Source organism: Oncorhynchus keta, chromosome 4 (assembly GCF_023373465.1).
Source record: "Oncorhynchus keta strain PuntledgeMale-10-30-2019 chromosome 4, Oket_V2, whole genome shotgun sequence".
NCBI lineage: Eukaryota > Metazoa > Chordata > Actinopteri > Salmoniformes > Salmonidae > Oncorhynchus > Oncorhynchus keta.
In genome coordinates, this window is record NC_068424.1 from 44,295,937 (window position 1) to 44,414,917 (window position 118,981).

At 42.8% G+C, this 118,981-nt stretch overlaps 3 protein-coding genes across 8 annotated transcripts; 2 read left to right on the plus strand and 1 right to left on the minus strand.

Moving 5' to 3' along the window:
- Positions 1 to 7,667: 7,667 nt before the first annotated feature.
- LOC118375194 (mitogen-activated protein kinase kinase kinase kinase 4-like) lies at positions 7,668 to 69,015 on the plus strand. Of its 5 annotated transcripts, none has more exons than XM_052507102.1 (32): positions 7,668 to 7,866; positions 8,382 to 8,447; positions 21,073 to 21,129; positions 23,605 to 23,730; positions 24,062 to 24,172; positions 24,661 to 24,751; positions 24,889 to 25,019; positions 26,296 to 26,350; positions 27,434 to 27,512; positions 28,184 to 28,356; positions 29,637 to 29,709; positions 30,149 to 30,356; positions 30,871 to 31,002; positions 34,699 to 34,764; positions 37,330 to 37,521; positions 37,812 to 37,991; positions 38,807 to 38,938; positions 42,234 to 42,301; positions 43,548 to 43,627; positions 44,961 to 45,055; positions 47,339 to 47,451; positions 49,228 to 49,318; positions 50,278 to 50,472; positions 51,157 to 51,280; positions 51,640 to 51,807; positions 52,831 to 52,974; positions 53,193 to 53,327; positions 55,041 to 55,141; positions 59,087 to 59,236; positions 63,289 to 63,448; positions 65,769 to 65,908; positions 66,123 to 69,015. In XM_052507102.1, the coding sequence occupies exons 1-32, from the start codon at positions 7,810 to 7,812 to the stop codon at positions 66,204 to 66,206; spliced, it is 3,777 nt and encodes a 1,258-aa protein (XP_052363062.1). In that variant the 5' UTR covers positions 7,668 to 7,809; the 3' UTR covers positions 66,207 to 69,015. The 5 variants fall into 5 exon arrangements, with proteins under 5 accessions (XP_052363062.1, XP_052363068.1, XP_052363073.1 ...); XM_052507108.1 differs by having other exon boundaries at positions 50,281 to 50,472; XM_052507113.1 differs by having other exon boundaries at positions 50,383 to 50,472.
- Positions 69,016 to 69,658: 643 nt separating this feature from the next.
- LOC118375230 (palladin-like) lies at positions 69,659 to 98,178 on the plus strand. Of its 2 annotated transcripts, XM_052507127.1 has the most exons (18): positions 69,659 to 69,872; positions 79,078 to 79,254; positions 79,619 to 79,678; positions 80,388 to 80,541; positions 81,704 to 81,769; positions 82,766 to 82,907; positions 83,132 to 83,155; positions 83,310 to 83,429; positions 83,564 to 83,732; positions 88,393 to 89,289; positions 89,874 to 90,021; positions 91,446 to 91,547; positions 92,485 to 92,522; positions 94,104 to 94,236; positions 94,731 to 94,938; positions 95,045 to 95,210; positions 95,430 to 95,563; positions 97,376 to 98,178. In XM_052507127.1, the coding sequence occupies exons 3-18, from the start codon at positions 79,671 to 79,673 to the stop codon at positions 97,627 to 97,629; spliced, it is 2,763 nt and encodes a 920-aa protein (XP_052363087.1). In that variant the 5' UTR covers positions 69,659 to 69,872; positions 79,078 to 79,254; positions 79,619 to 79,670; the 3' UTR covers positions 97,630 to 98,178. The 2 variants fall into 2 exon arrangements, with proteins under 2 accessions (XP_052363087.1, XP_052363086.1); XM_052507126.1 differs by lacking the exon at positions 79,078 to 79,254.
- Positions 98,179 to 99,433: 1,255 nt separating this feature from the next.
- Positions 99,434 to 109,708, minus strand: LOC118375247 (histone deacetylase 3). The gene is made up of 15 exons (XM_035761766.2): positions 109,529 to 109,708; positions 109,059 to 109,141; positions 108,809 to 108,951; positions 108,312 to 108,393; positions 108,018 to 108,074; positions 107,829 to 107,884; positions 107,584 to 107,717; positions 106,636 to 106,716; positions 106,230 to 106,303; positions 106,061 to 106,125; positions 105,785 to 105,874; positions 105,437 to 105,495; positions 100,555 to 100,634; positions 100,221 to 100,378; positions 99,434 to 100,096 (listed from the first exon to the last, which is right to left on the minus strand). The coding sequence occupies exons 1-15, from the start codon at positions 109,581 to 109,583 to the stop codon at positions 100,027 to 100,029; spliced, it is 1,287 nt and encodes a 428-aa protein (XP_035617659.1). The 5' UTR covers positions 109,584 to 109,708; the 3' UTR covers positions 99,434 to 100,026.
- Between the last annotated feature and the right edge of the window lie 9,273 nt (positions 109,709 to 118,981).

A 118,981-nucleotide genomic window follows, 5' to 3' on the forward strand; every position in this document is an offset into this window, starting at 1 on the left:
AAGTACATGACGAAGATCATCTTGATGACCCAGAGCTCTGGAATGACCTAACCCTGGAAGACCAGCAAACAGTGAATGCTGCTATTGCAAAAAAAGCAGCGCTTGCAGTGTTTTGCTCACACTCTCCAGCTGGTGGTGGGAGATGGCTTGAAAGAAACAAAAGTGATGACTCCTCTTTCAAAGTTATCAAAAATCATCTCACTGCTACATACAAGCACAACATTCAAAGAGGTGTTTGAGGCTGACTTTGGGGAAAGAGGCATCCCTGCTGCTGTCAACACAAGATGGAACTCAACACTGAGACAAGTGAAGGCAGTTATACCAATGTGCTCATCGAAAGCTCAGTCATGTTCTAGAAAAGGCTGGACACAAGGAGTTGTTGTTCACAGTACGGGAGTGGAATAAGTTGAGGGAGTAGGTGGACATCCTGAGGCCAATTGGAGAAGCAACAGATATGACACAGGGGGAGAAGATAGTCAAAGTCAGTTCTGTTGTTCCCTCGGTCCTGTCCCTGAATCACCACCTGGAGCAGCGGAAGCCTCAAGTCCATTTCCTGAGCGGCCTGGTCAGAAGTCTCCAGGCATCCCTGAACAAAAGATTTCTTGGAATCTTCATCAATGTGAAGATGGCCAGGACACAAGATGGAATCGCTGCCCCCTTTTCAGATCCAGTCTACCTCAAAGCAGCTGCCTCAGATCCGGATTTTTCTCTGATGTGGGTGGAGCACCATGTGCTGGTCAAGGATGAGGTGGCACGAAGAGTGAAAGGTAAATATTATATATTGAGTTTAATGTAACGTTTTCTCATAATTTAATCCAATTGACTGCAACAATAATACTTCTTCAGTTTAACCCACTACATCACCAATGCTCTAATACCGGCCTTTCTGTTTCTGCTATGCTTTTACATGTTTTGCCAGAACTGATTCTGCAAGATGCTACAGGGACTGAGCAAGCTGTGCCTCTTGTTGATGAGGAAGTGCGAGAGGACCATAGTCTTGGACAAGAAGAAGGGCTGTTTGCAGCATACTGTAAGAGGCAGAAGAAAGCTGTTGATACCACTCCAGCACTTTTCCTTCGCTCTCCCGAGTGGCCATCAGAGTCTTGGCAGTGCCTGCCTCCAGTGCTCCGGTGGAGCGTGTCTTCAGCCAGGGTGGCATCGTACTGCGGCCTCATCGTGCACAAATGACTGACTGACTTTTAGCTAAATTGATCTTTTGCAGATGCAATGCATCATAGGGCCCTGAGATAAGAGAAAAATGAAACTGTTTAGGCATTACACACACACACACACACACACACGTAGTCTCCATGTTCAGGTTTTATCTCCCATTCAGGCCGGCGTTCAAATTGTTGGCCTACTTGAAGTTCAGTGTCAGGTGTTTGATGTACCTTTTAATAAATGATTGTAACTTTATGGCATGATTGTTTTACGTGTATAGAGTATATCTGGAGAGCGAGAGAGAGAGCACTACAATATTTAGATTTTGTTGTCATATTGATGTCTTTCTCATGTACTTCCATGGAAATATAAAGTTTATTTGGAAAGTAATAAATATCTATAATTTTAAAAGCATTTGTGGTTTGAGTAAATGTAATAATATAATAATAATAATAATAATATAATAATAAATAATAAATTAATGTATTTAATTTAATTTAATATATTATTACTCTTGTTAAATATGAAATGGTATTACATTTAGTGAAGAGCACAATATGACTTGTTTAGGACTCGAAACTCAAAGTTTAGGACTTGAGACTTGACTCTGACTTGCCTGTCTTGACTTGGGCCTTACTTGTGACTTGTAAAACAATTACTTTGTCCCATCTTTGGCCACTTGCATGATCCCATATGTGTCTTCTTGAACTCTTGAGTTTAACTATTATTATTATTATTATTAACTCAGTAATCTGTCTGTCGAGAATATTGTTCCAAAATTGCCTCAGGTTACTGTCACTCTTTGATGCTGGATGTTTTCCCTAATGAAGTTGTGACTACACTGTCTGCCAATTTTACAGGCAGTTTTCGCTGCCGTGATGCGCTCACATCCCAATTATTAATATCATGCTTAATCATCACCTCTTCAGTTGCCTTGAGAACTTTATCAAAGTCTCCCTGAGTTCTCTGAACATAGAAAAACTGCTTTTGAGGATTTCAATTAAACCAATACACTCCGTCACAGATAATGTAGAGTTTTGTAATCCCGTCGTAGCATCCCGTCGTAGCAAAATCCCTACTGTCAAACAATTTACTAAATGTGACTAACAGGAATAAAAACTTCTTGTTCTGGATTTGTTGTAAGAGGGCATCGGCATCTAATTTGGTTTGTCCACAAGCCTCTTAAAAATCTGCAAGAACTTCTAAAATGACATCTAGCAGTAACAGCACTTTTACTCACGGACCCTGATTTTGAACTCCAACGTACATCCGTGGATCTTTCTAGCTCGATACACGGTCTATCCGGATGCAACTCTTTCTGTACTTCTATGAATAGAGCATGTCTGTGGGCTCCACTCATAAATGTGTGTAGCTGGTTTACTGGGTCAAAAAAAAGTAGACATGTCCCGACACTTTTGCCACGGTGCACAGAACCTAATTCAAACGGTGGGAGTTGCAATGCACGTACACCGCTTGCTTAAATGTTTGCTTCAGTAGGACATGTACCCCTCATCTGTTCCCTGGCATGACTGAAGCGCCATCGAAACGAAAACGCACACACAGAGTGGGATCCAACTCCAGGGGTTGCAACACTTCCAGGGGGGAGGAGACGGTTGGGTAGGCAAAAGCATGCCTGTATCAACATGGCATTGGCGGTTGTGATTGCGGTTGTTTCTATCCTGGCGCCACCTGTTAATGTCTCATTCTGGAAGAGCGTCTGCTAAATGATTTAAATGTAATGTAAATGTGATCCAAATTATTTTCTGGAACACACTCTTTTTCCAAAAACCTATAGATCGACATTTGGTTTGCCATTGCTAGAACTACTAAATGACCTTAGCTGGTGAGTCAATTCTAGTAAACTAGCGTGGTAGAGTTTGCTAGTTTATGCGCTACAAAGTTTATCCACGTGACGTTGTTCAGGTAAACCACCATGTGATTTTTTTTAAACAACAATGTAACCAATTTGTGGAATAGACATCGTCTGGAATGCATTTCTCACCCATCAGCATTCAGGATTAGACCAACCCATTGTATAACATTCAATATTTCACTTAAAAAGGGAGTACAGATTTCACCTGTATTCACCTGGTCAGTCTATGTCATGGAAAGTGCAGGTGTGCTTAATGTTTTATTTACTTAGTGTATGTCGAATACAAAAATATCACGACAGGGCTGATGGAAGCAGCACATTTTGTCGGTAAACTTTCCAATGTGACAAAACAAAACGTTAGACAAGGTGGGACTTTTTGAGTCAGTAAAATTAATTATTCGAGAAATGTCGGTGCGCAAATATTGATAAAACAACCATCATATCGAAGTAAATTTAAAGTCACGCGATAACATTGTGTGGTCGTCCCACTACGACTCGGGAGAGCATGCAGTTTATTAGACTATAGATACAATACATTATAATTAATTTGATAGGGTAGTGAAAGTGCAGGGTGATGAGCTTTGATGCTCAGTTTCCAAATAATGGCGAGGGTCTTATTCTGGTGACATGATGATTGATTGATGGCTGCCGTTTGACAAATAAAACATAATCTCGTTTTAGGGGATACCTAGTCAGTTGTACAACTGAATGCCTTCAACTGAAACGTGTCTTCCGCATTTAACCCAACCTCTGATTCAGAGCGGTGCGGGGGGCTGCCTTAATCGACATCCACATCTCCGGCGCCCTGGAGCAGAGATGTTTACCTTGTCAACTCGGGGACTCGAGTTGACAAGGTAAAGCCAGCAACATTTTGGATACTGGCCCAACGCTATAACCGCTAGGCTACCTGCCGCGACTTTAGCCATAATAATCTCATCATGTTGGCTGGCCTACCTGCACTAAATCTGCGAGCTGGGCGAGATGTTTGCTAGAGAGAATGTGCCAAAACCAGAGTGGGCACATTTACTATTTCACGACAAAACTATCAGTGGAGTTGAAAATGCGATGGAAAAACATTGAATTTACGATTTTCATTCAGTACATGAAAATGTAAACGACGAAGTATATTTTATGTGCACTAAATCATCACGCAATCAGTCTTTATGCGGAATAGAGAATATTCACATGAAAAACTGTCACCAACTGGATAAAAAAACGAACTTTTATTGAGAACTGTATTTGTATGTTGAATTTGTGGACATTTTTATGAGTAGTAACAAAGATTCAGACACCCAGTCTACCTCTCAGCATGCATGTATACAGAACCACAGGTTAATATGACATGCCGTACGAAGCCAAAACCTGATGGTTCAGCATTCACCATTACAGCTTTACCATTTTTACATACATAAATAATGACATTCAACAGCACCATCTTGTGGATATCAGACATTTTTAGGTAGCAAACAGGAATGAGTAAAGGCAGTGTGTATAGTGTGTGTGTGTGTGTGTGTGTGTGTGTGTGTGTGTGTGTGTGTGTGTGTGTGTGTGTCAGTGACAGGGAGGATATTTTTTTATGAGCATGGCTTTATTTCTAATACAGCATATTGGATGACTGTCATTCATAGTCCAATTACCCAACTCAATGTAACGTCAATAGGTTTAGGCTACTACATGATGCTCACATTTTCCCTGTACCCATCATCAGGTTGCTACAACCAAGCCAAACCTTCATATCATGACTGCTATAATTGCTACGCACAGCCTACATTGTTGTCAACGTCATAGTCAAGATAGCTACTAGAACTAACACGTTAGTAAACCCGCTAGCTACAATCATGCAGTACAGTGTACAGTCAGAAAGCAGTTTATTAGTTACACTGGTGGGCCTCGGTGGCAATAAATTAATAAAACCAAAAGCTTACCTTGACATGGAAGAGTTCCAGTGTTGGATAGCTATAGCCAGATAGCTTACATAGCATCCCTCTCTGTTTGAGCCGGGTGTTTGAGTAGGCTAAACTAGATAGCTGCATTCGCAAGTGAAAGTTTTTTTTTAAAATTCTACCAAATACATATATCTCTCCAGCTCTCTCTATCTCTCTCACTCACTCTCTTGCTTCTCCTTAATTTTGGAAAAAATAATTTGTTCAAAACTGTTCAACTATTGTCTTTCTCTCTCTTTGAGTCAACTACTCACCACATTTTATGCACTGCAGTGCTAGCTAGCTGTAGTTTATGCTTTCAGTACTAGATTCGTTCTTGGATATTTTCATTGGGTGGACAACATTGTCATTTCATGCTGCAAGAGCTCTGATAGGTTAGAGGATGTCCTCCAGAAGTTGTCATAATTAGTGTAAGCCTAGGTTTTGTATTGAAGTCAATGTACCTAGAGGAGGACAGAAGCCAAATGTCCTCTGGCTACACCATGGTGCTCACCTACAGTGCTGCTGAGGCTACTGTAGACCTTCATTGCAAAACAGTGTGTTTTAATAAATTATTTGGTGACATGAATATATTTATTATAGTTTTATCTAAAAAGGATAACTTTTTTAAATGTTTCACTATTTACATTTTATGAAATTCACTGAGTAGGATGGTCCTCCCCTTCCTCCTCCGTGTAGCCTCCACTGGTGTGTGTATGAATGTGTGTGTATGGGTGTGTCTTGTCAAACCAAGAACCAAAACATACTGCATCTGGCAAATGTGACACAGCAGCATATTTTCATATACACAGTGGTGTAGGGCAGTTTCGCGGTACCCCGCCGCCAATGCATAAATGTTTGCCTATATTTTTACTACAAGCCGATGTCATTATTCTGCATGAAACAGAACCAGCTGAATGTATCATGTTGCAGCAGAAGCAGCGATCTTTGTCTGTGTACGCACTAAGTGGCACCATATTCCCTTTGTAGTGCACTACTTTTGACCATGACACATAGGGCTCTAGTCAAACATAGTGCACTATATGAGAATAGTGCAATTTCGGTCGCACACTGTCTTGCACGCAGTCCCCAAGGCCATGCTTTGCAGCTGAAAACCAGTGGAGTTATGTTATTTATACAATGTCAAGACAAGGCAATTTAGCCTACTCAAGCAAGGCCACTTATTTGTGTCTACTTTCAAACATGACCCATGAATGACACATCAGTTTCCAAACTGAACAGTGAAAAGTCAGGGGTTTGTGAGACAGTTTAAGAGTCCAGGCATCTGTCTGAACATTGGAAGAAGAGGAGTCAAATACAACAGGGGAAAATGTCATAACTACACTGTCTGTCTGTATCCAGGGACAGTCAGGCACTCAGTTGAAAAATCTCTGTGTCGGCATATGCTGGCTGTTTGAGAGCAACTGGCACAAGTTGAACCATCTGGCCGAAGTTCAAGAGGCATTTGAATCCAGACCATTCTCCTAACCCTCCTCCCATGCACCCCTCTAAAATTTGCTTTGGAGTAAGGCAGGAAGGTTACCAGAATCTGTGAATCATTGCAGTATGCCACTTGTAGAGAAATGAATGGTGGAAGTGTGTTTTTATTTTCATAGGAATGCATTGTTGTACTACTTCAGTTCCTTTATGGGCAGTGGGGAGAATGGCAATGGGGTGGCTGCATAAAAATAAATGTCAAACTCACTCCGACAACATTGGATCCCCTCTATGTTAAAACATCCATGTTTAAACTGTTAGGCAGGCAGACACAGAACCATCTCTCTCAAACTCTCATTTATTCTCTAATTCAAATGTACATACGACTGCCATTATAGCATAAGAAATTACTATCTGCTAATTCATAATGGCTCTGCATTGTTTGTGTCCTTGCTAGAGAATGGGCCCTCTGTGGCCTTACACAGTGGTCCTGTTCAGGGGTCAGCTGCCTCTCGCCCTGCGCTGCTCCTGCCACCGGTCGCAGAATAATACAGTCACAGAGACAAGCTAGTCATCGTGAACCATGTGAGTCAGTCATTCAGCACAGCCACGTTAGTCAGGAAGGATTGTAGGAACAGCATAGCAATGCACAGAAACTGAATTTTACAGCAAAATCTCTTGTCTTTTTGCGTCGTGAAAATGTATACAATGCTTTTGATATTTCCCTGTTCATATTTTTCTTACTTTTTAACTCTGCATGGTTGGGAAGGGCTTGTAAAGTAAGCATTTCACGGTCAATTCTACACCTGTTGTGTTTGGCACGTGACAAATAAAATTTGATTTGAAATCATTATGTAGGATATGTGACTGTCATTTTTCCCACCATAAATCAACATTACTCCTTTGCAGTAATACAACAACATTATACTATGCTTGGCCAACTATTTTGTGTTATTGGTAAAACTATAAAGACTTGTTTTTAACTGAAGCGTTGAACAATCAACAACTTATTTTGCATTTAACATGGGGATAAAGTTGTTCTAAAGGGGATAAAGTTGTTCAAAAAAGTTAACTTTTCGAATTTGGTTTTCTTCGGGAGAGTAGGGGGGGCTAAAGCTTCCTCTGAATTTTCCGGGTTTCGCTGGTTGAGAAGTTTCCTGGGGCGTATTCATTACGCCAATTTGGTTTCAAAACATTTCTAAATTTAAGCAAACGGAACGAAATGGGGAGGAACCTACCTGAATTTGTCCAATAGAAACCAACTGTTTGTACTTATGATTACATCCCTGTTTTGGTTGCTAGTGAGAGACGCTGCAGAAACAGTACAGTATGGACTGACACGCCGAAACCGTTAACTTTTGCAAAATCAAGTACATGTACTCTTTATATGTGCATTAGTCGGACAAAGTCATAGCTATGGCGCGAGACTGCACAACACGAAGCCTGGACAATATTGATCTCTCTGCTTTGAGGGTGAGTTCTGGATATGCCAGAGTCTAATTAACTGAAATGTAGATAGTAGACCTTTGTGTAAACATTGTTGCAGCAGATTGTGGGTTACATAGTTTCAATCTCTATTTAAGTCATTTCAGGAAACGTTACGTAAAATTAAGTTAGCTAGCTACTTTGTTACAAAAAGTTAGAGCTTTCATGTCACAGTAGAAACCATGAATCCTACAGTTTTCGTGTTCGTTTTGCTTTCAGAAGTTAATATGTTTTTGGTTTACTGGATTTACAGCTGTTTCAGAAGTAACTGAATAGTTTAAAATATATATATTTTAAGTAAGAGTTAGTAATATGACATGTTGGCATGTTACAAGTGTGAACAAATGGAACATAATCGTAGCCAGCTATGCCATGCAATAATCCATGATGACCTGAAGGTCAGATATTATTAAACATGAGGTTAATTCAAAATTACTTTATTTGTATATTTTTGTGTTCTTCCATTTAATTTGAAGTAATGTAATGTTGTCGTCTTGTTTCAGGATCCTGCCGGAATATTTGAGCTGGTAGAAGTGGTTGGAAATGGAACATATGGGCAAGTCTACAAGGTTTGTAGTTTGTGTCAGACCCACTCTCCTATTCTTGTCTTTGACCATGATTACAATTGCAGATGTGTTGTCAGTTGCAATGATGTTCATTTTAAGGAGCATATAGCAATATATACTATGCAAACATTGTATGGCACCCTCTTAATCTTTAAGTAAAAAGAAAGAAAATGAATATAGCAATACTACTCATAATACTATAAGCTGTCAGCAGTTGATGGTATGAAACTTGGTGTAGTTCCCATGAAAGCACTCACTAAGTGAGAAGAAACACTGAGAGAAACTGTGACCTAAATTGGCTTACCAACACAAGCATCTTCAACACTCTTGGGTGGAGTCAACTTCCTTATCGAAATCAGCTTAACTGAACGCTTCAGTGATGGTTTGTGGTTATTTAAAAAAAATTGAGGTGTTTTAAATTATCTTGACAAAGCTGGGCCTTTCCAGTAGTTCTTGCCACGTTCTCACATATGTGTCAACTCAGAGCGTAAGGTAGCAGTTGGGTGGATACCTTAGGTTGCACAAGCCTTTGACTTACAAGAAAGGAACCTGTTCAAGATCCAGTGCAAAGAACATAAAGAATATCTATCATTATCAAGTGTACATTATTTTAATATCACTGGAGAAAATCACATTTCGTCTAGTTATATTCAAAATTGCACGAAAGTCCCTACACATTAGTTAACATAGTACCAATAAATAGACTGTGAAATGTTTTGTTGATGTAGTACACAGCCTGTCAGTTTCTGCAGGTATCTCAGCTGAATTAAATACACCTTCTGTCATGTGGATCAATGTCAGAGTTGGCCATTAGTGTCCAGAAGACTTCCTTTTCCACTTCTGTGTGCAGTGCACAGTTTCAGCCCCATGTTAACAGGAACAGTGACTTTACACAGAGCAATAGCTTATCCTCCACTCAAACTACCCGAAAAGTACTTTCCAAATTCCTAGCCATTCTTTAGGTTATATAAAATCAAAGAAGTGTGTTTAGTAGTACTGTGCACTTGAATTACCCAGCCAAACACTTTCTCTCTAATGTGTTTATTAAGTCACGGTCATACATTCTGTATTGTTTACATGTATGAGAAACCTTGCTGATTGTTTCTTGGATTTTAATCTCTGAATCATTTTGTTTCACTAGAATAATCTAAAAGAAAGTGGTGGGCCTAACTCAAAGACAATCATATTAAGTTATTACAAATTGTGTTGGCCACATGCTCCAAATACAACAGGTGTAGACTTTACAGTGAAATGCTTACTTACGAGGCCATTCCCAACAATGCAGAGTTAAAAAGTAAGCCAAATATTTGCTAAATAAAAAAGGAAATAGCGACACAATTAAAAACAATAACGAGGCTATATACATGGAGGACCAGTACCAAGTCAATGTGCAGGCGTACGAGGTAGTTGAGCTAATTGAGATAATATAGTATGTGCATGTGGGTAGGGGTAAAAGTGACGAGGCAATCAGGATATATAATAAACAGAGTACCAGCAGCGTATGTGAAGTGTGTCTATGTGTCATTGTGTGTGTGTGTGTGGTGTCAATATGCAAGTGTGTGTGTGTTTTGTGAGAGGATGTGAGTAGATGTAGTGTGTGTGCGCGCGTGTTTGTGTGTGTGTGTGTGTGTGTGTGTGTGTGTCAGTGTAGTATGTGTGACTGTGGGTAGAGTATATTGAGTGTGCATAGAGCCAGTGTAAGGGACTCAGTGCAAAACAATTAAGGTAAATAAATAATAAAGGGATCAATGTAAATAGTCCGGGTAGCCATTTGATAAACTGTTCAGTAGTCTTATGGCTTGGGGGTAGAAGTTGTTCAGGTGCCTTTTGGTCCCATACATGGCACTCTGGTACTGCTTTCCGTGTGGAAGCAGAGAGAACAGTCTATGACTTCGGTGGCTGGAGTCTTTGACAATTTTTCGGGCCTTCCTCTGACACCGCCTGGTATAGAGGTCCTTGATGGTAGGGATTTTGACCCCAGTGTTGTACTGTGCCGTACGCACTACCCTCTATAGTGCCTTGTGGTCAGATGCCGAGCAGTTGCCTTGCCAAGCGGTGATGCAGCCAGTCAAGATGCTCTCAGTAGTGCAGCTGTAGAATCATTTTGAGGATCTGTGAAACCATAAATAATAACACTTTTATTGAAGTGGTGTAACACATCTAAGTGGTTTATAACACCTTATGTACTTCCAAAAAGTGCATAAAATTTTGTCTGTAGCTAGGTTTCTATCCAATTTGTGGCAGATTTTCATGTGAATATTCTAAAATCTGCATAAAAACAATACGAGCATTTTATCACCAGAGATGTTTTTCCATAAAATTGACTTGTTGCGGATTGTGATGTCCTAGTGCAAATATAACTTTTGCTGTTACTGAATAAAAAATACAGGTTAAATGGATTTCCATCGCATTTTCAACTTTACTAATGGTTTTGTCACAAAAAAATTAATAATTAAAGCTAAAAGTGCCCACGGGTGTGTAACAGTATAATTTTAAACCGTCCCCTCGCCCATACCCGGGCGCGAACCAGGGACCTTCTGCACACATCAACAACAGTCACCCTCGAAGCATCATTACCCATCGCTCCACAAAAGCCACGGCCCTTGCAGAGCAAGGGGAATTACTACTTCAAGGTCTCAGAGCAAGTGACGTAACCGATTGAAACGCTATTTAGCGCACACCGCTAACTAAGCTAGCCGTTTCACATCCGTTACAGGTGTTCTTCGCACTTGCGAGCTAGCCAACAGCTCACAGATACAATTCGGGCATAGCCTACATGGTGAGATAATTTTTTTTATTGGTCAAACGGAAGCCAAGCATCGATCATCATGTCACCAGAATAAGACTCCAAGTATTTATAAAAAAGGAGCATCAAGCTCCTCACAGTGCACTTTCACCACCCTATGAAGTTCATCATAGCTTATTTAAACTGTCACTTAATAAACTATATGCTTTCCCGAGTCATAGTGGAGGACCACACAACATATCATCGCATGACTCCCAAGTTTACTTCGAAATGATGGTTATTATATCAATATTTTGCCACAAAAAGATCCCACCCTGTCTAGCGTATTTTGTTTTGTTGACATTTGGAAAGTTTACCGGCATGTACTTTACTTGCATAAAGATGTTGGATGGAAACCTGGTTATTGTTGAGAAACATGAGGTTGTGGGTGTTTTCTGCAGGCAGCATAGATTCATTACGTTAGTAGAGTAGTGGTTGTTGGCTACAGACAGGTAGAGGGCATTGGTCACAGTGTACAGATGTAGGATCTTAATTGGATCACCCTGTTGAAATGCAGGAAATGTAAAATGTGTAGTGTATTTGCGGTTTCAAAAAGCTTCTGAAGTTTGTCATTTCTACTTAGAAGTTTCAGACTTGATTTTCTCATATGAAAAGTGTATCAACCCCTTACAAGAATATACATGAATTATAATCCACATAATAAGTCACATTTCCTGTTGCTCAAGGATTATTTTCCTGTTGTAGCAAACTGGCTCACATTAAGATCCTACATATGTAAAAGGAAATGTTATTTTTGAAGCCACTACATCACGGCATCTGTGGCTTTCCTCTCCTCTCAGAATCTTGTTCTTTTTCTTTTCTCCTGCCAATTTACCCGTTCTGAAAATAGAACATCACAGGGAATGCGCGTCTGTGGAAAAATATCGATTTTGAAATTGTTTACTGGGCTTGTTCTGAAGGCAGCGAGTCTTGTTTTTCAGTACAGTCTGAAGTCTCGGTTTTAATCATCCGTCCCCTTGGGATTTCAGGGTAGATGTCTGATCGATGCCACAGTTTTGTTCCATGTTGAATGTATAAGACGTGACAATTACTGGCAGGCTGAGAAAACAAAGAACAGTCTAGTTTGCTTCTCTGCTTCTTCGAAGGCCTTAATAAAGGACTATCACTTTATCTGTGTCCCAAAGCAATACACTGGTAAAATTAGCATCTCATTTTCTTCAGTCTTACAGTACACTTCATGGTAGATCTTCAGCAGTTTGCAATGCAAAGCTATGCTGTTGTTAGCATGATGTGTGGTGTGATCTTTGGTGAGAGCAGTGGAAATGGCAGAGGTCATGCCAAGAGAAACACTGATGAGAATGTCCACCCAGTAAACTCTCTCAGATGGGTGACCTTTGTCAAATTATGTTCAATGTCTGTTCTTCAACACTCCAGTCCATAATACGTCATGAAAGATGAGATCATATGTATCCAAATTCAATAATTAATAGCAATTGCAAGCAACACAAAATACAAACAACATATTACTTACTATTCTTTGATTATTTCTCGCTCATGGTATCTGTTAGAAAATAATATGACATCAGTTCACAGGAGGTTGGTGGCACGTTAATTGCGGAGTACTAGCTCGTGGAAACGTCTGGAGCGGCAGGGTAGCCTAGTGGTTAGAGCATTGGGCTAGTAACCTTGAGTTCAAATCCCCGAGCTGACAAGGTACAAATCTGTCGTTCTGCCCCCCACTGTTCCTAGGCCATCATTGAAAATAAGAATTTGTTCTTAACTGACTTGCCTAGTTTAATAAAGGTAAAATAAATACAAATAAAATAGGTGGAATGGTATCAAATGTGTCCAACACGTGGTTTCCATGTGTTTGATGCCATTCCATTTGCACCATTCCAGCCATTATTATGATCGGTCCTCCCCTCAGCAGCCTCCACTGCTTCAGTTTATATAATACTGATAATACCATGCAGTTTTATTATTCTAAGGTAGCTGGTTTGTTGTTATGCTAAGAAGAAGCTGACTTGGCACCAGTGTTGATCTATTGTTTCCAGTCTGCCTTCACTTACATGGGAGGCTATTTTTTACCCTGTCCTGTTTTGCTATTTAACACAGCATTGTTATCATCTCATTGTTAAACGCTGAATACTCTTATTTTTTTCTTGTAAGTATTTTGGATCATCTTGTTCTTATCTTGTGTCTCGCTGGTTTCATTTTTAGAACCCCCAACTCTCCTAATCTCTTCAGCTTTTAGGGTGTTGCAACTTGTATGTCAGAACGCTTTCTTAATATATAATATATGCCATTTAGCAGACGCTTTTATCCAAAGCGACTTACAGTCATGTGTGCATACATTCTACGTATGGGTGGTCCCGGGGATCGAACCCACTACCCTGGCGTTACAAGCGCCATGCTCTACCAACTGAGCTACAGGACTTACAGAGACCCATCCATGCTGGTTAAAAGGGTGGTTTGTAAGCAAGGGGTCACATGATGAGCGTAGTTTCCCTGAGGTCGTTTGTCCTCTGGGATCTTCATATTTTTTGGCAGCAAAATAGGATGGTCCATTTAGAGTTACCTCATATTAAAAGAGGACCTTGTGTGATAGGATCTCTCTCACTTATCCCAGGGTGAACCTTATCATGTGACCTTCCTGTGTTAGTATGAGTGGGAGATGGGTTGTGATTTGTTGCACCAGTGATCTCATCTGTGTCTTCTGGGGATACTGTAATCAAGGGTGTGGAATTATTAGCTGTACAGTAAATGGTTTAATCCGTGCCATTTTCAATGTTCAAAAGTTGCATTTAGTTTTGTAGGGTTCAAAGACACATTCCTATTGTAATATGACTGTCTCATTGCATATAGAAATATCTCATCCTTTTGTTCTTAGGGTGGCTACATCTAGGGCGTATTCCTCTTTTAAATGGGTACTTCCCTATCTTGTGAGATGCAAACTCATGAAGTGTGAAAAATTGGGTCAGGCCAGGCTTGCACTGCAGTGACAGAGCAAGACAGTGATGCAAGGCTGGAGAGCTGTCGTCACTTGCATGCCTCCAAGGTCTGATATTGAGAAAGTCCCAGTATGTCGGGAATCATCACGAAGCAGGCAGGCTCCACTTTGACCTACAGAGAGGAAGCGTCTTTCTCAACACACACTTCCTGAACCGCAGTCACTGTTCAAACCACTTGGACGCCTGCCTGGATCTGGTGACGTTATCCCAGTGCCCTCAGCTCTGGAAGGGCCATGAAAGGGCCCCGCCGTGGTGTTGAGATGTGGGCTCATTGCATGCGTCCAAAATGGCACCCCTTTCCCTGTTTAGTGCACTACGTTTGATCAGTTCCCGTAGGGCTCTGGTCAAAAGTAGTGCACTACATAGGGAATAGGGTGCCATTTGAGATGTGGCCACCAAGTAGACCTATGTTTGGGTAGGGAAAGAAGAAGAATGCCCTCCATGCGCACGGGGTAGGAACTGTGGTATTGGGTGATAACCCCTGTACCCTGGAGACTGGAGGAGGGGGCAGCCTGTCTCTGGTGGAGATATTTCTGTCCAAAGGGGGATTTCCTCATTATTCCCTAACCCAACTGTGAAGCCCATAATCTCCCATCGCATTGTAGCTAATGACCAAGCGGAAAGTAGTGAATGAGAAAAAGCAGATTTCCATCAGAAGAAAGGCAGTGGCACTTCCATCAACACTACTAAGGTGTTGATAAGAAGTGTATTGTGATGAGAGGTTCATTGCACAAGATTAGGTCTTTACCATTCAGATTGAGTTTCAGTGTTGATTGAACCCAGAAAATATCGACAGTGAAAAGATAATATAGATGGATACTTTCCATATGCCAGTAGTTAAAGTGAGCCCTTCACATTTGGTTTAGGAGGCGATCAATTTCTCTTTGTTGGATGACTTGCTCGAGTGTCTCTTTATTAGAATGGGGAATGTGATTTATGCAATGCCCCCCCCACTCACACACAAATTGAATGTGTTTCAGAGAGAGCATGCTGTGACTGTGTGTTGTGTGGAATGCTGAAGAGGTTGTAGGGGTTTGAGCCGCGGGCCGATTAGTGGACAGTTTGCTCTTTTCTCTCTCCTCTCCTTTGATCAGCAGTAGGAATGTGCTCTCATGCAGTCTCTTTATGGCTTGCTTTGGATCATGTGCACATGCTTGCAATCATTATTTGTCAAATACTAATGACTCTGGGGCAGCATGCATACAATGCCAGTGAAGTGTATTTTTACAACATGAATAAATAGTTGACTATGGTAGCTACATGTATTATTATTGAACTTTAACCTGACATGTTGGGCAAAGGTTTTGCTGGCATGCAACAAGAAGCATTTTGTAAATGGGAAATCAAATGATCTGCTACTTCTACAGTCGTTTTATGAGCTTGAGAACTAGCTATTATCCTACTGTATGTCATGCATGTTCAAGGTCTCAATGTCTCACATCACACTAACCCAAGGAATTATTCCTCTATGTTGTAAAAAATGGTCTACTCTGCAGTGCCCACAACTGATGGTGAATTGTCTGACCACCAAAAGCATTTTTCAACCGTTTATTAACCAACTTCATTTTTGTTTCCCTTTGAAATAGCCTCTATAAAAGCTTGGCTTTGTATTTGGAGAGTTTGCCTGTGGCAATGGAACACAGCCAGCTTGAATGTTTAAGACTCATTTTTGATCAATGCAAGACTGTGTGCCACAATCCCTCTTGTGACTAACATGTTTTTCTACAGAAGTCAAATACATCTGTAATTATGTAAAGCAATTGTAAAAAAAAAAAAAAAAATGTAAATCCTATTCTGATCAGACTATTATCAAAGTAAATATTAGTGACTTTGCCTAGAAGTCTATTGATAGTATTTGGTCATTAGCCCAAACAGTTTTCATCTCATTGTTATTGTTAAAGAGAATCATGTTTTAATCAGATTTGATTATGGGGCTCTTGTTATTTTCCCATATGTGCTTGCTCTCTCACTCTGCTAGTCTGGCACAGGAAGCTGTGTCCATTTTAACTCCTGCTTTTGGGGAACACTGGCTCACATCCTAATTGAACCTGGTGCTGAGTGTCTGCTTCAGAAATCTGTTCACATGGTGTGGCCTGCTGCTGTCTGCCCAACCGCCAAACAGCAGTCTGCACAGACCGCTCTCTAGTATCTTCTCACATTGATGTCCTACAGTACACACAGCTATCAAAGATAAACATGGGCAGTCAATGGCAGGAAATGGCAATGAACATGCTATCTATCACTCAAAGGCACTCAAAGGTTTGCATGTGTATTTGTTTTTTATTGTAAACTGTACATAAATAAAATAGGGGTTTATTCCAAGGCAATCTGTGGTTCGGATCGTTATCACATATGTGAGTGATTAGTGATCCCTCATTTCTGTGGATGTGCAAGACTGTGGTTACGTAGATGAGCATATTGTGCAACAGTGCAGCTGCACAATACTATCCCACTGGGCACAGACGTCAGTTCAACGTCTAGTTTTGAATTACATTTGTTTGAGTTGTCTAATGTGAATTCAATGTTAAATCAACAACAACAAAAAATCACCATGTCATTAGATTTAGGTTACAAGTTGGGTGAAAAACATACAAAAATCCCTTAGGCTGATGACTTTTTGCAAATCCAAACAGTTTTCCACGTTGGCTCAACTTCATCACATTTCATTTTTGTTGTTGAAATGATGCGGGAACAATGTTATTCAATCAGTTTTTGCCCAGTAGAATGTGATTGATACTAGACACCAAGTTTGCATTTGTGGAACGAGTAGGTGTCTTGTCAATTGCCATTGGGATAAATTGGAACAATACTGGCAAGCTACCAACAGATAAACTCTCTCTAGGTTTTCCCAGATGTGTTCATAGTTTTCAAAGCTGAGTTAGAAACTCTGCTTTAGATGGGTAGCTTGGATCTAAATGGAGAGCTAAATCTCCTGCCTATACTCATAATATCCATATATTAGAGTACAGAAAGCATCTTGGGAATTAAAAGATAACCAAAGTGTTCTCTCACCTTGTGCATTTCACTCCCTTTTTCCTGTTTTGTTAAGGTAAAATACGGACAAAAATCAGACCCCTTGACTTGTTCCACATTTTGTTTACGTTACAGCTGTATTCTAAAATGGGTGAAATAAAACTATCTACACACAATACCCCATAATAAAAGATTTAGATGCACTATTGTAAAGTGGCTGTTCCACTGGATGTCATAAGGTGTATGCACCAATTTGTAAGTCGCTCTGGATAAGAGCGTCTGCTAAATGACTTAAATGTAAATGTAAATCATGTCAAAAGCGAAAACAGGTTTTTAGAAATGTTTGAAAATGTATTACAAATAAAAAACAGAAATACCTTATTGACATAAGTATTCAGACCCTTTACTATGAAACTCGAAATTGAACTCAGGTGCATCCTGTTTCCATTGATCATCCTTGAGATGTTTCTACAACTTGATTGGAGGCTACCTGTGGTAAATTAAATTGATTGGACATGATTTGGAAAGGCACACGCCTGTCTATATAAGGTCCCACTGTTGACAGTTCATTTCAGAGCAAAAACCAAGCCACAAGCCAAGCCATGTCGATGCACTGATCTGGGGAAGGGTACCAAAACATTTCAGCAGCATTGAAGGTCCCTAAGAACACAGTGGCCTCCATCATTCTTAAATGGAAGAAGTTTGGAACCACCAAGACTCTTCCTAGAGCTGTCCGCCCAGCCAAACTGATTAATCGGGGGACAAGAACCTTGGCCAGGGAGGAGACCAAGAACCCAATGGTCACTCTTACAGAGCTTTAGAGTTCCTCTGTGGAGATGGGAGAACCTTCCAGAAGGACACCCATCTCTGCTGCACTCCACCAATTAGGCCTTTATGGTAAAGTGGCTATAAAGTAAAAGGCACATGACAGCCCGCTTGGAGTTTGCCAAAAGGCACCTAAAGACTCTCAGACCATGAGAAACAAGATTCTCTGGTCTGATAAAACCAAGATTGAACTCTTTGGCCTGAATGCCAAGCGTCACATCTGGAGGAAACCTGGCACCATCCCTACGGTGAAGCATGGTGGTGACAGCATCATGCTGTGGGGATGTTTTTCAGCGGCAGGGACTGGGAGACTAGTCAGGATCGAGGGAAAAATTAATGGAGCAAAGTATAGAGGGATCCTTGATGAAAACCTGCTCCAGGGTGCTCAGGACCTCAGACTGGTGCGATGGTTCACCTTCTAACAGGACAATGACCCTAAGCACACAGACAAGGCAACGCAGGAGTGGCTTTGAATGTCCTTGAGTGACCCGGCCAGAGTCCGGACTTGGACCCAATCGAACATCTCTGAAGAGACCTGAAAATAGTTGTGCAGGAACGGTTCCCATCCAACCTGGCAGAGCTTGAGAGAATCTGCAGAGAAGAATGGGAGAAACTCCCCAAATACAGGTGTGCCAAGCTTGTAGCATCATACCCAGGAAGACTCGAGACTGTAATCACTGCCAAAGGTGCTTCAACAAAGTACTGAGTACGCCAAGGAGTCTGTCAGAAGGGTCTGAGGGAGAGAGAGTTGGGAGTGCGGAGCCAACGTGATACAGAGAAGAGCAGTCTCAGTTGAATGACTAGTCTTGAAACCTGACTGATTTGGATCAAGATACGTATGTAAATGAGATATTTCCATTTTTATTTGTAATGACATGTTCAACAACCTGTTTTTGCTTTGTCGTTATGGGATACTGTGTGTAGATTGATGAGGGGGAAAAAACATTTTCATACATTTTTGAATGAGGCTGTAACCTAACAAAATGGGGGAAAAGTCAAGGGGTCTGAATACTTTCCGAAGGCACTGTACACCAGACTAGTGAGAGCATTGTTGTGTTATGGGGTGAAGTGAGTAGTTCACACCTGGTATAGCTGTGTGAATTGCTCTTCCTGGATACAATTGAATGGAATGGTAGTCTTTGATCTGCTACGTATGTGCAAACAAAATGCTTGCAGTGGGTAATTCCGAATGACAAAGTAAGGAAAAATCATTTGTGTAAATGCACTGAGGCAAGAAAGACACATATGCTGCTTGCATTCTGTCCTCTTATTTAAAAAAGGAATGTTGTCCACAGTTGTCCTCTTACTGTTGTTAAAATAAATAGCTCTGTTGTCACAAAATTACACATCCATGAATGTGATTTGAACCTTGAGTTTTTTATAAATCATTCGTAGTGTATATGCAGCATGGCCAAGCTTTAACATGGGAAACTAGCTACTAAGATCTTTCTTAATTATCTCCATCAATTATTCTCCATCTCCTTGCACTTTATTACAGATGTGCACAAGTGCACTGTATTACAGTTGTCGTGTCACATTCTGTCAGTGAGCAGAGCCACATATGAAAGTTCAGGACCATTCCTCTCTCCTCGGGGATAGGTGATTCTAGCATTTAGAGCAAAACTGCACAGTGCTATTAACAATACTGGATGATAAGTGCTTGCTATGCCTGTAGTCTGTGTTCTGTTTATTTTTTAATTTGGAGAATAACCATCATAGTCATTACATTCACTCCACTGCATAAGTAACTCAAATGTATGGCATCTGTCAAAATGGCAAATTCATTTGCAAAATAACGGTAAAGTGCAATGGACGAACATCAATCTGCCTCAGCCCACTGTGCTGTGACTGAACATAGACGAGATGGCTGCAGTCAATGGGAATGTTACAGAAGCCTCTTATTGGTTTACGAGACGCAGCTAAATGCATTGTATTGATTATGTGATTGTCCCACCTGAATGCTCCTCGCTACACTCCTGATTTGAGAATAGGATATTGACTCATATGTTAAGAAAAACATTTCACGTGGGGATTGTTTTTTCCCCCCACAAATTGACATTCGTTGCAACAGTTTTCAGGATGGACAGTGTAACTGTTTCTTTGAATTAGATTCACAAGGAGTATTGCTTCATTTTCTCTTTAGAATTTTACTGAAACTCTTACACCATACTAAGTGTGACTTTTTGCTTGCCAAATCAGACATAGGAAATATAGTACGCTTTTGTATGTGAAATAAGAAATGACAATCTTAGCATCGGTTATAAGAGTTGTTCTCAAGATTGGTGGAGTAAAACTGGGATTTCTCAGGTGGATAACATCATTTTGTGGTATTTTCAAGTGACTCAATCTCACCATACGTACATGATATTCCGTAGACAGTCAATTGTGTTGGATGATATGAGCCATTTTTTCAAATAAACAAACTATGGAGGTCAGTCTAGTGAAACATGTACTGCTCCAGCTCAGGCCCGTGTTCCATTTTCTCTACACACTTTTCACAAATAATTGCTTTAAGAGTTGCTGTACCTAGTTTTCTGCTCCTTAGGTTCTGACACATACACAAAGTTTTTTTTTAAATTCACTGCTCTCCTACCTCTCTCTTCCTCTTTTTCTGCCACCAGACTCAGTTACAGAAATAGCTACATTTTCCCCCTTCCTCAATTTACCTCACCTGACTGGTAGACATGGTCTTCGGCGCTAGACTTTCCGTTGCGGTTGCCAGTATGGTTGTTGCCCTGTATTGAATGAATTGTATGTTTAAAAAATATATGTTTCATAAAATGCTGTGGTTGTCTCAACAATAACCTTAACTACTGCATAATGTTTGTGCAAGTAGCCCAACTGTAATTATTATACACTAAATTCATTGTCCTACTTTTTCCAATGTGACTTGAGTGACTTTGTAACCTAAGGTTCTAGGGTCACAGTACCAAATTTGCTTAATAACTCTTCACAGTATTACTCGCCATCATCATCATAGACTTTGAGTGTCCTCGATTTTCTTAGATATTATTGGCATCCGATGGCCATTCTGTCCCTAACTGTTCCACTGACTGTCCTTGGGTCTCAACAGGGGCGACATGTGAAGACGGGACAGCTGGCTGCTATCAAGGTCATGGACGTGACAGAGGTAAGAAGGCTACTTCCTGGTTCCTGTCTCCATCCCTTGCTCCTTGCACTGAAAAGCCACCCAGACATAGGCAGGGAGGGCCACGGCCGTGGGACTGCCACTCTGCCGAGTCGAAGGGGCAAGGAGGGGTTTCACACTCAGATCAGTTTACCTTCAAAGACGGTGTTTTATTTAAGAAATGCAAATGAGGCCCGGTTAACACGGCGCACCAAAGGTTATTATATCCTGAGCTGTCAATCAGCAGGTGAGAACACTGGGAGCCATGTTTGTTCAGGGAAAGTTTAATCATCTTGTTCCCCTCAGGGCAATAAAGCTACCTGGTGATGAGACTATGTACAGTATAGAAACTGATTGATTTGGCCCTCCTGGCCCGCTACAAATACAAAGAGGAGCGTTATTACAATAGCGCAATGTGTACATGGCCAAAGATTTAATTAAATCCGTTTTTTTTTTGTGTGGCTTTGAGGTATATTTTAAACTAAGATCTGACTTTTGGGACCTGAGGAAGGATCAACAGTATCAGTCTCTGCAGTGCAATCTGAAATTCTGTATAGAGTGACTGAAGTTCAACACACCGCACGAAGAACAACTTATTATTTTACTCAACAGAGAATATAAGACACAGTTAATCAATACAGCACAGTTTCAAATGTATCATCATAAAAACATAGCATTAAAACTGATATTAAGTTCTCCAATATCTGTGTTTTGATCTAGACTTGCTTTTTATTAGATCAGCCATGAATTGCTGGCTGAAACTAAAGGTGTTGTATTGGCCTAATACGTAAAGAATGTCTGAGGTGCCGAGATGAGTTTAAAAGGCCCAGCTCATTGTATTGAACCCCAGAGAGTAAAAGCAGAGGAGATAACGCCACAGGCTCTCGGACAATAATCTCTCTTCTCAGCACACAAATGCCTTTGCCCTTTTCCTGTCCATCTTGTATTGTCTATCTGCCCAGGGCGATAATAGCAGGACATTTCCTGTAAAACTGAATGGCCCCTCACTGAAGGCCCAGGGCCCAGGCTTCCTACTCTCTGCTTCAACACATCCCTCCCGACAGTCACATAACTAAATCCCCCCCCATACCCTACCCTCACCCTCGCTCCCCTTCCCTTGCTCCCCCTTCATTAGCCCCTACTCCACAGGCTGCCTGGCCCCAGACCTAGGGCCCAGCCGCGGCCCGGTCACTTGCCTCGACCCCTCTTGGGGATTGAGACATTGTCCTGTACAGAAGGCAGCTGTGCCGGGTCCTTTCCGAGCAGGAATGTCCTCTCTTCTTCCTGGTTTGATTTAAAGGGAAAGGAAGGTTCAGTGAAGGCATGTGGTTGTCTCCCTTTCCAGGACAGAAAGGTACCATTCTTTAAGAGAGGTCACTCAGCTGTATGAAGGGTCAAATGCCTATCTTGAATGGAACGGCTGTTTCTCTCGGGGTCAGGAGACAGGAGCAGGGAGGCTGTTGGTAAGGCGAGAATAGAGAGAAAAACTGCCCGGTGTCCCCATTTAAACCTGTTATGCTGCTACCGTTTCGGGAAAAGGTCATTTCCCACTCATATTATTATATAGTAGGCTATTTTGGGTGTGTATTTGTTGTTAAATATGTGAATTGGCAGAAAACAACACTTTTATTATCCTGTTATTATTTTTGGGAGCTCAGTATCGTTATTAAACCACACAACCTATCATCACCTGTAAATCAAATCAAAGTCTAATTGGTCATATGCACAAGATACACTCACTGTAAACAAATCTTTTACGTTTTTTTTGGAATGAACTAGTCTACAGTAGATGTACATATTTTGACCAAATCAAAGCACATTAGGCTGAATTTCTAAGATATGTTCTGGGCAGTAGCTAAGGGATGTTGTGGTTTTCCTGTCAGGAAAGACAGTGTCACGTTACAGTCCATTGACTATAGGCCTACTACAGTATGAAAAACCCAGGGAATAGAAACGCAATGCATAAGTGTGTCATGCTTTTCCAAGGCTTCACACAGAAACAAATCCCCTTCAGGCCCCTCTGACACACACTACTGCTTCTTAAAGAGAAGCTGTCTGTTTCTATCTCCACTCCAAAGACGTACTCTGCTACATGAGCCCTCCCTTAGCCTTAGTGAGGGTCTATCAGTAGAGTGTATGGGAAGAAGCAAATCAACATATCCTTAGTGCCCCATGCAATGTAAATATGAATGCTGAAATGGACTCCCAAGCCCACATGCCATAATTGTTAGAGACTGAGCCAGTGATGAAATGATCACTGCTGTCACCAGTATGGCGGTCCCAGCACATATCCACCATCTCTGTTTAACTTGAATGTTGGCTTAAAAGTCAACTGTAACTGTTGTGTGCTTGGGCAGCTAGAGAAGCAGGGTTTTCACTCACTGCGTTTTGGGTTGACTGCATGAAGTCCTGCTGTTTTCCGTTGTCAAGTTTGATATTTAAAAAAAAAAAAATGTAATATCCTTTTTTTGTTTGCAGGAAGAAGAAGAGGAAATAAAGTTAGAGATTAATATGTTGAAGACATATTCCCATCATAGGAATATAGCTACATACTATGGTGCCTTTGTGAAGAAGAGTCCTGCAGGTCAGGATGACCAGCTCTGGGTGAGTGGCTGCTTTCCATCTCTGTTGATTTCTCCTCATTTCAATCATCTCATCTCAATTACCATGAACCCGTCCTCCCCAATTAAGGTGCCACCAACCTCCTGTGGTATGCAGAACATGGTTCCAGAATGCATAACAAGGGCCAGGAGTTTTTCCTGGCACCGTGACCTGACCAGGGAAACCTCAGAGCCCTTTAACTCATCTAAAGTCCAAGTTGTATCTGGATGTGCGTGTGTTTTAGGCCTCGCAGTTGAAGTAACAGGGTTCTGCTGGTGGTCTGGCATCTGTCTGAGTCATTTCCTCTGTGTCTGTGTGTGCCCTTGCTGTGTAGCTGGTGATGGAGTACTGTGGGGCGGGCTCAGTCACTGACCTAGTGAAGAAGACTAAAGGGAACTGCCTGAAAGAAGACTGGATCGCCTACATCTGCAGGGAGGTCCTCAGAGTGAGTACTGCTGCTGGAGATAAGCCATTTAAATAGGACTCTCCACAAACCCCTGGGGAGATGTAAAGGTCCTGAGAATCATTTCAGAGAGCTCTTCTCATCCTATATCGGCCATATTGTAGTGGGTGCGTTATTGCATTGGACATGGAGCTTTTGCTTATAAACCTATGGTAGAACGGTAATGGAGGGTTAGACGATGGCTCGCAGGGGCAGATAGCTGCGAAGCACGGTGAAGTCATTATCTTAAATAAAATAAACTTCCTGTGTTTATTTTTAACTCCTTTGAAGCAGTGTATGATTTCTGTGCCTGTTCTGTTGGACAGCGCCCAAGCCTCTCTCTCTCTCTCTCTCTCTCTCTCTCTCTCTCTCTCCACCACGAGAGAGAGAGAGAGAGAGAGAGAGAGAGAGAGAGAGAGAGAGAGAGAGAGATCATGTGATGTGCATGCGTGTGTCGTGTCCTGATATTGTGTTTGTGTGTGTCAACACAGGGCCTGTCTCACCTCCACTCACACCACGTCATTCACAGAGACATCAAAGGCCAGAACGTGCTGCTGACTGAGAACGCAGAGGTCAAGCTGGGTAAGGACTAGGAGACAGGGTCAAAGTTCAACTCACAACCCACACAGCCACAGTGTCACTGTCACTTCAGTATTTGCTTGCTCTCCCCTTGTAGGTGTGGTTTAATCTGTTTGAACACTGTGTCTTGTCTTTGCCAGTTGACTTTGGGGTGAGTGCTCAGCTGGACAGGACGATAGGGAAGAGGAACACCTTTATTGGGACTCCGTACTGGATGGCCCCTGAAGTCATTGCTTGTGACGAGAACCCAGACTCTACTTATGACTACAGGGTAAGAGGCCGCCATCTCTACTAGAAATGGTGTGTGTGTGTGTGTGTGTGTGTGTGTGTGTGTGTGTGTGTGTGTGTGTGTGTGTGTGTGTGTGTGTGTGTGTGTGTGTGTGTGTGTGTGTGTGTGTGTGTGTGTGTGTGTGTGTGTGTGTGTGTGTGTGTGTGTGTGTGTGTGTGTGCGTGTGTGTGCGCGCATGTGTGTGTGTTAGAGTTCTCATTCTGAGGCCGAACCCGACGAGGCCGACAGCACAAATTCTGTGAATTGATTCTGGCCAGGCGGGTTTTGGTCTTACCGTGCTGTTTTGAGAAAAGAAACGTGGTGCCTGTCTGAGCATCTTTTAGCCTAATACGACATATGTGACCATGATTCAACTTTTTTTCTGATGATTGAAATGTTTCAAATTGGGATACGAATAGACTCGAGTGCACTCGGGAGAATGATGATCCACAAGAATACGACAGGCAGTACATCTCAGTATCAGGAGAAGCCCATATTCCTACAGCATCTGTTAATGCCGGTACATCCTAACAACATGCACCCTATGACTGCCCTGCTAATGTGCCTTGCTGGACCTTGTAAACTATCGAATGTAGACCCATAACAGACACAAATATTTTCCTAATCAAACATGCATTTAAAACAGGGCTTTTGAGCCCATTATTCAAAATGGATGTTTGGCAGAAAATCTACTTTTTTAAATGTATTGTTTAATTATTCAAGGCTCCCTTTGTTATTTAATTGAAAGAAATGCTTGATTGTATTTCAAGGCATGAATGACTTGTATGCTGTGTAATGACATAAATTAATTAATGATTGATTGATTATATTGAAGTAGGCTAAGTTACGTTATAACAACTAAAAAAGGATGCGATTTCACAGCTTGGTGGTGGATAGATTACATAAGGCTACTTACTACGTGAGTAAATAATACATTAGATTTAGGCTACATTATTGCATTCTAAGTGTTTCTGATCAGTGATTATTAGACAAGTCATAGGCTTGGGAGTAGGACAGGCTACTACGCGACTGAAGAGAAAAATCCACTTGATAAACTACATAACATAACAAAATCTGCTTATCAGCTAATATATGAGCTAACTGAAATAAAGATGGCCATGAGCACTTAACTTAACTACTATTTTCCCAGCCTAATTGTGGCCAAATATCCAAATGTGATTCAGTGAAAACAAAAATCTGACATTGATTGATTTGTCAAGATGAGTCCCCACGCTTGTCTGTTGAGTGGATCTGACTGGATGACTCTCCTCCTCTATAGAGTGACCTGTGGTCGCTGGGAATCACAGCTCTGGAGATGGCTGAAGGAGCACCACGTAAGTGTCACCTTCTCCCTCCCCTCCTGTCCATACACATTGCAGTCTCGTCAAGGAATCTTCGCTTTCTCCTACACATCTTAGAATTTGGAGGCCATGACTAATATGCTCTACTGTAATTATAAAGTTTATTTTCTTTTAAAGGAATACTTCATGATTTTGGCAATGAAGTCAAAATATCAACTTCCCTAGAAGAGATGAACTCGTGGATACAATTTGTATGTCTGCGTGTAGTTTGAAGGAAGTTGCCACCTAGCGTTTGCGCAATTGCTAACTAGCGTTAGCGCAATTTTGGATGTCTATGGTTAGCATTGGCTCGAGAAACTACCTCTAACTTCCTTTATACTGGATGCGGAAAGATACAAATGGTATCCTTGAGTTCATCTGACTCTCGGGAAGTAGATAAAGGGCTTCATTGCCAAAATCCTGAAGTATCCCTTTAAGCATATCCTATGTTATTATGCTGTATTTTTACTCTTGCGAAATTCTAGTTTTGAGTTTTGTTGGATTAACTCACTGTATGTTTTCGTTCTCTCTCTGTGAGTGACTTCACAGAGTTGTCAGATATTGCAGCCCATATTACCAGTCAAGGACTGAATCCAAGTGTCATTGAAAGTGATTGGGCTCACAATGATGTGTCGGAGGTCAGACAGTTCTCTCGCATTTTGAAATTGAAAATCCTTGAGTCAAAAAACAGAGAAACAAATGAAATAAACTCATGACTGTTTGGTGTCTGTTAAGCCTAGTGTTGCACCATGACCGAGAGGGAGTTCACAATCACTGAATGAAAAACAAACAGTGTTGTAGTAGGACTGTGTAGTAAACACACACAACAAGCAGGCCAAGGGCAACAGGACAGGACTTTAGCCTAACATTGACAACATTGTGGAACACTTCTTCCATCCCCTGCCATGTGATTAGGCCACAATGGAGCCTCTCATAACCTCGATCCCCTGTCTGTCTGTGTGAGTTCTAAATGGCACCCTATTGCCTACATTAGTGCACTACTTTTGACCAAGGCCTCGGGGGTGCCATTGGGGACGCAACCATAGTTTCTCTGTCTGTGTCTGTCTCTGTTCCCAGCCCTGTGTGACATGCATCCCATGAGAGCCCTGTTCCTCATTCCTCGCAACCCGCCCCCCAAGCTCAAATCAAAGAAATGGTAAGAAAGACAGCTCAGCCTCTCTCGCTTAGCGACACCACGCCCACAGAGCCTCAGCAACACAGCAGGAATGTTTTCCCCAGAGTGGCCAAAACTCATACAGCCTTGCTTCGCCTTCCTTTTCCCTTACACACAGCCTTTTCTCTTTCTTAGCTCGCTCCGATAACATTACTGCCAACAGAACTGCCACAATACAATGTCCCTTATTCACCCCTTATCTTACTGTTTTTTTGTGTACTGTAGCATTAGTTCAGGCTGAGCACATATTGTTTATTGTCACGTTCTTGGGTGTAATTTTAGCATCAGAGTGTGAGATGACAATCCCCACAGTAACAGGTTGACTGCATGCAATGCTCTAAAATAAGGCCTTTTATATCCAATGGGAAGGGAAAGTGGATAAGCTTTTGTCTTCCTGTTCACAGCCTTGCTTTTTTACCTTTCGTAATGCATGAAGCCTTGTGTTTGAACCCATGGAGTTCGATAATTCAATATTAATTCATACCAGCAGCTGCATGGCATATATTGAGAATTAATTGAGGCTGTGTCTGAAAAGGCACCCTATTCCCTATAGCCCATGAGGATCTGGCCAAATGTAGTGCACTACATAGGGGTTAGGGTGCCATCTCGGACACAGCCTGAGCCTGTAAGTTGTGACCCTCTGTCCTCTCCAGGTCCAAAAAGTTCCTGACCTTTGTGGAGAGCTGTCTGGCAAAAAACTACCTCCACCGTCCCGCCACAGAAACCCTCCTGAGACACTCATTCATCAAAGACCTGCCCAATGAACGGCAGGTCCGCATCATGCTCAAAGACCACCTGGACAGAACCAGGAAGAAGAGAGACAAAGGTGAGGCCATGTTGTCATAATGGAATATCAGAGATGACCTAGTTTCACTCAACAACTGAGTCTGGCAGTCAAGGCTATAATTAATAGCATGATTGAGTGCTGTATGATACCTTGCGCTGCCAATGACCATGGGGCAACTTTTTGACCTTTTTGGTCACACTGGCAGCGACAGTGAAAGTGGCAGTAGAAAGGTGTTTTGATTCTCAATCTTGTCTCCCAGTTCTCTGTTTACCCTTGTGTTTAATGTCTCTAGGCCTAGGGAGAGGCTACTGTATGACTGTCATTAATGAAAGGTTCTAATGAAGGGTTCCATTATCCACTGGTAATGTGGTGGGATTTGGGTTTAGAGGCAGCAGCGGTACTGCTCCTTGTCAGCCCTCTCACAGTGAGACTGCACACTCGTGTCATGTGAGAGGAATGCGCCTCGGAGGAAGCCGTGTTTAATCATCTCCTAGACTGCACCACACCCCCAGCGGCCTCCCTCGCTCCGTCTTCCTCCCGAACGCCACATAATGACATCGTCTCCCTGCCTGCCTGCGCCCTCCGAGCCTCCAGGCTTCGCCCCGATACCAAAACAGCAGTTTCCTCGACCCTGTGCCGTTGGTTTGTTGGTTGGCGTTCTGCTTAACTGGTCAGATGGACAGAGAGATGACCCTTTAGAGAGGAGCCAAGCCTGTAGTGAGACCATGTGAGACGCTGATAGCGGCAGCTCCTAACGCAGCAGATACACTCAGTCATTACCCTGTTTTCATAACCTACTAGAGTTTGACTAGGAATTAGAAACGTTCTCTGAGGCCAGCATCTCTCTCTCTCTCTCTCTCTCTCTCTCTCTCTCTCTCTCTCTCTCTCTCTCTCTCTCTCTCTCTCTCTCTCTCTATGTAATTCACAATCTCTCATGAGGCTTCAGAAGGAAGAATGAGCCTTACTTAATATGTAGAAGTATTTAGTCAATTATGACAAGCGTTTTGGAATGCAAATCCTATTGAAGAAAAGGAAGTAAGAGAGACAGTTCACGACGAGTTTTAGTTCCATGTGGGTTAACTGCAGGAGACACCTGGAGGGGAGACATTAGGTTGGTTTACTGATGCTTGAAACCCTCCCTGCTCAGATCATGAGAGAGGAGGAACTGACTAACTGTGGGAACAGTACAGCATGTGTGAAAGTGTTGTACAGTTTAGAACCCTTTCCTTGTTTCCTCAGTATGTAGAGTCATGTGCATGATGGTATCATTGGGATTACATGCATCCCTCATGTCTGAAATAGTCACATGTTGTCCACAGAGGGCCCGGAGTATGAGTACAGCGGCAGTGAGGACGAGGAGGAGGAGATGAATGACGAGGAAGGTGAACCCAGGTATGATGACACAGCGTTTACACTGTCTGCAACGAAGGTCAGACTCTAGGTCTGACGTCACGTCTACATCCATCCAACAGCCAGCTGACCCTGTCTGTGACTAGTCCTCACTTTACTGGTTATGTAATAGCTAATGCAGGCCTTGACCCTGAGAACTGTCATAGAGGATATTCATCTGAGAGTGCACAGTGTGTGAATGCATGGGCGTGTCCATGAAGACATTAGGGTGTCACCAGATGCTCGCTCCTGCTTGTGCTCCCTTAGCTTGACACAGAGCGTCATATGGCGGTGACTATAAAAAATATATTTGTGTGTGCATGTGCATGCAAGTGTTCCTTCCTGTGTGTAACTCTACTCCTAGCCACATAACCATGTGCCTCCTCACTCCTGCCCGTCACTCACTATGTGCCTTGCTATCATATCTGTCCTGTATCCATAGCTCCATAGTGAACCTGCCGGGGGAGTCCACTCTAAGGAGAGAGTTCCTGCGTCTGCAGCAGGAGAACAAGAGCCGGTCAGAAGCCCAGCGACAGCAGCAGGTCCTCCAGCAGCAGCTCCAGGACCAGGAGAGGTACAAACAGCAGCTGCTGGCCGAGAGGCAGAAGAGGATCCAACAGCAGAAAGAGCAGCGCAGGAGGCTGGAGGATGTGAGAGACACTCTTTAGTTGAAACACTCCGCTCCTCTCTGCAGCCCTCTCGAGCAGAGCAGCAGAGCCAAACACCTGCTGCCCAGCCAGCAAATGAGCTTGACTGGCTAGAGACTGACGGGCTCTCTCTTTTTCTCTCTCCCTCCTGTTGTTTGTTTGGCTCAAATGAGAAGGACTCTTTTGTGTTGAACAAACCAAAGAATTGTGTTATAGAACAATATAGAGTATTATACTGGGGTTTCCAAATACGGAGGGATTGCTTTCGGGAGTGATGCTTTTGTGTGGTTTGCTTTGCACAAAAGACGACTGACGTGATACTGTATGTCGTATTAGGTCTGCATACAGAGCTATGGTGTGTTCTGTAGCGTTTTTGTTGATGTACAGTACAGATGGATGGAGAATGATGTCATGTGCCGTGTTGGACTGTGATGTCGCATTGAGAATTGGGAGAGAAAATATATTCTGTTGAATGAGGTAATACCAAGTTTAATGACGCTGTGGTGTTGTGTTACAGCAACAAAGGAGGCAGCTGCAGGATTCTGGGTTCCAATGGCCAGAGCTACAGGAAATGCTATGGAGGGAGGAGACTGAAGCTAATGACAGAGGTCTATTCAATGAGAGGAGCAAGAGAAGGGACAAGAAACAGGTAGCTGGCAAATTTGACCCCCCCCATAAAAAACACATTTTTTTTAAAGTAGTAGACCACCTGCCCTACCCACTCAATTCTCATCCGCTCGTATTGCTCCATGTGATAGGCAGACAACCAAACAAGTATGTGCTGATTTGATGGTCTTTTGTGCCCGATCCCTAGGGAGGATTATAAATATTTATTTTCTTGTGTAATAACACTGTACTTTACAAGCTTTACAAGCTGTAAGTTCCTGAAGTTCAAATAGCATTGTCATGGGCCAATATGATCTAGATTCTAGTCTCGGTAGACATTTTTGGTCCATACATAATGTGTGTCGGAAGTCTGTTAACCTGCTTTGTGCATCATAACACATAACACTGTGGTTTTCACTGGGACGGGACCCACTTTGTTTTGTCAGTAACGTGCTCTGAAAAATGCATTGTGACAAGGTCAATGCATATTTAATCCAGGTGCAGGTTAACATTTTATACGTGTTCCCCCACAAAAACTGCTTTATATGCATTTGATATGAAGGGTGTTGACGCAGCACTTTCACTTGTGTCAGGTTTCAGTCCATTGGTGATTAAATCCACCAAGGTAGCATTTAACTCCACTGATGAAGTTAGAAACACTCTATGGAAGATCTGAAAGAAATTGCCCGCGGGACCATCCTGAAAGAAAATAATTAAACATCTCTTACTTTTTTCTGCTGTATTGACATTTCCCGTGATTAGAAGTTGGAGCTGGGCTGAGCGCCATGGCGAGAAGTCAGTGACAATTACAGCATCCTATAGCCGAGGTAAAGGGCTGTCGTGTCGTTCTGAGGACTTTAATAAGACGTTTTAATTTGAACATTAATCGGTTGATTAATCTCTGAGTTACACACAGGAAGGAACCACACCTGCCTACCTGACTGCAGTACGGGACAGTAGATGCCATGTCAGTCTGTTCGGGTCTATTATAGTCATGTTCAGTGGGATCATTAAGGTGTGCGGTGGTTTTGAGTCTGTTCAATGTGCCATTAGCTGAGCAATAGCCCACAAATCATTCTCTGGGATGTATACAGTATGGGTGCGTTCCAAATGGCCCCCTATTCCCATCCGAAATCGACGTGGCCGCAGTGGACAGGGTCAAGAGCTTTTAGTTCCTCGGTGTCCACATCATGGTCCTCTCGCACCAGCACAGTCATGAAGAAAGCAACACAGAGCCTCTTCTCCCTCGGGAGGCATGGCCCCTCAGATCCTTAGGAACTTTTACAGCTGCTCCATCGACAGCAACCTGACTGGTTGTATCATTGTCTGGTATGGAAATTGCACCGCCCACGACCGGAAGGCCCTACAAAGAGTGGTGCGGACGGCCCAGTGCATCGCTGGGGGTGAACGTCCCAGGACCTACATGCCAGGCGGTGAAAGGCCCGAAGAATTGCCAGACTCCAGTCGCCCGAGATAAGGAATGTTCTCCGTGGCAGGCGGTACTGGTGCATCAATGCTCAGACCAACAGACTCCTTAACAAATTCTATTCCCTGGCCATAAGACTGTTCAATTGCTAACAACTACTGCTCCCCCTCACACCTATGCTGCTGTTCTTTGAGTGTTGATTGCCATTACCATCTATCTATTTATCCTGCTACTGGTCACTATTACTCCTGTTTACATGTACTGTATATATTACCACTAGTATATTACCATAAGTAATAATACCATTCACTTTTCAGCCCTGTTTACGTGTATGTATGCCTAGCACGCCTACACTGTCACTCTTGCACACACACTCGCTCACTCTCACACACTAACACCCACACAGTTACACTTACATACACACACTCACCACTATGCACACACCCACCCACCACTTATGTTTCTGCAATACTGTTTACTATTATGATTAATACTGCTACCAGTCACTTTTCATGTACATTCTGTATCTACCTTGAAAACTCCAGTATCCCTGCTCATTGTAAATGTGGTATTGGCACTGATCCTGTATATAGCTTCCTCTCCTATTTCTTATTTGTTGTGGGGTTTGTTTTATTATACAGTGCATTCGGAAAGTATTCAGACCCCTTGACTTTTTCCACATTTCTTTACTTCACAGCCTAATTCTAAAATGGATTAAATACAATTTTGTCCTCATCATTCTTCACACAATACTCCATAATGACAAAACGAAAACAGTTTTTTTGACATTTTTGCAAATGTATTCAAAATCAAAAACAGAAATAATTTATTGAGAGGACTGGGACGAAAATAGCCTAAGATTTGTTTTTTGAAGATCGTCCAAGTGTTTCTTGCACAGAGATTTCGAGATCCTCTGTCCATCTTTCATCACTCAAACTCTCCTGCCGGATTTATCTATAGTTATGCACATGCGCAAACAGGATTTATTTACAACTATAAACTGGGTGGTTTGAACCCTGAATGCTATCAGACCATGTAACATGGGTATGACAAAAAATGACTAATTACGTTGGTAATAGCAATAAGGCACCTCAGGGGTTTGTGGTATATGGCCAATACACCACGGCTAAGGGCTGTGTCTTAAGAACAGCCCTTATCTGTGGTATATTAGCTATATACCACTTCTCCTCAGGCCTTATTGCTTAATCATAGCAGTCAAAACAAGTTAAATAGATATCCATTGATGGAAAATTATCAGGTGTGTTCAATAAGGGCTAAATATATTTTCTCTTGCAACTTATTCTTAAGCTCGCAATAATTATTATTTTGATGGAAAAACACATTTTGCTTCTTAGTTTACGTCATTACAAATTACGTCGATATTCCTTCTTAATTCGCTTGATAACGTTATAGAAAAAGGGTTTATTGGATAAATGTGGCAACTCCGCTCTTGCTGCGGAAAAAAATGTAGTCGCTAGTTTTCAGGCCTAGGGGACGGGTTTTGAGAGATCATTGGTATCGAAATTTAAGCGAGACCTGGCAACCCTGTGTGCATGACAATAAAACTTGGAACAATGAACAATATAAACACATGCATGGAGCATGTCAAGATACACACACATAGGCTGAATCCTAAATGGCACCCTATTCCCTATATAGTGTACTACTTTTGACCACCTCTGATCAGAAGTAGTACAATATATAGGGAACAGGGTGCCATTTGGGATGCAACCTTTGTATGTATCTTGACATGCTCCATGCATGTGTTTCTCTTGGTAAGAGTGATGTAGAAGGCAGCTCTAATGAGTTTAGACAGAATCCTAGAGAGTGGCCCGGCTACCAATTAATTACAGATGGTCAGTAGGGCTGATTACCTGGCTGTGCTGCTCTCTCTCCTCCTGTCTGCCTATCTCAGCTGTAGCTTACATGGATTTCCGCCGTCTCATCCTCAAGCATCCTCAAGCGCATCTGGAGATGCAATGTGTACCATTTAACATCTATTGACTAGAACATGTTTTTTAACCCATTCTGTGTTAACCCAGGGGGGAAGAACTCGCTGCACGCTTTTGATTCAGCCATTCACTCTTTCAGGGTCATTTAGAGTTATGTGGACTAATTTTCATGGTTAAATATTTCAAATAGGGGGGTTAAGAGCCTTATGCAAGCTAGCTAGACACTGAATATTTTAGGTTTTTCACTGGGATTCAGTCATTGGATTTCCTAAGTCAGAAACCTTGGACGTTATCAAAAAAAGACATATCTCTCTCTCTCTCTCTCTCTCTCTCTCTCTCTCTCTCTCTCGTTGAATTGTAGCTGGAGGATTGTGGCACACAGAGGAGTGATGTCGGAGGAAGACCTGCAGGTCCTTTAAATGAACAGGTAATATCTGCCTTCTGTTTTTTTGTCACTCAACCTGCAGAGAACGAAATGCATCAAACCGTGCCATGAAATCACTCCAATCTTTATGAAAGACATGGGTGGTTATTGAATTCAAATGTTTTGGTATGAATGTTGTGTCTTGGTCTATGGGAAATATTATGACTGGTTCTGCATGAAACAGCACAGAATGTGAGAACACCGGTGTGTCAAGAGCAAGTTTGTTGCTGTCAATGAAGGAGTAGAGAAAATAGAATGGTGGAAAATTCCATGTTTAGACTACCATGGCAGATTTCAAGGTCAAGACCTTGTTGCTTTCTCAGTGTATCTGTACCACAGGTCCTGTTAAATTTACATTTACATTTACATTTAAGTCATTTAGCAGACGCTCTTATCCAGAGCGACTTACAAATTGGTGCATTCACCTTATGACATCCAGTAGAATAGTCACTTTACAATAGTGCATCTAAATCTTAAAGGGGGGGTGAGAAGGATTACTTATCCTATCCTAGGTATTCCTTAAAGAGGTGGGGTTTCAGGTGTCTCCGGAAGGTGGTGATTGACTCCGCTGTCCTGGCGTCGTGAGGGAGTTTGTTCCACCATTGGGGGCCAGAGCAGCGAACAGTTTTGACTGGGCTGAGCGGGAACTGTACTTCCTCAGTGGTAGGGAGGCGAGCAGGCCAGAGGTGGATGAACGCAGTGCCCTTGTTTGGGTGTAGGGCCTGATCAGAGCCTGGAGGTACTGAGGTGCCGTTCCCCTCACAGCTCCGTAGGCAAGCACCATGGTCTTGTAGCAGATGCGAGCTTCAACTGGAAGCCAGTGGAGAGAGCGGAGGAGCGGGGTGACGTGAGAGAACTTGGGAAGGTTGAACACCAGACGGGCTGCGGCGTTCTGGATGAGTTGTAGGGGTTTAATGGCACAGGCAGGGAGCCCAGCCAACAGCGAGTTGCAGTAGTCCAGACGGGAGATGACAAGTGCCTGGATAAGGACCTGCGCCGGAAATAAGGAGGTCTCCGGAAATGGTCTGGAGAAGAGAGGAGGGGATAGGGTCAAGCGGGCAGGTTAAATTATGCTATCCCAGACTTAGCATGGGTAGCTAAAGGCCACATTCTCTTAAGGTCTGTTTCCCTAACTTCTAATGATGATAGATGCTAGGCTAACTGGAAACACAGTCAATCCTGCGTACTCAAAGGCAACATAAAGACTATGTACTGTAATGTACTGTAGAAGAAAACACTTAAGAACTCTGAACGGCTCTGTTTGACTTTTAATCCGCAAGGAGCCTTGTACTAAAAGGCGTCATTTGCTTTTAAAAGGCATCGACTTAAAGTTGCATCTGAAGTAATTCACAGGAGGAATCCTATTTAGGCGTGACGGATTGTAACTGCTTGATATGTGGATGCAAGTGCAACCCCCTACCGCGATGTAAAGAAAAATATGTTTGAAAAGGAATGCTTAGGCTTACAACAAGAAAATGGAAAAAAATTGCCCATGCTACCGATAACTATATTGGTCCGGTAATACAGGACTAGTAAAGGCCCAGTGCACCACTTTTGTGGGATTTTTAATATATATTTATTTTTTTATTCCAATTTTTCAGGGGGTGGTACTGCACCCATACTTCTCGTGGCTATGGTAGGGAGAATAAAACAATGCATTCTCAAACACAGCCTATGTGTTCATCACTTGCGTATGGAATCCTGTCTCCTCATTTCCTTGAGAAGGCCACTGCTGTGCCGAACAGCCAGAACCCTATTAGATTATTTATGTATCTCGATTCACAATATCCTTATTGTGAACATTAGTCTTGATCCCCGTGATATAATTCCATGGCTTGTGTTTAGTCTTTAAATAGCATACAGTGCTTGGAGAAAAAGGCTCTCCTTGCGTTTGTCAACGCTGGTAAAAGAGAGAGTAAATGCCAAATAACATAAAGGGGCTTTTTGTTTCTCATTTAATCTGATTTAGCAAATAGCATGAAATTATGGTGAACTCATCATAAATCATAGATGACAAACATCCAAGCTTATATGGGATTACAGGTGTGGAATTGATTTAGCTCAACTTCTCTTTCTCTCTATGCAGTCTTCATGTCAGTGTGACCTTGTAATCACTTCATTGAATCTGAAGTGAAAAAGCATGACATACAGTTAACAGTGGGAGAAATGTCCTTGGTGGTTTACTATAATAAGAAATTCAGTTGATACTGTATTTATGTGCTTCTTGCGGGTATGTGTGTTTGGGGCGAGGGCTCTATGTGAGTGTATGTGTGTGTGCTTTTCATGTGTGCTGATCATAAAGCCTGGGAGTGCCCCTCCTGAAACAATACCTCCTCCAGTTCTGACGTCTGGAGAGAGTTTAGCCTCGTTCCAGTTTCAGTTTCAATGAGAGGCTCCTACTGGGCCTGGATCTGCTAGCTACAGTAGAGGCTCTATTGAAAGCAGCTGTTTCCAGGCTGCAGCATTGGCCACAAGGCCTTGTCATCTATCTGTCTTGGGGCAGTACTGCAGGCACGGGATGAGGCTGCTGAATGCCAGTGTCCTGTGTTTGTCTCTGTCGTTGTGTAGAGGAGGACCGAGCCTCCACCTCTACTGCCTCATCCTCAGCAGCAGCAGCAGGGTAAAAAGTTCCACCGCACGCTGCCCAAAGACCAAACGCAGCTGCTTTCGCTTCAGCACGACCACAGGCACAAACAGAGGGAGCCCCAGAAGGCTGCTAGTGCCACGCCTAACTGCCCTGCAAATAGCCAGTGCAAAGCGGTAAAGTCCCCCTTGTCCCACTCCCCCCGTCTCCCCGAGCACCCCCTCACTATCTGCTGCCTCACTCTCTCTCTCTCTTTCTCACCGCCTTGTCTGTATCACTATTTGTCTAGTGTTGTGTTTGTTTGCGTTTGTGCATTAGTGTGCCAGATAGCTATTAGTCGCTCAAAGAGAGATTGGAAGTATGTTTTGGATTATTAGTTATAATTCATAATCCAGTATGCTATAATATAGTCTTGACTACAGTGTCCAGGGGCCTGGTTCTGACTGTTCTTGTCCATGTTGCTCAGATGGAGATGGATAGGGGGAAGACATCTGACAGCTATCAGGTCAACCTGAACAGAGTGTTGGCTGGGCTGCCCCTTCCCGTACACCCCCTTCCTCTCCCCATAAACATCCATACCAGACTGAGCTCCGGGAGCAGCTCCAGCCCCTGTACCCCTGCCATGCAGAGGGCCGCCATACAACAGGTACAGTAGCCCACTCCCCATCCCCTGCCCAAATAACCGTACCCTTCCTAAAACCACCAATCTATTCAATCAGTCAACATCTTTATTTGCCCCAGTTTGGAAAATCATTACGCGGCTAGGCATTCACAATATGCAATATGGTGTACTTACCTCATACATTGTAAGTACTGATGACGTTAACACCACGTGACAATGACACATAGTTAAAACAGCTGCCTGTTTCAAAGTAAAGGGTTAACTTAGCAAACAAGTCAGAGAATAGGTATTGCATCTCTATATTAGTAACTGCAAACGTTAGATAAAAAAATCTCTGTAAATGTCACGCTTTCAATTTATTAGAAGTTATGACAAGCATTTTGCAAGACCCTATTGACTATTCAAACGGGTGTCAAGGCTTCAACATATATTTTGATCATTTCAACATTTTGAAAACCCACGCTTTGTCCTCTCACAGTTTTTGTCAGCTCTTCTGTTGGGAAGGTATTAGTCAAGGATCTATACATATCCTATGCCATCTTGTGCTTTGTGGTTGATAACTTAGTTGTCCTTCCTCTTGCTTTATCCAGAACCCGAAAACAATTACTTCCTTTTTTTCCATCTTGTTTGTCCTACAGTACTCAGAGTCTCTGTCTCAAATAGTACCCTATTCCCTTTATATTGCATCCATAGGGCACTGGTCAAAAGTAAAGCACTATAGAGAATAGGGTGCCACTTGGAACGCGACCAATGTGTCACTAAATAAAGTAATCTAACCCAGAGCCGTATGAATATATAAAAATATAGCTGGCCTGATCTAAACTAAGTGTCCATTTCAGAATGCCAATCTTCACTCCAGTCGAGACATCCCTCACAGCAGCTCTATGTCTGACATGGCCACCACTCCCATGTCTCCTATGCTTGACGATGTCTTCTGGGACTTCCAAAGCTCCATGGAGTGCCCACCAAAGGTCTGTCCATCTATCAGTGTGGTGACATGTGTGTATATGTTGTGGTGTGTACACACACATGTTGTATGCAGAGGTCCAGTCAAAAGCGTTTTCTTTATTTTTTCTATTTTCTACATTGTAGAATAATAGTGAAGACCTCAAAATATGAAATAACACATATGGATTCCAAACAACATAGTAACCAAAAAAGTGTTAAACAAATCAAAATATATTTTAGATTTTAGATTCTTTAAAGTAGCCACCCTTTGCCTTGATGACAGCTTTTCACACTCTTGGCATTCTCTCAACCAGCTTCACCTGGAATGCTTTTCCAACAGTCTTGAAGGAGTTCCCACATATGCTGAGCAAATGTTGGCTGCTCTTCCTTCACTCTGCGGGCCAACTCATCCCAAACCATCTCAATTGGGTTGAGGTCGGGTGATTGTGGAGGCCAGGTCATCTGATGCAGCACTCCATCATTCTCTTTCTTGGTCAAATAGCCTTTACACAGCCTGGAGGTGTGTTGGGTTATTTTCCTGTTGAAAAACAAATGATAGTCCCACAAAGCGCAAACGAGATGGGATCGTGTATCGCTGCAGAATGCTGTGGTAGTCATGCTGGTTAAGTGTGCCTTAAAATCTAAATAAATCACAGACAGTGTCAACAGCAAATAACCCCCACAGCATCACACCTACATGCTTCTTGGTGGGAACCACACATGCGGAGATCATCCGATCACCTGCTCTGCGTCTCACAAAGACATGGTGGTTGGAACCAAAAAAAATTGGATTCATCAGACCAAAGGACAGATTTCCACCGGTCTAATGTCCATTGCTTGTGTTTGTTGGCCCAAGCCTCTTCTTATTATTGGTGTCCTTTAGTAGTGGTTTCTTTGCAGGAATTAGACCATGAAGGCCTGATTCACGCAGGCTCCTCTGAACAGTTGATATTGAGATGTGTCTGTTACTTGAACTCTGTGCAGCATTTATTTGGGCTGCAATTTCTAAGGATGGTAATTCTAATGAACTTATCCTCTGCAGCAGAGGTAACTCTTTCTTTCCTGTGGCGGTCCTCTTGAGAGCCAGTTTCATTATAGCGCTTGATGGTTTTTGCAACTGAAATTTACTGAAATTTTCCATATTGACTGACCTTCATGTCTTAAAGTAATGATGGACTGTCGTTTCTCTTTGTTTCTCTTTGCTTATTTGAGCTGTTCTTGCCATAATATGGATTAGGTATTTTACCTACTTGCGTTGTCACGTCACAACGCAACTGATTGGCTCAAACGCATTAAGAAGGAGAGAAATTCCACAAATGAACTTTTAACAAGGCACACCTGTTAATTGAAATGCTGTCACATCATTCCTAATAATGATGGTCGGACCAAGGCGCAGCGTACGTAGAGTTCCACATAATTTTAATGAACAAAGTGAGACTTAAGCAAATACAAAACAAATAAAGAATAAATGAACCGTGAAGACAATGCAGTGCTAACAGGCAACTAAACATAAACAATATCCCATAACCCACAGGTGGAAAAAAATCTACTTAAGCATGATCCCCAATTTGAGACAACGATAACCAGCTGCCTCTAATTGGGAATCATACAAATCACCAACATAGAAAATCAAACCTAGAACCCCACTTCGAAAATATAAACTAGAACAAAAAAAACCTAGTCACGCCCTGACCTACTCTACCGTAGAAAATACAGGTTTTCTATGGTCAGGATGTGACAAATGCATTCCAGGTGACTACCTCATGAAGCTGTTTGAGAGAACGCCAAGTGTGTGCAAAGCTGTCATCGAGGCAAAGGGTGGCTACTTTGAAGAATCTCAAATATGAAATCTATTTTGATTAGTTTAACACTTTTTGGTTACTACATGATTCCATATGTGTTATTTGATAGTTTTGATATCTTCACTATTATCTTCACTATTATTCTGCAATGTAGAAAATAATACAAATAAAGAAAATCTCTTGAATGAGTATGTGTGTCCCAACTTTTGACTGGTACTGTATGTGTGGTGAATGTTTCTGTATGTGTGTGTGTGTGTGTGTGTGTGTGTGTGTGTGTGTGTGTGTGTGTGTGTGTGTGTGTGTGTGTGTGTGTGTGTGTGTGTGTGTGTGTGTGTGTGTGTGTGTGTGTGTGTGTGTGTGTGTGTGTGTGTGTGTGTGTGCCTGGTGAGACTATAACCCCATGTGCGTGTGATAGTATCTCTTAGGTGGTTCTGCTGTTGTTGTTTTTGTGATTATGTTGATCATGCAAGCTTAGAGGAAGTGGAATGTTCAGCACGAGTTTGGCAGTGCCCTCAGGCTTCCTATGGCACCCCTGACTTACAGCAAACACATTTGATGATGTGATGCACATTCTGTGTTTCCAATAACAAACTCTCACAACATTTCTCTAGTTCAGGTATGGGTAACTTTAATGGGGTTGGGGACCACAACAAATCTGAACTCGTCATGAGGGACTACAGCGGCTCGCGGGTCTGCGTATCCACCTCCATACCCTCACATGCAGTCAGAGCCGGCTTTAGCATTTTGGGAGCCCCAAGCAAAATTTTGTTGGGGGTCCCACGCCACCTTGAAACAAACAAAAAAAAGTGCAACCCCCCTATTGACAGCGGAGAGAAAACATTGACATTTTACACATTGATGTTTTAAAGTGAATTTCCTACAGAAGGTACTGTAGGTCCGCGGGTCGCCAGTTGCCCTTCCTTGCTCTGGGTCCTCTAATCAACATAGATTTGTATCCTTAGCATATGGAGTTGATGGGCTTTAATTGCTTACAAGTTCTCTTGTTGCATTCATATCACAGGAAAATAAAAGAAACACTTATGAAACCCAGAGCTGCAAGTAAAGCCCTGTTGAAGGAGTGTCAGTAGTCAGATGCGTATTTTCAGAATGACTTCCTCTTTCAGGGGGTGCAGTCTTCCTTTCCTCTTATGTGATGACGTGACACATGAGAGCAAGGTGAAAAGGTTGACAGCTGCAGGGGACCACGTTGAGAAATTTAAGCGTTAGTCACATGAACACAAGGCCTGTGTGCCTGCTTGACATATGTTTATTCTCGTGAGTTTGACTGAAGTTGTAATTCTTAGAATGTAGCAGCTATATTGTAATTAAATATCAACTTACTATAGAAGGTGATTACAGTCCAGGTTGCCTCATTTGGATCAGTTCCACATACTATATTGTTTCTGCAGTCCTTACATAGTATGCAGTGGTTTGTAATGTCCTAATATGCAGCATCCTTTGTTGAAGGCAGTCAGGCATATAATGTGTCCTCACATGTCAAAATGATATTTTGAAGGTTCCGGAGCGTACAACATCGAAATTCTATTGTAAAGAGCTGATGAGTCATCGCCGGACTTCATCAAGGTATGTTTTTCACCACCAACATCACACATCATTCAGGGTAGCCTAGTGGTTAGAGCGTTGGACTAGTAACCGGAAGGTTGCAAGTTCAACTCCCTGAGCTGGCAAGGTACAAATCTGTCGTTCTGACCCTGAATAGGCAGTTAACCCACTGTAATTGAAAATAATAATTTGTTCTTAACTGACTTTTCTAGTTAAATAACGTTTTTTTTAAAAACAGTCACAGGGTGGATGATCCATAGATCAGCTTTGACAGGCCCCATGTGCTTAGGAGATCACTTCCACTGGCACTCTATGGACATTTGATATCTCTTGTGTGTGCCTGATCCTTGTCACCTCTCTCCCTCTCCTGGTTGCTCTTTTCTTGTGGCAACAGGTCACAAATCTTGCTGCTGTGATGGCACACTGTTATATTTACCCTGATAGATATTATGTCAAATTATTTGTGGGTCTGTGTAATCTGAGGGAAATGTGTCTCTAATATGGTCATACATTTGGCAGGAGGTTAGGAAGTGCAGCTCAGTTTCCACCTAATTTTGTGTGCACATAGCCTGTCTTCTCTTGAAAGCCAGGTCTGCCTACGGCGGCCTCTCAATAGCAAGGCTATCCGCACTGAGTCTGTACATGGTCAAAGCTTTCAGGTATTCTGCTACTGTGTACTCACTGTTTAGGGCCAAATAGAATTCTAGTTTGCTCAGTTTTTTTGTTCTTTCCAATGTGTTGGTTGTGTTATATTGTGCTGCTGTCCTGGGGCTCTGTGGGGTCTGTTTGTGAACAGCGCCTCAGACCAACTTGTTTAGGTGACTCTTCTCCAGATTAATCTCTCCATAGGTGTTGGCTTTGTTATGGAATGTTTGGGAATCGCTTCCTTTTAGGTGGTTGGAGAATGTAACGTCTCTGTTCTGGATTTTGATAATTAGCGGGTATCGGCCTAATTATGCTCTGCATGCATTATTTGGTGTTTTGCATTGTACACTGAGGATATTTTTGCAGAATTCTGCATGCAGAGTCTCAATTTGGTGTTTGTCCCATTTTTATGAATGATTTGTTGGTGAGCGGACCCCAGACCTCACAACCATAAAGGGCAATGATTCAAGTATTTTTAGCCAGATCCTAATTGTTATGTTGAATTTTATGTTCCTTTTGATGGCGTAGAAGGCCCTTATTGCCTTGTCTCTCAGATCGTTCACAGCTTTGTAGAAGTTACCTGTGGCACTGATTCCTATCCCTCTCCCTCTCTGTTGTCCAGTGGGGGCCCTCAGTCTCCTGTGGAGAAGGGTGGGAAATCCATGTCATCTCACGGAAGCTCCAGCAACAGCTCCCAGTCAGGTCTGTGTCCCTGTGTCCTCCACAATTACTCACTTGCTTCACCTCTCCCTCTCCCTCTCTCTCTCTCTCTCTCTCTCTCTCTCTCTCTCTCTCTCTCTCTCTCTCTCTCTCTCCCTCTCCCTCTCTCTCTCTCCCTCTCCCTCTCCCTCTCTCTCTCTCTCTCTCTCTCTCTCTCTCTCTCTCTCTCTCTCCCTCTCTCTCTCTCTCTCTCCCTCTCTCTCTCTCTCTCTCTCTCTCTCTCTCTCTCTCTCTCCCTCTCCCTCTCTCTCTCTCTCTCTCTCTCTCCCTCTCTCTCTCTCTCTCTCTCCCTCTCCCTCTCTCTCTCTCTCTCTCTCTCTCGCTCTCTCTAAACCACTCACTACTCAGAGATGGGTCCCTTTCAACACATCGATTCATAGTAGATCCATCAGCTGCATAGTGTTACTACATGGTGAACTACAGCCTGTGAGAAAGCATTGGGTGTTTACAAATCAGACTATAACCACAATACACAGGAAATTTCTCACTGGAACCTAAACATCCTGTCAGAGTTGTTCCCCCCATGAGTTGAAAGTGTTTGAAAGTGAAACTCTGAACCATGCACCGTGCCACCGCTTCACTGTTTGGCTTTGAAACAGAAAAATAGTTGAACGTTTTACCTAGTTTCTTGTCTTTAGGAAAGACCTAAAAGGTGTCTAACACTTTCTGTGTAGTGGTAGCATTGGCCTGTGCTCTGTCTGTTGAGTAGTGCAGTGTGTTTTGGGGTGTGTGGGAGTGTATGAGGGCGTGTGGGTGAGTAACAGGGCCTGTGGTAGAATGGGTGTGGGGAAAACCAGTACAATTAATGGTTAGACAGACTCTCAAAATAAATGCCTTTTGGATGGCGAAAGAAAGAATGAAAGAAAGAAATATGTTCAAATATCCCTTCTTACCAGTAATCGTCAGTTTTAAGAAAGCAGTTCAGGAGCCTCCCGCACAATATAGTAAATAAATGTCTTTGTTTAAATGTAAAAGGATTTCATATACTGTACATGAAGAGGGAGCAATAGCTCAAATAGAGTAGTAATAATGATACATTTTGATAGTGCTTTTCCAAGTCCTTTACAAGGGCTTTACATTTTAGCATTCAGGAAGTAAGCCAGAAGAAAAACAAGGAATCCCATACAATGTATCCTCATGCCCTAGTCCTTATCTAGACTTGTTCATCATACTAGCAGAGCATACATCGTTTGAGGAAAGATCACATAATGAGCCACCAAAGCTATCTGGAGTATCTGTATGGCTCTGGTAATATTTATAGAGAATGGACAACATAATGAAACGTGAGATAGAGATTTTCCTTTGACTCTTTCAGGTTACTTCAAGCTGGAGAGCCCTATGCTGCAGAGCCGTCTTCAACAGTACAAGAAGTCTCAGGAGACTTCTCAAGCAGCCCTGCTGCAGCAACGGGTGTGTACAGTATCTATTGGGGTTGGGGTATGTTACGATAGCATCGTCTATCGACGATGACTGACAGCCATCATCGATGGTTTAGCCTATTTGAACTTGACTGGCGCCGCGCAGTAAAGAACGGGGTCGGACAGCGCACAGCAGGACTGCACACGAGTGACATTCTGAGTAATTTGCCTATTCCTATTTGCTCCAGCAATACATTTATTATATACAGAACACAAGAGAGGAAAGTAGGCTAGACAGAGTGGAGAGAGAACTCCACCCATATTGTTTCTCTCTCTCTCATTTCGGATGCATGGGACCTTATAGCCTAAACCTATTTTCTTTATAACGGACACTACTTAACTATCTTATGTCGAGTTGTAGAATTTTTGGGCTATACTCTCTTCTCTCGCCATACGATATTAAAACTACTTTGGGCAAGACTAGCCTACACTTTCATTGTTTTATGCATGCATGGCTTTCTCCCGATCAAACAATGAATGAATCTTATGGACTTCCATCTCATAAATGTATTTGAATAGCCTAAAAACTTAATGTAGCCAGGGGACTAATAATGAGAGAGAACAATCTGTATTAATAGTCCATAGAAAAATCAAGTTTAAGCTTATTAAGAAATAAATGACCTGTGCGGGCCCGGAAAAATCCCCCCCGTGCGAGCATAGCCGCCGGAAGCAGTTTGGGGGTTCTGCAAATTATTATTATTATTTTATTTTATTTTTTAAAACTTTTTTTCAGGTGGTGCAGCAGCACCCTACATGGCTATGCATACAAGGTTGAAAACACAATTGTCAATAAACTATCCTCCTACTTGGCCTATTATAAGTTAAAGTTATGAACAGTAGCCTATTTCCAAATATTTGAATAGCCTAAGAAAGAATTGACCTAAAGTTGCCACTTTCAAAAATAACAGGAATAAAAGTCTGAATCTATAGGCTTAGGCATATGCTATTCTCAGTCACAACTTTATGAGAGATAGAACAACCCATAGGCCTTTTAAGAAAGGAGGATGATGCAAATAAAGCAATTATTAACCCGTTCTGAAGACGGCCTCTATCCAGCCCATGATTTATAACCTAACTCACTAAGGTATAGACTGTCACTCCATCGTGTGCACCCCACACACACCTACCTGACCATGCTGAAGCTCCATCAGAAATCCCAAAAATATATATATTTGCCTCCACGAGATGATCTTTCATGAAGTTGTAGCATGCAAGTTTGTTTTAATTAACTTTTTCAATAAAATGTTTTTTTGGGGTTGGCCAATAGGGGCCGATACCATCATATATCACAATGTTTTACTAGAACATCATCAAGATAGGACAAAGCTTGACATCGCCCAACCCTAGTATCTATATATAATAAAAATGTAATTTAGTAGACGCATTTTTTTCCCAAAGTGAGAGTCATGCGTGCACACATATTCACGGACCAACTAAGCCACAGAGGACGGCATCTGTTGCTATCCCAGCATCTAGAACACTATTTTACATCCGTTACTTTACTCGTTCACCCACGTTAGATGTATAATGTCGTTTTCAGCCATGATTATCAGAACTCTTCCAGTGGGTCATGTTGTTCTTTTCTTTATTGGCTCCAGTTGCGCCGTGGTTGTGGAAAAGATCTGCATTTTGTAAACACATGAAAACTTGGTCACCAAGTCTCAAGGCAATCGTGTTGGTCTCGCCTCGGTATTCGTCAGATGTTCGGTTACTGTTGTTTGTGACCGTCTGTTAAAACAATCAAAGGTAAGAGACTGATGAATCCGATTACCTCTGGATTTGAATTAGGAGAATCTATCTGACCGTCTAACATCTGCGTTTGCTCTTATCGAAACAAAGAATGCTGGAACTCCTCCTCGTCGACTCATCTATATAAATAGCCTCATCTAAATAGTGTATCATCCCTGCTTATCCGTTCTAGACCAAATAGTGCATCTTATGACTGGGCCTATTGATTTGATGTCAGAGGTATGCCATTCCGAGAAGTAATGCCAGTTAAGATTCCGGTCATTCCGACGGGACCAGAGACGGGACCAGAGGACAAGGCAGCAGATGGGAACCCCGTTCTGTCCCGTCTCTGATTCCCTCCAGAGGACACACAGTGTCCTTGTGTTTTATTCAATAGCATTCAGCCGTTTGTCATCTTCTTGTGACAATTATTCCTATATTCAATTAGCATTAGCAGTCCTGTATTATTATCATAAACGTGTCTGTCTCATGAATCCTGATGTCCGGTGTTCTATCTCTTGTGTTATTCCCTGTGTTTCTGTCTCAGGGTTCCGGCCACTTATCTGGGGTCAAGTCCAATCTCAGTCCGTTTGTCAAGGCAACAGAGTACTCCTCTTCCAGTGATGAAGTCGGGAGTAGTGACGATGAGGAGACAACCAGGTGGGTTCACATAGGGCTGTGGCGGTCATGACATTTTGTCAGCCGGTAACTGTCATGCACATAAGTGCCGGTTTTACGGTAATTGACAGTTAATTAACATCTCCATCTCCATGATTAGTAGAAACAATAACAAAGCCTATTCCCCCGTCCTGATTTCAAGCCACTGATGAGGACATTTGGAACATCTACATTTTAAAAAGTAAAAAAAATCTATTTAATATAGCCTACACCATCACAATATTTATTTTAGGCCGGTCTAAAGAAACATTACGATATGAAGAAATAGTAGCCTATTTCAGAAGAACAGAATAGCTTCTGAGTTGTCCTCATGTTAGGCCCTGATCTGGCTGTGCCATACACTAGTTCATTTGCAGACAAGATTTTCTTATACTTCCAGTGGCATTATTTTATGTTATTTAATAGAAAGAAGAATACAATTGAACATAGCTGAATAAAATAGAAAGGATATTTTTCCTAAACGATTTCCGTGAGAGTGCGCAGACATGCACAATTAACAAAGTGATCAAATGAAATGCTTAATTTTAGAGTTATTTATACAACTTTAGTTGTGATTACAAACCTTAGGCTATAACCTTTGATTTCTAATACATTCTAAGGCTGCATGATGCGACTAATGATGATTTGAAAAAGGTTGCATGAAAGGCATGTGCTTTGCTCTGTTTTTTTGGGAGGCTGCACACACTTCATCTGTCTCTCATTCACAATTCGACAAGCACTTGATAATATTCTCACCCATCAGACTATTCTCTATTTAATCTATCACATATACTAAATAATATGTGTGTAAAATTAGTTTGGATTCTGAACGGGCTGTTATCAGAACAGGGGCAGGGGAAAAAACATGTCACCGTATGTACTTAAATAGCAAATGGAGGATGCTTTTCCCCCAGTACATGCCAGCCAGGTAAGCTACTCCGGTTGTAAAGCGAAGCAATGTGCTTAATATTAGGAAAGTTGAGAAATAAATACAGTAGGCCTAGCCTATAGAAAGCTGATGGGATCCTCCTCTTTTTAATTAAGGCCATCAAAACTCAGTTCTCATATGCAAAGCCTATAGAAATGTTTCACAACATGGGCTTATAGGAACACGTATTTAATTCCATGCATCAACCAGCTATGAGGAGCTGGCTCTCGCTGCGCAACAGGTGATCCCATTCCGCTCAAACTCTAAATGCCCGGGCCCTGATGAAGTGTTTGATTTTTGATTGCATTGATGTCAGTTTAATTAGAGGGACAATAGAGGCAATAGGAAGTTTGCTAGGCTATTATTGACCATCAGTGGCATCAGAGCGCAGATTTGGAGAAGCCTAGTTACCGTGACTCGACAATCACATGGAATTTGACTGCGGTTATGACTCGTGACTGCCGGTGTGGCGGTAATACGGTCACCGCAACAGCCCTAGGTTCACCTTGATTGATCGATTTATTTATTTATACTTATACAGCCAAAAACAAGCAGTATACAGTATAGCCTCACCAGTGCTCACTGACTACCATATTACTAGGGCAGCAGGCAGCCTAGCGGTTAAGAGCGTTGGGAGGGTAAAAGCAAGGTTGCTTATTCAAATCCCTGAGCCGACTAGTTGTCAAATCTGTCTGTGCCGTTGAGCAAGGCACTTAACCCTAATTGCTCCTGTAAATCGCTCTGGATAAGACTGTCTGCTGAATGAATAAAATGTACTAAGGTTGAGTCAAATTTTGTTAAACGTTGCATGAGCCTCCTCTCTCTGACTGCTGTTGTATGTGTTTCTCCAGGTCTCCATTGAGTAATGGGAAGGGCAAGTTCTTCCGAGGAGCCCCCGATGGGATTGTCCTGCAGCCCCATCATAATCTCAACCAGACCACGGTATACATACACACCCTTCTGTCTACACACACCCACACATCCATACAGTACTACCTCTAGGACATTTTGTGTAAAAGTGCACTCACTTATTAGCTTTGAGAGCTTTCTCACTTGTAACGGATATTTATTCTACACTTGATGAAAACTCATAGCAAATCATTTTCAAACTCTTAACATTGAACGGGATGATGTTCCATGCTTTCAATCGATATTTTAGTCAGATAACAGATGGTGGTGTCCATTGTCTTCAGGTTCATACCACAGTCAGCTTCATTAAATCGGTCTAATAGGTTGCTTAACATGGCTTCCCTGAACTGCTGATTTGGAAATTGGGTCATAGTCAGAGTTCAGGCTTGTTGTAACAGTGCAGATGCTGTGTGAAATCTCGTTACTTACTCACACAGGCAGCAGCATGAATTGACCCAAATGGTACCCTACTCCCTGGCTTATAAAGTTCACTATTTTTGACCAGAGCCATATAGACCCTGGTCAAAACTAGTGTACGATATAGGGAATAGGGAGCCACTTGAGCTCAGCCGTGTCCCCGGTCCTGCGTGAGTCATTTGCATGACAAACACTAGAGGGCACTTTGTGCATACTAACTAAAACATGGAGCGGAGCAGAGGAGAGCCCATTGATGCCGTTCTCCCACAGGCCCCTCAGAGCCTCCTCCTCCACCTCCAGTGATGAATGCAATGCCACTTGGCACGGTGTAAGCAGGGCCTGATATCCTTGTTTCACTCACCCACTTAAAAAAAAAACAGTCATTGGAGACTTAGTGTCATGAAAACCTAAACAATGCCTTCCTGCCATAAGACAGCGTTAGCATTGGCGTGTGTGTAGATGCCGCTGCCTGTTCCTCCACACAGTGTTGTTGTGACGCAGGGAATACAGAGTGACAGAAGGGCAGTATTAACGAGGGATTATGACGCTGTTCTGCTGTGTGTCTCTTCTCTAAGCAGAGCAGCGTGGCATCAGGCCTTAAGAGTGGCCAGCCACTACACAGGCCCATGGCTGTAGGATCAGAATGCAATGAGAATTACCTTCTCCCTGATCTTCTGCAGAAGAGCCCGGCCCATGAGCCCCTGGGGCAGCACGTAGTGCATGACGTCATCTTCCCCCAGTCTCCGAGCGGACGAGGACCGCACTTTGATGTGAGTTCTCTAGAGGTCATAAAATGTTTAAAGGCCCAGCGCAGTCACAATTCTGTTTTTCCTTTGTTTTGTACAACAGCTGAAGAAACTAACACTGTAAAACTGTGAAAAAAAATGTATCAGTGTTATTTCCTAATAGTTGCTGCTTGAAAATACAATCTACATAGGACATTCTAATCAGCCTTTTTTCATGGCCTGTTTGCATGTGCGCGATTTCGGTTTACCTGGTAGCATCACCAGACGGTACATTGGTTAATAGACCAATAACAAAGAGAGTTCCAAACCTCTCTGCCAATAACAGTTAGTTTTATATTTTCATCTCCCCACTGAAGACCACCCAGACAGTCCTAGCAAAATTCTTGCTTGAGAATTTGTTCTTGCTAAAAACCTATTTTTGTCCATTTTAATGGACAACTATTACAGTAATATGCATAATTGTTACCTTTGTGCCTTTAAGAATATGGGCCTTTAAGAGTAATACTTCATAGAGTGCAGTGGTTGGATCACTGAATTTGTATTTGATGTGAGTTTATCTTTCTCCACTAGGGGGAGATGAAGTAGCAGTTTTAGACTTGCACTCCCCCTTCCATCTCAAGATTGATATCAAGCCTACTGGAAGTCTTTGATTTATTGTTGTTGATGTTGTTTCATTTATATGAATTATGATTTTGGATGCCTTTGCAGAAGCCTGTAAACAGTCCTCCAGGGAAAAGCATCTCGTCCTCCTCCTCCTCCTCCTTCACTCCCTTCATTGACCCCAGGCTGCTGCAGATCTCTCCCCCTCAGAGCCCAGTGGGCTACAGTCCCAGTGAGTGCCAACATATACACACACACACACACACACACACACACACACACACTATGCTACAAAGGAAATGCCCCATAGACATTTGAGCACTGCAGTAAATCACTGCATACTAGGGTGGTCTCTAAACAGCATGCTTTGATCTATAAAAAGGACTATATTATCATAAATCTCATTCAATGTATGTTTATATGTTTATATATGTATTGTAAAATAAGAGGGGACAGAGGGGAGGGATTCTCTCACATATGTTTTTTCTCTTGTACATGTTTACAGTAATTAGCATAAGATCAGATGCCTGACATCAAAAATTACGTCCCATGGTTGTGAATACGAGTATCGGTTGTGCTTTTCCCCTCCAGCGAGTGGCAAGCCGCTCGCTAATCAGGAGCCAATCAGGAGAGAGGGGCACAGGAAGGGCTCCGTGGTTAACGTGAACCCCACCAACATCAGACCCCAGAGCGACACCCCCGAGATCCGCAAGTACAAGAAGAAGTTCAACACCGAGATCCTCTGTGCTGGACTGTGGGGTACGCAACAGTTCAACACTCGACCCCTAGCCCTTATCCCCTAGAAAGGCACCTATATAATAACATTGAGATTAACACCCAATCTGATCCTAACCCCCATCCCCTAGACACTTACTGTGTTGATCTGAAAGGATTGGATATGTATTACTGTGATATGGTAGTAGCTCTACCTTACAATACTGTCTAGAGCAGTAGTTCCCAACCTTTTTTGAACCGTGGCACACCCCACACCAAAAATGTCCCTATTAATGTATTTAGTGGTAATGACCTCCATCATCTATTTCCATGTGTAGCAAGTGAAGTGGAAGATTTCTAAACAATGCAAAATGGAATAGAAATTAAGGAATAAAGTTGGCTAAATGAAAAAGAGTAGGCTACAATGATCAACCAACAGGTAGCCTGTTGTTTCATATGAATGGCGTTGTAGACGAGGACTCGAGGCAAAATAGCCTCAATTAACCTTGCTACTGTAGCTAGCTAGCTTCTTTCAAAAGGATTTGATGCAGTCAAAATAGGAACTACCAGATGGTATGATAGATAACCTATGGCAGCAACAAGTTTGTCTAATTAGCATGAGTCGGTTTGGCTACATTCTCTCACTCTCTCTCTCTCCCTCCCTCCATACCACACACATAGACTGTCACATACACCGGACTCTGCTCTTCTCTTGCGCCTCCCCCACCATTCTGCTTAAAAAAGCAGAGCGCAAAGCACCGTCTCTCTTTCGCTCTCTCTCTCTGTCTCGCTCTCTGTCGCGCTCTCTCTCTCTCTCTCTCTCTCTCTCTCTCTCTCTCTCTCTCTCTCTCTCTCTCTCTCTCTCTCTCTCTCGAGTCACTCAAGCAAGTTTCCATTGAAGTTTCTAGATAAATAAAAATGTAAACGTGTATTTAGACTATCCGGATATCCGAAAAATGTTCATAATGTTTTTCGAAATAGTGAAATCATTTAAAATGCCCATCCCTAGTTTGTTGCTGAGGCTTGTGATGTTGAGGCCTAACGCAGGGGCATGGTGTGTTTGTCCAGGTGTGAACCTGCTGGTGGGGACAGAGAATGGTCTGTGGCTGCTGGACAGGAGCGGTCAGGGGAAGGTCTACTCTCTGATCAGCAGGAGACGCTTCCAACAGATGGACGTTCTGGAGGGACTCAATGTGCTCATCACCATCTCAGGTAATTGCACTAGTTACAGTAGTGCCACACACAAGTATATACAGTACATCTGTCACACACACAGATAAACATACACACACACACACAGATAAACATACACACACACACACACACACACACACACACACAAATAGTCAGTCTTGGAATGTTTTTTTGCACCTACTTTTGCAGCCAATTCTCTAGTCCTCTAAACCCCATTACTTTCTCCTCTCTGTCAGGTAAGAAGAACAAGCTGAGGTTGTACTACCTGTCGTGGCTACGGAACAAGATCCTACGGAACGACCCAGAGGTGGAGAAAAGGCAGGGCTGGACCTCAGTAGGAGACCTGGAAGGATGTGTGCACTACAAAGTTGGTGAGTATACATTACCTGGCCTTAGATCATGAATGTGTTACGAAACCAATACCTAGCTTACGGATATTGTTGCACTCGCTTCGTCTAGGCGGCGTAGGCCTAGTTACATGGTCTGTAACCTGAATGAATGTGTGCATTTATATGAGAAATCAGCATATGCACCTAGGTGTTGAATGTACATGTGCCCAGGGAGACAGCAACCTTGCCTTGGTCCAGGGCCAGCTCTGTCTCTCTTGACCTCTTAGTCGGCCTGTCCAAGCGGATTCTCATTTGTTCAGATGGTGACGAAACATAAATATGTCCAAACTAAAGACTCAAAAACAAACGGAAGGCCTCATGGCTTCCAAACAAAAAAACAGCAGGCTCACTGCTTGTAAGATGGGACACTGACTGACTGAACCTGATGTGCTTGTCAAGCCTTGGCTCAGCAACTAGACGCGGTTGCTGACACCTGGGGGATGGAGGGTGGAAGTATCTATGTCCTAACACTAACCCCCCCCCATATCATAACAATAGCGCCACGACTGATGTGTTGGGATCAATCTTTCATTGTATTGCATGACAGGCCTATATGAGTGATGTTAAAAAAATGTAGACATATCACTGCTTTACCAAAGGTTTTTGTGTTTGTTGTATTTTATTTTTTATTTTTTATTTCACCTTTATTTAACCAGGTAGGCTGGTTGAGAACAAGTTCTCATTCACAACTGCGACCTGGCCAAGATAAAGCATAGCAGTGTGAACAGACAACAACACAGAGTTACACATGGAGTAAACGATAAACAAGTCAATAACACAGTAGAAAAAAAGAAAGAAAGAGTCTATATACATTGTGTGCAAAAGGCATGAGGAGGTAGGCAAATAATTACAATTTTGCAAATTAACACTGGAGTGATAAATGATCAGATGGTCATGTGCAGGTAGAGATACTGGTGTGCAAAACAGCAGAAAATTAAAATAAATACAAACAGTATGAGGATGAGGTAGGTAAATTGGGTGGGCTATTTAACGATGGACTATGTACAGCTGCAGTGATCGGCTGCAGCGAAAGCAATGTGTATAATACAAGCAAACAACTATTTCAAGATGATTTGATCTATTCTCTGAGTATCTGACTCCATTGGAGCACAATAGGTCAATGTGTGAGATTGTGGGTGCATGTGAACTGGGTGTGAGGGAGTGATTGTGTGTCACGGTGTAGTGCTAGTGCTGAGCTCAGGAGATGTGAGCCTCTCTTTCCTGTGACTCTTCCTGAGGTTAGTGAGAGTGTTGACAGAGTGAGGACAGCTCAGGGACTCCAACCAAGGAAGGATGTGATGTCATAGTGAAGCACTGTCCTTCCCAGTCCTTCCCAGCTCTCCCCTCTGTATTGTTTATCATAGTCAGAGGCATGCTGCTATTGCCTCAGTGAAAGGCAATTGGCTTCCTGCCTTTCAAATCTTAGTTTACACAAGAGTTTCGTCCTAAATGGCACCATATTCCTTACATTGGCCTTGGTCAAAAGTAGTGCACTAAATATGGAATAGGTCGCAATTTGGGGCACAACCAAAAACCTCTTTGTTGAGATTGTCTAGTGATCATTAGTTCAAGACCACTGACACGTAAGTATTACAGACTGATGTAGTGAAAGCCTTTATCTTGTTCTGTTTCCATTATGAGAGAAATCGCTAATCCTAATTGAAATCCCTGTTTTTTTGTTACATGTCATTTCAGTTCGATATGAGAAGATTAAGTTCCTGGTGATTGCCTTGAAGAATGCTGTGGAGGTGTATGCATGGGCTCCCAAGCCTTACCACAAGTTTATGGCTTTCAAGGTGAGAGTCACATCAAATATGTATGGAGGAAAATAATCACATCCACATGAAGTGGAGTGGTCGGAATATGATATTATTAATGGTGCATCACTGCAAGACTACTTTCCACTACCATGGTGCTTAGCAATGGAACAGCAAGAGGAACTGTCCATCCCTTCCTTCAGGCTCTGCTCAAACCCAACACCTCAACCCAAGGACTCCCACACCTACGGGAGGGCAGCTCCCGCTCAGCCTAGTCCAAGCTCTTCTCTGTCCTGGCACGCCAATGGTGGAAACAGCTTCCCCCTTACTAAAATGTAAAAATGTCAAATGTCAACACTACCTTCCACTTGTCTTCTTCTCTATGGCGATGTCCTTTCATTGTAGCCTGGGTGCCACTCCTTATGGAATTGTCACGACCATGTTTGGCTTGGAGTAGGCATAAGCACAAACGGATCTGGGACCGGGATACTTTCGTTGTGAATCTAGAATGCTCTAATGATAGACAAAGAGAATATGTAATGCTATTAAGGTCACCTTGACAACACTGTCCTAGTTCTGAACTCTCCTCAGTGGCTTGCCCTACTTCTTACACATCTTTCTAGAATGAACTGTTTTAATTATTTCTACTCACTGCACAGAAACCATGAAAGATATGAAATATACTAAACTTGGTGGTCACCATGGGTTAGCTCCTAGTGTTAGCTCCTGGGTGTACAAAACATTAGGAACACCTGCTCTTTCGATGACACAGGTTAATCCACGTGAACGCTATGATCCCTTAAGTCCACTCTAATCACGGTAGATGAAGGGGAGGAGACAGTTTAAAGAAGGATTGAGACCATTGAGACAGGGATTGTGTATGTGTGCCATTCAGATGGTGAATGGGCAAGACAAAATATTGAAATATGGCTTTGAATGGGGTATGGTAGTACATTTAACATTACATTTAAGTCATTTAGCAGACGCTCTTATCCAGAGCGACTTACAAATTGGTGCATTCACCTTATGACATCCAGTGGAACAGCCACTTTACAATAGTGCATCTAAATCTTTTAAGGGGGGTGAGAAGGATTACTTTATCCTATCCTAGGTATTCCTTAAAGAGGTGGGGTTTCAGGTGTCTCCGGAAGGTGGTGATTGACTCCGCTGAGGGAGTGTGTTCCACCATTGGGGAGCCAGAGCAGCGAACAGTTTTGACTGGGCTGAGCGGGAACTGTACTTCCTCAGTGGTAGGGAGGCGAGCAGGCCAGAGGTGGATGAACGCAGTGCCCTTGTTTGGGTGTAGGGCCTGATCAGAGCCTGGAGGTACTGAGGTGCCGTTCCCCTCACAGCTCCGTAGGCAAGCACCATGGTCTTGTAGCGGATGCGAGCTTCAACTGGAAGCCAGTGGAGAGAGCGGAGGAGCGGGGTGACGTGAGAGAACTTGGGAAGGTTGAACACCAGACGGGCTGCGGCGTTCTGGATGAGTTGTAGGGGTTTAATGGCACAGGCAGGGAGCCCAGCCAACAGCGAGTTGCAGTAATCCAGACGGGAGATGACAAGTGCCTGGATTAGGACCTGCGCCGCTTCCTGTGTGAGGCAGGGTCGTACTCTGCGGATGTTGTAGAGCATGAACCTACAGGAACGGGCCACCGCCTTGATGTTAGTTGAGAACGACAGGGTGTTGTCCAGGATCACGCCAAGGTTCTTAGCGCTCTGGGAGGAGGACACAATGGAGTTGTCAACCGTGATGGCGAGATCATGGAAAGGGCAGTCCTTCCCCGGGAGGAAGAGCAGCTCCGTCTTGCCGAGGTTCAGCTTGGTGGTGATCCGTCATCCACACTGATATGTCTGCCAGACATGCAGAGATGCGATTCGCCACCTGGTCATCAGAAGGGGAAAAGAGAAGATTAATTGTGTGTCGTCTGCATAGCATTGATAGGAGAGACCATGTGAGGTTATGACAGAGCCAAGTGACTTGGTGTATAGCGAGAATAGGAGAGGGCCTAGAACAGAGCCCTGGGGACACCAGTGGTGAGAGCGCGTGGTGAGGAGACAGATTCTCGCCACGCCACCTGGTAGGAGCGACCTGTCAGGTAGGACGCAATCCAAGCGTGGGCCGCGCCGGAGATGCCCAACTCGGAGAGGGTGGAGAGGAGGATCTGATGGTTCACAGTATCGAAGGCAGCCGATAGGTCTAGAAGGATGAGAGCAGAGGAGAGAGAGTTAGCTTTAGCAGTGCGGAGCGTCTCCGTGATACAGAGAAGAGCAGTCTCAGTTGAATGACTAGTCTTGAAACCTGACTGATTTGGATCAAGAAGGTCATTCTGAGAGAGATAGCGGGAGAGCTGGCCAAGGACGGCACGTTCAAGAGTTTTGGAGAGAAAAGAAAGAAGGGATACTGGTCTGTAGTTGTTGACATCGGAGGGATCGAGTGTAGGTTTTCTCAGAAGGGGTGCAACTCTCGCTCTCTTGAAGACGGAAGGGACGTAGCCAGCGGTCAGGGATGAGTTGATGAGCGAGGTGAGGTAAGGGAGAAGGTCTCCGGAAATGGTCTGGAGAAGAGAGGAGGGGATAGGGTCGAGCGGGCAGGTTGTTGGGCGGCCGGCCGTCACAAGACGCGAGATTTCATCTGGAGAGAGAGGGGAGAAAGAGGTCAGAGCAAAGGGTAGGGCAGTGTGAGCAGAACCAGCGGTGTCGTTTGACTTAGCAACGAGGATCGGATGTCGTCGACCTTCTTTTCAAAATGGTTGACGAAGTCATCTGCAGAGAGGGAGGGGGGGGGGAGGGGGAGGAGGATTCAGGAGGGAGGAGAAGGTGGCAAAGAGCTTCCTAGGGTTAGAGGCAGATGCTTGGAATTTAGAGTGGTAGAAAGTGGCTTTAGCAGCAGAGACAGAGGAGGAAAATGTAGAGAGGAGGGAGCGAAAGCATGCCAGGTCCGCAGGGAGGCGAGTTTTCCTCCATTTCCGCTCGGCTGCCCGGAGCCCTGTTCTGTGAGCTCGCAATGAGTCGTCGAGCCACGGAGCGGGAGTGGAGGACCGAGCCGGCCTGGAAGATAGGGGACATAGAGAGTCAAAGGATGCAGAAAGGGAGGAGAGGAGGGTTGAGGAGGCAGAATCAGGAGATAGGTTGGAGAAGGTTTGAGCAGAGGGAAGAGATGATAGGATGGAAGAGGAGAGAGTAGCGGGGGAGAGAGAGCGAAGGTTGGGACGGCGCGATACCATCCGAGTAGGGGCAGTGTGGGAAGTGTTGGATGAGAGCGAGAGGAAAAGGATACAAGGTAGTGGTCGGAGACTTGGAGGGGAGTTGCAATGAGGTTAGTGGAAGAACAGCATCTAGTAAAGATGAGGTCGAGCATATTGCCTGCCTTGTGAGTAGGGGGGGAAGGTGAGAGGGTGAGGTCAAAAGAGGAAAGGAGTGGAAAGAAGGAGGCAGAGAGGAATGAGTCAAAGGTAGACGTGGGGAGGTTAAAGTCGCCCAGAACTGTGAGAGGTGAGCCGTCCTCAGGAAAGGAGCTTATCAAGACATCAAGCTCATTGATGAACTCTCCGAGGGGACCTGTAGTAGGTGTCGAAAGCGTGAAAAACCCAGCGTTGCAATTCGTGACACAATCAAAACGGTGCGCACCGTTTTGATTGTGTCACGAATTGCAACGCTGGGTTTTTCGCGCTCAACAGTTTTCTGTTTGAATCAAGAATGGTCCACCACTCAAAGGACATCCAGCCAACTTGACACAACTGTGGGAAGCATTGGCATCAACATGGGCCAACATCCCTGTGGTACGCTTTCGACACCTTGTAGAGTCCATGCCCCAACGAATTGAGGATGTTTTGAGGGCAAAAGTTCCTAATGTTTTGTACACTCAGTGTATGTCTTCACCAGGAAGAACTATTGGCTCTAGTTATACTGTATACTATAAATATAGTTATACTGTATACTCTTCCAAAGTCATTTCTAATGTCTGTCCTTGTTGTGTGTATCCAGTCGTTCGGCTCGCTCCCCCAGAGGCCTCTGTCTGTGGACCTGACGGTGGAGGATGGACAAAGACTCAAGGTCATCTACGGTTCCCTGTCGGGCTTCCACGCCATCGACGTGGACTCGGGGACGCCCTACGACCTCTACTTGCCAACGCACGTGAGTCCTCCACCCCCAACTCAACCTCAACCCCAGCCTCCTCTAAACTCTCCCACCCCCCCTCCACCCTCTCCCCACCCCAGCCTTCTTTCTCCCTCTCGGGGCCATGCAGCCTGGGTCTTTGGGTCTCTGCCAGACCTCCAGCCTACAGTTTCTGTGTCTCTATTCTATAGCAGATAAGCAGCTCTTCTCCTCTGCACCCACGCCACTCAGCGTGATCTTTTGTTCTGACTCAGAGTTGACGTGGGTAGAAGCTGTTTGCCACCACAGCCAGTTGACTAATGCGGTTGATACAGTATAATATCGACAGGATGGGTTTGTGTTTAAGCCAGGCCTGCTACTGTCAGTATCTGACCTTGTGGCACTTGTCTTTGGAGCGGCAGGCAGCCTGGCGGTTAACAGCGTTGGGCCAGTAACCGAAAGTCGCTCTGGATAGGAGCGTCTGCTAAATGACTAAAAAGTCAAATGCAAATGGATTTCTCGAAAAGCCCCTCGTAGAAATTCTGCTCTTTCACGGTATAAGCTCAAACATCACTTACCTCAGAGCAAAGGAGATACAGTGCATTTAGGGAGCTTTTCCTCTCGGGAGCAAACAGATTTACTGAAATATAACTCAAGCTTCACTCCAGTAATCTACCGCGGTCACAACAGTTGTCTGAAGTTACAGGGAGGTCGGTTATCAGTTAATCTCAGTGGTAGCTGTGTTTGGATGACTACCAGGAAGTGAATGAGGCTGAGAATGACTGAGTAGCCAGCTGAACCAAGTGATGGCTATTGTGTTAGTTAGAACTTCTAACCCCTCTATGAGGCTCAAGATGTAGCAGGGTGGAATAATGCAGATGTGCAGATTGTTACACTCTTAGTCACTGTGGACAGGGGAGCTGAGGCAGCCTCTACTCTTACTGATGATAATCCCACACACCCACACAATTCTGCAGAGCTGCTGGGAGCTGAGAGCCAGAGCAGAGGAAGAATACATTCTCAGAAGGAAATGAGCTCTATTACACACTCACAATACACACTCTCATACACATACACTTGCACACTCACTTTTGTGCGTACATCTACACAAATATAGACTTGTACACACACGCACACACACTGTACCCCCTCCCAGTGCTGTGCCCTCAGAGGTGTGCTGTGGCTCTATCCCACTTCTCCCACTGTGCTGGCCCACATAGCTATCATTGGCTGCTTCTCTTTGGCCCCAGTCTCCAGCCATGTGTGCTACTTTTCACCAGATAGATAGCTCTAAAAATACCTTGGCAGCGCCGGCAAACCATGTGCCTGCTAAAGTGACCTGTTATTCTCCCATTTTTTCTCATAACAGTGATATATTTAGAGAGCACTACCACACACTCGATAACACTGGTGCCTTAGTCTCTTACACTGCAGCGGAAGAGAAGGGTCCTTCTCTTTTACCCGATCACTCGCTCTCACATTCACTCTCGTATTCACTCACTCTCACTGACACTCACTGGTCCGCTCATTCTTTCCTTCACACACACACACAACTTTTCTCCCACGTACGTTCTCCCTGCTGGCTGCGGTTGATGATGAGATGATAAGGATACCGAGGCAGCGGATTAAGATAGCGCTGCGTCTGTGGATGCCAGTGTTGATGCTGAGGATTGTGGTGGCACAGCCACAGTGGCATGAGGACAGCGGGTGGCAGCTGGGGGGACAGGCTCTCGGCCGGGCAAGTATGGGGATCCTGTGGTGACTAACACTGGTCCTGTGGTAACTTACACAGGTCCTGTGGTGACTCACACTGGTCCTGTGGTAACTTACACAGGTCCTGTGGTGACTTACACTGGTCCTGTGGTAACTTACACAGGTCCTGTGGTGACTTACACTGATCCTGTGGTAACTTACACAGGTCCTGTGGTGACTTACACTGATCCTGTGGTAACTTACACAGGTCCTGTGGTGACTTACACTGGTCCTGTGGTGACTGTGACTTACTGTACATAGAAGCTTTTGGGGTTGTTTGAGGTGTTGGTTTGTTTGGGGATTTGGGGTTTGAGGTTATACCTGCTGTTTAAGCTACTAGTCTAAGCCAGTACGTGGACTCGCTTATAGCAGCTCTTATGTAGAAGGACTTTGTTATAATCTTCTTATACGAAGGGGTCTTTTGGGGGTTATTGTAGATCTCGTGTGGTCTTAGAAACGTTGTGTATGTGTGAATGTTGCATCCTCATAGAGATAACAGAGACTAAAAGACAGTCTCATTGTTTGAATGTTGGCTATTATGCAAGTGCTTATGAGGGACCTGGGGGGGGTCAGAAGTGGCTCCCTCCTCCGCCTCGCTGCCACTTATTCAACCCAAGATGCTGTTCAGTGGTTATATTCATAGGTTGCACCTCCGTCACTCGGTCGCATCATGCCATTGTTATGAACGTTCTCAAGCCGCCCTCTATCAGCGGCGCCATAATAGTGCCCTAAAAGTGATGATAAGCCCAAGTCATTCTGGACAGAGGCTAAATTACACTATAGTGCCTGGCAATACGATGACATTGCTAAAGTAGTCAAATATTTATTAGGAAACAACAGCATTATCATGTCATCAAATGTACTTTAGACAGATCGCAATATTGTCATTCGATAGCAAAGCAATGCTAATGTTAGCTTGCTAAAATCCAGTGGCCTCCCCTCAATCTTAGCTAGCTAGCTAACGTTATACTGCATCTAAAGTCAACATGGTGACATCAAAATTATGACAAATGGTTTTCCTACCAATTATTTGCCTGCTGTTGAATGTCATTGTATTTCCAAGCCACTTTAATGCACTTTTGATGAAATCTTCATCAGCGCTCATTGACGAAGCATTGAGTAGTATCAGGCATCAGTCCAAAACGAACGTTCAAAACAAGTATTGTGACGAAACATGCAACCCATGAGTAGCTCTGCATCACATCTCAGTGGAGCTCACCCAGCCATAGTAACAACACTCATTTGAGTACCTGAGTTGCATCCCCATGTCAGGGGAGAAAGAGCTGATCACTGAGCGTCTTTGGCAAATGAGATTGTAATTAAAGGAATTAAGTGAAAACATTGTATGGCAATTAATTAGCTGAGACAGAATCAATTAAGCGTTGTCACCCTCTCTCTGTTGCCACCTGCAGTCAGTGACTCGGCTGATTCAACATGTTGTTTAGCCTCAGTTCACTGACTCTGAACCAGCTTCTCATCAAACAGAATGAATCCAGATGGTTCCAGGGAGGGAGAGTGGGAGTGTGAGGGAGCAATGATACTTTGTTTTATTAGCCAATGTTATCTGGTAGGCTTAGGCGATATACCGTATATACCGTATACTGGGGTATTTAGACATACCGACGGATTCATTTTAATACCGGGGGCTGCAGGGGTGTGTGCTACGCCACAGCTTATAACTAACTATAAGTTAACTATCCAAGATGTGCCTAATCAATTATATCCAGCTCAGGACTCCAGCTATGCATTTGGATTGCTAACTTGCTAGCTCAGTGGCTAGATGGCAAGATCAAGCTACTTGGTTACAGCAGAGACAATCCAGCCCCTTCTGGATCAAGATCCATATCTTTTTTTAAAACTTTTTTTTATTTTAAGGAATAGCACCGCTTGTGTGCACTTCCGATAATACCCGGTATGGTACAGAAATAGTATGAAAGTCTTGATACCGTCCAAACCTATTAGTTGGTGTATTAGGAGGATTACCCCTGGTGATGTGGATGTAGCTGGGTGGGTACTGCTGTTGCTGGTAGAGATGATGAGGTTTGGAGTGAGAGTGCTGTGCTGTGCTGTGCTGTGCTGCACTTCCCATTCGTCAAATAAAGTCAAGTCAATTGTTATTTTCCAACAGGGAAATTGAGTTTGCAGACAGAATAATACCATATAACACTGTACTAGAGAGCTACACTATAGAAAACATTATGGATGTGTCTTAAATTGTACCTGTCAGGCCCATAGGGCTCTGGTCAAAAGGAGTGCGCTATATAGGGGATACCATGCCATTTGAGACGTAACCCATCTTATCCTCATCTCATCTGACTGTGTGTGTTTGTCTGTCTTAGATCCAGGGTGTGATCCGGCCCCATGCCATCATCATCCTACCCAACAGCAGTGGCATGGAGGTTCTGGTGTGTTATGAAGACGAGGGGGTCTACATAGACACATATGGACGCATCACCAAGGAAACAGTGCTGCAGTGGGGAGAGATGCCTGCATCTGTCGGTGAGTCTCTGTACATCGTAGCCACCCACCAAATCAAAACCTGCAGGCTGTGCATGTGTACGTGTGTGCGGAGAGAGAGGAGAGAGAGAGAGAGAGAGAGAGATTCCACCTCCACTCAGATTGAAAAACTAGTGCTTATAAGTCTAATATTATATTAAAATGGATAGATTTGATAGACCTGCAGACCCAGACCATTTTAAAAATAGAGCATGTCTCTTGTATTGACCCTTTTTGTTATGCCGCAAGCAAGAAGTTAACCTTATTTATTGTACTTAGATCACTGGGTGCAAAGAGGAGTCAAGCTGGATCCAACTCCTCTAGACATATTTGGGACAGTGGCTCTAAAAATAAGATGTTCTGTTAGACTCATTTAGTTGGGTCCATTGGCCAGGTCATTATTCAAGGGGAAAGGGTGTCTGTGGGGAATAGACTCACAGACAGGACAGCGCTCAGCCGAGTCTGGACCAGAGTATATAGAGTGTAAATAAACTCTGGGTGTAGGCTCTAAAGAGGAGAGTGTGGTAAAGGGGAACCTGATTGATTTTCATCTCTAGATGCGTCTCGAGATTGGTTTACAACATGGCACTCACTGAGAGGCAGAAACCAGGGTCTTAAAACCCTGAGTGTGTAGTCTAGTGACAAAGGGTGCATCCCAAGTGGCACATTATTCCCTATATGGTGTACTACTTTTGACAAGAGCCATACAAATCAAATCAAATGTTATTTGTCACATACACATGGTTAGCAGATGTTAATGTGAGTGTAGTGAAATGCTTGTGCTTCTAGTTCCGACAATGCAGTAATAACCAACAAGTAATCTAGCAAACAATTCCAAAACTACTGTCTTATACACAGTGTAAGGGGATAAAGAATATGTACATAAAGATATATGAATGAGTCATGGTACAGAGCAGCATAGGCAAGATACAGTAGATGGTATCGAGTACAGTATATACATATGAATGAGTATGTAAACAAAGTGGCATAGTTAAAGTGGCTAGTGATACATGTATTACATAAGGATGCAGTCGATGATATAGAGTACAGTATATACGTATGCATATGAGATGAATAATGTAGGGTATGTAACATTATATTAGGTAGCATTGTTTAAAGTGGCTAGTGATATATTTTACATCATTTCCAATCAATTCCCATTATTAAAGTGGCTGGAGTTGAGTCAGTGTCAGTGTGTTGGCAGCAGCCATTCAATGTTAGTGGTGGCTGTTTAACAGTCTGATGGCCTTGAGATAGAAGCTGTTTTTCAGTCTCTCGGTCCCAGCTTTGATGCACCTGTACTGACCTCGCCTTCTGGATGATAGCGGGGTGAACAGGCAGTGGCTCGGGTGGTTGTTGTCCTTGATGATCTTTATGGCCTTCCTGTAACATCGGGTGGTGTAGGTGTCCTGGAGGGCAGGTAGTTTGCCCCCGGTGATGCGTTGTGCAGACCTCAATACCCTCTGGAGAGCCTTACAGTTGTGGGCGGAGCAGTTGCCGTACTAGGCGGTGATACAGCCCGCCAGGATGCTCTCGATTGTGCATCTGTAGAAGTTTGTGAGTGCTTTTGGTGACAAGACAAATTTCTTCAGCCTCCTGAGGTTGAAGAGGCGCTGCTGCGCCTTCTTCACGATGCTGTCTGTGTGAGTGGACCAATTCAGTTTGTCTGTGATGTGTATGCCGAGGAACTTAAAACTTACTACCCTCTCCACTACTGTTCCATCGATGTGGATAGGGGGTGTTCCCTCTGCTGTTTCCTGAAGTCCACAATCATCTCCTTAGTTTTGTTGACGTTGAGTGAGGTTATTTTCCTGACACCACACTCCAAGGGCCCTCACCTCCTCCCTGTAGGCCGTCTCGTCGTTGTTGGTAATCAAGCCTACCACTGTTGTGTCGTCCGCAAACTTGATGATTGAGTTGGAGGCGTGCGTGGCCACGCAGTCGTGGGTGAACAGGGAGTACAGGAGAGGGCTCAGAACGCACCCTTGTGGGGCCCCAGTGTTGAGGATCAGCGGGGTGGAGATGTTGTTGCCTACCCTCACCACCTGGGGGGCGGCCCGTCAGGAAGTCCAGTACCCAGTTGCACAGGGCGGGGTCGAGACCCAGGGTCTCGAGCTTGATGACGAGCTTGGAGGGTACTATGGTGTTGAATGCCGAGCTGTAGTCGATGAACAGCATTCTCACATAGGTATTCCTCTTGTCCAGATGGGTTAGGGCAGTGTGCAGTGTGGTTGAGATTGGGGCCCAGGTCAAAAGTAGTATAGGGAATAAGGTACCATTTGTGCCAAAATCTAAGTCTGTGATGGTGTGTGTGTCTCCACAGCCTACCTGCAGTCCAACCAGGTGATGGGCTGGGGAGACAAAGCCATCGAGCTGAGGTCAGCTAACACAGGCAACCTTGAGGGAGTCTTCATGCACAAGAAGGCCCAGAAACTCAAATTCCTGTGTGAGAGGAATGACAAGGTAAGACAACATCCCAATATCACCAAAACATACCTTGGGCAAAGCTCACATGACACCCTATTCCCCCCATATTACTTGTAGGGCTTATATAGGGCTTGGCTAGATACAGAAAATATGTCCTAGCATACTGTATGTTGTTCTTAATATTGTAGGTGTTGAATATTATACCGGAAGTTGTAAATGTTTAACTGCTTCATCTATTTTCTGTGTGAAGGTGTTCTTTGCCTCAGTGCAGTCAGGTGGCAGCAGCCAGATCTACTTCATGACACTGGGCCAAAACTCTCTGTTTAACTGGTGAGCTCTGGGGCTTGAAAACAACAAACATTCATACAGGGATCATCTCAGAAACAACATGAATTATGCTCAGATACAGTCCTCTTAAAAACTGAAGTTACACTTTAGTAGTACAGCTACAAAACCCCATGCATATGAGGGTACACCATTAGCAATCAGCATTAATTTATTATTTTTGTGACTAAGGCCAACACATTGGTTTTATGCTGGTTATTTCAAGTCTCTAGCTCTAGTAGTGAATATTGCGCCTTAATAGCCATACACAGGGCTTATTCTTTATGTTTTGAAATACATCGGCAACCTACATTTGAATTCATATTGATCTCAATATCACATGGACTTAAAAGCACAATTGCTTCTTTGTTTATATCCGAAATGCATCAACACGTTTTTTATTAAGTGATTGTTGGTATATTCATCACTGTATTATTAGCAAGTGCCATTGTTGGTGTTAAATCCTATTTACCATCCAGTATTATTTGCAAGTATTATGTGCTTTTAAAGTTGCACAGTCAAGTTGCACGTCAGGAAATGAAAATCAAATGTTGTTACTCCAAAGGGAGTGACAAAACATAAGTCCCTTAATAATGAAGAGTGCATTAGAAAGAATACAGATTAGTGGGCTAGTCATCATTTTTAAATGTAGACACTGCAAATGGCTTGTCCTTATTTCTCACTATTAAGTCAATTTACTGCCCTTGCAATTCCAATGGTGTATACTTAGTTTTACGGTCTCCACTGTCTACTCGTAATTTAGATGACCAAATAGGCATTATATACCCTGTTGCATCTCTTGATATAGAACAGATCATGTTTTGCATTAAGTCGTTTTAAAGAGGAAGAAGAAAAGGATCAGGATGTTGACCTCGTGCTATATAGGTATTTTTGTACGTAAGTGGATGTACATATTATTTGCACTGTTTTCTAGATATTTTATATCCACTGGTCATCTCTATGTACAGGTTAATGGATTTGCAAATGATCTAGCCCTTTGCACTATGACCACTTTTGTAAATGTTCAATGTAAAATGCTTTTATTGTCACTGTGTAATACATTTGAAGTCCTTTTGAAGTCCTTTATTTACAACAATTTGATAGCATCACATTAAACAGAGATTGCATCTGATTTAGATCAAGCTAAATCTTGTATTTAATACGTCATGAACGGAAAAAAAATGATGTTATAACAGCAATAGGCTTTCAACTCTTTAAATTATAAAATATATACTCTTTTGTAAAAAATTGAAAAAATCTGTTTGTTAAAGGACATTGAAATAATTGATATGTACCACAAATGTGAAATGTAAACTCAAATCAATTGTATTTTTTTTTCCAGTTTTATTTTGTTTAGCTTTTTTTGCCACATTTTCATTTCAAATCCAGTTTGGACAATTATAGTTACTTTATCTTCGTGATAGAAATACTGCAGCTGGTTCTGTATTTTCAACTGAAAAGGAACTTTTTCAAGGGACAGTTTGATAATGATGTTATTTTGTTGTTACCAAAAAGCATCTCATATTTTTATGTGAGCATTCACTCATGAGGTGTATTCAACTGACAATATATTTAGATTAGAAGGAATAGCCAGTTAGGTACTCAGTTTCACATAGCAATTATTTGAACGTATATTTACCCTATAATGATTTCCATGAAGTTTCCATGAACTAATGCTTTCATTGTCATTGGTCTAATTCGCAGATTTTTACAGAACTTACATTCTGACTGAGATTTGTAGTTAAGGCAAAGTGGTAAGGAATCAATCAAATTGAGTTTTGACTAAATGTTTTTATTAATAGATCGGTTTTAATTAAGTATTTTTGAAAATAGTAACAGAGCACTCAGTTTATATCTCATTCATTTGGCATGTATGATGCAAATGTTATAATTTGTCAATTTCAAATAAGAGATTGAATGGGTAGATTTAAACCATTTAAACTTTTTATCCTGAACTTACATTTGAACAATGTTTTTTTTATGCCTAAGTAGAACTTGTGACAGAGAGTCACTATATTGTCCATTTGTAAACAGTTGGTAATTATTTCTATAAAAAAACTGGGATTTTAAGCAAAAGTTGTGATATCAGGCATGTTGCTGAGTTAAATAATAGTTTATCAACTGACAGTTATATTGCAGTTGAGGATTGTGAGTCATAGCACTCACTGTGTCATTTCCCCTCCTATCCACCCCCATATTTCAGGAAGTACTCTTGTATGAAATCATGGGTTTGCTTGTCCTATTGAGAGGTGTGTGCTGTAGGAAGGACTGAGGAGGTTGATGATGGTTTGTGTCAGGTGTGTGTCGTGTAGCTGTGAAGATTCCTCTCTGCTTTATATGATGCAGAGCAAATTGAGTTTTTGTTCTCGGGAATTTGAGTAAGATGGAGAAAGAATTCCGAAAGGTTTTTGATGTTGAGTGTAGTTGACGGTTATATGAGATTTTAGTGAATAGACTGGTAGACCAATCAGTCTTGATCCATTTTTCCCCTACAAAATATATATATATATATATATATAGTGTATAAAAAACAATTAGAATAAAGTTGACCACTTTATATTGATAAATATCCACAAAATATATTGTTTCCTTACCTGTTATTTTTCCATTTTGTTTTTGAAATTGTGTTGCAATATCATTTGTATTTTATTTTGTCCTTTCTTTTGTCTTACTTTTGCTTTATTTTTGCACTGGAACTTTCTTATCATTTTACAGCATGTACTGTATACTCAACTCGTGAAATTAATTAGTAACACTAATTGAGGTGTTATTGTATAAAAAAACAAAACTGTTGAACAATAAAAGATGTAGACAAATTATTGTGATGTTCAGTGGTTATTTGCATAACATTGGAACAATATCAACTTACCAAAACTGTACATTTGGAGGTAGTCTAGGACTATGTCATTCTTATGGTTATACTTTAAGAACAGCACCTAGAGTACGGAAGAGGTTGTTTCAGTGGAGCGACCTTTTAACATTCCCAAGTTATTAATGTCACACAACACCTGTGCCAATCAGTGATCGAGCTGGGAGCTGAAACAGGAAACATGGGTTCCATCTTCACCCGGAACCAAGTGTGACTGGCACCCAATGTAATAGGGACTTCCACACACGAGCTATTTCTTACGTATGATGCATTCCACCTGCACATGATGATTCAAGACTTCCATTTAATTTCCACATGCTTACAGTATTCCTGTATCTGTTGAAGCAGTCACAGTGTTTGGGCAGCGTGCTAGCTAGGGTCTGGTCTATATTTGCAGGTCAGAATGTTTAGTTCTCTGGTTAATTGTGGAGTCAGCTGTGTCAGATGGAAGGGAGGTAACCTGAGACGGGCCCTAGCTCACTTCCTCAACTAACTCCCTCCTCAGGCTCAGTCAGACGCTGCTATAGTTGAGCTGGTGGCTCTCAGTCCCAGCCACTGCCATGGCTGCCTCCCCCCACCTAACACTCCCCCTGACACCCCCCACCATCACCCATCCACCTCCCTCCCGTCTGGATACCACCCCTGTAGATGACAGTTGAGTGGTGCTCAGAGAAGGACCCTCTGCGCCCCCTTGGTGAGCAGGGAAGAGAGTGTGCCAGGGAGAGGAGCAGAGAGAACCATTTGTCTGCCTGTCTCACACAGTACAGTCATCACCCATTGGACTAGTAGCTGCACAGTGGTCCACTGGTAAGGTCTCTGCATGGTGTGGGGCTTTTTATTTTCCCCAGAGGAACCATTAGTTGGGTGGTCTAGGGGTCAGGTGTTGGTACAGCTTAGGATCATCTGGCTTATGTCACCGGATCCTTACTCAAAATATGTCCTGGTTTGTGTTCAACTGTTGACTATACATAAAGCTGTAAAGCTATCTGTCTCTTACCAAATTTAAATGGAAGGTACATGTGCATGTTTATCTACTGTATCAAACATGAAATCTTAGCCTGGTAGTCATGTCAAATTTGAATGACTTAACTGTTTTTTTGTGATCAAACTGTATAAGCTGGCAAATCAAAAAGTTGTGTAGTGAAAAATGTGTTGCATTTGCTGGGATTTAACTTTGGAACTGCAAAAGTGTGTCAATTATATAGTGTGCAGCGGGGTGAGCCAGCTTGGCATTCCAGGGTGCAGTTGGGGATGATGGAAGGGGCCAGGATGGGGAGGGGGGGGGGCTTGGCCAGGCCAAACATGCATCTGCAATGCACTCTGCAAACTGAGAGGTCTGATTGGCCGGGCATCATGTGCTCCTCGCTCTAAATTGGTCCACATGTAGACAATTCCGAGACCTGTTGGAATTGTTGACTTGTGCAATGGCTTGATGATTAAAACCAAGTCAGTCAACAAATATTCAATTATAGCCCACGAGTGTTTCACAATATCAGTAGTAGCAGTTGGTTGTATGTACAAACTCTACTAGACTCTCAGTGGCCTTGTGCTACCTAAACATGTCAGGAGTCTGATGACTTGCAATTCTTTTGATATCTTTTGAACAAGAGAAGACCCAGAATGTCACATGACACAATTTGCTGACTTGTTTATTTATTGGAGACGTCCCCTCCAGTCATTCTACTTTGAGATGTGGGGTTTTGAAGTCGTTCAGTTTGGTTGATGAACAATTGCATTACTGTAGACCTGGGTCAATAACTGGCATTCTGAACATGTTTATTTCACCAGGTGTTATCTGGTATTTTGACCTCATTTTAGTTCATTGGAATATGGGCTCAACATGACCATATCAGTGTGTTAAAGCCTGGATCACTATCCTGTCTGATGATCCGTCTAAATAACTACCCTTAATAAGATTCCAGCATCCTGCCAAGTACATAGGCTCCTGCTGGACATAAGCTGCAGTATCATTACTGAGCTGTGTTGTGATGATTGGGATGGAATGTATCCATGACTGGACAATGATATGTGTCAGTATTAGAGAGGTGTAACAGTTTAACTTTAGTCCGTCCCCTCGCCCCTACACGGGCTCGAACCAGGGACCCTCTGCACAGATAGACAACAGTCACCCACAAAGAATCGTTACCCAGCAAGGGGAACCACTACTTCAAGGTCTCAGAGTGACGTCACCGATCGAAACGCTATTAGCGCGCACCACCGCTACCTAGCTAGCCATTTCACATCGGTGATAGAGGCAGCTGCAGTACAAACAGAAGGCTCCTATGGTGGCAGACTGATGGATACAGTGTCATTCCTACAATGCGGTGCCTTTTCTGTCCTCAGGAAATATCACTTTAGTGTAAAATTCGAAAGGCTTTAAATGTAATGTCAGGTGTCCTTTACCTTAAAAACATTCAAATATGGATCTTGAAAGGGAATTTAAGCATTTTAAACACTTTTTTTCAGTGGATGTAGGCATTTTTGCAATGTTCCTGGGTGTTATTCATCAAATTCCACGATAAATATAAGCCATAAAATAATGACATATTTCATTTTTTTGTCCTCGTTAAATTCTCTCTCATCAATAACTTTTTTTTCATGATTGTTGTATTTATTATTTTATTTCAGATTGTCTTTGTGTCCCTGATATCACTTTCCACCTTGTTAGTTTGTTGTTATTCTCCATTTAAGAAAACGACCCCTTCCTACAATGGCGCCACATTCAAGAAGTGTCATAATTCCTTTGGATGGAAAACAATGGTGCAAAGCTAAATAAATATAAACACTCAGTTTTATCTATTTTTCCACCCTCTTAGGCTAAATTATAGAGAATTTTTTTTTTTAATTGAAATGTTAAAATATGTTTGATAGAGAAGTTAAAATCCTGTTCAAGTGCTGTTATGCTAGCTCAATCTTGCTCACTCACAGAGCTATGGCTAATTTAGGCTCAAAATGTCTACTCTGAACAGGTTCTGAACAGGTTGGAAAATGAACATAGACTCTTTTTTTTCTGTGTCTGAGCTTGACCAAAAGTTACAAGGTCCAAAATGCACCACATTGTAGAAATGACCCGACTACAGTGGGAGATTATAGTATGTTCCTCCTTCCAAAACTGGCTGTTCAGTTTGGCAGGCCTAATAACAATTTTTGGTAACACTTTACTTGACACCCAGCATCATAACACGTTATATGACATATATCATAATATGTCATAACAGCTGACACAACGTGTCAAAACCTGTCATAATATGGTCATAACACTGTCATGACACATATATTTAGAACTGTTGGGACATATATTGTGTTATTTTATGGCTGGTTATGACACCTACATAAGAGTGTCATAACCCACAAAACCTACCACACAAGGCAATTAATTCCATTACACCATAGCCTACTTGTAAACAGTATGTTTATGTTATATAACATTTTCTGAAATTGACTATATCAATTTATCATTGTAATTGTGCACCTACCCCAATGCTCTGTTGCTGATGACTGGAATGAATGTAGAAGCATAGGAGGAGGACAAGACACCCTATTTTTGACTGATGACTATCATAAGGGCATGGACAAGAGAGGCCTATCTGGCTTATATGGTATTGATGGTCATAATTGCTTCTTGACAGTGTCATCAAGTGCATTTTCTTAGTCCAAGTAGAGTGACACATGATGGTCATAATGCTTCATGACTGTGTCATACAGTGCATTTTCTACAAGTTATATATATATATATATTTTTTTTTTTTTAAATACATGACCATAAAGAATTCATTACAATAACAACAAAGGATTTAAGAAACAAACTTTAAAAGGAAAGGAAACTTCTTGGCAGGGAAAAAGCACATTTCAAATATAGGTTTTTACACTCTTGTGTAGGTGTCATAACCAGACATAAAATAACGCAATATATGTCACAACGGGTGTAAATATATGGCTCATGACAGTGTTATGACCACATTATGACAAGTTATGACAAGTTATGTCAGCTGTTCTAACATATTATGGCATGGTTATGACCGTGTCATAACGTGTTGTGACGCTGGGTGTCAAGTAAAGTGTTACCCAATTTTCTACACATGATTTGAAATTGGCTTAACGTTAATTATACTGTATAAAGCTGAAATAAGACATTAGCAAAGAGACGCTCATTGCTTATGCCTGTAGTTTCAGAGGGCATGCATGGGTATTGAGACTGGCCTTGTTTATGCCTCTAAACACTCCAAAGCTGTCAGATGTCGTGCCTCTCTGGTAATGTGTAGAGGAAGGTGTGAATTACAGGCCTGTATTTTCATGTTCCCTCATTTGCATTTACTCCCCCCTCATACAGGGTATGCGGGAATGAGCTACCATATATATATTCCCTCCTTTTATAAAAAGTGGGGTTGTTGTTTGCTATGATGGGGATATGGGATGTGTTCGGAATGGATGTGTTGTTTAAGAGGACAATGCGAGCTGAGCAAGCGAGGGGATGACCAGGGTGAATATGTGAATTAAACCCACTGTCGATTAGGGACCGCACTTTGGCTCCAGTGGACATTCCAGACCAGGCCGGTGGGGGAAGATTTATCTTACGCCATGTGTTTCTAAATCCAACGCACAGAAGGCGAAAAACAAAATTAGATTGTGGCTTAGCTCGGGTTTCCTCTCGTCCAGAAGCTCTACTCTAGCTAGTAGCTAGCTAGCCAGTCCTCCAGGCTCAGGGTGGGGGCTGAAAGGTGGTAGAGGCCCAGTCACTGGATCTCCTGCAGGGTACACTGAGAATATCATGCTGGCCTGCTGGGTGAAAGCAATGCACAGTGTCTTTTGCATGTCTCAAACAAGCCCCCTTGTTATGTAGTTGAATTAAAATTATGTTGAATATAATAATTAACTACATTCATAAATCTGACTTCATTATTATGTGAATAAATGCAACAGGCCCTGTACGTCTCTGGAGGATCTAGTCAAGTTAGCAAGCCTTGCATCACCTCTTAATATGACTACTATGAACATGTGTCTATCTTGCACTGTTATGCAATTATTAAGAGATACAAACAGCTAATCCTGGCGACCAATGTTCTTGCAGTAATTTATTGAGTCAAGTACACCAGGGATGCCAAGGTGGAACCCAAGCATATACAGTGCATTCGGAAAGTATTCAGACCCTACGTTACAGCCTTATTTTTTTCCTCATAAAATCTACACACAATACCCCACAGCCAGAAGAGGGCTGGCCACCCCTCAGAGCCTGGTTCCTCTCTAGGTTTTTTCCTAGGCTCTTGCCTTTCTAGGGAGTTTTTCAAAGCCACCGTGCTTCTGCGTACATCTGAATTGCTTGTTGTTTGGGGTTTTAGGCTGGGTTTCTGTATAGCACTTTGTGACATCGGCTGATGTAAAAAAGGGCTTCATAAATATATTTGAGTGATTGATTGATAATGCCAAAGTAAAAACAGGTTTTTAGAAATGTTCTTTGCCTATCGAATATACAGTGTCTATGGGGTCATATTGCACTTCATAAGGCTTCCCCTAGATGTCAACAGTCTTTAGAACCTTGTTTGATGCTTCTACTGTGAAGGAAGGGGGAATGGCAGCTGAATGAGTCAGAGGTCTGCCAGAGTGGCATGAGCTGATCACGCACGTTCACGTGAGAGTTAGCTTGCGTTCCATTGCATTTCTACAGACAAAGGAATTCTCCGGTTGGAACATTATAGAAGATTTATGTTAAAAACATCCTAAAGATTGATTCTATACATCGTTTGACATGTTTCTACGAACTGTAGCGGAACTTTTTTACTTTGTCTGCTCGCGCCTCATGAATTTGGATTACTGGGCTAAACACGCAAACAAAAAGGAGCTATTTGGACATAAATGATGGACTTTATCGAACAAATCAAACATGTATTGTGGTACTGGGATTCCTGGGAGTGCATTCTGATGAAGATCATCAAAGGTAAGTGAATATTTATAATGCTATTTCTGACTTCTGTTGACTCCACAACATGGCGGATATCTGTATGGCTTGTTTTGTTGAATGAGCGTTGTACTTAGATTATTGCATGGTGTGCTTTTTCGGTAAAGCTTTTTTGAAATCTGACAGCGGTTGCATTAAGGAGAAGTTTATCTAACATTATCATTTGGTGTGCTTTCGTCGTAAAGCCTTTTTGAAATCGGACACTGTGGTGGGATTAACAACAAGTGTATCTTTACAATGGTGTAAAATACTTCTATGTTTGAGGAATTTTAATTGTGAGATTTCTGTTTTGAATTTGGCACCCTGCACTTTCACTGGCTGTTGTCATATCGATCCCGTTAGCGGTTAGCGGGATCTAAGACATAAGAAGTTTTAAAAGGCTAATTGATCAATAGAAAACCCTTTTGCAATTATGTTAGCACAGCTGAAAACTGTAGTGCTGATTAAAGAAGCAATAAAACTGGCCTTCTTTAGACTAGTTGAGTATCTGGAGCATCAGCATTTGCGGGTTCGATTACAGGCTCAAAATTGTCAGAAACAAAGTACTTTCTTCTGAAAATCGTCAGTCTATTCTTGTTCTGAGAAATGAAGGCAATTCCATTCGAGAAATTGCCAAGAAACTGATGATCTCGTACAACGCTATGTACTACTCCCTTCACAGAACAGCGCAAACTGGCTCTAACCAGAATAGAAAGAGGAGTGGGAGGCCCCGGTGCACAACTGAGCAAGAGAACAAGTAGTTTGAGAAACAAACACCTCACAAGTCCTCAACTGGCAGCTTCATTAAATAGTACCCGCAAAACACCAGTCTCAACGTCAACAGTGAAGAGGCGACTCCGAGATGCTTCTGGAAGGTTCTGGGAGGTTCTCCCATCTCCACAGAGGAACTCTGGAGCTCTCTCAGAGTGACCATCAGGTTCCTCCATTTAAGAATGGTGTTGGCCACTGTGTTCTTGGGGACCTTCAATGCTGCAGAAATGTTTTGGTACCCTTCTCCAGATCTGTGTCGCCTGTCTTGGAGCTCTACGGACAATTCCTTCAACCTCATGGCTTGGTTTTTTGCTCTGACATGCACTGTCAACTGTGGGACTTTATATAGACAAGTGCATTTCCAAATCATGTCCAATCAATTTAATTTACCGCAGTTGGACTCCAATCAAGTTGTAGAAACATCTCAAGGATGATCAATGGAAACAAGATGCACCTGAGCTCAATTTGCAAAAATCCAACCTGTTTTCACTTTGACATTATAGGGTATTGTCACGCCCTGGTCTAAGTATTTTGTGTTTTTTCTTCATGTATTGGGTCAGGCCAGGGTGTGGCATGGAGTTTTTGTATTGTGGTGTGTTTTGTCTTGGGGTTTTGGTGTGTATGTATTTGGGATTGTAGCTAGTGGGGTTATCTAGCAAAGTCTATGGCTGTCTGGAGTGGTTCTCAATCAGAGGCAGGTGCTTATCGTTGTCTCTGATTGTTTAAATAAACATGGATCGCAATCGACACGCTGCAGTTTGGTCCGACTCTCCTTCACCATATGAAAACCGTGAAAGGTATTGTGTGTAGATTGATGAGGGACTTTGATTTAAAAATTTAATAACATGTGGAAAATTGAAGGGGTCTGAATACTTTCCAAATGCACTGTACTATGTGTAGTGTAAATTATATTCACCAATAGACTACTAAATTATGAACATATAGTCAGTCACATAATTACTCTGTAAATTCAACTAATATAATTTATTAGTTACAAAAGAATGAGTGTTTTACAACACTCAAACAATTACAGTGTGCATGAAATACATTATACATTACAGAATAAGACAGAGTGACTATCAACTAAATAGGACTTAACGTGTGTGACACACACAGCTTTTTGTGAACTCCTAAAACAATCCAAACATGGCAATATAATTTACAATATAATTTACAGTAACGGTCGTTAAGCTGATTCAAGTTTCATCACTCCAGTAACCACAGGACATCCGTGGAAACGTTTCGTCCCCGAGGTTGCCACAGATATGGCGTGGCTCTCTCCTGTGAGATGCAAATATATGGCCAACCATCTAAATAATGTATTGAGTCTTCATGCTGGGCCTCAGCGCCTGCAAGTCGCTAGTTGCGAGTATCACCTTCTCAAATTTACCCACTACAGTTAGATTTCACGTAATCTGACACGTTGAGGAGATGAATCATCTGACCAGACTGGGTGGTCGGAAGCAGATCTTCCATGGTGACAAGGTGGGTTTCCCTCCTCACTCGGTCGTATCAAGAGGTCCAGTATCGTTAAATGGAGCCTCTGTTTTAAGGGTCATATGTCACTTAAATCACACAAACAACCCCATCTTGTCACGCCTGCTCCCGCTCTCCCTCTCTGGCACTCGAGGGCTCCGGGCTGCCCTTCATTACGCACACCTGACACCATCATTACGCACAGCAGTGCTCAGTGTACTCACCTGGACTCCTTCCCTTTGTTGATTGCCCCACATCTATAATTGTCCGCTCCCCCGTTTGTTCCTGGTGTCAGCATTGATGTCGTTATTTTGTCCCCTGTCCAAATGCTATTCCTGTCCTGTTTCATGTCCGTTATTTATTAAATGTTCTCCCTGCACCTGCTTCCTGTCTCCAGCGTCGATCCTCACACATCTCTCTGGAATGTTGGGATTACCTCAGAAGGTTCCATGTACTTGTTTCCATTTTCCTCACAATACAGTGACATGGTGGAGCACTTTTCTTGTTAGCCTAAATGTATCTGCTTTTCATTGTCAATTGAACCCTCCTGCTGTGTTCCGGTCGAATTGGACCGATTTACAAGTTCTCTCTCTGAAAAATGTAGTTAATTTCATCTGATTGGTCATAAGGTTCAATGACTTTGTCCACACAGGGCATCTGAATAAACAAAATACATTTAGATGATTTACATAAAATTTGGGGTGTTTTATATAACTTTAGTACACCTGTGGTGTTCCCGGTCAGATGGACACACTTCCTCTCCCAGACCCCCACATACATGTATGTTTGAACACACACACACACACACACACACACACACACACACACACACACACACACACACACAAACTTCACTCCCCTTCATGGCTTCCATAGCAATCCCCCTTTCCCCAATAGAATCTCTCCCCCATGGGAACCACACCTGTTGGCATTCACACAAACAATCGCAACATTGTTTCAATAATATCTAGAACTTTTCTCGCACCTCTGGTATATAAGCTTTTTTGAGGCCTTGCTCACAATTCATTCTGTGGCAGCGCAATGACCAAACGATATACTGTATGTGAGTCTCTTGATCATATCTTTGATCATGACACTGGTGAGGAGAAGAGTGTCCTTGTTAAACTTTGACACAAAGTAGTCTATGATAAATAGCACAATATGTTTAATCTGAGTATTTGTTATTGTCAAAATAATCCATACATTATGCTTTTTTAACTTAAAAACTAGTTGTATGAGCTCAAGTGAATGAGGCCTACAGGCCATAAATAGGAAATAGAAGTTCAAAACCTGTAATGTTCACAAGAACTTAAGTTGATCAAAATATCTAACACAACATTATGTTACAATACATGTATTATTATGGATTTATAATCAGCTATAATGAGGCGGTAATTTTGGACCGATGAACACAGAATTAACTAACATGAAATGAACACAACAGGAGAGTTAATCATTTTCTCTGTGGCAATCAGTAGATGTCTCATTGTCTTAGCGCTTGGCGTGGAAGACGAAAAAGAAAAAGAGAAGTGTATTTTGTTGTGTTTTCTTGTGTTATGCTTGTCCTCTTTCTCTTAGAAGTGTGGCTCTAAAGCAGTGATATGTGTTGTTGTTTTCATGCAAAGCATTTAGAAGTGTCATGTTGCTACTCTGATGGGTTGATGAACCTTCCCTTAATGCTGTTGTGTGTGTGTGTGTGTGTGTGTGTGTGTGTGTGTGTGTGTGTGTGTGTGTGTGTGCGTGCGTGCGTGCGTGCGTGCGTGCGTGCGTGTGTGTGTGTGTGTGGATTGTATCCATACCACACAGGAATAACCTGAAGTACCATATTTCTAGGGATTTCTGGGTTTCCTGAAATGAGCTGGTTCAGTCTACAGCACATGATTTACAAGCTGAGCTCCCGCTGTGTGCCAATGAGATCCCCTTTCTGTATAAATAGTCAGAGGCTCATGCCAGTATCCATCAGCAGGGTGATTCTGGGAGATTAAAGGAGATGAACAGTGCCTTTCTGGGGTAAGCAACATGAACTTCAGATGGATAGATTGTCATGTAACCTTTGCCCACCGTGATGATCACTCAGTCGTGAGCTTTTGAGGCAACACACACACAGAGACAGACGGACAGACGGACGGACAGACAGACAGAAGGACACACACACATACAATTAAACGTTGCGTGTCACATCACAATCGCAAGGTGCAGTATCCTTAGATGTTTCATTTGTAAGATCACATCGGGTACAGAAGCATACAGTTGGTCTGATGGAGGGTTGAATCGTGTTTAGCTTTAGGACCTATGGTGTATAGAATTAAACAGTTATGTGGGTGTATAACACATATAAACATCTGCAGCTCATGCTCTTCCCCCCTCTGTATAGAAATCAGCACCTATTGGACACAGTGACAATCCCCCTTGGAAAAGCCTGAAACATGGCACAGTAAGTTGGAAGGACAAAATGACTAAGTTTTCAATGGAAACCAGTACATAATTGAACCTAAAAATATTGAGAAATGTGTGTGTGTGTGTGTGTGTGTGTGTGTGTGTGTGTGTGTGTGTGTGTGTGTGTGTGTGTGTGTGTGTGTGTGTGTGTGTGTGTGTGTGTGTGTGTGTGTGTGTGTGTGTGTGTGTGTGTGTGTGTGTGTGTGTGTGTGTGTGTGTGTGTGTGTGTGTGTGTGTGTGTGTGTGTGTGTGTGTGTGTGTGTGTGTGTGTGTGTGTGTGTGTGTGTGTGTGTGTGTGTGTGTGTGTGTGTGTGTGTGTGTGTGTGTGTGTGTGTGTGTGTGTGTGTGTGTGTGTGTGTGTGTGTGTGTGTGTGTGTGTGTGTGTGTGTGTGTGTGTGTGTGTGTGTGTGTGTGTGTGTGTGTGTGTGTGTGTGTGTGTGTGTGTGTGTGTGTGTGTGTGTGTGTGTGTGTGTGTGTGTGTGTGTGTGTGTGTGTGTGTGTGTGTGTGTGTGTGTGTGTGTGTGTGTGTGTGTGTGTGTGTGTGTGTGTGTGTGTGTGTGTGTGTGTGTGTGTGTGTGTGTGTGTGTGTGTGTGTGTGTGTGTGTGTGTGTGTGTGTGTGTGTGTGTGTGTGTGTGTGTGTGTGTGTGTGTGTGTGTGTGTGTGTGTGTGTGTGTGTGTGTGTGTGTGTGTGTGTGTGTGTGAGAAGCATCCAGAAGAAGACCAGTAGCATGTCCCTTACCATCTCCAGCTCCTCCAGAGCAATCTCTTCCTCCTCCTCTTCCTCTTCCTCTTCCTCCACCTTGGTCCAGCAGCAGAGACACTCCAGCCTGGTGCAGCCCCTCTGCATCAGCCCCCAGAGGGTACCTACCTGACACACATGCACAAAACACACACACAGACATACACACACACAAGCACCATATTATAGCTATGCTGATGATTTGCCCACCACACCTTCACTCACAACATACAATATATACATATTCATAACAAATATATATTTTTGTCATTAGTGAAAGTATTCACACCCCTTGACTTTTTCCACATTTTGTTGTGTTAGACCCTGAATTTAAAATGTATTAAATTGAGATTTTGTGTTACGGATCTCCACACAATAACCCATAAAGTCAAAGTGGAATTTTGTTTTTATAATTTTTTTACACATTAATTAAGGATCAGCCCCTTTTTTCAATTTTCGCCTACAATGACATACCCAAATCTAACTGTGTGTAGCTCAGGACCTGATGCAAGGATATGCATATTCTTGATACCATTTGAAAGGAAACACTTTGAAGTTTGTGTAATGTTAAATTAATGTAGGAAAATATAAAACATTAGATCTGGTAAAAGATAATACAAAAAAAAAACATGAATGTTCTTTTGTTAACACAATTTTTGAATGACTGACTCATCTCTTTACCACTACACACATCTAATTATCTGTAAGGTCCCTCAGTCGAGAAGGGAATTTGAATATCCCTTTGAAGTTGTCAATTAAGCTTTAGATGGTGTATCAATAAGCCGAGTCACTACAAAGATGCAGGTGTCCTTCCTAACTCGGTTGCCGGAGAGGAAGGAAATCCCTCAGGGATTTCACTATGAGGTATGCAAAGCTTTTAGAGATTTGCCCAGAAAGACTCACAGCTATAATCTCTGCCAAAGTTCATTCTAACTTGTATTGACTCAGGGGGTTGACTACCTATCTAATGAAGATATATTAGTGTTTTATTTTTCATTTAAAAAAATCTATTGTATAATCTTAGCATTTTTCCTCAACTTTGACATTACAGAGTATTATGTGTGGTAATTGACAAAAAATGACAATCAAATCAAGTTCAATCCCACTTTGTTACATAACAAAATATGTAAAAAGTCAAGGGATGTGAATCATTTCTGAAGGCCCTGTATATAATATATGCCTTCAACTGCTCCTTGTCAATATGTTATGTACCCACAGACAATGCATAGCAGTGTTTATTTGTGTTTTTAAATCCACTAGTTGTTGTCATATCTCTTTTCTAGACACAGAGCCCATCATATTCCCAACAGCATTCAGGGAGTGGTGGAGTGACTCCTACTTTTGTCAAGGTAATACAGGATACATCTTTACCCCCATCTGGTGACTGAATATGGAACTGAAGCATGGATTTGTCTGGTTTGGAAATAAAGGTTGAGTCAAAGGTTGAGCTGGACTTGGCCCTACATACATTTTATGAAGGTTTGTTCCTACCTACATCAGAACTGTGAACAGAGTTATGATCATTGTCATTCAACACATAGATTGACACCTGCTCTAGTTCCTCATGATTACATAGGCATATGACATAGCTTTCCAGTCAGATGATGAGAAAGGCCATTGCCTTAATTGCTGTCAGAGGTAAAAAATTATATATATATATATATATATTTCAAAAGTGTTCTTGTCAGTTTGTTAATGATTGTGCCCTAAACATCTGAGCACATGCCGTATGTGTAGATGGCTGTATGTGTAGAAGGCTGTATGTGTAGAGGGCTGTATGTGTAGAGGGCTGTATGTGTAGAGGGCTGTATGTGTAGAGGGCTGTATGTGTAGAGGGCTGTATGTGTAGAGGGCTGTATGTGTAGAGGGCTGTATGTGCAGAGGGTTGTATGTGTAGAGGGCTGTATGTGTAGAGGGCTGTATGTGTAGAGGGCTGTATGTGTAGAGGACTGTATGTGTAGAGGGCTGTATGTGTAGAGGGCTGTATGTGTAGAGGGCTGTATGTGTAGAGGGCTGTATGTGTAGAGGGCTGTATGTGTAGAGGGCTGTATGTGTAGAGGACTGTATGTGTAGAGGGCTGTATGTGTAGAGGGCTGTATGTGTAGAGGGCTGTATGTGTAGAGGGCTGTATGTGTAGAGGACTGTATGTGTAGAGGGCTGTATGTGTAGAGGGCTGTATGTGCAGAGGGCTGTATGTGCAGAGGGCTGTATGTGCAGAGGGCTGTATGTGTAGAGGGCGAGGTGAGGAGAGAGGTTAAGAGAGGAGGGAGGAGGGGCTTGGTGGTGGTGGTATGTGAGTCTCCGCTACCACCCAGTCACTTTGATCCAGTTCTCTTTGTGTCCAGTGTCTCCACGACGTCAGCACGGTCAAGGGTCAGTTGGTGGTTCTAGAGTGCCGTATTCGTGGAACGCCACCACTGCAGGTTCTGTGGTATCGCGAGGAAGAGCAGATAGTGGACTCTGCTGACTTCCGCATCCTCCGAAAGAGTGAGTGGCAGAGTGCATGGTGGCTCCATCAGTGTTGGGAAATACACACAGACCAAAAATAACTTTTGACCCAATGGGTACACACTGGTTGAATCAACGTTGTTTCCACGTCATTTCAGTGAAATTACATTGAACCAACATGGAATAGACATTGAATTGATGTCTGTGCCCATTGAGGAGGCACTAAATAGAAATGATCTCTAAACATTCTCCTTCTTTTTCAGAGGCTACTTCTGCATCAGTGCCAGGTGAATGGGAAAGCATACCAAAGGCCCACTGTTGGCTATTGTAGAAGGGCACATTTACCATTACCGTCTTCCATTATTATAACATTAACATGATACATTGTTGCTGGTATTGGTGTGCCGTTCTCATGTGTCCCCTCGTCTCCTTCCTCCATAGAGGAGCTGTGTACCCTTGTCATCACCGAGGCCTTCCCAGAGGATTCTGGGGTGTTCAAATGTATAGCTGGGAATCAGTTCGGAACAGTATCATGCATCGCCACACTGGAGGTGTACATTGGTGAGCAGAGACTAGTTTCAGAACTGGTCAGACGCAAAAGACTACTTTTGTGCTTTTACTCAGCTTTCTTCATCGCTCTAATCTACATTACAATCCTGAAAAACATTCTGACAATGTGATGTCTCCGTGTCCAGACCTGGAAGAGCAGATGGAGAATGAGCAACCCATGGATGAGCAGCCCTTAGAGTCTACCAGGCTGGAACATGAGGAAGTCCCCTCTTTACTACAAGACGTAGCAGCGATTCCCCCTCCAGAGTGGCCCGAGAGCCCCGTCTGTGAGATCGACCGCCCCTTGGAAGAACAGTGAGTTAAACTATTTTAGGCAAAAACTCTCAAATGGAAAGATGAGGGGCCAGTATGCTGCTGTGGGACAGTATTTATGTATCAAAATACCTATGCATATGTTAAAGTAAACTTTGGAGAAATGATCACGTAGGTGATCTATGAAATCGCAGGCATGCGAAGGTCAGAAAAATATTTCCCTACTGTCAATTCGATTCAACTGCCACAAGAGGGGGCTATTCCTTGATTTGAAGTTGCAGGTAGGCTGCTATAGTTTGAAAGGTTTTTTGATATAATTCTGTGTCCGTTCATGAATTACGGTAAGAGAGTATTGAATTGAGATAGGTATTACAGCGCTGCTGATTGTTTGGTTTGTAGATGTGTTTAATTATCATCTGCTTGTAATAACAGGGAGGGGCTTATTTAGCCTGTTTGTCTTTAATTTTGATTGGAAACAAATGCAAGGAACACATTTTATACCATGTTATTAAATAGCACTCTTATAAGTGAATGTGTGTAGGCTAGAGAGGCACACCGAATTAGGCGACAGTGACATGTAAAATTAAAATATTGTCAGGTTATGGTGTCGTAAAATAGGGGTAGCAGCACAGCCGCGCTCTGAAATCAGCCGCGTGCACGTTATTCTTCATACTTGACGTGGGTGTACACAATCTATACAGACCTTTTGCTCTCCGACTCATATCAGAAACATTCAACTCTCTGTAGTTCAGCCTATATTGAAGTTGAAATATTGAGATCTTTAATCTAGTACCTTTTATCCAGGTAAGCTTAATGCATTATTGTTGGATTTTTAAAAAACACAGGTGCAACTGATTATAAAAGTTTGTCTAATTGATTTGATTTACTATTTAAATGTGTGTATGTGTAGAACCTTGTAATATGCACTGTTCATTTTCTAAATGGGTAAATGCAAATTACCTTTTTAATTGGATGTTACAGTATTCACATTTCTGTATGACTTATCAGTGAGTTGGTTAAATTGTGTCTTTTGAAGGGCTGTGTAGTGTCAAAGTGAGAACTCTGTAGAAGGCTAAAGTGTAATCGAGCTCTGTAGAGACCCCAATCATTGTCTATAATTTAAGTGTGCATACCAAAGCTAGCCCAATATATACTCTTCATTAAGGAGCCTAATGTTACCGTTACTCCTTAAAAAGACCTCATACACTACTCCACTCTTCTAGGGAGGCTTTCCACTAGACGTAGGAACATTGCTGCAGGGACTTGCTTCCATTTAGCCACAAGCATTAGTGAGGTTGGGCAATATAGGCCTGACTCACGGTCGGTGTTCCAATTCATCCCAAAGGTATTCAATGGGGTTGAGGTCAGGGATCTGCAGACTAGTGAAGTTCTTCCACACCGATCTCGACAAACCATTTCTGTATGGACCTCGCTTTGTGCATGGGGGCATTGTCATGCTGAAACAGGAAAGGTCCTTCCCCAAACTGTTGCCACAGTTTGAAGCACAGAAACCGCATACATTGACATTCTAGATGAGTCTTAAGATTTGCCTGCACTGGAATTTAGTGGGCTACGGTCCTGTTCTGTGTGCTTGTGTGGCATACCACTTTGCAGCTGAGCCACTGTTGCACCTTGATGTTTTCACCTCACAATAACAGCACTTCGAGTTGACCCGGGCAGATTTATCAGGGCAAAACTTATATGAACTTACTTGTTGGAAAGGTGGTGTCCTATGACTGTGCCACGTTGAAAGTCACTTAACTATTCAGTAAGGCCATTAAACTGCCAATGTTTGTCTATGGCGACTGCATGGCTGTGTGCTCGGTTTTATACACCTGTCAGTACGGGTGTGGCTGAAATAGCAAAATCCACTAGTTTGTTTCCGCATACACTATATAGACACACACAAAAGTACGTTATTTTCAGAGGACTTTCAACGTTCTGGCAGCCAAATACTCTATTTGAACATACAGTTGAAGTCGGAAGTTTACATACACTTAGGTTGGAGTCATTAAAACTTGTTTTTCAACCACTCCACAAATGTCTTGTTAACAAACTATAGTTTTGGCAAGTCGGTTAAGATGTCTCCTTTGTGCATGACACACATTTTTACAACAATTGTTTACAGACAGATTTGTTCAATTATTCACTGTATCACAATTCCAGTGGGTCAGAAGTTTACATACAATAAGTTGACTGTGCCTTGAAACCGCTTGGAAAATTCCAGAAAATGATGTCATAGCTTTAGAAGTTTCTGATAGGCTAATTGACATCATTTGAGTCAATTGGAGGTGTACCTGTGGATGGATTTCAAGGCCTACCTTCAAACTCAGTGCCTCTTTGCTTGACATCATTGGAAAATCAAAATAAATCAGCCAAGATCTCAGAAAAACAATTGTAGACCTCCACAAGTCTGGTTCATCCTTGGGAGAAATTTCCAAATGCCTGAAGGTACCACGTTCATCTGTACAAACAATAGTACGCAAGTATAAACACCATGGGGCCTTCTGTCTCCTAGAGATGAACGTATTTCGGTGCAAAAAGTGCAAATCAATCCCAGAACAACAGACCTTGTGAAGATGCTGGAAGAGACTTTTTGGATAAACCTTTTGTACTTTTTGGAGAAATGTCTGATGAAACAAAAATAGAACTGTTTGGCCATAATGACCATTGTTATGTTTGGAGGAAAAAGGGGAAGGCTTGCAAGCCGAACACCACCATCCCAACCTTGAAGCACGGGGGTCGCAGCATCATGTTGTGATGGTGCTTTGCTGCAGGAGGGACTGGTGCTCTTCACAAAAAAGATGGCATCATGAGGATGGAAAATTATGTGGATATATTGAAGCAAAATCTTAAGACATCAGTCAGGAAGTTAAAGCTTGGTCGCAAATGGGTCTTCCAAATGGACAATGACCCCAAGCATACTTCCAAAGTTGTGGCAAAATATCTTAAAAACAACAAGGTATTGGAGTGGCCATCACAAAGCCCTGACCTCAATCCTATAGAAAATTTGTGGGCAGACCTGAAAGTGTGTGTGTGTGTGTGTGTGTGCAAGGAGGCCGACAAACCTGACTCAGTTACACCAGCTCTGTCAGGAGGAATGGGCCAAAATTCACCCAACTTATTGTGGGAAGCTTGTGGAAGGCGACTCGACACATGTTAAACAATTTGAAGGCAACGCTACCAAATAATAATTGTGTATGTGGACTTCTGACCCACTGGGAATGTGATGAAAGAAATCAAATCTGAAATAAATCATTCTCTCTACTATTATTCTGACATTTCACATTCTTACAATAAAGTGGTGATCCTAACTGACCAAAAGCGGGGAATTCTTACTGGGATTAAATGTCAGGAATTGTGAGGAAAAATAATTGGGCAAAGGTGTATGTAAACTTCCGACTTCAACTGTATATCGATTCTAGAAACATAAAGCCCTTTATTTTCATATAACATCAAAATAATTTCACAAATACAAAATACACACTTACTGTACACCATTTTAACCTGCTTTATCACAGTTGCAGCCGACCAGTATTTTTCAGTGACATGTTTCTGGCAGCCTTCCTTCAGTGTTCAGAGTATGCTAATTAGCACAGGTGGTACCTCTGTCTTCCGTCTGTCTTCAGTAAACACTCACTGTAACTTGGAGATATGGCTATGTGTGAAGACTAACCCTATAAAGGCGTATCAATTTACCATGACATTTTTTGAAAATGGTTTATTTCTGATATGAAAGATAAGCTCCTTATGCTTCCTCCTAATTTCTAGCAAAGGGTACATGGTGATAGTGTGTTAGTGGTGTAGTTGGTTCACTAAGATGTATAAATCCCCAAATATACTGTATTGACTCTAGCCTCTTCCTGTCCTACCATGGAATCAACATAATGATTCCCTTCAAAATGGAAATAATTTGAATGTCAGTGGGAGAGATCCCTTTTTCGACAAGAGGGAAAACTGTATGCTTTCCAGGCAGTCACACAAAGCTCTGAAAGGACCAGAGCACTCAATAGCATCTCTCTATTTCCCAGTGTCCCCTTTCTGTTGGATCACAGTCATACCATTCCAATGTTCCCAAAGGGGAGGGCGGGCTTATTCAGTTGGAACTATTTGAGTTTCAGATGGATCATGTGCAGTCCGCTGAGCCAGTAAGACTCCTTATTCTACAAGACAGACAGTCATCTGCTGTATGAATTTACTTCTGGATTGTCTTTAGCATGGTGAGAAGACATTTAGTAGCATGGTTTAGACCCTGCTTGAATCTGACGGCGGTTGGGATTTGAAATGCTCGTCACAGTATTGGACGAGGATGTCGGCGTTCGCTGTAAGAGAACTGCACCTGCCAGCTAGTGTCAGTCAACACTACAGGCTCCTGATTTAGCCCCTCAAACTTGAATAGCAACATACGGCAACATGTGTCCACTACTCTCTTGCAGGTCATGTGGCCAGTGTTTGTGTTCAATACATTTGTTGAGTGTGTAAGGCAAGCCAAAACATACACAACATTGAACTTTTCATGGTGGATTTACTCTGATTTATTTACTATGCAAAAAGGGGCACTTAACATGCATGATCCACATAAAAGGCTGTGCATGGGTATAACAATTTTACTGTCGTAAGAATTGTCGTTTCTATGGTCACCATGTATCCTGTTTTAACTTGAGTAATGCAAGTTAAGTTACCAAAGTGTTTTTCCTTGCAGGTCTCTAGAGCCTGAGCTGCAGCCACCTAGTAAAACCCTAGAGGAGCCGTTCAGTCCAAGTGAAAAGAGTATCCACTGCTCAGAGGGACAGAGGTCACCTGAAACCCGCACGCCCACCCCACCCCCGCCAGCCTTAAAAATAAAAACGACCCCCAAACTGTTCACTCCCAGCAAGCCCAGCTTCCAGAGCTCAGGAGACTCTGGAGGCAGCAGTATGAGCAGCAGTGTGGCTGACCTTCCCACCTTCACCCCCAGCCTCTTTGCCCCCAGTGCCTTCAACTATGCACGGCCACGCCAATTTATCCAGTCCCAGCCGGCCTTCCAGGTCCCCAGCTATGATGTAGCCCAGGCTCTGCCTCAGTCCAATGGGAACAGCAGCAAGGCCTCTCCCTCCTCCTCCAATCTGAGCTCCCCCATTTCCACTCCTGCATTCTCACAGCCGCCGGTGTTTCCCCATGACCCTCCTCCTCCCGCTGCCCAGCCCGTGTCCCCGTCCCGTGCCCCCATGCGCTCCACTATCACACTCACCCCGAGGGTCCCCAGTGCTAACACCAGTGTCAGTGTCCCAGCCCCATCTGAGCCCAAGTCCCCGTCCTCTTCAGCTGCCTTCCTCTGCTCTGTCCTGCCCTCTCAGTCCACCCCACAGTACAAGCCTGCATCCATGTCCATTCCCCAGCCTCCATCACCAGCTCGCTCCTCACACTCCCCCAACCCTCCCAGCCCCCTGCCCAAGCCCCGCTTTGATGCCCCCCTGCACATGGCTCTCCCTACTGACAGCCTGCCTATGAGTCGGTCTCCCCACTCCCAAACTCCCACCACCGTTTCCATGCCACAGCCCTCCTTTCCTCCTCCCTCATGCGTGTCTCTGCCTCCTAGCTACAGAGGGACCCCAAACATGTGAGTTGCTATATTTTGAAATGGTAAATAAAATGCCTAAGTCTTAGCTAGTATGTTATAGCCATTCACCATACACTGAATATACAAAACATTATGAACACCTTCCTAATGTTGAGTTGCACCCCCCCCCCCCTTGCCCTCAGAACGGCCTCAATTCGTCGGGGCATTGACTCAACAAGGTGTCGAAAGCGTTCCACAGGGATACTGGCCCCATGTTGACTCCAATGCTTCCCATAGTTGTCAAGTTGACTGGATGTCCTTAGGGTGGTGAACCATTGTTGATGCTGATTGGAAACTTGAGTGTGAAAAACCCAGCAGCTTTGCAGTTCTTGACACAAACTACCATACCTGTTCAAAGGCCCTTAAATCTTTTGTCTTGCCCATTCACCAGTCCATGTCTCAACAGGCTTAACCTGTCTCCTCCCCTTAATCTACACTGATTTTGAAGTGGATTTAACAAGTGACATCAATAAGGGTCAGTCTGTCATGGAAAGAGCAAGTGTTCTTAAAGTTTTGTATACTCAGTGTATATTATTTTAACATGAATGGTTGATTTAATATTCTGGCTGGCTTACCCTCTCCAGCCTTCCCAAGCTCATTGTGAAGAAGGCTCCTGCCCCTCAGCCAGTGTCCCTCAACTCGGATGAGCAGATCCAGGGCTCCAAGGACGCCCTGATCCAAGATCTGGAGAAGAAGCTACGCACCAAAGAAGCCCGCAGGAGAAACAGCCAGGTACTCATTATAACAAACTAGCCCGGAATCAGTGAGCAGTGAAGTGTTTGTAATTTTTGTGTGGATGTACTGTATGTATGTGGATAGGGAAATGTGTGATGTGATTCAGTGTCAAGACAATGTTATAATCTAAGTGTTGTCTTATTTAATGTGGTTAGGGAATAAACAAAGTACTTTTCGATAACTTGCTTGTTTACTCCACTCCCACGTGAATGCTGTACAAGAAGACGTGTGGTTCCCTTCCTGATTTGAACCCATACAGCATACATCATCAGACCATTTTGATATCACAATGTGGCAACTATGAAAGAGGGAAATATGGATTCGTAACTTATCACCCTCTCGTAGTATTCCTGTATTAATTAAAGTCAAGGACATGCAATATCCTTTACGCCACGTGCATCAAGAGGGATTCTCAACTTTGAATAGATACTTCAATAGGACCCAATTACTAGAAGCTTCAGTGGAATCACTGGGACTTAGTGGACCAGTGTATTATGATCAACACAAGGCAGCTGTTGTGTTGAAGTAGACCCTATAACATTGGAGGCTGCTCTATGGACAGACTTACTTACACAGCCGGTCCCAATTCACTTTCTACCTTATCCATAACCCTTCGACGTTTGCAGATCTGAAAGGTCTGAATAGGTATAGCAGTTCAGTGGTGGAGCATCCACCATATTGCTTCCAATGAGTAAGTTGGGACCATAGACTTAGATGGACAACTCATCTGTGTATCTGTCCCATTATGGCGTCTGTGAGAGCACAGGCAGCGCCGTAGAGGCCATCTACATTTTGAAGTAGTACATTTACTTCTGAGTTGGTAAAAAAAAAAACTTGGCGTGCATATGGCCACCTGGAGTGTGTTTTGAAGACGTATAAAACCCAGGTTGGAAATGTTACTGCCACCGGCAGTTATGGAATGTTTTCTCACGTGTATAATTCATCGGCTGATCCCTCCTGATGACCTGGATGTAATTATTTGATCCTTCCTTAACCCATAGGAAGTCCCACCAAGTTGAGTACCTCAAAATGGTGAAAGTCCTCAAGTGCGCTGCCCATGCTAAAACAGGCTTTTGGGTGCTAGAGTTGTATGTGACTGCAGTATACTGGCTCAGCATTGGCTGGTTTACGGGTACTATACAGGATATGGTGTAACCGGTGGGATTTGAACCTGGGTCTCCCATGGGAGAAATCAAAGTCTTGACCTTTTAGAGCAAGAGGAAATTCCCTTTTGGGCCGTTACTGATTTTGAAGTTTTAGGCGGGGCTACCTCATTACGTGACTACTAGCAACCATGACCGACTCATGTCCGCTACGCTGGCCATTGGCTGTTTTACTGGTACTATATAGTATATCGGCTCGTTTAATTGTACTAGTACACTGATTGACCATAGGCTGGTTTCCTGTTTGTCCCCTGACAGAAGTTGTCCTATGAGGAGCGCATGGCTCGACGGTTGCTGGGTCCAGATAACGCTGCCTCTGTCTTTGACTTTGAGAATTCCTCCGACTCACAACTCGACCAGGTATAATTTACTCATATCCCTTCTATATCATCCATTACAACCCATTTGATTTACAGGAAGTTCTTTTAGGAAGTACAATACACTTTTTTCATTTTTTAAATATATTTTTTTCAAGGAACCATACTTTTGTCACGCTACTGTATGTCTTTGATCTACTAATATACTTATACAGATCACAAGCTTCTCAGGCTTGGAGACATTGTTACTAATACTATGTGGGGTTTAGATGGGATGTTCCCTGCACTATGTGTGACTAGTCCCCTGTCACATCAAGATCAGCCCTCAATTCTCCTCACACAATGGGTCTGGGCTCCGGCTCTGTCCTCTTCAGTGAAAGGAGAACTGCACAGCCCTCTTCCAAGAATGCAGCTAGAAATAGCAGGTGTGAAGACTGCCATAGCGGCATTCTCCCAAGGATATGTAGTGTAGGATGCCAGAAAGAGACCACACATACACACAACAGTACAACACGTGTGCCCACACAACAGTACAACACGTGTGCCCACACAACAGTACAACACGTGTGCCCACACAACAGTACAACACGTGTGCCCACACAACAGTACAACACGTGTGCCCACACAACAGTACAACACGTGTGCCCACACAACGGTACAACACGTGTGCCCACACAACGGTACAACACGTGTGCCCACAGCACTATCCCCCGTCTGGCCACCCCTATTGCCTTAGGCATAGTGTCATGTACTTTGAAATGTTTTGCAAGTCTGGTTATTAGAGGTTGTGTTGAAGTAATGCCTTTTCAGGAGAGGATGTAGTCTTGAACATAGGCCACCTTTATGGGTGAACTTGAGTGTTGGCACTACATATAGTGTAGAGGCAGTGATGAATCACTCTCTATATACAATATGTGAATGTTTTTACACAGGTCCATGGCAAAAATGTTATTCCCAAATCTCTCTGTCCTCTCTTGCAGCCAGAATCACCAGAGGGACGTAACACTGGAGGAATATGGTACATTTCACCCACAAGCATGTGTATAACATTTCTAATGCTTTACATTTGAGTAATTTGGCAGACACGCTTACCCAGAGCGACTTACAATAGTGCATTTGTCTTAAAGGACGGTTCCTCACACTGACAGTTTCTCCCAGCTCATAGACGACTATCTACCCCCTCTCCTCTACTAATCGATGGTTCGGTTTTCTTTAAACCGCCACTACAAACTTAAGCTAACCTTAGCCACCGCAACTTAACAATCATGTGGGCATGTTTAAAAAATATATATAATTATCACCTTTTTAAAGTAACATCAAACCAAATAGGGAGTTGATCTGAATTGATTTCAGGTGATTTGGACAGTTTTCTTTTCTTTAAACATGCCCCCATCGATTTGATAGCCCCCACAAGCTAACAATCTAAGGTTAGCTGAAGTTTTTAGTGGATGTTTAAAGAACTGAACCAATGATTAGTTTCTCTTGGCCCATAGACTACATTCAGGGTGAGGAACTGTCTAACATCAAGTTGTAAAATGGTGAACTACTCCTTTAAGATAGTTGTGATTTATATTTAAAATACTTATTTAAGAGGTAGGGTTTCAGACTTTTTCGGAAGATGGACATTAGGAGGACACTTATTCCACAATTGGTGTGCCAGGACAGAAGCGCTTTGCCTGGGCTGAGCGGTAGCTTCCCTCCGGTAGGGGTGGGAGGGCAAAGAGACCAGAGGTGGCAGAAAAGAGTGCTTGGGTTAGGGTATTGGGTTTGAAAATAGCCTGAATGTAAGGAGGGGAGAGTTCCCTCTAGCTGCTCCATAGGAAATCACCAGGGTCTTTAAGATGATGTGTGCTTCGAGTGGAAGCCAGTGGAGTGTGCGGAGGAGCGGGGTGACCTGGGAGAACTTGAGAAGGTTGAACCCCAAAAGAGTTTTGCTCATACCCCATATACACAATAAATCAGTAGATGAGGAGACCAGAAAGAGAAGAGAGCTCCACGTGAGGGTGAAGGCATGTGCGAATGAGACCTGAGACCTGAGGCTTAGGGCTGGGTAGCGGGTTGTCGGCTCCAGGTTGAGTTTCCTGGCGCAGCCGTGTGTTTGTGTGCTGTTTCCAATGCCTACCACGGGCTCCGGTTCCATGCTGTAAGTGGAACAATAATAGACCATGAACTGAGTGAGCTGACATGTCTCCCAGTCTCTACAGCTATGATGTCTTCCTTACTGATGTTTTCTGGGATTGCTTTGTCTTCCCATTATGATGCACAGTTGGAAGGTGAAGGGCACATGCTGTGTTACTTGAAGTGAGATGGCTTAGGATCCATGTGTGGACTTTTTGTCCATTTTGTTTGTTAATGGGTTTTTCTGAACAGCATGAATGGAGATGCATCATTTGATGCTGTTATGAATTAGTTCAAATTGCTTTTTGAACCTGAAAAGATAAGAGTGGGCTCTCTTGACTGCATGAAAACTCAATCATTCAAAGTCAGCCATCAAAGGTGCAGTTATGAAAGCTCCTCTGTTCCTACCCCCTCCCTCTTCTGCTTTCACTTTCTCCTCACTCCTTTCTTTCTCCTCACTCTGTCTCTTTCTTTCCTCTAGGGGAAAACACCATTCTGGTACTGATGGCAACGAGGGCTCGGCCATCCAGGAGAAGTGCTATGCTCCACGTTTCATCCAGGTCCCCAAGGACCTTACAGTGGAGGAGGGCAGGTTCTGCAGGATCGACTTCAAGGTACGGCACTGGACACGCTGTAATCACTTTAGTCGTGAATGTTGATCAAATGCATTATATGTAGCTAGCATTCAACATTATTATAGCTGGGATCTATTTCCTAGGTAGGAACTTATTGCTGAGGTATCTTCTGTAAAGACCTCGTTAAACTTTGACACAGACTCGTGCAACAATTTTATTTAAGAGTCATTTAATTAAAGCCTCTGGAGTCCAAACATGAAACTCAATATCACATCTGGACAGAATAACCAGGTTGTAAAAAGCTACCCTGTACTCTCCTCACCCCTCATCCACTTCCTCATCTGGGCTATCAGGGTCCCTGCACTTAGCCCCGCATGACCCCCTAGTCGTCCACACTCCAGTCCCCACACTCCCTGGGTCACTCGCTGCTCAAGGTTGTGTCCAGAGTCATATTTATTAGTACACACTGTAGCAAAACATTTTGCAACAAAATGTTTCTATTTTCTTCTGTTTGATGTTGGCTGTGTCCTCAGGTGGGAGGTCTGCCCACCCCAGATGTGGCCTGGTATCTCGACGGGAAGGCCATCCGCCCCGACGACTACCACAAGATGCTGGTGTGTGAGAAGGGCATGCACTCCTTCATCATTGAGATTGTGACTGTGCATCATGCCGGTGTCTACGAGTGTATTGCCAGAAACCGCGCTGGGGAGAACCGCTTCTACATAAAACTAGAGGTTATCGGTAAGGGCTGTTTTTGATTACTGTATTCTGTCAACTAATCTCCCATGTCCCATCTCTTAGCTTAGCATTGATGCTCGAACACTGCTTTACCCCCTCTCCTCTTTAGCCCAGGAGATGCTTCGCCCGCCCACCTTTGTCCAGAAGATGCTGAACTCTCGTGCCCTGGAGGGGGACACGGTGAGGTTAGAGTGTAAGGTGGCTGCCTCCCCTCCACCAAAACTCTTCTGGAAGAAGGACAAAGACATGCTGCGCATTGACCCCACCAGGATGAGGTTGATGGACCTTCAATTCCAAGTTTGAATCCTCTCAGAAGGAGAAATGCTCACAGTAGAGATTGTAATTTCTGACAGTTAGCTGACTTGCAGCCAGCTGAAATGTGTTTGCTTATTAGCTGATTTAGTTTGGCTAGTTAAGGTGAACCTCTGTTGGCTATAAGTGAGAGGTGCTGTTGATTCCATGAGAGAGTAACCCACGCCTGATGTGTCTTCCAGCCTGTACCAGGATGGCACTGGAAGTCAGTGCCTGCTCATTGAGAGGCTGGTCAAATCTGATGCAGGCTGGTACACCCTGTCTGCCATCAACGAGGCCGGCATGTCCACCTGCAATGCCAGACTGGACGTAGGAAGTAAGTGGACCGTGTGTGGGTGTGTGCTTATCACACAAGTCTTTAGTTAAGAGATCCGATTGGCTCATCCCTGTCCGTTACCTATTACTGTGTGTATATGTTTCAAGACTTAAACTCATAAACACCACATAACTGCTGTGCCAATCGAGCTCTTGTGGCCCTTCACAGCTAATAGTGTGCTGACATCTGCACTAGTGGGACAAAGGCAGGGATTACCACACTGTCTACATCCGAGATAGACAACGCTGGCATTGAAATGGCATACTACATTACTGTACTATAAAGAGTGGTGGGAAAAGTACCCAATTGTCATACTGGAGTAAAGATAATAGAAAATGAAAAGTGGGTCACCCAGTAAAATACTACTTGAGAGAAAGTATTTTCGTTTTAAATATAAGTTTCAAAATTAAATGTAATCACTAAAATATAATTAAGTATCAAAAGTCAGTATAAATAATTTCAAATTCCTTATATTAAGCAAACCAGACGGTTCAATTTTGTTTTTATTTTTACATTTACAGATAGCAAGAGCACACTCCAACACTCAGATATAATTGACAAATTAAGCATTTGTGTTTAGTGAGTCCACCAGATCAGAGGCAGTAGGGGTGACCAGAGATGTACTCTTGATAAATGTGTGAATTTTACCATTTTCCTGTCCTGCTAAGCATTCAAAATGTAACCAGTACTTTTGGGTGTCAAGGAAAAATGTATGAAGTAAAAAGTACATTACATTATTTTCATTAGGAATGTAAGCGAAGTAAAAGTTGTCAAACATAAATGGTAAAGTATACATACCCCAAAAAACGACTTAGGTAAAAATACTTTAAAGTACAACTTAAGTACTTTATACCACTGACTACAAATTACCAGTGTTATGCAAAAACGTATGTACTGTAGCAGCAAGGGGAAATTGTCTGTTACTCAATATTTGCAGTACTTTCTGCTGTTACGATGGAGAGGAGCAAATTTCCTGTCATTTCTCCTGCCGTCCTGCAAATACAGTAGTTGCCATGGCGGTGCAAGTTGTAAAGGCTGATAGAAACCCATAACAGATGTATCATTACAAGGCTAGGAAAATGAGGGGCTGCTGTATTATATTCCTCCTCGATCACATAACATGCCATCTGGTACGCGGACCGAGAGCGGCCATATTGACTTTTACCTCTATTCAGCCTAGCTAGCTGAAGAAGTAGTCTGAAATGTGTCGGTCAGAGCGAGGGCATATACTTGCTCTATCCTCTCAGCGCAGGGTTACTAAATGGAAATACTGACTCTTCTTCGCTCATATGATTGTCTCATCACGATGATGTCAGGCCCCAACTGTGCAGCAGAATTTAGCCGGACACTCTGCTGGCCACAAGAAAAGCTTGTCTTTCGACTCCCAAGGTTAACCTGTAATTGGAGATGGTGCTTAATACAGCAACGCTTGGCAGAGAGGGCTGCGACGCCAGTCTCACAGCACAGGCATGCCTCAATGGCACTTGTGCAAACCTTAATACCGTAGCAGTTTATCCTTGGAGTTATTTTTAGGAAAATCTCTTAGGATAGCAGCACATTCCTCCTCCTGTGTATGAAGAGGTCCAAACATGATTTCAAATTCCTTATGTTAGGCAAACCAGACGGTACAATTTTCATGTTTTTAAAATAATAGGTTGGTAATATTTGACGTTGACCGGCTTTATTTTCATTTTGTTTTATTACCTGGCTCAAATGCAACAGTTCCATTATTATTGCATTAGAGGTTCAAAGAGCCTGTTCTGAATATATCTTGATCTTTGTATTCCATTCTGTTTACTCTTGTCTCTGCAGCTCGCACCAACAAGCCTGCCCCCCCTACAGGCAAGCATTTTAAAATCCCCCTCAGCCGTCTCCCTGTCCTGACTCCAGACCCCACCCCCCAGCACACGGCCCCCTGTACGAGAGCGAGGAGCTCTAGACAAAAGTACACCAGGAGTGTAATAATCGTGGATGTGTGTTGTGCTCCTTATCATACCTGCCTGTGTCCTACCACTGAGGCTGTCTTGTTGTTTGTGTCTTTGGGAGGAAACCAATTGAGGTTTTGAGGAAGCGGGTAGATGGACTCACATTTTGCCCACACTGCCTCCAGGACACCTCAAAAGACCCCGCATTTGTCAAATGCACTTTAGTTTGAGCCCTTCTGGTTTTGTGTCAAGGGCATGCTGGTCAGATGCGGGTTTCCCAACCGCACATCCTCTTAGTGTGGTGTAGCCTTCCTGGCCGGTGCACTTGACTTGGCACAGACCTTTGTCAAATGCTGTTCTGTGGTTTGCTGTTCTAGTGGATAGAGTATTAATCATGTATCGTCTCCAGACATGTAGCTATCTTTCGAAGTTCCTTCACAAAGCATCGTTTTTATGACGGCTGCTTCAAGTGAGAATGTGTGTAGGTGATATTTCTGTTTTTTAAAGGTCAAATGGTTTTATTATATAAGCTATTTATTGGACAATTGCTTCTAAATGTAAATGGTTGCCGTAACACCCGAATTTACCACAACCTCAAGGTCTGATCCTGACCATAGAAAAACATTTTGAATAAGTTATGTACTGTGTATGATGTGAAATTGAATGTGTAATAAAGTTTTCATGACCTTATTATAGGTGGTTATTTCACTTTGAAAATAAGATATAAAATTGAGTTCATATATGCTGAACAAAAACTATGTAAAGACATGTTTCATGAGCTGAAATAACAGCCCAGAAATGTTGCCTATACACAAAGCTTATTGCTCACATCCCTGTTTAGTGAGCATTTCTCCTTTGCCTAGATAATCCAGCCACCTGACAGTTGTGGCATATCAAGAAGCTGATTAATCATGACAATTACACAGGTGCTCCTTGTGCTGGGGACAAAAGGCCACTCTAAAATGTGCAATTTTGTCACAACACAATGCCAAGTTGTGGGCGTGTGCAATTGCCATGCTGACTACATGAATGTCCACCAGAGCTGTGGCCAAATAATTGAATGTCAATTTCTCTACCATAAGCCTCCGTTTTAGAGAATTTTGCAGTACATCCAACCGGCCTCACAACTACGTCATCCACATCCTCCACCTGCGGGATCAACGGACACCAGCCACCTGATGAAACTGGGTTTGCACAACTGAAGAATTTTGGCACAAACTGTTACCTGTCTCAGTGACACTTATCTGCATGCTCGTTGTCCTCACCAGGTACGTAAACAGTCAGTCAGTGGCAAATGCTCACCATCTTTGACCACTGGCACACTGGAGAAGTCTGCTCTTCACAGCTGAATCAGTTTCAACTCTACCAAATAAATGGCAGACAGTGTATATGGCATCATGGGCGACTGATGTCAATGTTGTTGGCAGGTATAAGCTACAGACAATGAACACCATGGCAATTTGACTGCACAGAGATCCTGCGGCCCACTGTCGTGCCATTCATGCGCTGCCATCACCTAGTTTCAGCATAATCCACCGCAAGGATCTGAAAATGTCCGTTCTTCCATGGCTTGCATATTCAAACATGTCGCCCATTGAGAATGCTCTGGATCGGGGTACGACAACGTGTTCCAATTACCGCCAATATCCAGCAACTTCGAACAGCCATTGAAGAGCGGGACAACATTCCACAGGTTAATCAGCCTGATCAACTCTATGCAAAGATCAGGGTGCATGAGGCAAATGGTAGTCACACCAGTTACCGACTGGTTTTGTGATCCATGCCCCTACCTTAAGGTATGTGGCAAACGGATGCATATCTGTATTCTGTCATGTGAACTCCATAGACTAGTGCCATTTGACATTTTTTCAATTGACTGGTTTCCTTATGAACTCCAGTAAAATCTTAAACTGCATCTACATTTTCCAGTGAAGAATTAAAGCCATTAAGTTTTGTAATTTATTTTATATATAAAATGTAAAAAATACAATTTCATAACATTTTGACACACTTGATATTCAAAGGACGGACCTTTTGGGCTCCCAATGTGTGAAGTGAAAAACTGGTAATATAAAGACTGACACAGGTCCCCTCGATACAGGAAATCAACCCCCACTGGACAGTTAACCTGACAACCTTTTTAGGACGAATTCTCTTCTATCCTGTTCTGATGAAAAAAGCCCAGACATTTAAACAAGAGACGACATAACGTTTCAGTACACGAGTATTGGGCTCCTCTTGGCCGTCTTCAGGTGAGTCAGAAGGTGACTGACTCCGTAACTGTTGAGGAAGTGCTTGGCAATAGAACTGCTCAGGATGATGTACGCTACATACTCACACATAGTAAAAAAAATAAAAAGGAATTCATGGTGGTGGTCTCTCGCTTTAAGTACAGTAAGGTCAAGTCCATCAGATGGCTATGGTTAAATCGCCCATTTCTTGGGGAGGAGTAATCATGGTGTCCACTTTCCTTAGACTGCAGCCTTGAGACTACAGTTTCCCAATCATTTCAGAAGGAAAAGTCTGACATCTGAGCGCTCAGATCTCCACGTCGCTCTCCTTGTCGTTGTCATGGTCACCATCATAGAACTCATTGGCTGCCTCCGGCCTGTAAAGAGAACATAAGCCATTTAGTTCACAGATACTACATGCAGTTAGACCAAAACGGGTCATATTGATTCCATTACTAATATGTTCCTGTGTGTCACAAAGCTGACTACGAGTGTATTCACCTGGAATAGTTGTCCTCTGAGCCCCTCTCATCTGGGTCTCCCTCGTCAGTACGCTCGTAGCTCAGGATGTCGGAGGGCACGTCGTGGATCTGGACACTGGGGGCGTGGTTCAACATCTTCAAGTTCTCAAAGACCGTCGAACGTATCTGCTCCAGGTACTAAACAAACACAGGAGGAAGATAAAAATCACTTAAACTGGAGAGAACAAGTTTCATGGTCACACATATTCAATAGTTTGAATCCTTGTTGAAAACATTATGTAGACTGTGGTTCAGGAATACAAAAAAAAAAACAAGAAAGAGGGAGAGCGCATGCAGTGCATTCTCAAACTTACCTGTCTTGAATTCTGGTTCTCTATCCTGGTGCTCACATCTGGGTGGAGTGTGAAGTCTGGAGCAAAATACTCAAAGTACTCTGGAGAGATGAGAAAGAAAAAAAGTGCTTTTATACTGAAAAAATATATAAACGCAACAAGCAACAATTTATGATTTTACTGAGTTACAGCTCATATGGAAATCAGGCAATTGAAAAATGAATTTGGCCCTAATCTAAGGATTTCACATCACTGAGAATACAGATATGAATCTGTTGGTCACAGACACCTTAAAAAAATAAAAGTAGAGGCGTGGATCAGAACCAGTCAGTATCTGGTGTGACCCCCCATTTGCCTCATGCAGCGCGACATCGCCTTCGCATAGAGTTGATCAGGCTGATTGTGGCCTGTGGAATGTTATCCCACTCTTCAATGGCTGTGCGAAGTTGCGGGAACTGGAACACGCTGTCTTACACGTCGATCCAGAACATTCCAAACGTGCTCAAAGTGTGACATATCTGGTGAGCATGCAGGTTTTCAGCTTTGAGGAATTGTGTGCAGATCTTTGCGACATGGGGCTGTGCATTATCATGCTGAAACATGAGGTGATGGCAGCAGATGAATGGCACGACAACGGGCCTCAGGATCTCGCCACGGTATCTCTGTGCGTTCAAATTGCCATCAATAAAATGAAAGTGTTTGTTGTCCGTAGCCAAACCATAACTCCACCATGGGGCACTCTGTTCACAATGTTGACATCAGTAAACCGCTCGCCCACACGACGCCATACACACTCTGCCATCTGCCCGGTACAGTTAACTGGGATTCCTGCGTCCCAGTGGCCATCGAATGTGAACATTTGCCCACTGAAGTCAGTTACAATATCGAACTGCAGTCAGGGCAAGATCCTGGTGAGGACGATGACCACGCAGATGAGCTTCCCTGAGACTGTTTGACAGTTTGTGCATACCTACAGTTTCATCAGCTGACCGGGTGGCTGGTCTCAGACAATCCCGCAGGTGAAGAAGCCGGATGTGACGCTCCTGTGCCGACGTGATTACACGTGGTCTGCAGTTGTGAGGCCGGTTGGCCGTACTGCCAAATTCTCTAAAACAATGATGATGTGGCTTTTGGTAAAGAAATTAACCTTCTTTCAAATCAAATGTTATTTGTCTCATGCGCCGAATACAACAGGTGTAAGTAACCCTTACAGTGAAATGCTTACTTACAAGCCCTTAACCAACAATGCTTTAAGTTAACTTTTTATTTCTTAAGTAAAAATAGAAAATAAAACAATTAAAACAGCAGCAGTAAAATAACAAGCCAGGCAATATACAGGGGGTACTGGTACAGAGTCGATGTGCGGGGGCACCAGTTAGTTGAGGTAATATGTACAAGTAGGTAGAGTTAAAGTGACTATGCATGGATTAAAAACAGAGTAGCAGCAGCGTAAAAGAGGGTTCTGGGTAGCCCTTTGATTAGCTGTTCAGGAGTCTTATGGCTTGGGGGTAGAAGCTGTTAAGAAGCCTTTTGGACCTCGACTTGGTGCTCCGGTACCGCTTGCCTTGCGGTAGCAGAGAGAACATTCTACGACTAGGGTGGCTGGAGTCGTTGACAATTTTTAGGACCTTCCTCTGACATCACCTGGTATAGAGGTCCTGGATGGCAGGAAGCTTGGCCCGAGTGATGTACTGGGCCGTACGCACTAGCCTCTGTAGTGCCTTGGTTGGAGGCCGAGCAGTTACCATAGCAGGCAGTGATGCAACCAGTCAGAGAGAACATTCTACGACTAGGGTGGCTGGTGCAGCTGTAGAACCTTTTGAGGATCTGAGGACCTATGCCAAATCTTTTCAGTCTCCTGAGGGGGAATACGCTTTGTCGATGAGAATTGGGGCATGCTCTGTCCTCCTTTGTTGTTGTCCTGGCTCCACACGACCAGCTCTCTGACCTTCCTATAGGCTGTCTCATCGTTGTCGGTGATCAGGACTACCACTGTTGTGACACCAGCAAACGTGCTAATGGTGTTGGTGTCGTGCCTGGCAACTGTTTTTATTTAACTAGGAAAGTCAGATAAGAAATTATTATTTACAATGATGGCCTGCCTACCCCACACCCGGATGTCGCAGGGCAAATTGTGCGCCGCCCTATGGGACTCCCAATCACGGAAGGATGTGATGCAGCCTGGATGCAGTCAGTGAACATGAGTGAACATGGAGTACAGGAGGGGACTGAGCACGCAGCCCTGAGGGGCCCCCATGTTGAGCATCAGCGTGGCGGGTGTGTTTACCTACCCTCACCACCTGGGGGTGGCCCGTCAGGAAGTCCAAGCTCCAGTTGCAGAGTGAGGTGTTTAGTCCCAGGGTCCTTAGCTTAGTGCGGCAGAGTAGCCTAGTGGTTAGAGCGTTGGACTAGTAACCGGAAGGTTGCAAGTTCAGACCCCCGAGCTGACAAAGGTAAAAATCTGTCGTTCTGCCCCTGAACAGGCAGTTAACCCACTGTTCCTAGGCCGTCATTGAAAATAAGAATTTGTTCTTAACTGACTTGCCTAGTTAAATAAAGGTAAATAATAGTGATGAGCGCTATGGTGTTGTACGCTGAGTTGTAGTCAATTAATAGCATTCTCACATAGGTGTTCCTTTTGTCCAGGTGGGAAAGGGCATTGTTGAGTGCAGAGATTGCATCCTCTGTGGATCTGTTGGGGCAGTATGCAAATTGGAGTGGGTCTACGGTTTCTGGGATAATGGTGTTGATGTGTTGGTGTTGACCATTCTTTCAAAGCACTTCATGGCTACAGACATGAGTGCTATGGGTCGGTAGTCATTTAGGCAGGTTACCTTAGTGTTATTTGGCACAGGGACTATGGTGGTTGGCTTGAAACATGTTGGTATTACAAACTGTCAGGGACAGGTGGAAAATGTCAGTGAACACACTTGTCAGTTGGTCAGAGCATGCTAGGAGTACATGTTCTGGTAATCCATCTGGCCGTGTAAATGTTGACCTGTTTAAAGGACATCGGCTATGGAGAGCGTGATCACACAGTCGTCCGGAACAGCCTGTGCTCATGATTGTTTCAGTGTTACTTGCCTTGAAGCGAGCATATAAGTAATTTAGCCCATCTGGTAGGTTTGTCACTGGGCAGCTCGTGGCTGTGCTTCCCTTTGTGGTCTGTAATAGTTTGCAAGCCCTGCCACATCCGACGAGCGTCGGAGCCGGTGGAGTACTATTCAATCTTAGTCCTCTATTGACACTTTGCCTGTTTGATGGTTCGTCGGGGGCATAGCGGGATTTCTTATAAGCTTCCGGGTTAGAGTCCCACTCCTTGAAAGCGGCAGCTCTAGCCTTTAGCTCATTCCGGATGTTGCATGTAAATCCATGGCTTCTGGTTGGTGTATGTGCGTACAGTCACTGTGGGGACGATGTCATTGATGAAGCGACTGATGTACACCACACAGTGACTGATGTGGTGTACGCCTCAATGCCAGCGGAAGAATCCCAGAACATATTCCAGTCTGTGCTAGCAAAACAGTCCTGTGGCTTAGCATCTGCCTCATCTGACCACTTCCTTATTGACCGAGTCACTGGTGCTTCCTGCTTTGGTTTAAGCTTGTCAGAAGGAATCAGGAGGATAGAATTATGGTCAGATTTGCCAAATGGAGGGCGAGGGAGAGCTTTGTACGCGTCTCTGTGTGTGTCGTAAAGGTGGTCTAGAGTTTTTTTCCTTCTGGTTGCACACGTAATATGCTGATATTAATTAGGTAAAAGTGATTTGAGTTTCCCTGCATTAAAGTCCCCAGCCACTAGGAGCGCCGCCTCTGGATGAGCGTTTTCCTGTTTGCTTATGGCCGTATACAGCTCATTGAGTGCGGTCTAAGTGCCAGCATCGGTCTGCGGTGGTATATAGACAGCTATGAAAAATATAGGTGTAAACGGTCTTGGTAAGTAGTGTGGTCTACAGCTTATCATGAGATACTCTACCTCAGGCGAGCAAAACCTTGAGGCTTCTTTAGATTTCATGCACCAGCTGTTGTCTTCAAATAGGCATAGGCCGCCGCCCCTTGTCTTACCAGAGGCCACTGTTCTATCCTCCTGAAAAGCTTAAAACACGCCAGCTTTATGTTAATCATGTTGTCCTTCAGCCACGACTCGGTGAAACATAAGATATTACCGTTTTTAATGTCCCGTTGGTAGGATATAAGTGCCCGTAGTTTGTCTATTTTATTATCGATTGATTGTGCATTGGCTAATAGGACCGATGGTAAAGGTTGATTACCCTCTCGATGACAGATCCTTACAAGACACATGGACCGCCGTTCACGATATCTATGTATTTTCCTCCTGCGAATGACGGGGATGAGGGCCTTGTCAGGTGTCTGGAGTAAATCCTTCCCATCCAACACGCTGAAGAAGAAGAATTCCTCCAGTACGGGGTGAGTAATTGCTGCCCTGATATCAAGAAGCTCTTTTTGGTCATAAGACACAGTGGCAGAAACATTATGTACAAGTTACAAATAACGCAAAAAAACATACATAATAGCACGATTGGTTGCGGGATCGTAAAACGGCAGCCATCTCTTTTGGCGCTATTATTATTATTATTATTGTCCCCCAACACAGGGTTCACCTGTGTAATGATAATGCTATTTAATCAGCTTCTTGATATGCCACACCTTCCAGGTGGATGGATTATCTTGGCAAAGGAGAAATGCTTTGGGATGTAAACAGATTTGTGCACAACATTTGAGAAATAAGCTTTTTGTGCATATGGACATTTTCTGGGATCTTTTTATTTCAGCTCATGAAGCATGGGATCAACACTTTACATTTTGCATTTATTTTTGTTCATTGTACATCATATTATGCCAATATAATATCAAACCAATGTACAAAAAGCTTGCTCACTTACCACTATAGGGCAGCTCATCACTAATTGGCTCATCGACTAGGAGGGAGGTCTCATAGGTCCTAGAATGGCGGAAGAGCAACAGTCTTAAGTGGTTCCATATACACTGTGAGAACATTATCTCTCGGTCTCCATTAAAAACAACTGTCACCTAACCTCTACACCAGGTGGATTCAAGGTCCAGAGCTTGCTGGTTTGGTTCTACCTGATAATTAATTACACACACCTGGTGTCCCAGGTTTAAATCAGTCCCTGATTAGAGGGGAACAATGGAAGAAAAAAAGGCAGTGAAACAGGCTTCGAGTTCCACACTATAGTTCAGTTACAGCAATGAAATAAATGAGTACTCACCAGCATCTGGCCACATTGCGTACTGTGTACCCCCCTCCTCCCAGCACCAGCAGGGGAATCCTGAAGCTTTTTACAAACTCCACACATTCCCTATAGGAAAAATAAGTACCCTGGGTAAGAGAGTTTACCATATCCTGGCTCCTGTGTAAATTGGTAAGGGATTTTCTGTAATCACTTGTGCCCTCCTACCAGTAGGTTGCAGGATATCCTCATATTATAGAGTACATTGACTTCCATCCACCGAACCTGAATCCTTATCACTACAAAGACACTTACCCATGGCCTCGTATACTGAGGTTGAAGCATCCTAGTCGGTCACAGCCCAGAGAGTCAGCCCCACACTATCAATGACAAGAGGTGCATGTATGAGTACCATATTCAATACCACAATCCATGCCACTCATGCGAAAACGCTAATGATGATCTCTGGCTGCCAAATGCTCACCTGAAGAACGATACAGGTTGGCTGGTAGAAGTCCACCACTTGCTTAATGACTGGCTGAAAGAGTTGCCTGTAGCCTAAGAAACAAAGTGTGATAATGATAAGGTATTGGACAAAATTAAGAGAATTAATCCTTTCAAGCATTCTTGCCAATTATGCAAGGTTTTGCTCAATTGATCCCCTATCAAAAATCAGGAAACATCTGTTGTTGGTTATTATCCAGTATACCATCAGACCCTTTATAACACTCATCAGAGAGATGTTAATAGTTTATAAGTCAGGCAGAATAACACATATCTGATGAAAGCACTCCCCAGAGACATCTCACTGGCCTGAGTCTAATAGCATTATCAGACTGGATCGCCAGAGAACCACCCTGAGTAGGGGATCCAGAAAGGACACTACTCACTCTGGTCATCGATCCCATCACGGAGAGGCACGTTCAGGCAGTAGTAACGGCCGCTCTCAGCCCCCACCTCATACATGTCACCTATGGGACAAAACATAGAAACACAATTTGTTCATCAAAGAATAGGCTCATTAAGGGGGCTTTCACACCATATTGGTTTGGAGCAGTTTTCCCGAACATTGCCGCGTTTTCCCCCTTATTTGGACTGGTGTGAACAGTATCCACACTAAACAATGCACTATGGTTCACTCAAAAATGGTGGTCTCAGTCCATATCTATATGTATAGTGGTGCGGTTCGCTGCAGGTGAGATCACAGTCTGGACCAAACACAGGAAAAGAACCAGAGGTATGAACCAGAGGCATGCATTATTACTGGTTGTTTGACTGCGAGCATTTGATAAAATGCACACAGCACGATATAATGTTTCAGAGATATCAAGTTGTGAGTAGCGGTGCATTTATGATCGCATCTGATGCAGATTAGGGGAGATATACCGGGGATATAGGCTATTGAATAGCTTATTCACTTTGCACTTTGAGCAGTTATTGCACAGTTTCCACATGTCATTGGAAGACCAAAGTGAAAGTAATATGACGTTTGGGACACACAAGCTATGCTTCTGGATAATCATAAATGGATTTAACGTGAGCATTTTCACCAACAAAACAAATGACTTGCATGAACATGTGATTTTGTTTAGGCATTTCAGTTCGTTTGACATTTGACAATGTGAAACTAACCGGACCAAACAAAAAAAAAAAATACCAAAATACATACACAAAATACAAAACAAGCTGATTCGAACTATAGCTCAGAACTGTGTTTGCCCTAAGACACCTCTATAGCCCCATAGAGATATTCAATCATTTAGTCATTAAGACAAACTGTCTATTTATCAATGAGTATTCTCACTGATTATAACAGACTCTCATATGGCTTGTCTTACCTGTGCCTGGGAAAAAGTAGTTCCCATACTTGTGGAAGGATACAGTCATGACCCGATCAGTCAGGTAAAAGGCTTCCTGCACCCCATCGCCATGGTGAATGTCAATGTCTATGTAGAGCACACGTGGGTGGTATCTAAAGATAGATTTACATTATTAGTTGTCAGTGATCCTTAGAGGGATGTGAACCCAGAAACAGAGGGGGAAAAAACTATATTTAGGAAATAGTCAAATACTTTACTCTTACTTCAAAAGCTCCAGTATACTGATGACAATGTCATTCACATAGCAAAATCCAGAGGCCTAAAAACAAAAAACGAGTGAAATCATGACATCATAAAGAGCTGTAAATAGGCATATATAAATATGACCAGAGGCCATAATAAATTGTAAATTGTCTTGACAAAGAAACAAATGAATGTCGCATAATTCTTACCTCAAATTTCTTAGCATGATGAAGACCCCCAGCCCAGTTGATGGCAATGTCACATATCTGCAAAACAATGGCCCCGATCAATACTCAAATCACAAAGTCTGGTTGACTATTTACCTGGCTCTGTAAATTGCTGAATTGCTTGCTTGGCCTAAATAAATCTAGCCTACCAGTAGATAGAATACATTTATAACATAGTCCTGACCTGACAAAAAAAGGTGAGCTTTCCGTTTTCCCTAAAACAAACTGACCTTCACAGTGGTACAACATGGTGTGTGTGTGCGCGCGTGCGCATACCTTGTGGTTTAGCTGTGTTGCTCCCTGTAGTGAAGCTCCGGTATACCTGGAGCAGAACTCAAACAGGCCCGGGAATACAGGGCTGACAGGGGACACATGCATTATCACACAGGTATATGTGTACGTCAAACAGATATTGATAACAAGTTGCACATTACAGTGAGCATAATATTACATCAACAACAGTCTGTATTATGACACATTATGTATTTCACACAGTGTTATATTGTCCTCAAGTCACACATGAATCCAAATTTACACCAGGTTAGCAATGTAGGCTAATACATTATAGAACCCTCAAACTCAACTCTAGACCTCGAAGCCAGTTCCACTGTTTTTTTTATTTATTCTTCCCCTCTAATTGGGGACTGATTTAGACCTGGGACACCAGGTGGGTGCAATTAATTATCATGTAGAACTGAAAACTCCTAGGCTCCAGACCTCGTCGGGGAAGAGTTGAATACCCCTGTTATAGAATATAGATAAGACATTCTCACCAGTCATCCCCCACATTGAAGGTGTTGAGACTCTTTGTGAAGCCCTGCATATTGTTGGGGCTGACCTTCTGAAGAAAGTCAATGTAATCTTCTGAGTGAAATCGGCACATGTCATGTTGGGAGGCTTTGTATGGTTTGAAAACCTATAAAACAAGGACCAGTCAATACATGAACATGGTGTCAAGAAGGACATGAAAGAGTCTCGTTTCATCTGGTACTTTTCAGCATGTTTAACATCAGCAGGACTTACCTGCATCTTTTTGTATAGGCCATAGTGCAAAACAAGGCTGTGCGTCAGAGAGAGACGATGGGGTTTCATAGGGTGACCAGCACCTTGATAAAGAAAGAAAAAGCAAAAATCATGTTTCAGTTAATGTTATTCTCTCCTATGCAGTTATCAATTTCTTAATTTCTCTGTGGTTCTGCATGGTGCTAGCTATCATTCATAATCTACCTAGCTAGGAAAAATATAGCATAAAACATCTCTACTCTTGCAAACACACGACTATTAGCGAGTAACCTTAGTTAGCGAACACGTTTCGAGTTTGCGGCGAGACCTATTGACCTGATTGCTAGAATAAATAAGAATAACGTTAAAATCAAATCACAAATTTAAAAGGAAATAACTGTATTACCCTAACCTTATTCGTCTAAAAAAAAAGTTAGCAGGCTGGCTAATATGCTATGCTTGAGTCCAGCTTTGTGTCGCCAAAATCTTACCATAATGAAAGTTCCCCACGTCCGGATCATAAAAATATGCTGTTCTGTTGGACATCTTTTTTTATACGGTTCGCTGGGTGTTTGTTACTGTAAATATATAATTGCTTCATTTAGCAAGTAGCCACCATTGTAAAAGGCGAGTAAAATGTACGTCATTATCCAGTGACAGTCAAAGGGGGCGGGAGTAGGGGGGTCATTGCTAAAAGGGAACCAGTAAAATAGAGAGCAAATTAATCATAGCGGGCAGAAAACGCTGGGCTTCCTCTCACCACAATATTTGGTAGTAAGTGGAAACGCCAATTATGTGCTTCACATTTATACAATATGTGAAATATATGTCTCATCGTTCTATCTGTGGTACTACTGTGAGGCTCTATTCAATCAAATCTAATTTTATTGGACACATACGTGTTTAGCAGATGTTATTTCAGGTGTATCGAAATGCTGGTCTTTCTAGCTCCAACAGTGCAGTAATATCTAGCAAGTAATATCTAACCATTTCAAAACTATACACACAATTCTAAAGGAATGGAATTAAGAAAATATATAAATATTTGGATGAGCAATGTTGGAGCGTCATAGACTAAAATACAGTAGAATATAATACAGTATATACATATGAGATGAGTAATGCAAAATATGTAAACATTATTAAAGTGACAAGTGTTCCAGATTTTACTTTTTGTAGAAGGTGAGAATTTTCGAAGCTGGTTAGGGTAATTAATGTAGCAGGTTAGAACAATTAGTTTAAGGTTAGGAAAACAGTTAGGGTTAGCTTAAATGCAAAAGAATCAACTTTTGACATTAATTTGACAAAAGCTGGATAGCTTCTAGTCATAACCAGGGGCAGTAGCATGGCTAGAAGGGTTCCAGCTTTTGTCAGAATTGACTTTTCATAGCAGGTTTATGATAATTAATGTGGCAGGTTCTGAGAAATAGGTTAAGGTTAGGAAAATGGTTAGCTAAAAAGCAACAACAACAAAAAAAATCTACTTTTGATGTAAATTTCACAAAAGCTGGAATCCATCTAGAGATAGAGGACTCATCTTTGTATCTGTGTCATTAAAGCGTCTGTGACAGTGCCATTAAGGCTATCTCGATTTTAAAGTAGTACATTTTCTTAATTGGCTGATTGCGCTAAGCTCATAGGAATCCCCACCGAGTTGATTACTTTATAATAGTGGAAGCCCTCAATGGCAATATCCATGCTAAAACGAGTCCATGATCCTCTATCTAGTCCTGCATCTATCTCTATGACAACAGTCACTCCGATACAACGTTGTTTGTGTGGGGTAATTTGCCGAAATACCACGTGCGTCCACTTATGTCAGTGCATTCATAACAACCTAATCATTACAAAAATTATATTAGATCAAATAAACCTCACATAGCAAGTTAGCAATACCATTTTTTTGTATCTCATTGACCGACGACAACAACAAAAATCTCACTTCCTGGGTTTATTTTCATGGACAGATTTTGTCACATTAAAACGTCTCACTTCGGTTCTTCCTCTCTGTCGAAAATTAACAGTAGGCCGTGGCCATGTTCAAGAGCATCAAAACCGCAATGTATCATGGGTAAATCGTATTTCACTTAGTTTTTCTCGAATAATTGTAGATGTGCAGTTATAAAACTGACTATTGTTTATTTTTTATATAAGTATTGATGATGGGTGTACTGTTGCTTCATGCGTTGTATGTGTGTGCTTACTGTGACTGTCTCCCTGATAATGGCTACTAAGGTAGCTACTTCCCACGCCATTGCCGGACAGTAGTGCTTTATCACAACCGGACGTGATTGGGAGTTCCATAGGGCGGCGCACAATTGACCCAGCGTCGTCCGGGTTAGAGTTTGGCCGGGGTATGCCGTCATTTGCCTAGTTAAATAAAGGTTCAATAAAAAATACAAAATAAATATAAAAAAATAATTTATATGACTTATTTATTGTATAGGCTGCTATCCTACTTGAAATAAAATTGTGGGAGGGTAAAACAATGGTCACGTTAACTACTGCCGGCTTCACGACCGTGAAACAGCTGACCAATAGAAAGCACCTCAGGTCGACAGGCACGTTGATACAACACTGGTGCACTGCTCACTGGTTTATCGACTCATCGTGCAGTCTAATCAGCCACGCAGAATGGTCTTAAGTTTAATAAAATCTGTCCAATTAGCTGATTCGCTTTCCATACACCCACTCCTTTCGAAACACCCACTTACCCATACTACATTCGCCATATTGGGCTGCAGCACCCATACTTGCTGTGCCTTCACAGATGAAATGTCTATGTACGTTTATTACCTGACCACTTCAGCGGTCTGAGGTAATTCACCTCAGAGAGAGTGCTCTAGTTAAGAACAAATTCTTATTGACAATGACTGCCTACCACAAGGCAAAAGGCCTCCTGCGGGGACGGAGGCTGGGATTTTTTAAAATTACAATAATAATAATAATATAGGACAATACACACATAATGACAAGAGAGACAACAAAACACTACATAAAGAGAGACCTAAGACAACAACATAGCATGGCAGCACCACATGACAACACAGCATGGTAGCAACACAACATGACAACAACATGGTAGCAACACAACGTGGCAGCGGCATAATATGGTACAAACATTATTGGGCACAGACAACAGCACAAATGGCAAGAAGGTAGAGACAACAATACATCACACAAAGCTGCCACAACTGTCTGTAAGAGTGTCCATGATTGAGTCTTTGAATGAAGCGATTGAGATAAAACTGTCCAGTTTGAGTGTTTGTTGCAGCACGTTCCCGTTACTAGCTGCAGCGAACTGAAAAGACGAGCGACCCAGGGATGTGTATGCTTTGGAGACATTTAACAGAATGTGACTGGCAGAAAGGTGTTGTATGTGGAGGATGAGGGCTGCAGTAGATATCTCAGATAGGGGGAGTGAGGCCTAAGAGGGTTTTATAAATAAGCATCAACCAGTGGGTCTTGCGACGGGTATACAGAGATGACCAGTTTACAGAGGAGTATAGAGTGCAGTGATGTGTCCTATAAGGAGCATTGGTGGCAAATCTGATGGCCGAATGGTAAAGAACATCTAGCCGCTCGAGAGCACCCTTGCCTGCCGATCTATAAATTACTTCTCCGTTAACTTTAGCCTGCAGATTTGATATGTGCTGAGAAAAGGACAGTGTACCGTCTAGCCATACTCCCATGTACTTGTATGAGGTCTCTACCTCTAGCTCTAAACCCTCAGAATTAGTAATCCCACCTGTGGGGAGAGGGGCATTCTTCTTACCAAACCACATGACCTTTGTTTTGGAGGAGTTCAGAACAAGGTTAAAGGCAGAGAAAGCTTGTTGGACACGAAGAAAGCTTTGTTGTATAGCATTTAACACAACAATCCGGGGAAGGTCCAGCTGAGTATAAGACGGTATCATCTGAATATAAATGGATGATAGAGATTCCTACTGCCTGAGCTATGTTGTTGATGTAAATTGAGAAGAGCGTGAGGCCTAGGATTAAGCCTTGGGGTACTCCCTTGGTGACAGGCAGTGGCTGAGACAGCAGATGTTCTGACTTTATACACTGCACTCTTTGAGAAAGTTAGTTAGAAAACCAGGACATGGCCCTCTCAGAGACACCAATACTCCTTAGCCGGCCCACAAGAATGGAATGGTCTACCATATCAAAAGCTTTGGCCAAGTCAATAAAAATAGCAGCACAACATTGCTTAGAATCAAGGGCAATGGTGACATGATTGAGGACCTTTAATGTTGCAGTGACACATCCATAACCTGAGCGGAAACCAGATTGCATACCAGAGAGAATAATATAGACATCAAGAAAGCCAGTCAGTTGATTATTGACAAGTTTTTCCAACACTTTTGAAACAGGGCTAAATAGAAATTGGCATATAACAGTTAGGATCAGCTTGATCTCACCTTTAAATAGATTACGAACCGTGGCTGCCTTCCAAGCAATGGGAACCTCGCCAGAGAGGAGAGACAGGTTAAAAAGGTCAGAGATGGGCTTGGCGATGACAGGGGCAGCAACCTTAAAGATGAAAGGGTCTAAACCATCTGACCCAGATGGTTTTTGGGGGTCAAGTTTAAGGAGCTCCTTTAGCATCTCGGACTCAGTGACTGCCAGCAGGGAGAAACTTTGTAGAGGGGCAGGGGAAAAAGAGGGAGGAGCATCAGGGCTAGTCTCATTGGAAGGGGTGGAAGATGAAGAAATGTTGGATGGGTAAGGAGGCATGGCTGAGTCAAATAGGAATCCTGCATTAATGAAGTGGTGATTAAAGAGCTCAGCCATGTGCTTCTTGTCAGTAACAACCACATCATTATCATTAAAAACTCTCTGGGATAGGTAGCCAGGGAAAATGCAGAGCGCCAAATTCAAATAAAATACTATAAAAATCAAACTTTCATTAAATCACACATGTAAGATATAAGCTACACTCGTTGTGAATCCAACCAACATGTCAGATTTCAAAAAGGCTTTTCGGCAAAAGCATAAGATTGTGGTCCTTCTGTGGCTCAGTTGGTAGAGCATGGCGCTTGTAACGCCAGGGTAGTGGGTTCGATTCCCGGGACCACCCATACGTAGAATGTATGCACACATGACTGTAAGTCGCTTTGGATAAAAGCGTCAGCTAAATGGCATATATTATATATTATATTATTATATTATTATATTATTATTATATTATTATATATTATATATAAGATGCTATTATCTGATGATAGCACAACAGTAAACAATGAGAGAATAGCATATTTCAACCCTGCAGGCACGACACAAAATGCAGTAATAAAATATAATCATACCTTACCTTTGAACGAGCTTCTTTTGTTTGATTAATTCCTTCCATATATATCCAAAATGTCATTTTATTTGGCGGTTTGATCCAGAACAACACTGGTTCCAACTTGACCAACGTCACTACAAAATATCTCAAAAGTTACCTGTAAACTTTGTCAAAACATTTCAAACTACTTTTGTAATTCAACTTTAGGTATTTTTAAACGTAAATAATCGATAAAATTGAAGACGGGATGATCTGTGTTCAATACAGGAAGACAACAAACTCAAGCATGCTTTCTGGTCTTGCTCCTCTATCAAACAGTACACATGACGTGACACTTGTTCAAGATGTCCGTACTTCTTCATTACACAAAGGAATAACCTCAACTAATTTCTAACGACTGGTGACATCCAGTGGAAGCGGTAGGAACTGCAAACAAGTCCCTTAGAAAATCACACAACTGCGTAGAATTGAATAGACAGTGACCTAAAAAATAAAATCAGAATGGTTTGTCCTCAGGGTTTTGCCTGCTACATACGTTCTGTTATACTCATAGACATGATTCAAACAGTTTTAGAACCTTCAGAGTGTTTTCTATCCAAATATACTAATGATATGCATATCTTATATTCTGGGGATGAGTAGCAGGCAGTTGAATTTGGGCACGCTATTTATCCAAAAGTGAAAATGCTGCTCCCTATCCCGAAGAAGTCTTAATGGACATGGGAAGCTGTGATTAGGGTTTATTCTCCAGGTCTTTAACCATTTTCCAGAACTTCTTGGGGTTAGACTCACAGAGAGAGAACTGCTCCTTAAAGTAACTAACTTTGGCCTACCGGATAGCCTGAGTGCATTTATTTCTCATTTGTGAACGAGAGCTAGTCAGCCTGAGTATGCGTCGCCAAATGCAATTCTTGAGGTGGAGTAACTCTGCAAGATCACGGTCGAACCAGGGGTTGAACCTGTCTTTAATTCTAATTTTCTTTATGGGGAGTGTTTGTTAACAATACCACTGAAAATATTTTTTAAAAGAAGGTCCAAGCTTCGACAGAGGGGATCAAGCTGAATCGATAGCATTTTACAGAGGGCAGTTCATGAATGAAGGCTTGCCCATTAAAGTTTTTTAGCAAGCGTCTATGACAATTCAGGACTTGTTATTTCATTGAGCAGCCATTACGAACACAGACTGTTAAACAGTGATCACTAAGGTCATTACAGAAAACACCAGACTGATACCTATCAGGATTATTTGTGAGGATAAATTCAAGGAGAGTCGCCTTTTCTGGGTGTTTGGAGTCATACCTTGTGGGATTGGTAATATTCTGAGAAAGATTTAGGGAGTCCCATTGCTTTACGACTTGGTCAGGTGGTTTAAGTATGTCCCAGTTTAGGTCACCTAGCAGGACAAATTCAGACTTAGTGTAAGAGGCCAGGAGAGAGCTTAGGGCAGGTGGGGTACAGGCTGGTGCTGATGGAGGACGATAGCACTCAACAACAGTAAACAAAGAGCTATTTGAAAGTTTAATGCTTAAAACCAAAAAATCGAATTGTTTGGGGGCAGACTTGGTGGAGACAGCCAAGCACTGAAGGTGATCCTTGGTAAGGATTGCCACTCCCCCCAAAGGTTATAAGCAGAAATGTTAACATCAGTATTCAAAACACTCTTCCTTAACCACGTCTCAGTAATGACCAACACATCTGGATTGGAGCTGTGAACCCACACTTTCAATTATCAGTTTTTGGTAATAAGCTTCTAGTGTTAACTTGTGGAAAACCCAAGCTTTTACGAGAGCAGAAATCAGTGAAGCAGATATCAGAGCACAAGTCAGAATTGGTGCTCGCAACAGTAGATGGGCCAGGGTGTACATGCACATTTCCAGATATCATCAACAGTAAATCAAATCAAATTTTATTTGTCACATGCACATGGTTAGCAGATGTTAATACGAGTGTAGCGAAATGCTTGTGCTTCTAGTTCCGACAATGCAGTAATAGTAAGGGAATCAAGGCACGGCAGAGGACAGGAAGAGATCTGCAGTGTTGATTTATGACATTTGAATGTGTGTTAGATGGCAACAAGATCATATTGTACAGCAAATACATCAGGTAACATGAATACAAAGCCGGCATGAGGTGGTTAGAATATTGTAGCCAATAGAGAATCAGAGTCCCAAGTGTGGGAACAAACAGTCTGTCCCACAGTTGGGATTGTGTGGGTCGTTTGAAGAAAAGGAATTAGGGGGATTGTCCTTCTGCTACTTCAAAATGGTGAAAGTCCTCATTGGCGCAGCCCATGCTAATACAGGATTTTGGGCACTTGAGTCCTCTATCTATCTCTATGTGTCAAGTACCTCAAAGTGAGCACTCTCAGACTTGTCTATCAACCAAAAATCTATAAGGTTTCCCATTATATAAAAGTAAATTGTAATGGCAGGTAATAAATCCAATACAATCATATTTCCTAGCTATTCTAACTATGTTAATCAGTCACTAAGACTTCACCTACCTTTCTCTCTCCAAGAAGTTTATCTTAACACAAGTCTCACAGCAAGTGCGCTTCTAAGGTGAAGACACAGGGGGCAGCTGATTGGCAGTTAGATCATTTATTCAAGGATGGAAATCCCATACCGGGAATAATAACAGAGACAACTCAGGGTCTTATTAATCAACAATTCAGTTTTATTAAACAAAGATAAACATCTATTCATCGGTGTTATCAATACCTTGCCTTTGGGGACATGGTAGCAGGACATAATGCAAATATACAGACTGAAAGTGGGGGGAGAGAGAGAGAGAGAGAGAGACTGTATACATACATAATATGACATTTGTAATGTCTTTATTCTTTTGAACTTCTGTGAGTGTAATGTTTACTGTTCATTTTATTGTTTATTTCACTTTTGTATATTATCTACTTCACTTGCTTTGGCAATGTTAACATATGTTTCCCATGCCAATAAAGCCCCTTGAATTGAAATGAGAGGGAGAAAGAGAAAGTGAAATTGCTATTTCATCGCCACTGCTGATGATAACAATTCCTCTAATTCCTTTTCTACAAACGACCCACGCAATTTACCCGCACATTTTCCAACAGTTCTCCGCGTCTCATCACTCATCAAAGACTGTCAATTAAATTCACAAGATAGTCAAGTGACCGACATGGAAATACATGTCCTCAAAGATGGAAGGCAGGCAGGCAGGGATGTGGCGAGATCAGGTGGGACCATTCTAGCCAATGAGAGGTCAGATCAAATCATATCCAGCATTATTTATATTGCATATTTCAGACATGTACGCAACACAACGTGCTTCACAGGAAAAAAATATTAATAGAAAACAACAGACATAGAGAATAAAAACAAAATAATAATAACAACAACTGAAAGACTGAAAAGCACCCTAAGGAAAAGCAAAGCTAAAAAGGTGTGTTTTAAGATCTCTTTTAAATATGCCCAAAGTTTCTGCCCCTCTAGAGTTCTCTGGCAGGCTATTCAGGAGGCAGGGGCATAGTAAACTAAAGGCAGCCTCTCCAAGCCTCTTAGTCCTAAGCATTGTAATAGTGAAAAGGCCAAAGGACCTGAGGGACCTACTGGGTACATAACTCAAAAGCATGACTGATATGTATCGGTGTGCACAATCGTGGTTTGATTTAAAAACCAATAGAAGAATCTTAAAATTAATTATAAAACTCACAGGCAGCCAGTGCAGAGACTTTAAAACCAGTGTAATTTGTGCTCTCCGTCTCGTTCTTGGTCTATATGTTTTGCAATTTACCAATGGCTTTCTGGGTAGACCAGACAGGAGAGAATTACAGTAGTCAAGTCTGCTTCTAATAAAAGCATGGATGAGTCTCTCTGTATCAGCCTGAGATAGAAATGGCCGCACCTAGATAATGTTCCTCAGGTGGTAAAAATCTATTTGGTCACATTCCTAATGTGTGATTTTTTTTTTTACCTGGAGTTTTATCTTTATTGCTTGTCAAAATGTGCGGCCAGATTCTGCCTCTGTGCTTTGGCTCCAATAATAGGTACCTAGGTTCACCATACCAGTATTTAGTGCAGTGGCGAGTGATTAACAATAGATTTCATTTCTTTAGATATGCAATTAAAAACTGTTTTGAAGAAGGTGGTGGTGATAGAATCGAGAAGGCAGGTAGAAGGCTTAAGTTGTGCTTTCACTTTCCTGAGTATGTCTGTGTCAACCAGGGAAAATAACTCCATAGTGCCTTTGCGTGATAGACTTGGGCACATATCATCAAACTTCTCATCGGGTCTTGATTGACTGATACCTAGCCAAATGTTTGCTATCTTATCTCTGAAATATGCAGCAAACTCATCACATCTAGACCACTGGTATCACCACTGGTGTCCCCCAGGGCTCTGTTCTAGGCCCTCTCCTATTCTCGCTATACACCAAGTCACTTGGCTCTGTCATAACCTCACATGGTCTCTCCTATCATTGCTATGCAGACGACACACAATTAATCTTCTCCTTTCCCCCTTCTGATGACCAGGTGGCGAATCGCATCTCTGCATGTCTGGCAGACATATCAGTGTGGATGACGGATCACCACCTCAAGCTGAACCTCGGCAAGACGGAGCTGCTCTTCCTCCCGGGGAAGGACTGCCCGTTCCATGATCTCGCCATCACGGTTGAC

Bases quoted from the DNA above. Each gene is read 5' to 3' on its own strand.
- LOC118375230 (XM_052507127.1), top strand. The intron at 80,542-81,703 runs GTACCTACCTGA...TCTCTTTTCTAG, and splicing joins TCTGCATCAGCCCCCAGAGG to ACACAGAGCCCATCATATTC. The intron at 92,523-94,103 runs GTACATTTCACC...TCTTTCCTCTAG, and splicing joins CGTAACACTGGAGGAATATG to GGGAAAACACCATTCTGGTA.
- LOC118375247 (XM_035761766.2), bottom strand. From the start codon at position 109,583: ATGTCCAACAGAACAGCATATTTTTATGATCCGGACGTGGGGAACTTT. The intron at 109,142-109,528 runs GTAAGATTTTGG...TTCTTTATCAAG, and splicing joins CGTGGGGAACTTTCATTATG to GTGCTGGTCACCCTATGAAA. The intron at 100,379-100,554 runs GTAAGTTTGAGA...GTGTTTGTTTAG, and splicing joins AGAACCAGAATTCAAGACAG to TACCTGGAGCAGATACGTTC.
- LOC118375194 (XM_052507102.1), top strand. From the start codon at position 7,810: ATGGCGCGAGACTGCACAACACGAAGCCTGGACAATATTGATCTCTCT. The intron at 21,130-23,604 runs GTAAGAAGGCTA...TTTTGTTTGCAG, and splicing joins AGGTCATGGACGTGACAGAG to GAAGAAGAAGAGGAAATAAA. The intron at 42,302-43,547 runs GTATGTTTTTCA...TCTGTTGTCCAG, and splicing joins CATCGCCGGACTTCATCAAG to TGGGGGCCCTCAGTCTCCTG.